The sequence below is a fragment of the Perna viridis genome, chromosome 8 (genome assembly GCF_037379345.1).
Source record: "Perna viridis isolate PV_CMFRI_1.1 ecotype Kerala chromosome 8, ASM3737934v1, whole genome shotgun sequence".
Classification (NCBI taxonomy): Eukaryota; Metazoa; Mollusca; class Bivalvia; order Mytilida; family Mytilidae; genus Perna; species Perna viridis.
Window position 1 is genome coordinate 17,546,580 of NC_142452.1, and position 122,462 is coordinate 17,669,041.

Sequence of the window (122,462 nt, forward strand, 5' to 3'; positions counted from 1 at the left end):
GTTAACGGGTCGTCTAGTGGGTCCGATGGTACATACGTAAGCGGACGGCCGTTTAGGATGGTTTCCACTTCGGTAACTGTTGTTTAAACTTTTTCGAGGCTGATTAACGAGCGTCCGAAGATCTTTTTTATACAGTTCTTAGTTAATCCTACCATCCTCTCCCACTATCCTCCAAACCATTGGGCTCTTTTTGGGATGAATTTCCACACGGTTGCAAAGTTATTTAGTTTTCCTGAATTGCGGCAAATCCTTTCATTTGTTGCCATGCAGCCACAAACGTCGTAGCGTTGTCAGACATAATTGTTTTCGGCATTGACCTCCTGCTGACAAATATGCGGAACGCCAACATAAATGATTCCTCGATCAGATCGGTAACTACCTTACCTCGAGATGCACTGCACGGTTACTAGCGTAATGTAAAAAAGCATATATAGACCTTTTTGATATCTCCGTCGGTTGATCTCACATTCAGTGCACCTGCAAAATCTACCCCTGTGACTGAAAAGGGGGATGATTCATCGAGTCTATTACATGGCAACGGTGGTGGATCTCCAGTTTTGTACGAGTGTCCAGTCACTTTTCTGCAAGTTACACACTTGTGTAGAATGTCGCTTCATAGTACACCTTTAGTCATGCCGAGAGTATTTACGATATGGTTCAATAATCTACTCCCTAGTACGGATGCCACGAGCTCCAATCGTGGTATAATCTGTGTTTTCAGTGGGGCTACTCGGACAAACCGAACAAACTTTCTCTGTGCAAATAAGTATTGTAATGCAGAAAAGAAAGTTAAAACAAGCCTTTTATTACCCAGTCTTAAGTTTTGGGAAAACTCCATGATTTTCTATACTTTCATCCTCATATGCTATTTTTGGATATGAAAACCAATGATGAGATAAAAAACATCAAATAAATATTGTTTTCAGTGCGCAGAGTGTGAACAAAATCTGTGTCTTAATGTCTTTTCTCATTTTTGCCATGTATACAGCCTTTTTCATTATATGAATGCATGTAGTAGAACACAGGGCAGAATTATCCCCAATCTGGGGGAGCAGACAAGTATTAGATTTGATCTAGAATCAATATCCTATGTTCAATTGTAATAAATCTGGTATTTTTTTATTCCATACAAATAGAGCTTTCCAAAAATCACAAGACATACACCAGTTAAGAAGTCCCCTTCAACTTAAGGATGCACTATACATTAAGGCGCAATGTTTCGTACACCAAGTTACCCCCGGTCAAATTTTGTAAAACTTAAAATTAAAAGTTGAAATTTGGTGGATATATTGTTTAAATGTAGTTAAGCATTTATACATAGACAGATATAATATATGTAATGGTAAACAGGTGTAATTTAAAGGAAGAATAGTATCCGGAACGTTTCAGTCTCCTGTCGTATTAGATTCTCTCCTCAGCTTCAGATGGCTGATTATCAAAATACCTTATTTTGCACGAACTTTTGGAACTAAAATTGTGAGAGAACGAATCGAAAAGGGTCTTATTATTTTTACCCTTTTCCAACTACTCCAGGCATGCTTTTTCATCCTGTGGTAGTGTCTAAATGCCTGATATTTTATAAAACATAGTAATTGACTGTTAGTTTTGAAAAGGCACCTCTGATTTGTACTAAAACTCAATAATTTTTTTTTCAGTATGTTACTATGGCTACTGAATTTTATAACAATAATCACTAAATTACTTATAAATGACTTGCACCTCCACACATCAAGGATTTAAAAAATATGCACTTTTTTATGACAAAACACTAGAAATTTCTGTGCGGACTGCCTCGAAACAGCTTTTTTTCAACAAAATGAGACCAAATATTCAGAAATAACCTAACTGTATTGTTTGGACAAAACGGCGTTCAGTATGAAGGGGGAGCACGTTGCCCCGAATAAGACACGTCTGAAACGGTACGTTGATTGTTGACTGTTTGGATCAGTTGGATTCTCTAACTAGAAGAATCGTGTGACATTACGGTCTTCTTTGTCCAGTCTAACATTCAAAAAGGCTTTTGCGATGTCTGTTGATACACCGTACTTGTGCATCCTGAATTTCAAAATAATTTACGTTATATCGTTTAGTTTAGGAGGGACATCTTGCAGACATTCATTTAGGCTTGCGGAATTCGGAGTTTGTTTGCAGCTACAGTCATATACTATCCTAAAGGGCGTAGTTGTAGAGTCCTTTTTCACGGGGTGATGGAGAATATCGTGTAGCTTTGTAGATTGATCCTCGTTGTTTTCATCTATTCTTTCAATGATTCCACGGTTGAGCTGTTCTTGGACGATCTCTCCATACTTTTGTAACAATGTCGGTTCTTTACTTAAACGTTGGATTACGTTTTCTTTTCTTCGCAAAGCGATAATCTTGTTTGTGGGTAGTGCAGGGTGGTCTGACTTCCATGGAAGTTTAACGACATATCTGTTCTTGACGTAGGTTATGCTAGTTTTCTCGTTCTGTTTTCTCATTTCCGATCTCGTTTTTGACTCCTAAGGATTCCAATTCCCAGAACTTCTAAAGATTGCATTCTTCTTGATTGTGTGAAATCAATACATTGAAAACTGAGCTGTTTGTTGATTTTGTAGCGTCGGTAATAGGTCCTGATAGTAAATAGCCTATTTTGGATTCAACTGCGGTAGGTCCGTTACCTCGTATGATTTCGTTTCCAACGATTTGCCAATAATAGTCGGCTCCAATTAAGAATTAATGTTGAGGATTCATCTGCTGATGCTGGGTGCGCTAATCTCAATCCTCTAAGGTGTTTCATGTTTACGACAGCAATTGGATGCAATTGTATGTGGACGGCAATTTCTGGAATGATCAATACGCTTATCGGAATTTTCCCGCCATCAATGGTTTGTAAGTCGACGTCGGCTTTCTTCAAGTGTCGGACTTATCTGCTCTGTTGTTCTAATCCCGCTAAATGTATCACTTTGGTTCCTGTGCTTTGAAAGTTAAGTTTACTTGCAAATTCCTCTATATGAACGATCATTGTGCACCCTCGTCTAGATGTTTGCGTCGGCGGAATATGCTCACTGCAGCTACGGCGGTTTTCAATATATCAAGATATATAATGAATCTTTGGTTTGGCGACAAACTGATCGGGTAATGGGTGGTATAAAGGTACCTGAAAATCATCATGAAGTTGATGAGTGGGGTGCACGATTGAACCTCCCAGACCATGGGCTAATATATTTTCTATAAACCAATAGTATTTGAAATGATGTAAAAATGATATACATTAAAAACATTTCAGATGATTATTCATGTGAAAATTAGAATGGTTAAATTAAAAACATTAATTAAAAAAGGCCTCTTTCGAGGGGAGATAACTTGCGGCAAAAATATTTCAAAGGGGAAATGTTCTATTGGAATGCGTAGGAAAATTCATGTTTTTAACCTCCCACTATATAGATAGGTCACTGTAGATAACATTATGACAATTTGTGGACATAAAGCTAAATTGAGACACATAAACAGGCAAATCTAACATTTTTTTCCTGTGAAAAGTATGTATTTTTCAAAACCTTACATTATGGAGATCTTGGTCACGAAAATCTGTAGCCATGTAACATAATAAAAATAACATATCAATTTTCATAACAAATTTTCAGTGCCTTTCCAAAATTAATTGTCGAAAATCGAGTTTTCTATATTATCAGGCACATTAAAACTGCCAGAAAAAGTAAGCGGACATGGTATTATTGTAAATACAAATAAGCAGTGTACCTTTTGTGCTCATTTGTTCATGATTTTAATTTTTAAAATTTGTGCGAAATGGCATTCTTGAAAAACAGTCATTGGGTGCCGGGAAAAGAACCCAATCCGGCGAGGACCTGAATCTTTCCGGGTATCTCAAAGCATGAATTTTACACCTCTCAAGTATTGCATCTGTTGATGACGAATGCTCTATTACCCACAATCAATATTTCCACCAAGGTTTACCTTTTATTTTTAAGTTTTACAAAATTAGACCGGGTCAACTTTGATTACGAAACAGTGCACCTAAATCCCATCTATATATTGCAACTTGATATTACAACAAAAAATGTTTGCAGTGACACCCCCCCCCCCCCACAATTTTCGTCGTGAAATATGAAAGAATATCAGTTAGGTGTTATTTATATAAAGTTATAAGAAATTTTATCTTCCAGTTTCTTAGAAGTTTGTGAAATATTGAGGATTCTTTGCAGATTCCATATAAAATGCAGTAAAACTTTTGGCCTTAAAATGGCCCAATTATCTCAAAAACAAGTTCGGTGACAAATGTTTTTTTTTATATTAAAATTCTAAAGTATGTTCATTCAATGCCATCTTTGAGAAAAAAACTAGGAAAATTCATCTACTAGAAATATTAGGTATGATCTACCTTGCTAGCTCTTACCGCTGCTACAATAAACACAATACAATATATGGATTTTGTTCAATGCCATGCAATTGAAAAATATTAATTTTGCAAGAATACAATAAATGAAGTTCTTTTTGTACTATCTAATTAAAAAAACGTCATTATTATGAAACATATCCGTTGTCACGTTTACTAAATTTCCATTCTACTGCTACAATATTGCAACTAAAATTGCGAAGCCTTGAGGTAATAAAACGCTGTTTTTATCAAAACTGGTATTCTACTAAACTGAAAATTTACATAGAAATCCAACGTAGTCCAAAATGAAAAATCTGTTCTTTTTCCAAGTCGACCTTATTCACACTCTAAAGGATAATTGTACATTGATCAAGACATTATACACAATTACTCAGTGCTGAAATCGATTATGATATCGCCACTGTACATGTGAAGAGCCATACCAACTTTTTCTTTTTCACAATTAACTGACAAAACATTTAAATAGTTACGCATTTTATGTGCTTGTAATTGTACATGTTTGAATGCCAAACAATGTTAATATATTGCTGATAAAAAAAAACTTGCACTTACACGTAAAGATAATATTATAAACATTCTACAACTCATGTAACCAATGATTATATTTGATTTTATCTTTAATTTGCATCTATACTAATTGAAAGTGTCGACATTTAATAAAAAATTTATTGGCACTATTGTGTGGCATCAAGTATATATTTGTATGGGCCGAAGTGGCAATGCGCTAGAAATGTGAGCGCAGTAAAAAAAATCCTTGGTCATGAAAATATATCGAGCGTTTATCTTACTGCTTTTAAAGATAGTATCTATTTCCCACTTTAAAGCAATAACTAAGAATCACATGGGCGTAAAAACAAATTGTACATAATTTAAAGATAAAATTGAAAGATGATATTTTTCGGAATGAGATTTGAATATATAAATTATTAGGCTTTTCATTTCACTTTTTCCTATTAAACTATTGGTTATTAAGTAAGCTTTATAAGTATCTACACAGACAAAATTGCAACATATGCTTTTCATATGCTTTGAAAGCATCTAAGAAGCACATGACTATCATATGTTTAAGGCCACCAGGAAAATCATATAATTAATCATGGAAAGCAATCAAATAAAAATCATAGGGTGTTTGTATATTTTCAAAACGATTTCACATATGAAATGAGTATGGTCGTCATATGATTTTCGAAAACATGAGAACATGTACTTTTGAGGGTCTCCAGTCTTACAACAACACGTGTTACTCCCGTAGTAGTATTGATTCAATGTGGATCCTGAAAAATTCGGAAGAATTTTGGAGACCCTCAATTAAAGATTATTATCAGAATATAATAGCATTAAAACCTATGATTTTTCAACACTGTATACTTCTATTCCCCGTACTCAGTTGAAATCCTGACTTAAAAACATTATCCATCGTTGTTTCTCCAGAAAGATGGTACACCTACATACAAATATATAGTTCTTTGTAGAGATTCCTCATACATTGTAAAAATAATAATTCCAAATCATCTTCCAAATATACAGAAGATGTTTTCAAAAATGCTGGAATTTTTTATCGACAGTGTATTTGTCCTGTGTGGAGGACGCGTTTTTCAACAAACGGTCGGCATTCCAATAGGAACAAATTGTGCTCCTCTACTTGCTGACCTATTCCTTCACTCTTATGAGGCTGACTTTATAGCTGATCTGATCCGAAAGAAAGAATATCGTTTAGCTAGATCCTTTAATTTCAGTTTCCGCTATATAGATGACGTATTATCGTTAAACTATCCTAGTTTCGGGGATGTGATACATCGGATCTACCTTTAAGAACTTGAGATAGGTTTCACCGAGGCTCGTTTTAAATGAAACGAACGATAGCACATTATTCATCAATCAAATGTCAAAAAAACGATGACAAAGTGAAGTAAATGGAAAAAATAATAAAATAAAATAAAACACCATACAACAAAAAGTAATGTGGAACAGACACAAATGACACTTATTACGAAATTAGACTTGACGAAAATGAGGATATGTATTAGATACAATTCATCTTTAATGTCCACCGAATTAATGGTTGACAGAAAAATAAATCTGTCCTTCAATTCATATATTTTCTATCTCACAGGTGATACAACTAACAATGATTAATACATACTTAAGATTTCATCGAGGCTCGTTTTAAATGAAACGAACGATAGCACATTATTCATCAATCAAATGTCAAAAAAACGATGACAAAGTGAAGAATTAGATTTTACTTCTTACCAGATTAACACTTACCGGATTTTACTTCCATAAAGACAGGTATCGCTGGTGGGGCTTACCCGTCGAAGCACCTGAAATATTTCTAGTTTTGTTGGGGTTTTAGGGGGGTGGGTGTTGGAGTTTATGATAAATGAATATCGTAAATCATGTCACTGTTCATAAAGCATACACTATCCAACATATGGTTATATCGCATAACGTGGCTCAAAACAAGTAAATGTATCTTACGTATCTCCCTAGACCTCCCTCCTAAATACAAAAATTAAACAACAGAACAAAAATAACTATAAAATACAATTTTTACTTCTTTACAAAACAGGGGTTTTGCTTATCTAGTATAAGGTAGAGAAAATGTGTTATTTTGAGAAAAACACACTGATCCTAACAAGAAGAACTCAAAGATGATATTAAAATTTCCGGTCGGCAGTATTTCTGTCGGAATTGAAGGACAGGTATTCTAGCTGACAATCGGAATACCTCTGTGAGAACAAATTGTGCATTTGGGTATCAAAGATCACTTATATCTGATTTACTCGGATGAGCTTCCAATTAAAGAGACACCTTCCTTAGCTTCATACTTGGACCTTAATCAATATACATATGATACATGACGTTTGGAGTGGCATCAGGTGCTATGAAAGAGTATGCATGTACTGTTGTGCCAGTGGTACCGATTGCATTTCAGGTGAGTAAAATCCGGTTAGATTTAAAGTCGGTGGATTTTCATTCAGACAGGACGTGAAATCTAATCTGTTCTCTTAGACATTTTAAATTTAAGCTTACTATGATCATTTTGCCTTAAAGTACATGGCTTCTTAGTGTGAATAAACCTGTGGGAAACACACTTAGTTGCATTGACACAATCATACGAATTAGAAATAATATACCGTATATACGATACCCACAACATTGAAGAGACTTTAAGGAGGAGCAATAGCATTTCACTTTTCCGCCTAGGAACTGAGATGGGCTTCCAATTTTTGAGTGTTTCTCATTAAAAAAAATCAAACCAGTAGTGGGCGGACAAAAAAGTATTGCTATTCTTCCGTCGAATGCAGAAAAAAAAACATCCCTATTTAAAGACGCGGTGGCTGCCATTTTTATTAGTAACTTTATGTTTTTCCATTGTTTTTATTGCCTGATATTTTCTATCTCAGGCTACTGATACTGATATTGAAAAGAAATATCGGCAATCATAAATGACAACGTTACGTTAAATCGATTCAGGCGTCGCCGATAAAAAAGAATAACGTAAGTTCTGAACGTCTCAACAGAGCAGCACACATCGTACAAACAGGCTGACTGTAATATTTTCGGTTACTACTTCAAAACTGTTTTTTTTTCTGAATATGGTCGATTGAAACACAATGACACATGGTAAACCAACATTAGTTATTGCTTATCTCAAGTATGACACGCTCCCTAATTTTATTTACTCACAGTTTTCATGTACTAGAAAATGATACGTTGTTTCATTTGTATATACAAGACACAAAAACGATCTCTGAAATACGAAAGTACTTGTAAAACAGTGTTAGAAGAAAACGCATGACTTTGTCATTGACAGGAAATCATATGGTAGTAACCGTAGTATAGCGACGACGCACTTACGATTTGAACTTTCATGTGTTTAATATAGTCAAGAGGATTAACGGATATGGTAAAACGTAACAAATGCTCCAGCGTATAACCTAAATACAAAATTGTAAATAGTTTCAGAGATCATCAAAAGATCTTCAATAAGTATAAAAATACCTTTAAATAAGCTCTTGACGGCCATGACAACACAGAGATAAAATCAACGGTAACTGAACGATGACATTTCTTCAAAATCAAACTAAAAAGTAATGTAATGACACAAAGACATATTAAAAACCGACACCTTAACCACACCCACACCCCTTTAATATATTAAAAAAGAACAGGAAAACATCAAACAAACGAACACACCATAAAATTCATTCGGTATTTCATCCAATTCTCTCCGTGGATGACTTCAACATACACCATATAGACAAATTGAGATACTCACTTAAAGAACGCAGTTACTGAAAGCTATAGCTCAGAACATACTAAAGAATGACAATACCACCAAAACTACTAGCATTAGAAATAATCGGTCACTACAATACCAGGGGACTGGCTTTAGATTACTAATTAGGCAAGATTCGATGTAATGCAATACTCAAAAAATGACTTAGTTTTTACGTATAGGGATGCAATTAGGGGTCGAATATCTCTGTTAGTGAAAACAAGCTTAGGAGAATAGACAGTGATTTGAAAATTGTATCCTTTACCAACAAATCTATTAAAGACAGTCGATGAACACATTTGATTAGTTTTATTCTTTTTTATTTGCTTTATTCATTTTGAAATGCCTATATCAAACAAGGACCATTGCATGTGGTGGTTTTTCCAACTTTGCGGTTTTTGCCCAGAAATTGCCATTTGTTAACGAATCTTCCTATAGATTGTTAATTATTCTAGATTTTATCAATGCGGTAATTTTGTTATTACCCTTCATTATAGACTATTTTTTCATGAAAAAAACTGGGTTGGCAATAACATATTTCTTAATTAAGAACCTGCAAGTTCTATTATATTTTTTCATCAAAATTTTGTAACGGTGAAAAAAATAAGTTAATGTTTTTAGTTTGGGATATCAATACCCCTGGTGCAAAAGTTTTATTGCGTTCATCATGATTCTTAATTACAAATACGAGCATGCACCTAATAAGTCTACGAAATCGGGCTCACATGAAAACAATTATAATTCAAATGTCCGCTCCGAGCGAACATTTTCAAGTAGTAATCACTGACATTCTTGGGCCTTTTAGTGCTGCAAAACTAAGTGTTGCAATCTGTATTGGTGTCCATCTGCTATATGATCAAATATGTATGACCAAGAACTGTCGCCATTACGTTGATCAACATATTTACTAGTCAATTAAGAAAATCATTCCACATGCATCTTATTTATAAAAAATATTCTTGCGAGATTACTCTTAAAGACACGTAACTTTGTATAAGCTATCTAGCTTCTTTCCGAATCCTACCATGAGTTTGTATGTAAATGTATATACTGTATTTGCTTGTGCTTAAATACTTGAATAAATATTTTTAAACTAATACTTTGATCAGATATTTTATGTATCGACATGGAATATGCAAAACTTTGCACTCTGATCGTTGAACAAATTACAAATTAAGTTCCGTTGTCAAGAGGAATCGACGATGACGACACGCGCCGTTTTTTTTCTTGGTACAGGGTCATTGTCCAAGGTCATTACAGGATATATCAATATTGATAACTTCAATGTTCCCGTTCATTCAAGAGTCTACTTTTTACTTTGTTAGAAAGGATCGAAAAGTATCGAGCAACTGTGGTGGAAACATTGAAATAAAGATGTTGAGATGGAAAGGAAAACAAACAAACGAAAAAGACTACAGTGTGCGGCATGTTGTTACGCAAGGGTCACACTGAAAACTCCTTCGACCCTGGGTTGGCTATTTTATATTTCTCAAAAAGATCTCATAAAGTAATGGTAAGTTTTGTCGTAATGTTGATGGGAATTAATAAAAAAAAAAAAAAAGAAAAAAAAACAGGGTCCATGTCAAAAGGTTAAAACGATGATATTGTGGAGAGAAACGCCAAATGACTTGGATCCACCACATTGTGTTGAGGTGAATTTGTTAATTTGTTTAGATGACGAGATCACCAGCTCGTTTTTTGTTCCCACATGAAGTAAATGAAACAATTAAATGTACGTCATCTCAATGTAACCAAGGCGTTGACAAAGATCGGAGACATATCACTGGTAAACTTTAAAAAAAATCATTGTACATCTTCATAACTTTTAAGAAAGTTAGGTTCTCGTAAATAAAACCATGGTAAGATAATGGTCATACCGAACTTAATAAACGTTTCATTCATATATTAGGGTTTTTCATAATATTCATCAGGTCCATGAGATAGCATCTTTAGCTTTATAAGTTTGGTCAGAAACTGATTTATCTTGATATATATTTCCTATAACTACATGAAATATAACAATACGAAACATTTGTAAACAATCACATAAGACTGTATTATCTGTATATGTCTATATGTTTATTTGTTATTTTGTCTATATTAGGAGCACCAGATTATATTTTACCCAAAAATGAATTTTAAAAAAAAGATAACCTAGTGATTAAACTGCGTGACAATCATCCTCTTTTTTAATAACGTCTATTTTTTTTTCATTGTTCTTGGCATATTTTTGATAGGCATTTACTCAAAGAACCCAATTTGTGATTTTTACAGTTTGAATTAAAAGGACATTTGAAGATGAAAAACATACTGCAATATCTTAACCCTCGTTTATGTTTGAAAAAAAAATGAAAAGATAATTCGAAGGATTTTTAAGTATTTTATATAGTTCTATCATAGCTAGTATACTCCAACATGTGAACTGTGAACACGAAAAGTAAAAATGGTTTTTAAGTGCACTAGAAGAAATCAAGCATAAAGAACGTATGTTAGATCGTAACAATTGCGTCTATTACACCCCATGGAAAAAAACTTTTCCAATAAAGTTTGTATTAAACATTCACTGTAAGATAATATTATATTGACAAAAACACATGCTGGCATCAATTAACTGTTCTAGGATTTCTAATACAGTAACATATCCAGTCAGTTCAGCAACATATATATATTGTATTACATTTCTACCGGAGCCGTGGGGTATTCATTACATGGACTTGTCATTTGTTTAAATTCTTTGAGCCCATAAGCGAAAAATTGTTATTACTCGGCGACGGCGGCCTAAAATGTACTATGAGCGATTTTAATATTTCACACTAAAATACGTTGCTATTATCTGTAAGGCTAATTGATAGACTGAAAATATCAATTGCAAATTGCTAGAAGCTTCTAGCGAACCTATAGTCTTAACCGAACTTAAAAAAAAAAATGGACCATGGGAACATGTTTGGCTGTCGGAACAAACAGACAATCTGTGATAAATCTGATTTAGTATTCAGTGTGCTTAAGATGGGATTGGCCATTAAGAATCATGGTTGGCATAAAAAAGAACAATTTGATTTACGTGAAATCTAAGATATGATTTATTTTCAACGATCGGTCAGAAGTTATAGAAACAAATAAAAAATGAGAAAAATTAAATAAAACGCAGATGCTAAATAAGCTAAAACTAAACATCGCTGCAGTGTTTGATATATGATATGTAATATTTAGTAATATTAACCATTTTCAAGTTGACTGCTACAGTTGACTGCTGCTACAGTTGACTGCTACATTTGACTGCTGCTACAGTTGACTGCTACAGTTGGTCCGAATATCTTTTTTACCCTATGATACTCTTCTTTTTATTTGGATATTAAAATGTCTGGTTGAGGCGATTAAAATTCAAATAAATAAGAGAAGGGTTGTAAGAGATACAATATGACTGTTTCAGACGAAAATGACATTTATGTTTAACAGACAATGCAAGTTTTGCTCATAAAAGTAGTTTTTATTCACTATCCTTTGCTAATCCAGAATAAACTCGGTGTGTCACATCGACCTTCAAGAGAATTCTGTGTACGACTGATGTCATCGACAGAGTTTGTATGAAAATCGACTGCTTAAAGGAATATTTCTGAGCCAGGGAAAATGATGATGAAGACATTCTTCTGGTTGCTACTCTTAGTATTTACACCAGAATAAAATGATGAAAAAAATGACAAATGTATTTTGTTTGACCGACAATTCCGTTTTTATTCAGGGGTACACATTTCCTAGACTTTGAAATTATATGTATTTTTATCTGATTAAGATTGAGAATAATAAAGCCGATGTTTTTTTTTGTTTTTTTTTATTTGTGTGTGTGTGTGTCTGTGTGTGTGTGTGGTCACAACTACTAACTGGTTATCTTTTTATATAATTTTGATCAGTGTAAATATATTTTCTGATCTCTTTGCGAATATTATGTACATCAAAATAGCAAAGTATCCAAGCTCCACGCAACTGCTAACGTACGTTTCCTCTCTTACTAACCGATGCAGACAAGTCTGTCGCCTAAGTTTTTGCCTCCTAAGTTCCACTATTTCAAAGACAAACAAGAAAAAAAAGAACAAAAAGAAAAGAAAAGAACTAAAACAACCCTTTTCATCACAAAATATGCTTTTTGCGTTCTATTATTGGAGAATAACTTTTTATCGCGCAAGTTGGTTGATAAATGTGCATTTAAGTGAAAACTTTACATTTTGGCGAAACAAGAGAATAGTATAGCACAATTTATATCCCGGCAGTTTTTGTAGTTATTTTTAAAAATAATTTGTCATTTCTGAGTTTCAATAACCGTTATTGTCTTTTTTGAAGGGTAGTTCCCAACTGTTTATGTCGGGTAAGTTACTTTCTGTATGAAAGTTCGTATTCTTGAAAAAAAATTACCATCCAACGGACAGTCCTGTCCTTCAAAAATTTTAAAAGCTATCCTAGAGGAAGATAGGAATACTGGATATGCAGACTAGGTACTGCAATACCTTAAGGAAGCAATGATAACCTCAAAAGTATAGGAAACCTTTCAAGCAAATATAACAGTAACATAAATGTGATGAATTTATTTGACAAAAATCCAAGACGGACATGTAGTAATGACCATCGCCAATATCCACCAAGTAAGATGCATGATGTCTCCATAGATGGTCTTCTTCCTTTCATACAAAACCTCTTGGACTCCATCACATTAGAACTAAACTGTATTCTATAGCTCTCACTCTACTACACTCCATTTACAAAACAAGTCTTGACATTACGGGAGATTAAACATCATCAAAAACGAATCTCTCCGTAAGGTCCTTTCTAATGGTCCCAAGTACCGTGAACCATGCTCTATAAATTGGAAGTATAAATATAAAGTTCTTATGGGTACCGTGGAGGACAACGCAAGAAAATGAATAAAACGAGACATTGATTCTCAATTAGAGTGGGTAAAGGCTGTGAGGTTTTTATTTTGAAACGTATAAAAGTTTTAAGTAGGTCAATGAGCGCCAATGCTACATCAGTTTGCAAAGACCCCAATGTAGCAAAAACAATGTCTACTATACATTATAAATATGTTGTTGTTCCAGCAGAAAAAGCCCAAAACAACATTGTTTTTGTCTGCAAAACGTATTAAATTCAGCGTGTATTATCAGAGGTAGAAAATAAAAGCAGTAATAAGACTAAATTGATCACTTTTGAACGCAAATAAATTTTGGAGCCCACAGACTTTCTTTCTCTACTAATGCCATGAAGTATCTATTGAAGACGAAGTTCTGCAACAATCATGTTCAGTATTCACTTCACTTTAACACTCGTTTATCAAGAAAGGACACAACAAATAATAAAACAAATGCAAATTATTGTTTAGTGCCATCACAAACTGTCAAGAAAAAAGTGACTTCCATTATTCATAAATGTCATGGGAACGCGTAATGATAGTCAGATTAATGACGTCACTTTTTATGAATGTGTTTGCCAGACATCGGACAAATCAGGCATGACACTGATATACATTCTGATTTGAGAAAACACAGTCTAGGACAATAACATGTATTCGATGGGGATCAATTAAAGCTAACCAGTCTCCGCGTCTGAGAACCTATTCCGTGTCTGTTTACTCGGACTGGGATAAATATTGCCGGGGAGTGAATCATCAAAAATATGACTTTGCACCAAAAAATGACTTTGCTTAAATTCCGTACAACCGAAGAAGTTTTATTTAAAGGCATTTGCTTAATAAAAAGCATAAATACCAACACTGAATCCATCTATCTAGAGGATTTTTTTCTTATGTCCCGCAACTAAAAGTTTGGCCATATAGTTTTACACATTGCCGTCCGTCCCGCAGGTTTTCACAAGATAACTCATAAGCTTTTGCACCAATTTAATTGAAACTGTGTGGGAATAGTGCTTGGATAGCCCCCTTTATTATTATTATTATTATTATTATTATTTAAATTCTAATAATTCGTCTTCGGGTAACGGAATTTTTATTTCATAAAAAGGTTTTCCAGTATTCGCACAATAACGCAAAAACTCTTGCACCTATCAAAATGAAACTTATGGAAATCCCTATAGTTGTAAACTACCTTTAATTATTCCATTTTTTAAAACACTTGCAGCAATATGTGTGATACGTTATTTTGTGATGATATTGATTAGAATCAGCATGGTGAAACCAACCCTATTTCGTAAGTATAAGACTTGTAAAAAAAGTTTTAATCTATAAGTAATTTACTTCGTGCATATGTATATGTTTACTTACAATATTGGCAGCAGCTCAGTGAAAAGTTACTTATCTTTGTTGTATTGCCTTGGAGTCAATTATTGCTATGCAATGTATGGGTATCATCTGTGCCTACCAATTCTACCATGAGTGTTCTGGCTAAATAATTGTGTTCATTTAGGAGTGTGGGGTATCATTTTTATTTTTTTTTTATAATTGTCATCGTCAGTGCGTTCATTCGTAAATGTGTAGTATTATTCATTTATTCAATAAGTTGATAATAACTGTGGTATACAAATTTGTACCTAGTGAGGAGTGGTAATTGCAAGATGGTGGAAGCAACGCTGTGTCGAAGGCAGGTGTTTGTCTTAGACAGAAATTTTCATTAAGTGCCATTTTTCAATGAATATTAAATTATCGTCAAGGACATCGGCAAAAATAAAATTAATAACCAAAGCCCCCACCCTTTCCCCCCCCAAAAAAAAAAAAATTAAATTAAAAATAAATAAATAAATAAATATATAAATAAATAAATAAATAAATAAATAAATAAATAAATAAATAAACAAAAGTAAAAAATAGGACAATTGAAAGACGTACATGCAAATGTAAGTATTTGGCCTTAACTTGATACTTGGCCTTCATAAGAAACGGAAACGATCTACTTACACAGTGTAGCGAAAGTACAACTGCGTATAAAAACTAGAGGTAAGGTAAACAAGACATGACACAAAAAAACTAAATCACTTGTAACACGAATTTCCAAAAAAGCGGACCCCCCCCCCAAAAAAAAAAAAAAAAAAAAAAAACCAAACAAACAAAAAAAAAAAAAAAAAAAAAAAGATCAAAAACGAGGGTGTCAACAAAAGCACATCCTGATTCACTAGCGGCATCCTAACATTGCAAATGAATAAAATCCAGTATAAGAGTCCAGCTATAAGACTGTAGCTTCCTGTCGATTTAAGGCAGAGTCACAAAGGGGTCCCACAAATAACAAAGGAGCAACTCCACGATGTGCGATATCTTTTATACTAATATTACATCGGATACGACAAAATGCAGTAAATATTTCCGTAGAAAACGTCGTTAGAAGCTCACACAACCATGAAAACGATTGAGAGTTCTATGTTTACCACAAGGATTGCTCTCGCTGTCCAGTATTTGTACTTTTTGTCGAGAAAAAAATGTTGAGGAAGTGGACACGACGATGGGATCAGCAAACAAAACGGACCACGGCTGTTATACAGGAACATCAAAATATCTCTTGCAGGCATTCAAGACCGGCCGTTATGAATTTACCGGGAAATATTTCAAACTAGTGGTCCTTTCTACTACCGAAATAAGCTTTTTTTTTAATTTAGGGAATTTCAACCTTTAAGAAGTGCCATTGTCTGGCATAGTGAATCTAATTTAACCATTTAATAAGCAACGTATAAGGCACGTCTGCCATCGTTACATTTACCAAATGTTTTCTATAGCTCCTTGGGGTCCTGTTTCGACAGTTGATGAGATTGCACGGTGTGGGAGTAAGGTCAAACCTGTTAACGATCACAGTTTTATCACTTGTTAAAGATTATACGGATTTGCTGAATAACGGTCTAAAGCAAAGAGATATTGATCCAAGAAAACAACAGAAAATAGTAATGAAATTAAAGAAATACTTTCTTATTTGATTTACTGATTAAATCATACTCAAGGATTCCATCTATATTACCTAAGTGGCTAATTTTCTCCGAATAAAACAGTCAATATTTATCTTATGAGATGGAAATTATTTTCTGAGGAAATAGAATTGAATTGGGGATTCATTGGACGTAAATCAAACAACTTATGACTTGTAAACAGACAGGCAAGAATAACACTTTAGTATCATGGTCCTAAAAGTACATGACTTGGTCGGGGGATATTGCTTTAAAGTGAGAAAAGATATGCCATCTACCAGAAAAAAATAACTTAAATGTAAAAGCTATTTCATATGTCTAGAGCTACATGAGATATCAATTAATATTGTGCTTTCGCATCGGCGTAGCCGGAAATATAAGATATGTAAGCAGGGGGTCTTGGGGTAGGGGGGGGCATCAGCATAATTTTCAAATTCGAATACAATTTTTTTCATTAAGGTAACAGCTTTGACCATCCATTTTATAACTTGTTCAGCTGAGCATAATTTTCAAATTCGAATAACATTTTTTCATTAAGGTGACAGCTTTGACTATCCATTTTAAAACGTATTACCTGTTTAGCCAGCTTTGATTTTTTTCTTTTCTGCTCGTTTTTCTTTCTTTCTTTCTTCTTTTTCTTCTTTTCTCCTTTTTCGTTTTGTTTTTTGACCACCCTCTTTAATGGAACCGACATAACGAAAGCATAAAGAAACCTGTTCGACGGTAGAAACATCCGTAGTTTCATCTGCAACTATGCTAAAACAATTTGGAGAAGTACAATCATAGACGATCTGCTGTGGTAACTGTTGGCCACAAATGTGAATTAACACATTTTGTATCTGGTTTGATAGATATCTAGCGTTTGGGGGTCTGCTTTGTAAATGGTCAGACAAAATCCTATCATGTTCTGCCCTAAATTTGATAAGAGCAATGAAATTACTTTTACTCTTCGGTTTGACCACGTAGGGGAATGTTCTGCTTTCCAAACAAACAAATAGTCTTCAAAATACTTTTCAATATAGCCCTGTTTACCTTCAGCAATTTTCTTAAAATTTTTACTCATTTCAATTCACTTGTCTCGACCAGGTTGGCCCAAGTGTCGTTTTATCACAGTTGTCAAATTTGCCCAATCATTTACAGGGGTTCTCACAGAAGCATTATCAGAACTATTGAATAAAACGCAATACAAACAATGCATTGCATTTTCTAACTCGGAACATCTTAATCGAGCCATGTTCGATTAAAACCCCTTTTCACTCCCCGAATTCTGTAAGAGGAAATACAAACGAAGCGGGAACAATCCATTTATTTTTCAGTAGAAAGAACTTGTGTTTGTTGTCAACCTTTTCCTTTTATGATGCAATATCAAAGTTTTGTGGCTGCAATGATTTGGCCGTAGCGTATGGTCTACACATTCAGTGCTACTTTGATCAGGACGAGCAGACATATCTGGCTCCGACAAAACTTGAGGTTCTATAAACCCTTGTTTCTTTGTAGCTGTGGAAGCAGTTTTTTTTTGCTGTTTTAAAAAGTATTATGATAATTTACTTTGACCTTTGCTCAAAGTATGTTCTGGTGAAGAGGGATGAATTATCTTCACTGAGGGTGATAATGTTTTAATTTCGAGTCGTCAATTAAAGCGTGTTTATCCCAGACGCAACGTAAACGGTGTGCTTTTAGGTTTTATGAAGTTCAAGATCAACACACGGACGCTTGTTTTAGGTTACAGACCACCAATTCAACCAATGAGCATTTGGAACGTACGCAAAAATAGTCCTACGCAGAAATTACCCCTGTTCCTCATAGTGCTGTGAAAAAGTTCTTATCTCATTTAAAAAATTTAAACAGTTTCTGAAAGGAAAAACATTTCTGTACATTTTATAGGTGCATTTTGCTTCTTGTGATGTGAAGCCTAATCTCCATAATGATTTCTAAATGTACCTCTATCTTGCGAAAACACTGGGATTTCCCATGCTATTTATAGACACTTCACTTCCGGTGACCAGTACTGCACTGCAAGTATGCTAACCCCACATGCCATTCTGAGGATTGTGAGCTGACATATGTAGAATCGTGCTGATATATAGTCCTCTGCAGGTAAAAGTTAAGGTAAAGTCCAGAGAAGCCATTGAATATTGTGAAATTAGCATAGACGCCTATGGGAAGTGGAATTAGTGGTTTCTAGCCTTTATTGAACTAATCTTGAATAGAACTCGATCTTGAACCTATAGAACTTAGACACCACAGTTACATTTAAATGATCGAGTGTTTAATAGGGATTAGTATCAATTCCAGATGTGATTGTTACAAGCAAATTAATGTAAAGGTAAAGCCAAGGTTGTGAAAAAAAAATTTAAATTGACAAAATAATTTATAAGCACAAACTTACACTGCTTTAATGGTGCTACGCCACTGATTCGTGACTACTAGTGAGTGTGTTCAAAACGTGTGACTCGTGCAAATTGCAATTAAAGTGTTTTTGTATATCGTTTATTTTTGGCATGAAATACGATGAACTTAAGAAGCACCTGATTTAGTTTATAAAAGTCAATGAAGAAAGTTGAGCCGGATTTCCAAAAAATTATTTTCTCAGTCACACAGTCGAAGAAATTGTCACCCACGATTATTAACTGAAAGTGTGTGTGTACCTCTATACAGTTTGGGAGCCTTCACCTGTAGGTTATTAACATGTTTTTTACATGTAAAACCCTTAATTTAAATTGGGTTATCAACCTTTCGAGTGCTCCGACTGTTATCACATCTTCAAAATTTCAGCAAAATCATTTAAGCGATTTAAGGAGAGTTGTGCTTACAAAAAATGTAGTTAGACGAACCGGTAGACAGACAGACAGGCTTGTTTGCCGGTGGAATACAATTAGCCCTGTGTAATAAGCGCGTGATTTCGTGTGTCACTCGAGTGTGCCACGATCTCTACACTATACTATAAATCTACCCTGAGCTCACATTAAGCTAGGCGTTTTAAAAGTATCGATACTGTATTGTAGGATAAAGCTGGTTGACCAGTCTGAAAAGTATACGTACCAATAAGCAAATGGTTCGATGCATACATTTAATAGAAATTAAGAAATAAAATATATAACCATTTGATTTTCGAAAGAGTGGACTATGGATTCATTTTGTTTTTAATTGTTCCAAATTCTGAGGGAAGAAGAAACATCTATATCCCCTCTACCGGAAAAATAAATGGTTTCTGCCTAACATAAATGAAATCTAACATATCTTTAAAATAGCATGTCAAGTGTCCATTCCAATCCACTGCGGTCTGGAGCTGGAAAAAAACACTTCATTCATATATTTGTATTATAAGAAAATCCGTCCCATTCATATATTGTTCAAAGCAAAATGCATACCCATTCATGTATTTAACCATATTTGAATTAAGAGAATACGCTAATTTAAGATTAATTGGTGATAATACAGTATAGGAAAGTTTGTCTTAGCTATAAATTATACATTTAAATTGTAGAAATATGACAACGTGGAATAGTACAGCTAAAAAGTTACAACCAATTCACATAGGAAAGAAAAAAACTTATGACCCAATCATTTATTTCAGCTCTGGAAAAACAGACCCATTCCAGTGGCAAATCTGTATATATTGGTATATAGAAGTTACCCCCCTCCCCCGTGTTCCAACCCCACACAAGGTTTCCCAACCCAGAGTAAAAAAAAAACATTGATGGACAACCCCATATTCACGAATTTTATATACATTAAAATGAAATTAAATAAATGAACAACCAAACAAAATTTAATTTTTATGGTAATGAGTTTCCATTTGAGAATAATTTTCACGGGGTCAACTGTGACGTAAAGCTGATGACGTAAAAAGTCAAGAAGTAAACAGACGCTCGTCACGTTCTGGAGATCAACGCACCCATTGATTCCCGAAATCAAGGAAAGTTTTAATCTATAAACAGTGTAAGTAATAATAATTCCCGTTTCTTTGTGAGAAAAAAGCCTGCACTCTGCAGAGGTTGTTGTATATACCCTTCGACTGAAGCTAAGAAACACAAAAATGTTGACGGATAGGCTGATCAGCTGATTCAAAAGAAAAAAAGACAGCTGATTGCGATGAATGATGACATCATGTTTGTCTCGTGCTAATTTGCGTTTTCTTTCTTCAAAACCACGTGTTGGTGTGTTTACAAAATAGTTTTGAAATAGAAACAACCAAAATGGCAATAAACTAACTTCAAACATCTTCAGTATTGACCAATTCAAATAGTTGAGACATTTTTTTTGCCTCACTATCGCAAGGATACAACCAAGCCAATTAAAAATTAGCCTCCGAAGACGTCATTGCAAAGAATTACACATGCTTAGTTATAGAATAAGTCTATAGACGCTTAAAATTATTTCAACAGACTTGTAGCCACTTATAAACCATTCCTGTAAGTGCCGATTTTGAATGCTATGACCGACAGTTCACGCTCTGGTTCCGTGGTTGGATCCTGTCAGTCCACAGCAGACGACAGAACAACTTGGGTTCTTGTTCAAGATAGCAACGGGGAAACAAGATTAATAACACAGGAAGAGCTTAACAAAAGCCAGCATACATTACTGCATAAGGTAACTAAAGCCCTAAAGGGAGTTTAGACCATATTCCGTGATGATTTGCAGTTTTATTACAGGGGCCATATAGGTACATTGTCATTGAAGCTTAAGGCTTGTTAAAGTTTAAATGCCTATAAAATGCCCATAAACACTTGTGAGGTATTTGTTGAAAACAAGCTAGACAGCAAGCTTTCAAGACACGAATGCATGAAATTTGGCAAAATTTAAAAAACAAAACAGAGATTTAATGGAAAATGCCACCAGTTTTGGGAGACTTGACAGGCCTGAGATAATGCTGGAAACTGCATGCCTATAACAAAAAGTTCTTTCCTAACCAAGTGTATCCACCCTTCTATTTTATATTTTGAAAAACTTTTCCTATGTGTTGTGAAGTTGGTTTACAGAAAAACTGGTATGGAAGTAAATACAGTAAAGTAAAAAAAAATAGTCTCTTTTTAAAATTCAGCCTAAAATAGTAAAATACATGTTAAAATTTTAGCACTAGTGTTCCAGTAGATGTTACCTTACCTCTACAGCAAAGTTCAACAGTGGACTTTCTCCAGCCATCTGAAAGTCATCCTGATATGAACAATAACCATTTACCAAGTATGGCTCAGTCAGGCCTGGTTAGTTCAACTGTAGTCTCAACAGATAATGAGATAGAGACATTGAGATCTCATCACCATGATGTCTCTAATGACAGTCTAGCAGCTGCCTCAGCAGTCAGTTACAAAAATGGAAGTACAATTGAACTGGTAATGGATGAAGATTTGGACTCCTCATTGACAAATGAAGGCAGTTTACTTGAACATATATCAAGACAGATTGCTATACAGCAGCCTTACCTTAATCCTGATAATAGGTATTTATAAGTTTCAAGATATATTGTCTGATGCTGTAAGTACGGTTCTGCCTGAAAATCAGGCAGGGATGATTAATCATATCTTGAGATAATCAATTAAACTGTATAAATACATTTGTCAGGTCCTAAAAACAGCTCTTCTTATGTTCATGTCCTTGTATCTGCTACTTATCATGAAATATTTTTTGACTGTTTAATAGTATAAAAAGTCTGGCGGGAAGTTTTCCTGTACTTTTTCTGTTGTATAACATAACCAAAATCTAAGTGTTTATAACTCCTATTGGCAACTTCATGTGCACTTTTATTTTTAAATACAGTTTCCAGGAGGCCTAATGAAAGATTTCTTGTCAAACAATATTTCGGATCTCCTATATATCTTGAAATATTTTTTGACTGGTTATAGTGTAAAAATGCAGGCGGGAAATTTTCTGGTACTTTTTCTGTTGTAAAACCTGACCAAATTTCAAGTTTTTAAAATATCTCAAGAGGACTACTTTTATTTGCATTTATATTTTCTAATACAGTTTCTATGAGGCCTACAGAAGGATTTGCAATAAAAAATATTTGGGATTAAGGCAGAGCTGTACTTACCGTAAATACAAAAACATTTGTCACATTAAAGATTTTTTTCAGATTCAGGGCCTACAAGCCTCTCAGTGGATGTATCCTTGATATTTAAATATGATATGAAGCTTTCTCATTCAAAAACATTTTCTGCTCAATTTAAGGAGGTAGACCTAGGGTAAGGGACACAATCCTTATAAATCATTGGAATGTTTGTATTCAGCATTTTACACCAATGTCATGTAAGCATCAAAGTAACTTAGATTGATTTCATTCTGTGTCAAATGAAAGCTTGATAGCCTTTGGTGAAATTGAATAAGATACAAACATATTACTGACTACATGAGTTATGTCCCTTACACTAGGTCTACCTCCTTAACTTATACATAACCACAGCTAGGCACTTGTCTCAGAAAAAAAATCCCTAATGTTATAGATTTAGGGATTAGTTTGTTCAGAGACAAGTGCCTGTTACTTAAACCTTGTAACATGTCTTATTTTTTCCTGCAGTGGGAAGCCCCTAACCTACCATATAGAAGAGATACCTATAGAAAATGTTCCAGTTGAGGCACTAGGTGTGAGTGGCTCACTAGATGACAGTTATACACTAGTACCTACAGTGTTTAGTCAACCTCATCATACATGGTTTGTAGAAGTTTCTTTAAATTTCAATCACAATACAATTTAAGAACTATAAACATTGATTTTAGTCTGATGCTCAAGATATTTTTTTTAATTTTCAGCAATAAATTCTGTCTTTTTAAAAAAAAATTTCTGATAATTAGCTTTAGTACAATTACCTCTGTTGAATTAGGCACTGACCATTTCATTAGCGATTTGTGGGGGGGAGGGATGGGATTAGATGTTTTTGAAAAAAAAAATCAATAATGTTGGGTAGTGGTGTTCTGATGATTGGTTTAAGTCGCAAATCAGTTGGTTTAGGTCAGCGATGTCGATAATCGATTGGAAAGTTGCTCAATCGATTGCTGTCGCAAATTTCCGGATTTCCGTTAGTTCCACTCCCAATCCGTAACCGCGTTTAAAATTAGTAAAAACATGGCTGACGACAACAACAACGTGGTTGTTGTGGATGAAAATGAGAAAGATAATAACGATATTGAAGTTTCGATGGAAACTGATCCAGATTTAGAAAAAAATATCTTTGCATACCGGCCTCATCTGTATCTAGTGGAAGGTTGTTTAGCTTAGCTGGGCAGGTTGTAAGCAAAAAGAGAGCAAGAATGCACTCATCAAATGTAGACATGCTAATTTTTCTGAGGAAAAACATGGAGAGATGTTGGAAGTGAAAGGAAATTTTGCAGAAGAGTGATAACATTCTAGTCATTCTATATGTTTATGTTAATTAATTTTATTTTGTTTATTGTCATGCTAAAGAGAAAATGACATTTATGAGGGTTGTTATTAAACATATTAACAGTATTATGTATTACTTGCAAACATGTATTGACTATTGACTACCAACTGCAATACTGCATAAGTGGTGTTACAACAACCAGGAACTGACTATTCTTCTGGCTTGTTCACTCAAATTTTAAGTGTTCATTGTGTCGTCCGTCAGTCTGTTTGTCCTACATTTGTATCCACAACTCCTCCTAACCTACTGAATTGAATTTGATGAAACTTTCAGAGAATCCCCATGATGTCATTGGGCACCTCCTATTTTAGAATTTCATCTGACCAATTTTTTTGGTTTCCAATAGCAAAACATGGACATTGCCATTCATTGTGATAGGGAGTAACAGTATGCCATCCACAACTCCTCCTAAACTACTGAATGGAATTTGATGAAACTTTTAGAGAATCTTCATTTTATAATGCTGTTGTTCACTTCCTATTTTAGATTTTGATCTGACTAACAGTTGGGGTTACCCATACCAAAACATGGACTTTGCCATTCATTGTGATAGGGGATACCAGTATGTCATCCGCAATTACTTCTAAACCACTGAATGGAATTTAATGAAACTTTCAGGGAATCTTTATTACATAATTCCATAGTGCACCTGCGAATTAAATTTTGATCTTGCCAACTTTTGGGCGAAGTGCCACTGATGAATCTGGTGACTTTCTCCAGAAGTCAAAACAAGTGTTAAGGTGTTCATATTTTTTTTTGCAATGATCTTTATCAACCTCTGTATTTACTTAGTGTATTTGGGTAACTTGGTAAATTTAAAATGTAAAACAGTGCTCCAAGACATATCCAATAGGCAATAGCTTTACAATCTGTTTCATACAGTTACCTTTATAGACTTAAGTATGTAGTTTCGTTTTTTTTATACAAAAAAGGCCAAGCCGTAAAGAGGCCTATTGGACATGTTTCATCCTCTGTGTTAATGACCCATGCAGTGCATTCAGGACTCATCAGTTAGAAATGCACCATTAACTAGAGTCAACCAAATAAAAGAAGTGTAACAGAGTTGGTAGTAACATGCAACCAAACAGGGCATGCAAAAAAACTTTATAAAGACACAGTAGTTTTTTTTTTATTTTTAAGTGCATTCTGCATTAAAACTGAGATTTAATCAAATTTTGCTACAGTCTTCTTTAAGTAAATACTTCTATGTGCATGTTAAAATTATATTTTTGGGGGTTTATTGAAATTTGAAAGACAGTTTAAAAACTACTGTGACTTTAAACAAAAGAAATACACAATAACAGCCAGCAAATGTGTACAAACCTAGTTTTTTATTATGACTAACAATTTAACTGATAGAGAGAGATAATCGGTCGATTGAGGCCAACCAATAGTAATAGATAATCGGTTGGTGTTTTCAACCGATTGCACAACACTAATGTTGGGGAAAATTAATGATTCTATATATTCTATATATATGCTGAAATGATATTAAAATGGTGTGCTAGTGTGAAAAGACATCAAAATCCAGGACCCCCCTCCCCCTCAGGAAAATGTCGGTGCTTTATATCCTTTTTGAAAATTTAGGTGTAAAAGAATTTTTTATCTTCAGACAGCACTCAAAATACCAAATCTGATGTATTGTAGTTTGGAAACAGGTTAAAAATGAACTGCTTTGTAAAACATTTATTTAGACTTTTTTTTAGCATACATAAAGCTTACTACATCCAACATTTTCAAATGAGCATGTTACTGCTTGGCAATTATTAGTTAATCAATCAAATACTCAGTGACTCATCATACATCAGGTTTAATGTACTTCACTGACACACCTTTTTTCAGGTACCAGAATCCCCAACAGTCTGTGGATCAAAGGTCATCAACACATAGCAGGATGTATGAGCCAGTCACAGTTTACACACCATCTAACCCAAAAAGACCGGTAGGTTGTGATCCCTTATGAATATGTTTGTGACTTTTGTATCTTGAACTTAGTTTTGGAAAGAAATATTGTCTTCCATTTTAAAAAAACATTGTCTTTATTGTGCTTGTCTCATGAAAACTAGAAATTTTGCTCTGCTATTGGTCTGAGACAGAAATTTCATTAAATTATCATATGTATGTTACAGGTAAACACATTTACAATAATTTGGTAAGTGTAGACAATCAAATACTGTTACACTAATTTTTGTAATGTAAAAACTAGTATTTGCTTATTTTTTCTAAATTTTATTTCTGTCTAATGATTATATCTACACTGGAAGACATCTAGTTCTTGCAACTATTTAAGTTTTCAAATTTCTTATATTAAGATACTTATAATTGTGGAATCATAAATTTGCTACATTAAAATACCCAGATTAGAGATAACATGTATGGTAGTTCATTAGTAGGGTAACTACGTTTTTAGAATAAACTAGAGGATGCCCACGACATCACGGTCAATTGAGCAAAGTGTAGACACAGAACTTAAATGATGGGTACAAAAAAATGAGTAATCATTGGAAAGGATCTATGGCCATCTATCGTACATCAATGATGTGCAGTTTTGTTCAAATTGCTGTAGTGGTTTAAGAGGAGTTGACTTTTAAAAGTTGATATGGCCCCTGTAGGAAAAAAAACAAACTCCATGAAAATACACTTGCAATAAACAATCTGACTGCTCCAGACATGCGTTGCGTCAATGACGTATTTTTGGAGCAATCAATCAATTAAAGATTAGCATTCTCTACCTGCAACCCTGGTGCTATTAGCTGGTTATCTTGAGGCTTCGTCCAAGTTTTCATGCCATGGCCAGTGGGCAGCAAGAGAGCTTGATTTTATTTTATCAAGAATTCTTTCTTTTCTGTACGCTATAGTAGGCCTTCTTGGCTTGGTTTGAGGGTGTTAACTTTTTTCATTGTTGAAGAACCTCATACAACATCAAGATGCAGAAGAAGCATTAAAGCCCTGGTCCTTGATATCGGTTATTTTCAATGTACCCTGTGAGTAACCACCATTTCAAATGTATATACAAATATGTGATCAACCCCCAATGGGGGATTTGCTCGTAATTTTTAATGGATGAATTGGCCAGAAAAGTCAAAGGGGACTTCCTAGCATTTTGTCCTAGTATTCTATAAAATTTCCTGTTATATATCAATATGGAGTTTACACATGAAAAAGGGGAGGGATCCGGACTTTGGCCTTGTCTTTGGGTGCAGGTGTTTAAACACATTAAAGAGGGAAGGTTTACCCTTGGACTTCATGTGCAGGTGTTTTTATTACACATAAATTGGAAAGGTTTACCCACGGGCTACGGGTGCAGGTGTTTTTACACATAAAAAGGGGAAAAGTTTACTTTGAAATATTCTTAATATGTGAAAATGTCATTACCTGTTTGTTTGTGATTGATGATCCAGTAGTATTTTTTGGAGGGGTGGGGTGGGAGGGAAAGGTGAGCTAGGTTGAACACCCTTTAATTTTTTGAAAGTTCTGCTCCACCCAATTAAAAGGTGCATAACATAATCTTAAATTTTAAATAATTCAATATTTTACTCAAAACAATGGGTATGGGGTTTACCAGTCATGCCAGTTACACATAAAAAGGGGGAAGGGTCCAGAATTCGGGTGCAGATGTTTACATATAGGAGGAGGGGGGGGGGGGTTATTTCAACACGTTCTATGCCTTTCCATGTCTGGACAGTTTTGCACCTCAGCAAAATGGTGGATGTTGTTTAATTAAGCAAAATAATGATAATACAATACTTGTGTAACACATGTATATATGATCAGTGCAGTACTTCGATTGAGCATGCTTGAAGGTTTACTACACCACACGGAACAATGACGGTCTCTGAATTCGGATATTTTCCCCAAAATTCGTGTTTTCCATAAAAGAAAAGATTGTTTGAAAGACAAATTTAGGAACTACACAACACTACATTTATACCTCATATCACAAATATATTTGACCTTGTATGGTTTTAGAGGAGTTGCGGCTCAAAGAAATCGGTCTCTCCCTTAAGTAGTATAGAAGATTTAGTAGAAGCTATTACTCAGTTTCATTCAATGACAATCCAGTTTTTTTGTAGTATAGTTACTGATTTAATAAGTCAAAAATTTTAATAAATATGCTGTTTGAACATATAATATGCAAATGGAAAAAAAGAATTAAACACTTATTGTACATCTTAGCTATTTCATTTAAACATTAACAGTACCTACAGATATTACCAACTTCAACTATGTAGGATGATTGTCAATGAGACAGTCATCCACCAAATGCCAAGTAACAAACATTTAAACCAAATTATGTTTATTTTGTTTTTTATTTCACTTAAATAGACCTTGACAAGTTTCAAAAATAAATCCGACAATTTTGTAGCATGTACAGTACATCACACCAACCAATTCTCAAATGCAGAGTATTCTACAGCCAATTGGAACACATGAATCTGGTCGTTATCTGTACACACCCCATCCAAAGACTGGAAGAGTTTACATTCCTGATGCAGTGTCACCTCAAGTCTACGTATCACAGCCTCTCCAGACAAATACAACACAAACAGTTAACCTTACCAGCACACCTAATAATAAAAGTGTACAGAAAACTGAATCCAAGGTATAACATCTGTAATTTTACGTGTCCTTCACATAGTTCTTGATCCTATTCCCTGCATTTTTCAAAGAACAAATCTACTGTAAAAGTATTTTTATTTGTGGGTACCAATGTTCGTGATTTAAGGGAAAATGATCAGTTCCTCAATTCTTGAATTCTTGGATTTGACAACTCTACCTTACAAACAAATGAAAAATGAAAAATTTTGTTTTCATTGGAAACTAAATTTTTGTGGTTTACCAAACCCATTTAATTGACAAATTTGTCTGCAATGCTGGAAAAATGATCATTTAAGCAAATCTATTTTTGCAGAAGATTTAAAACAGAAAAATATATAATAAATCCGTTGAGGAATTAAGACTCACGTTTTCATTTCCCCAATGAGTAAAAATTGTGAAAAGTCTAAGTTCTTGTGAACGAAAACTCAAGTCACATTGCTTAGCTTCTATGGTAAACAGAAAGTGGTAAAACCAAGAGTTCACTGAATGTCACTTTTACAACAACTGTTACATAGGGAAATACGGAAAATGCCGAGAATACATATTGTCACTATTAGCATTAGCCCCAAAAGCTATTTAGGACTGAAAAACAATTGATTTGCTGTTTGATTATACAAATATGGGCTGACAGGATGTCAACTGCTCGATATGGTTTCTATGTCACTTGAATGGTACCAGATTTTAACTCCTGAGTCTAGTGATCTATCTGAACTACCATTTATTCACAGAGATATTGTTTGTTGAATTCTTAATTTTGTGGATCCATACCACCCACAAAACTACAAAAATAGGTACCCCACAAATAAAAATGAAACCACAGTAAATAAAAGTGAAAAATAGTTTATTTATTAATCAATAATTTACACTTGATTTAGAACACTAAGAAAGAGTAATCAAGGGAACCAAGGTTATAGCAGTAAACAAAAGAATGTAATCCAGGGACAAAGACCAGACATGGAAAACAGACATATACAACTAAGAACATAAAGTAACTAAAATCATACATACAAAGTAACAAAAGCAATTGAGCAACTCCGACTCCACTAAAAACTAGGAGCATGGACCAAGTGCACCGGTAGGATAAGCGTCCTAAGAAAACAGTAAAATTTATTAGTAATCAGCAGTTCCTTTTCACAAAATAGCTCAAGTGAAAAATTAGTCATAAGTTTTGATGTCATAATATATCAGAGTATTGACATCATAACTTGGTACTAATTTAACAATTATAAGTTTTTGTAAAATTGACTACAGACTATTGAAAAGTACCTGTCCTGTTAAAAACTAGTTTCATACTTAGTTTAGAAATTTTGTTGTATAATGTAGTTTTGTTAGTTTAATAACAAGAATTCATTGAAATAAAAAGAAATATATTGGTATTCAGTCTCACTCTTTTAATATCATTGTCAGTAGCACCTAACTTCATAGCTGGTAGCATATACTATTATTATTAAGCATACTAAAAATCAGCAATATAATTCCAGTCTCCACAAACTATATCAGCATGTACCTCTGAGAAGAGTAAAACAGATGATAAAGAAAATATGTCACCTGATAGTTCTAAAGAGGAAATAGATTTAGATTTTCCTCCTATGTTTATAACAGCTGGTGGTGAAGAAAGCCGAGAACAACATAACCTCAAAGAAAGGAAAAGAAGGTCAGTATTTGAATTTTTTTTAGCATATCCATATTTGTATTTTGCAATAAAAATGTTTCTTCATATTGTGTTTTTTTTTCTTTCTTCCATTAACTGTCATTTTAAGTGTCAGGCAGTGGGATAAACATGGTATGAAAAAAATCCACCAATTTGAAAGAAATAATTTTACTATTTGCACTATAATAATCAAGAAAAATGACAAGATTTTACGTATCATTTTCAAATGGCAAAAATTGAGTTATAATTTTAATGAAATGCATTGATATTGAACATTTCTAGGGCAGATAACTGACAAAAACTCATTTCTTTAACATTCTTCAGAAAAATTTCTGAGGAAATCCATTGATGCAGAAATTGAAAAGTGGTCTTTTCAAATTAAGAAAGCTTCCTTGAGTGAAATTAAATAATCAGATTGGTGGGTTTTTGACGGACATGTTTCTGATTTTTCACTTTTTGCCTGATTCTTACAAAAGCTTACACTTAATGAAGTTTACATCCACTAGCAAATAAAGAACAATATAACGAGAATGGGTGAATATATGAAAGAGACAACAACCCCAATGGGGTGAAAATATCAGCCCAAGGCCACTCATTGGTCTTCAAGGAATGAGGAAATCCTCACACCACAGGGCAGGCTGCAGCTGGCCCCAAAACATCATTATACACAAGTAACAAAAGTAAACTAAAGATGAAAATGGGAGAAGACTTACAGAGGCCAGAAATTCCTGAATATTTCTTCAATGAGGGAATCTGATTTAGGATTTGTCCTACACTCATCAATACACAGGGTCACAGAAGCTATGGCTACCTGGAAGGCATGTTATTCAGTCTTCATTATATAATCTAACAATTTGAGTTCATGAATGTATTAATTTTCATTGAGAGCATGTAAAACCTATTTGCTTTACATATAATTTTAAAAATTGTCATACAAATGTGTTGATTAAAGGCAATTACAGTTAAGGATTCCTTTTCATTCTAGAGCCAGAATAAAAGATGCCTGTGAAGTTATGAGGAAGCTAGTACCAGGAATGTCAGATAAAACAGATAAAGCCACAGTGTTTGAATTTGCTGCCAGATATATACACTTTCTGAAGGGATTTACTGGAAACAAGCATGACAAGGTTCAATATTTTATTTTGATTTACAAAAGTGTAGGAAAAGAGAAATTATTTCCACTGCATTTGTTATTGTCCTTTGAACAAGCTAGAATCTGCAGAAAAATATACATGTACCAATGTCAGACCTTTGGACTTCAGAATTCTATTGAAATACTAGTCCACTCTAAAGTTTCTTTCAAATTATTCAGTTTTCAGAATTTTCTTTTATACTGCAAAAAAAGTTTTCACTAACAACTTCATATTCTCAACAATGTGCACATTATGGTGTATCTCGGTCAGTCTGCACACGGTAAAATAACTCAATTCTTTGTTACGAGAGGTTTAAATGGTAGTTTGGTAGAATCTAAGTCTTGACAAAAGATGCCCACTTTAGTTTTCATTTTCCTAATAATTTCAATTCAAAGTTGTGTGCCAAAAATGGTGATAGGTTTATTATGTGCTTGAGCTCAGCTCTTTATTATAGGGAGTAATGACACACATGTACATGTATTCAATAAATGTCTTTTTCTTCCTTTTAGGATTTTCTGTTGAAGTACAGCCCATATTGAGAACTGATTTTGTGCAGGTCACACCTATGATCATTCAAAGATGAACTTTGACTTGAACTAACATGAACTCTGGAGTCACGGTTGTCATGTTAGGAGATAGCCACAATTATTAAACATTTCACATGTGCGAAGGATTACACAATGAAATAGATTGATGATGAAATAATAAGATGTAATATTTGTATAAAATTAGCAAGTGTTGATTATCAACAGCTTTTTTTAAAGTGGCTGTAATTGATTCTTCTTATGTTCTCTCTCTCATACTACTTGTGCTCTTAAAGTGATTATTGACAACAAATTTTTAATAGAAAATTAACATGATGGTTGCTTTTTAATGGCAAAGAGAATGTTGTATTGTTAATTTTATATTTTCAATGTTTTATTTTGTAAAAAAAAAAAAAAAATGAGAAATAAAGATTTACTTTGCTTATATAAAAAAAAACTTGAGAGATTGTTTATTCATTTGTGATGGTGAAATCGGGAAACTATTAAAGCAACATTCATAACTCTAAAGCCTTCGGAAAAAAACAACAACACATAAGCCTGAAGAACCATATGTTTTAAGAACCAAAAAGATTGCTACATGTTGCCATATGTCCCCAACCACACACATACACAAAAAAAAAATATAGCACAAAATTCCAACAACTCTAGTTAAATTTGTGGAATAAAAATTGGGGTATAATATGATCCAACTGCATACTGCGAATAATCCTGCAAAATCTGTGTAGCAGTCTCCATGCAGTTACAACCACAAAGTATTCCAATAATGTAGCAGGTACATATTCAAGTAAGTCTCCTTAATATTTGTCAAAACAAAATGGCAGCATAATATATGAATCAACTTCATATGGTGACCAACAATCCAACAAAATTTGAACAAATTTGTTGACGGTTTCCAAGGAGTAGCATCTACAAGTTAAGAGTGATGGACAGGTAAACCCCCATTTGGGCGGGGAAAAAAAAAAGAAATAAGCAACCTAGACATAACAAAAACTAGTAGCATAGAAACTCAAACATGCTTTTATAAAGCAAACAAAAAAATTGGAAGGCAACACACAATATAAAGAGAAATTTCACTGAAAAAGCGGGAAAAAGTTTGGTCTAATCAATCAAGGTTTACTTCAAATACATGTATTAGATGTATTTTTTTCTCCCAAACAAATCTGCGCAATTAAAACAACACAAATATATAAAAGACTTATTTTAATAACACGTGGGTCTTCAAAACCATCCAGTCAATGTAACTCATGATAATGAATGTGAAAATTGCACCACTGATAACGTTTTTCATGAAAATTATAATTTCCTTTTAATGTCATGTTATATTTGCAGATATGTGATCTATTTTCCTGAAATAATTGTCCAATCTTCCACTCAGGTTGTCATATAACTGCAAAAAAGATTAAAGAAACCATTTGCGACATGTAACTTTCAAGTAGTTAGCATTACCAGTAAGATGCATGTAAGACAACTTCAAAAGTATCCTTAATTTTTGTTTATATTGATAAGTCTCTGTTGAATAAAATCAAATGTTGGAAAATTTAATATTTAAATTAGAAAGTAAGTACGTGAAATGCAAAACATTATTTCCACATAAAAATAAGCATCTGATCTTCAGGTGTGATGGACAAAAAATTAAAACAAAGTATAATGTAATGGAAAATTGTCTAGGGATATTGTAAGTCCAAATGTCGTAATTCAAATTTAGCAGTACAGTGCACCATTAAATTTAATGTGTACACAATCATGATAAATTTACATATCAAACATCATTTTACTTTTTTATCCAAAAGGGTTTAATATCAAGGGAGGTAAGGGTGACTGATTATAGCACTACAAGTCACTGACCAATTAATATCAGTATTGACATGAAAAAAAATATACCTTTCATACAATGGTAGTATGTATTTATTCTTTAGAGAGAAAAACTATATTCAAACACACATAACTCCTACCTCACATGCTCGACCATTTCTGCAGTCTTTTAATCCATGAAGTAGTTGGTCTATGTAAGTATATGGTAACCACGATGTTTGAGCTCTGTGACTTACACAACCCTAATAATAAGATTTTAATAATCATTTTACTGTTTCTAAAAAAGATGATTAGTATATGAATATATTTTGTAGGATTGATATTTGTTTCATATATATTTGATTTCAAATAATTGATAACTACATTATAATCCAAAATGTTCCTGTCAAATCTATAACTTTCAATACATGCACCAAAAAAGGCCTTGAGCTGATATTTTTACTTCCCAGTGGGGTTGCTGTCTCTTTGACATATTCACCATATCCATTCTTGCTACATAACAAAAAAGGAATAAGACAAATTCAACAAAAGAATGGTGTCCCATTTCTTTCACTCCAACTTGTCAGAGAGATTCATCATGGCAATTTTTGGTGAAAAATTCATCCAAATCCATTGGTTAATGAAGTTGCAAGAGCTCTTACAAAACAAATATCAATTTCCATGGTGATACTTACAAAAATTAGACTTCATTGTTGATTTTCAAAATGTCCAAAAGAGTCATGGTAGAATGTCATCCAAATTCAAAGGAAAATACGTTTGAACTTGTTTTAATCAGTAACTGAGTGAAATACCCTGTTTTTGAAGGTTTTACAAATTGTTGACAAGAATTTTAGGTACATCATGCCGTACCAACAAAAAATATTGGTACAGTGCCAGCTGTACAGGCCAAACTTGCAGCTACGTCCCTGCATCTATTTCTAAAAAAGTATTTCAGACACGATCTGATTAAAATCAGCTGTTATGATGCAGTACACTGCCATACTCTCTCTCATATGGGTGAAAAAACGTAATTCAATTTTTCCTGAATACTGACCTGGTATCTGACATGCATAAAACAATTACCAATAGTAACACAAGCACTGACCTTTAAACCAAATGTAGGTGATTCTTGGCCTGTGAATGAGGCCATCACTGCATCTATATATTCCATTGTTAATATCACACCATCTTCCAACAAATCAAAATCTATGTAAATTTTCAGTAGTTCACTCATGTTCAATTTCTAAAAAGGAGAAAAAAATAGTGTAACATGTATCATGGAATGTCAACTTTTAAGTGCTGAAAAATATGCACATTAAGCATGACTGTAAAATATACAATTAGCCTATATAACTGCTACAAAATACGTTTTTTTGGTTCTTTACATTTAATTACAAGTACCACAAAAATTTGGTGTGTACTTTGAAGACAAAAAATTCTGAGAAATTCCATATCTTTGATTCTAACATGGCGTGACATGTTACCTTTGTAAACAAATAGCATATAACTGTGCTCGCACTTGAATGGGTCACATTTCATTGTATTCATCAATTTTAATTGTTCATCCATTATGAAAGCCACCAAACCAAAAATTATTTCATGAAAATTGCCTTAATTCTATTACTATTGAAGTGTTCTACATAACAACACACAGAAATAAAATATTTTGGTCAAACTGTTAGGCTTTTCTATCTACACTCCCCTGTAAAAGCAGGTGTAAAATGTGTTGTCTGGAAAAGTAAAAAATTGCATATGGCTTCACAACCAACACCACTGTTGAAAGTTGATTTAATTTTAAATCAATTGCATTTAAATTATAAAATAACTGACTATAGAGAGAAGCCAAATCAACAAGGGAACCCATTGGTATTAAACAAAATGCCACTTATATGATGAATATAAAATGACATCATCATTTTGAATCACGCTAACAAATTACCAGTGGTACAATCCACATTAATGTCATTCACTAACAACTAAGCATGTTTCAGAGGACCGTAATTTGTTAATTATGTTTGAGTAACCTTAGCGTCCTAATGCGGCATTTCCACCATAATTCAAATGACCTATACTTACGTAACGATACAATTCCAATGCATGTTTATTTGTAAAATTTATAAATGCAGTTCAAATTTTATATTTCATTATAAATGTTACTTTTTATCTTAATTATATGCATGAATTTAAAATGTCATATATTAATTTTCTATTTTTTATAACTAATTGGAATACTAATTGGAATACTAATTTAAAACAAATATTTGACTTACCTAAGAAGTCCCTCACCGATGAAACTGATACAATAGAAAGGTTAGAAAAGAAATAACTGCAGGATGCCAGGCTATAACTGCAGGATGCCAGGCAATAACTGCAGGATGCCAGGCTATAACTGCAGGATCCCAGGCTATAACTGCAGGATGCCAGGCTTTATCTTATTTTAATAAGGGTGGGCACTATATTTGTCATTATTTTTCACAGAGTGAACCAGAAATTATTTCCAAATTGGTGTTTGCAAGAACTTTATTATTATCTTTTTTCATTTTAAGTTTCATAATGACAGGAATCAAGTGTACCTTATAAGAATTGACAAGCCATGTGGGTAGTGGGAATCCATGTGATAACAGTTTGACGGCCACACATCTGTGATACTGTGATGGTTTCTCCTCATATCTCTCTAAATATCCCTGTAAAAGACTCCATCCCAAGTCTGCTGCACTGCATTATTAAAGTGGAATACAAACATTAACATATTATACAACCAACAATAAACTCTATTATCTGGATTAACCGACAATTCAATTTCAATTAAAAAATGTTTTCTAATCCCCTGTCCTAAAGTAAAAAAACATATGTGGTGGCTGTTTTGTTTTTGTTTTGTATTTTATGTACAATTACTAGATCATCACTGGAGTGCCTGTTTTTCACAATTTTGTTAATGTTGAGTTAGAGTGAGTGAAATGCATTAAGTCCTATACTTATGTTGAACTATGAAATGGCATTTCAGAAACCAACAGACGACCTGTCAAAACATCCAAAGAGTCACCTTAGACAAGTGTAAATAACAAGGGTACATCAAACGTTAAAATGATCTTACCTAGAATTCTGAGGTATGTTAGTAAGAGTGAGATTGTTATCCTGTAACCAATCATATGATGATGTATCTGTGGCAGTATACATATTAGATCTGGCCAAGTTTACACATCTGAGAGAAACAAAAAATAAACAATTCATTTTGTTTTCACATCTCACTTCAGACGGCAGACGAGGAGTCCTGGAAAACCAGAATTCCAATAGTGAATACAAATTTCCCATTATACTAATTTCGTTCTTGAATGCAGTTATCTCCCTTGATCATTTCTACTAGTAAAAGGAAGGTATAACAAATGCAAATAACCATTAGAAAATTTTATAAAAAAAAAAAGATTTTATAACAGTTTAAAGTTTTGATGAAACAACAAACAAAGTCATTGTTTGAATATTTGACAGGGCCTCAGAAAGTGAGGCTTCTGATGACAAAAATGTTAATATCTATCATGATGGTGATGCTAAAATAGATTCTAGAAATTATAAATGATAATAGCAATGATGAAGATGATATATTTGAAGGATTTTTGCCTAAATTAGATTTTAGAATCTTTGAAAATGCCCAACAGAACTTTGTTAGATCTACACAATCTTGCCTAAAAAAAAATGAAAACAAGACAAGAATTCGGAGTCCTTCCAAAGTCACTTTTTAGCAAATTTTGTCAATATGTAATATAGTCAAGGTCATTAGTGAAAGGGTTAAGAACACAATAACAACCTTGTATAACAAATTAATTCTCATAATATAGGAAAACATTAAAGACAAAAAAAAAATAAATGATGAAAGTGAAATTATAAAAAAATTTCAAATACATGCACTTAGTTTTTTTTTAGTTCTGATAATTAGCTTGATAACAATATGTAACATCTCATCTTTTCTTTAAAAACACAACTTTTCTTTTAAGTGTAGTGCAAATAACACATACGAAAATATGGATGTTATCTTAAAAGTTCCTGACACAGATTAACTTGTAAAGTGTCTACCAAATGATAACTCAGCACTGTGTCAGTCTTTGGTTTAAGTTCATAAGTTGACCAAAAAGAATAATTATTTAAGTTACCTAAAAGTTAAGCTTTCCATCACAGTATTTAGTTTGATTTTGAACAGCTGACATATGAGGATAGCCCTATCATACAATCCAACATTAACTAACTGTCCCACTATCTCATCTGCTCCTGATGTAGGACCTGACAAGATAAAGTTATAAATAGTCAAATGATTTTAAGTCAGCATTAGTTTTCTATACCATCTCTCATATAGTATAATTCCTAAAAAATTCAGTGGATTATAATTTCCTGGCAGTATGCAAAACTATATATACATATCATGTCCTGACTACCTACAAAATTTCACGAAATTTTGTACAGTAGTTTAAAAGGAATTGTATTTACAAAGGTATGATGGATAGACAGACAGATGGACTGGACAAAACCAATATGTCTCTCCATCAAAGTCGAGGAGACATAATTTCACAATATCACAGCAGTGAAGAGGATATCTGTAAAATCGGAATTGAATAAGCAGTAAAATATAGATTAACTACAGTTAACTCCAGAATTAAAAACGAGGAAATCTAGCAAATAGTGGTAAGAAATCATCACTGACTGTAACAATATCAGATGTGTAACTATACCTGGTGTAAAAGACAGTTCTGACTCTTTGTCAATCAGTCTCAGTCTGGCATCAACCAACATATACTCCTTCTCAATATCTGCTAATTCTACAATCTCTAATTTCTTTGACACTGAATAATGAATAAAAATGAGACCAGAAATACAAAAGGAAATCCAGAATAACATTTTTGTTTACTCATATTAACAATACTTCTTAATACAAAACTTAAGAAGGTATTACGGGCATTATTCATAGCAATTTTAAGTTTTTTGGCAAAAATGTTAATCAAATTTTCTCACTTTAGAAAACTACTAATAAGTAATTCAAAATATTCAAAAATGGAACAACTTTTCCAAACAATATGAAACCATCTTTTAATAATGAAGTATTTAATATGGAAAACATATTATTACCATATCATTTATATTTATAAATTCATTTGTTACTTTTAAACATGTTTCCATGGCGTTCCTAAACAAATGTTGCAATTTTTTGTGTGACGGTTGTTGACAAAAACTAAAAAGATGTATTCTTAACCGCAGTAAATGTCTTATTACTAGTTCTATGAAAAATGTAAAAAAAATGTACAGTTTTTATGCATATCATGTTTCAGAGAGTTAAATAAACCCTAGTAAGTACATGTAAGACTTCAAATGATAGAAACACAACTGTATTAATGATTACTTACTATGCTCTTCCTTTTCGTCACCATCATGCCATCGTTTAGGAGAATAACCTAACATATCCTCCTGATATACCTACAAAGAGACAAAGTTTGTTGAGGAAGTAGTAGCCATTAAGTACAATTCTGTGTAAGAATCAGGCAATGGGTGGCACATCATAATTTTCAATTTGGTCTTTTTTGCCTTAAATATATTCAATACATCCAGTTAAACAACTGAACGGCTATTTAAATTTATCCTGAAGCATCTGTAACATATATATTTTTTGACTGCTTATATAAGGTTTGTTTGTTTGTTTGTTGGGGTTTAACGTCCGAGCAGCAATATTTCAGCTATATTCAGATGATGAACATGAAATTAATGATAAAATGAACATGAAATGATGATGAAAAAGGGATGGGACACAAGGACAATGGGGTCGACAAATTTTGATTGCCACTGGAAATAGGGAGAGGTGGGTAGGGTCGGGCAATTTAGCCTCCTGTGGCGGAGCCCTATGGTTCCTACTCCGGGAGAATACCACAGTAGGGTTCTTTAACGTGCGAGGAACAAGGCATCTTTCCCAACGTAGTGCACCACTATGGTTTGCGGTCAGGTTTTCTGTATTATAGTCGACAACCCCAGCATGTAACACGCCAGGGGTACCCCATTCAACCACCTGGGCACACATCCCAGTTGCTCTGTGGGCAGAGCACTCTAGCCCCTGGCTAGGGTTCTGAGCACTATTTAGTCGCCTTTTACGACAAGCTTAGCGCTGCTATTCTTTTAACAGCCTGACCTGCACAGGGCGCTTATATAAGGAAAAAGTGCAGGAAAATTTCCCCGCCATTTTTCATTTCAACTAAATTTGACCTATCAATATCTTGAAAAGGCAAATGTTACAAACACTTTGACAGTAATTTCTTGAGGTTATGAGGTATAAATACTTGATAAATGCAATAAAATCTCTGTGTATTTTTTCTTCACGTGCCACACCTTATACACATTTTGCCTGATTCTTAGACGGAGAAGTACTTAAAATCTATTTTGCTTTTGATTTCAGGTTGATGTTCCCATCTAAATTTATGCTGTTGTTTTTTTGTCTCAGGACATATGTCACTTTGAACATAGTTTTTCTTGGCTTCACATGAACATGGTGGTTGCACAAGGGTTAAAATTCAACTTTTCAGAGCACACTGCAAAAAATTCAAACAAATATTCATGTAAAGGGTTACTAAGTTATCTTTTCATTTGAATATCTGTTTGACCATGTCCATCAGCTTCGTGGAATTAAAAAAAAAAACACTTTACATCATGTTGGTAAAACATTTATGAAATAAACTAAAATAAGTGAACAATAAAAGCAATTTTAAAAACTTTTCTTTGATAAGATTGTGTGCATTTATCCAATTTGTTAAGTTTTTAATCAACTTGTTAAAATCATTAGGTTAAAATATTTTTTTTTAACAGATACCGTTCTCTGTTCTTGTATTTGCAGTATGGAGAAGCCAAATTTAATATGGATGAAAAAGATGATTTCATAACTTTTTAAAAATTTTTCTTCTTTTTTGTACTAATGGAATAAACATTTAGAGACCTTAAGTGGAAATTTGGAAGAAGAATGTTTGAATGAAAAAAAAAGATAATATAAGACCAAACCTCAAATGACTGAAGTGAATTATTGTAGTGAAAAAAGATACTTAAGCACTTTAATTAACTAATTCCAATCAAATTAAGTAATCTGCTGAGTACCTTCTCCAAAAAAAAAAAAAAAAAATTTAAAACATGAAGCCATTTCTTCTGAACCACATCCTGAGACAATTGAAGAGTGATTTAAGTACCTTCAATCAGGAAACCAGGCAATTAGGTATGTTTTACCATCTACATGTACAAAATCAAAAGAAGATAAATATCAGAAAACAATCATTATTATTTTAATCCCTGAACCCAAACTAACCTTAGGTTTAGGTGACTGTACAGGTTTAACAATCCAAGCATAGTCAGGCTTGACAAGACGTAATGCATTAATGGCAGCTAAATAGCACTGGGACTGTCTCTCCAAACCTCGTTTACCTGGACATTCTCTACTTAACCTCATTCCATGCTCGTACATTACACTGCCAGCTAAAAAAAGAGTAAGACTTGTCACATTTAAATAAAAGAATTAACATCTGAAAAAAGTCAATACAGTAATGATAATGAAGACATGTAAATTCCCATTCTTTTAACAGACATGATTTTACGAGGTCTACAAAGTGGAAATCAGTGAAATTGGAAGTAAATATACAGTAAAAAAGAATTGTAAGGGTAAAATCCAGATTTGAAATAGCAGAATTCTCCTAAAAAGCAGAAAAAAAATCATGTCTGCTTTAAATACATGTCCACATACCAGAAATTTTTTGTACTCGCATAACCTTTGATTTGGCTACCAAAATCAGCATGTTCACTTGTACTATAATCTATGAAGTCTGTTGAAGAAATCTTGAATCTCAGTAATTTGAAGTTTCATCAATCAAACCAAGTACATTTAACTAACAATAATTTCAATACCTGTATAAGGGTATATAACCCAGATTACAAGTCATATGTTATGAATATCATGCATACCCTTCCTCCAATTACTTTTGTTGACATGGAAAGCATATAAAAGATCATAGTAATTTTGTGTTGTAAGATCTACTGATCTGGCCCTGCTCTCTAAGATGGAGACAACATCATCCTCTAGATCAACATAGGGAAAGGAAACAATCGACTGGAGATCTCCTCTCTCACTCAAAGTCACAAGCAACTGACGTAAACAATCCTTCCTCCTAGAAAATTTAAAACTTTCATGTCAAATCAACAGTAAAATTTGCTGTTAAGATGATTTTACAGTGATAGAACTTACATGGAGTGGGTATACAATTTTTGGAGCAGCAAAATCTTAAAAGATATAAGTAATTTTTAGTATGTAGTTAATCAGAGTGCAAAATAAACATTGCATAAGGTAAAAAAATAATTTGTAATTGTACACATATATCAATAACTCCTCTGATTTTTAAGCTTAAATGATTTTGACCATATTACAATATTACATGTACCAATTTTAACTGCTTTAAATCAGGCTATACCTATCTATGAGATGAGTAATAGCATCTGAGAATAGAACTTGAAACCCTACCTTGATGGGTCAGGATTATCAACCATAGCCTTGTATGCCTCCTCATTATGTTCTAATTCTAATTCATACTTAAATACTTTGGACCACAGTGTAGCCTACAACAGACAAGTCATATTTAATTACTTTGGACCTAAGTGGAGCCTACAACAGACAAGTCATACTTAAATACCTTGGACCACAGTGTAGCCTATAACAGACAAGTCATACTTAAATACTTTGGACCACAGTGTTGCCTACAACAGACAAGTCATACTTAAATACCTTGGACCACAGTGCTGCCTACAACAGACAAGTCATACTTAAATACCTTGGACCACAGTGTTGCCTACAACAGACAAGTCATACTTAAATACTTTGGACCACAGTGTAGCCTACAACAGACAAGTCAAATTTAATTACTTTGGACCTAAGTGGAGCCTACAACAGACAAGTCATACTTAAATACCTTGGACCACAGTGTAGACTACAATAGACAATTCATACTTAAATACCTTGGACCACAGTGTTGCGTACAACAGACAAGACATACTTAAATACCATAGACCACAGTGGAGCCTACAACAGACAAGTCATACTTAAATACCTTGGATCACAGTGTAGACTACAATAGACAATTCATACTTAAATACCTTGGACCACAGTGAAGCCTACAACAGACAATTCATAATTAAATACCTTGGACCACAGTGTTGCGTACAACAGACAAGACATACTTAAATACCATAGACCACAGTGGAGCCTACAACAGACAAGTCATACTTAAATACTTTGAACCACAGTGTAATCAAAAACAGACAGTTCACACTTAAATACTTTGGACCAGAGTGTAGCCTACAACAGACAATTTATACTTAAATACCTTGGACCACAGTGTAGACTACAATAGACAATTCATACTTAAATACCTTGGACCACAGTGAAGCCACAGGGTAGTGATATGCGTCTAGTGCAGTAGTGATCGAACGTCTCTAGATCGCTACTGACGCTGGCTAGTCTACTTGTAGACGAAAAGGGGAGCAGCGTAAGCAGAAGCCTTCCTCTGCCAGTACATAGCCTCTACACTACCAAGACTCCTTCAATTTGCCTCCCCGAGGTAACACACGGTAACTTGGGTCTAGTACTCAAGGCTAACATGAAGGGGATCTCGGAGTAACAAGGACCCTAGAAGTGCAGAGTGCAGGCCCACCGGCACGTGGAACATGCCCTGGCTCTCACCAACCTTGCCCCACCTATGGGTTAAATAGATTGCTGCCTTGTGATGGACTGTTGAGTCAAAGGCTACGGGAGACAACCCAGACAGAAAACGATGGTCAGACTGGGATCAAACCTTTGGAAGGGAACCTGTCTAGGAGAGGAAATTCTGATATAAAACCCGGCTCGAAAGGAGTCGTCACCCATGGTAGGGAACCTATCTAGGAGAGCAAACTCTGATACAAAAGCATGTGAGGGACTTGCTGACCACCACATTAAAATAAAGCTGAAGCTAGAGGGCCAACCCCCCACTAGTGGATACAAATGGTTACAGAAACGATTACAGTAAAAGTCATTCCTCGGACTCGTCAACGACTAGAGAAAGAGGACCAAACCAAACATTGAGGACAGCAAATGACGCGAAAGCTGATGAAGTTGTTCTCACCAAAACAACCAACAACCATAGGCACTTGGATTGTTAGAACAATGTATCAAAGTGGCAAAAGCTTGCAAATTGCGAACGAAATGGATAGATACAATATCGAAATTCTAGGACTCAGCAAAGTAAGATGGAATACAGCTGGAATGACAACACTATCTTCAGGTCATACGGTCATATTCTCAGGAAATCCAAATGAAGACGACATACATGACAAAGGCATGGGATTCATGCTTACAAAGAAAGCCAAGAAATCGCTTTTGGAGTGGAATCCAATATCTGCAAGAGTGATATCAGCTAGATTTGACACTCGATTCCAGAAAACAACATTTATACAGGTGTATGCACCAACAAACACCGCAGACGAAGATGATAAAAATGACTTCTACAACCTATTACAATCAGATGTTGATGCCGTTCCTAAAAGAGACATCTTTATCATCTTAGGAGATCTGAATGCCAAAGTAGGTGATGACAGAGGAGGTAGAGAAAGGGAGATAGGACCACATCGAATAGGGCAAATGAATGAGAACGGAGAGATGTTTGCTGACTTTTGCGCTATAAACAGTCTAGTAATTGGCGGTACTTGGTTTCCACATAAATCTTGTCATAAAACCACCTGGATTTCACCATCTGGAGACACTGAAAACCAAACAGACCACATAACAATAAGCCGTCGATGGAGATTTTCATTACAAGATGTACGAACAAAACGTGGAACAGACGCAGCATCAGATCACCACCTTGTAATTGGAAAAATTAAACTCAAGCTTTTAACAACAAAGAAAAGAGAGACTACAAACAGGAAGTTTAATGTTGAGAAGTTTAAAGATCAGAAAGTGAAAGAAAACTTCCAAATTACACTCAGGAACAGATTTAGTACTTTATTAGATCTTGACAACGAAGAAATGAACAATGATATTGATGACATCTGGAACTCAACAAAGACAGCCATTCTGGAAGCATGCGAAGAAACAGTTGGTTTCATTCAAGTGAAAAGAAAGAAATGGATGTCAGATCAAACATGGGATACAATATCTGAAAGAAGGGAAATAAAAGAAAAGTTGACGAGTGCCAAAACCAGACAGCAAAAGAAAAACCTGCAAGACCTTTACAGCGCAAAAGACAGAGAAGTGAAGAAAAGCTGTAAAAGAGATAAAAGAAACCATGCTGAAAAGTTAGCAGTAGAAGCTGAAAACGCCTGCTTAAAAGGAGACATCAAAACATTGTATAACATCACAAGACAACTCAGTGGAAAGATCTCTCAAAATGAAAATTTACCAGTCAAAGATAAAAACAACAATACCCTCACAAAGCTAGAAGATCAGCTTGACAGATGGAAAGAACACTTTAGTGAGGTATTGAACAGACCACCACCAACAAATCCACCAATACTTGAAGAAGGTCCAACACTTAACATAGAGACTGACAAAATTACCGAAAATGAAGTAAGAAAAGCCCTAAAACATCTTAAGAATGGGAAAGCAGCGGGAATCGATGGCATACCACCAGAAGCCCTCAAGTCCATGAATGACACTACCATTCAATATCTTCTTGGGCTATTAAACCAGATATGGGAAAAAGAAAAAATTCCAAAAGACTGGCAAAAGGGACTCTTGGTAAAACTACCTAAAAAGGGGGACAAATCCAATTGCAACAACTGGAGGGGAATAACTCTTTAGTCCATTCCTAGTAAAATCTTATGCAGTATAATCTTACAAAGAATGAAAGAAGAGACTGATAGCAAGCTGAGAGATGAACAAGCTGGATTTAGACAAGAACTATCATGTGTCGACCAGATTGCTACACTCAGAATAATTATTGAGCAAACGATCGAATGGCAGTCATCCCTATATCTAAACTTTATTGACTTCCAGAAAGCATTTGACAGCATAGATCATCAGGTCTTGTGGAACATTCTAGGACACTATGGGATTCCACCTAAGATTATTTCCATGATTAAGTTACTGTATGAAGAATTCTCTTGTCAGGTCATACATGCTGGTACATTGACAGATCCTTTCCCTGTAACAACTGGCGTAAGGCAAGGATGCATTCTCTCTCCCCTTCTCTTTCTCATAGTCATCGATTGTATAGCAACAACAGCTTACAACGACCCTCATGGTATACAATGGACACTAACATCTCGTCCAGAAGACCTCGAATTTGCAGACGACATATGCACACTATCGCATCGTCTTCAAGATTCCCAACACCAGGTCAACCATCTCGAAGAAACAGCTAAAAGAACAGGATTGTATATCCCACAACAGACAATTCATACTTAAATACCTTGGACCACAGTGTTGCCTACAACAGACAATTCATAATTAAATACCTTGGACCACAGTGTTGCGTACAACAGACAAGTCATACTTAAATACCTTGGACCACAGTGCTGCCTACAACAGACAAGTCATACTTAAATACCTTGGACCACAGTGTTGCCTACAACAGACAAGTCATACTTAAATACCTTGGACCACAGTGTTGCCTACAACAGACAATTCATAATTAAATACCTTGGACCACAGTGTTGCCTACAACAGACAATTCATAATTAAATACCTTGGACCACAGTGCTGCCTACAACAGACAAGTCATACTTAAATACCTTGGACCACAGTGTTGCCTACAACAGACAAGTCATACTTAAATACTTTGGACCACAGTGTAGCCTACAACAGACAAGTCAAATTTAATTACTTTGGACCTAAGTGGAGCCTACAACAGACAAGTCATACTTAAATACCTTGGACCACAGTGTTGCCTACAACAGACAATTCATAATTAAATACCTTGGACCACAGTGTTGCGTACAACAGACAATTCATACTTAAATACCTTGGACCACAGTGCTGCCTACAACAGACAAGTCATACTTAAATACCTTGGACCACAGTGCTGCCTACTACAGACAAGTCATACTTAAATACCTTGGACCATAGTGTAATCTACAACAGACAAGTCATACTTAAATACTTTGGACCACATTGTAATCTAAAACAGACAGTTCACATTTAAATACTTTGGACCGCAGTGTAGCCTACAACAGACAATAAATACATCAGTCATACTGTGTAAAGGTCATCTCAAATTCTACAACTGCAAATATAGCAGTACACTTTGAAGCTTCCAAGGAAATTTATTATTGTGGACAATTTAATACCATTAAGCTGGAAATTATCACAAGGTTTTGGGAATCACAAAAATAAAAGCTCACCAAATTTGAGTCAAGATATTTACATGTAATGTCAATTTCACTGAATCTCAAGATGGAAAAAAAATACTGAAAATTTAACACCTCTATTTATAGAGCAAATCATGAAATTTGGCACCCGTGAAAATTACCTGCTATACAGTAGTAAATATATAAACCAGATTAAAGTAAATTAGTATGTCTTGAAAAGCACCAGCATTTCTCTGACTACAAAATTCCAGGGCAAATCAATAATAATATTTTGCCAAATAAAATCTTATTTACCAGAGATAGAAGCACTAGCCTGATAGACTGCCAAATAAAAACAGTTAGCATTGTGAAGGACTGGTTAGTATCAAGAAAAATGTAAAAATCTAGATAGAACAAGAATAAAAGTGAGAAAAAAATGAAGAGTTTGCAACAAATTTTCTTACCATATGAACCTTTTAATTCAAAAATACTATTTTTTTTTTCTATAGAAAATATAGATAGGGAGATTAACCTACCACATCTGGGTCATCATCATCAGCAATACTAATGGCTGTTTTAGCAAAAGATACCACAACATCTGGTGCTCCAAACTCCTCAAATTGTTTCAAAACCTGAAATAAATGAAATATATCCAACTGCTATCAATATGTAAAATATAAAAGAGCTGATACAATTGAGGAATTAAATGATGACTTGTTTTGAAACATGGAAAGTGCTCTATATCAATGTGACAATAATTTCTTTTCACATGCAACTATTAGCTTGAAGCTAAGGGCCTTCATTTGAGTCACCTCTGTATCAATTGTGAATTTTCTTTAATGCATATAACAGCACATGATAAGCCTGCCCCTTTTATTAATGTTTCAATTCCAGTAACTCTGAAACTTAGAACTGAATAAAAATGAAACTGAACTGAAAGTTATGTGTACAAATTATGAAATTGTTTTAAAATCAAGTAACACAACATAAAACTTACCTTCAGATAGAAGAGTACTTCTAACTTTCGCACCTCCTCCTCATCACTCTGTAGGATAGTTTGATGGAGGAAAGGTTCATGTGCTACACCCTCTCTTGCCTCTGTGAAACATTTTGCAGCTTTCTGAGGCTCACTGAAACATAATATAACAGTGGATGCATAAGAGTACAAAATGTTTCTACTCAATTCCTTTGTATCACATTAAATTTGATGTGAATAACGTTTTCAATGTTGTTAGAATGCTTTTAACCAACCTGTTTTTGCAAACAAGTTATTTTCACTAGCAAACAAGATATAATTGTGAATATATCCCCACAAATAAGTCTCTTTGTATCGGAATACATGTTAAAGAGATTGTTGGTCCCAAAAATAAATAGTAATGAAATCTAATTCATATCCTGAAATACGAATTAGCTGGTTTCAGTGTATTCAATTTAAAACAAAACAAAGATTTCTTATCACTTTATGATCTTTTTATATAATGTATAAGTATTAAGCCCCATGCAATATAAATTCCTTTGAACAGTCCTTTACAATAAAAAAATCTATGACATTACATCTCATTCGATCATTGTGGACACACTGAGGATCTGTCAATCTCTTTATTCAAGGATAAAAATTAGCAGTCGCCCAGTAGCCCATGGCTACTAGATTTTGAGCTGGGCTACCTAACTTTTGGGTAAAATTTAGTTGATCGTAGAGAAAATATTAAACAAAAATTTGGTCTGGGCTACCAGCTTGTATTTCTAGTTTTTACCCCTGTTATAATCAACATATTGAATTATTTTAAGATAAAATACATGTACATATCAATTGAATTAAGTCTCAAAATCAGAGATCAATGGAAATCAATAAAGACCTGGTACAAAAAACCATCAAAATCCCTAAAGTGTTTTGAATTATTCTACAATATGTGAATGTGGTAGGAGGAATACAATATACCATTATATATGTACATGAAGATTATTTACAGACAGAGGTAAAAAGAACTCACTCAAAATGTAAATAAGCCATGCCCAGCATGAATCTATGTGATGCTGCATTCATTTCACACCAGATACTCAGCTGGTTAACATACTGTTGTAAGGGTAAGTACTGACATGTCTTCATAAGAAACTCTGGGAATGTAAAACTCTCATTCATTGGCCATCTGATGGTGTTGCTAAGGAAACAACTCTACAGTTTATGAAAATCTTTTATTCAAAATAGAACTCCACCAATTGTATGTTTTTTTTGCATTGTATCTGAATGCACTTAATTATATTACTGTGAAAGCATTATTGTTTGTGGATTTTGTGGGTTTGATAAAACATGAAATTTGGTTCTCAACGAAAAGGAAATTTTCCATTCATTTGTATGATGGAGTGTCAAATTCACTAATTCAATAATCCACGAACTAATCATTAAAATCGGTACCCATGGATAAAAGTACTTTCACAGTAAATGATCTTAGAAGAAGTACCATAACTTACAGAGAACAGAGCACTAGAAATGTTGTAATCATTTAACCATTTAGAAGACAGCTTACAAAACATATGGACAGATAGACTGATGTCTACCCAGTAAGTTTGCAAATAATACGTTTTGAGCATAAGTGTCGAATAGCGAGTAGTATAAGTTACTTCATGAAACTGAGTTGGCCACTACTGATTGAATCACCATTACCCAGTGAAATTCCTTATGTAGCTAGCCAGACAATTGGCAAGGAGATTTAAGCATTCTATCAAACACAGATTTAACTAACTGGAAAATGATAAAGAGTTAAAATCTCCTCATCAATTGTTTAGTGAACTATATAACTTAAATAATGGTCTTTCAATCAAGGGAACACCAACTCTATTTCCTGAAGTTAAGTCTATTAATGTAAACCCTGTAGTTAAGTAATAAACATCAACTCAACTTCCTGAAGTCAAGTGTATTAACATCAACTCTACTTCCTGAGGTAATGTGTGTAAACATTAACTCTATTTCCTGAAGTTAACAGTGGTACTGACTTTAATTTGTTTCTAATCATAGCACCATCAAAGGATACAATAACTGAGCTGTAAACTTTGCCAATCCCAATACACCAGTTGTCCATGTACCAGTGTTCTCATCGTCAATTGATCCTGTCTTTGACAATTCAGTTCTAGCTCTTGTACCACCAACATCCATCAGAAACAGCTCAGTAATGGTCACATTTTGACTCGCTGAAATAATATACTGTAAATCAACGAATATGGCCCATTTAGTGAAAAATGAATAGCAAAATCCTAGTAATTTAGAAATACTACGCTGAAATATTTTAATTAGGTAAACAAACAGAAAAAGAACAAAACATAACACAAATAATGTGTGGACATAACATAAACCTTACACGGCTATTCTTATGTCAAGCAAAGACTGAAAATCTATTTTTAACCCAAGCCACAAACTTACATAAATCATAGTTATATACAGTAGAAGAATGAATCAAATTTAACATGATTAATAGCTATACACAAAGTTAATATACCTCAGTAACAATCCTAGAACAATGTTTCATTTATTTCTTTTTTCTTTATCAAGAACTTAACCAATACAATATTACCATTATCTCCCACACTACCTCAGTACTGATATTAGTGACAGATGCTCTCTAGTCGGTACCTCAGTACTGATATTAGTGACAGGTGTTTTCTAGTCGGTACCTCAGTACTGATATTAGTGACAGGTATTTTCTAGTCGGTACCTCAGTCCTGATATTAGTGACAGGTGTTTTCTAGTGGCTACATCAGTACTGATATTAGTGACAGGTATTTTCTAGTCGCTACCTCAGTACTGATATTAGTGACAGGTGTTTTCTAGTGGCTACATCAGTACTGATATTAGTGACAGGTGTTTTCTAGTCAGTACCTCAGTCCTGATATTAGTGACAGGTGTTTTCTAGTGGCTACCTCAGTCCTGATATTAGTGACAGGTGTTTTCTAGTGGCTACATCAGTACTGATATTAGTGACAGGTATTTTCTAGTCGCTACCTCAGTACTGATATTAGTGACAGGTATTTTCTAGTCGCTACCTCAGTCCTGATATTAGTGACAGGTGTTTTCTAGTCGGTACCTCAGCACTGATATTAGTGACAGGTGTTTTCTAGTGGCTACATCAGTACTGATATTAGTGACAGGTGTTTTCTAGTCGGTACCTCAGTACTGATATTAGTGACAGGTGTTTTCTAGTGGCTACATCAGTACTGATATTAGTGACAGGTGTTTTCTAGTCGGTACCTCAGCACTGATATTAGTGACAGGTGTTTTCTAGTGGCTACATCAGTACTGATATTAGTGACAGGTATTTTCTAGTCGCTACCTCAGTACTGATATTAGTGACAGGTGTTTTCTAGTGGCTACCTCAGTCCTGATATTAGTGACAGGTGTTTTCTAGTCGGTACCTCAGCACTGATATTAGTGACAGGTATTTTCTAGTCGCTACCTCAGTACTGATATTAGTGACAGGTGTTTTCTAGTAGCTACCTCAGTCCTGATATTAGTGACAGATGTTTTCTAGTGGCTACATCAGTACTGATATTATTGACAGGTGTTTTCTAGTGGCTACCTCAGTACTGATATTAGTGACAGGTGTTTTCTAGTGGCTACATCAGTACTGATATTATTGACAGGTGTTTTCTAGTGGCTACCTCAGTACTGATATTAGTGACAGGTGTTTTCTAGTGGCTACATCAGTACTGATATTATTGACAGGTGTTTTCTAGTGGCTACCTCAGTACTGATATTAGTGACAGGTGTTTTCTAGTGGCTACCTCAGTACTGATATTAGTGACAGGTGTTTTCTAGTGGCTACATCAGTACTGATATTATTGACAGGTGTTTTCTAGTGGCTACCTCAGTACTGATATTAGTGACAGGTGTTTTCTAGTGGCTACCTCAGTACTGATATTAGTGACAGGTGTTTTCTAGTGGCTACATCAGTACTGATATTATTGACAGGTGTTTTCTAGTGGCTACCTCAGTACTGATATTAGTGACAGGTGTTTTCTAGTGGCTACATCAGTACTGATATTATTGACAGGTGTTTTCTAGTGGCTACCTCAGTACTGATATTAGTGACAGGTGTTTTCTATTAGCTACCTCAGTCCTGATATTATTGACAGGTGTTTTCTGTCAACTATCTCAGTACTGATATTATTGACAGGTGTTTTCTAATGGCTACCTCAGTACTGATATTAGTGACAGGTGTTTTCTAGTGGCTACCTCAGTACTGATATTAGTGACAGGTGTTTAGTAGTAGCTATGTTGATTCAGGTGAGGAATTTTTGCCTGAGTATAGTTCAAGATAGCGAAAAAATGCAATAAAAAGCAACAATGCAAGAAGATAAGAAGCAGAATTTGGTACTTACCTCCCTTCTGTGTTCCAATATACCCTTGTCCTAACTCTAAGGATGCTAACTGTCTCATGTTGAATTCCCTGAAATTCATAGAGTTTCATCCTGTTAGGTAATGAGTTCAATAGAAGTTTAAATGATAAACTAGCTTTTAAAAGGTCAAAATTTACTGAAACATGCTGCCTCAAAGTGTCCAGTTTAGTGTACAATAGATGACAATATTGTACCAGTCTTGATCTACCGATAAACCGAACTAGATGAGGCCCTTATCGGGCAAGTAAGGCTCTCGAAATTCAAACAGCCCATGACGACCTTTTTATCAAACTTCAGCAGACAAAATGTTTCATGACCCAAGGGAATGAAACTAACAGAAGTCCGGTAGTTCTGTGCCACCCTAATTTTGGAGAGGACTCCTTAAAAAAATTTCATGGAAGTCGTATGGACTATCTAAATTTTGCCTTATTTTTCATAAGATCTAAGAACAGAACCGTCATTACCGTCTGTGGACTACCTATTTTACATCTGAAGTAGTCCTGTTGACCTCCGAACAAATGAAGTTAAAGTCAAACACTGGTGTCCGTCATTTACATGCTCAGATCAAGAATACACTTACTGGTAAAAAAAAAAAAAAACATTTTTGTAGATATTTAAAGATAAATATTGGAATTTGTGTTATTTCATCATATACTATGCTGTAACAAAATATCTGAACAAGAGAACAGATTATCGTATACACACTAGTACACCTAGATGTAGAAGAATCTTACAATGAGCTGGTATAGGTGGAGCTTGCCACAAAGAATCTTACACTGAGCTGGTATAGGTGGAGCTTGCCACAAAGAATCTTACATTGAGCTGGTATAGGTGGAGCTTGCCACAAAGAATCTTACATTGGGCTGGTATAGGTGGAGCTAGCCACTAAGAATCTTTCATTGAGCTGGTATAGGTGGAGCTTGCCACAAAGAATCTTACATTGAGCTGGTATAGGTGGAGCTTGCCACAGTTTCTGTTGTCCATTTCAGTGTTATATAAGACTGTACCATTGTACATGACTGGGGAATAAACTCATGAACAATCTCATCTGCTGTTCCTTGATTTATCCCAATCTGAAAGAGAAGGGTAAATGTATATTCTGAAAGCCATTCCAAGTTAATTTCTTGGTTCTACAGCTATTTGTCATGAACATTAGGAAGGGAGGGAAGCATTTATAAAACTTTTTCTTGTTCTGAAAAAGTGATGAGAGTGTGCTCTTTTAAATTTGTTCATAACCAGTAACCAGAGATGTTGCGACATGCACTAAACAAATGCATGTACCTCTGCACCAAATGTTAGACTCACTATTAGAGATCTGCCATTAGGAACTTTATGTTCTAGCTTGACAGATTTTTTCAGTCCATGGTTTAGTGTTTGACACTGTGTAAATATGATTATAAAATAAATGACCTAAATAATAAATCCAGTTATAATTATGTTTCTTGTCAAGCTATATATATAATTACTTAAAAGTCAGTCATTCAGTCATTTCACCCACATCTGTATATTTTACTACATGTTCAATGGTTGATTTGCCTTACAAAGGTTAGAAAATGGCAAGATTCATCTACAATAAACTAACCCAGACCTTTCATTAAGAGGCAATACCAGGTACTTTTACTCTTCTAGACTACTGAAAGGTACCTCCAGAATTTTAAAGTTTCATAGATATTTATTAAGCAAAATGATGCAAAGTACCTCCTACAAAACCAAAGGTACCTGCACTGCAAAATAAAATAATGAAATCCCTGCTAACCTTATCTAAACATAATGAAATCCCTGCTAACCTTATCTAAACATAATGAAATCCCTGCTAACCTTATCTAAAATAATGAAACCCCTGCTAACCTTATCTTGCAGTCTGAGAGCAGCCAACAACAATATCACAACATCCCTGACTACCCTCAGTCTGGTATCAGCTATCTGCTGTAATGTCTTTGACACAATTTCTACTCCTGCAGCACTTGATAATAACCTCTCACACAAGAAATTCTGGTTTGCATTCACATCTGGAAATTAATAATAAAGATTAAATGTTGTACATTAGAGAAATAATATGTTGAAAGTAAGAAAAAAAACCAACAAATTTTCTCCCTGTAAATTTAATAGTAACTATAATGTACAATGAACAAAACCAATCTATGTGTTCATGTGTCATAATTTCAGGATAAAATGTTTAATCACTTCTAATAAGCAGAAGAACACCATATTAACCACATATAAACTGTACATACATATAGAAAATTCCTGATCATATTAATATTGTCAATTTTGATATGCAGTACACATGTTTGAAGGGGTAACCTTTCATCAACAGCATTAGAATTCAATATATAGGACAATATAAATCAATCAGTAATTGTATACAATAAGTACTCAAAACCAAAAAACTAATGAAATATAAAGCAAAATCCATCACAGGGAGGTTGAACCATGCATAATTCAAGGAATGAAGCTTCAGTGTCTTAGGGATTTTGAAATTTGTGACAATAACCTAAGCATATTATGGATTTATTGCCCACATAGTAAATTACAGGTAATATGTATGACAATCAGCAAAGGACTGGTGTATTTCTCATAGATACTTGTATGTTTAGGATACAGCTAATTCACATGATCCTTCAAGAAGTGTCCCCATGAAATTCCTTAACTTCTAAATGGCAATTAAAGTATACACCATTTTGTACAATCTTTTCATTTTTGTTCCATTTTCATCAATTCTAATATATTTATTCCACTTTCATCAAATCTTAACAATGCTGACACCACCCATTTTTTTATACCTGAGTCATCCATCATGTATTCTTGGTCCTGTCTGGTCTGGACATCAAGAGTCTGAAGCAGCTCCCTGAAAGCTGGTTGAAGATGAGAGACAGTCTGTAACAATGCACCTAGAGAATCTGCTGCTGTGGAACAGTCAATCAAACTGAAATACATGTAACAAACTACATGTAGAAGGAATTCAGTTATAAAACTTATGCTATGAAAACCTCCTTAACAAGAACAACTACATGTACATACCTAAAGTGTAAGATAACAATGTTACAGCACAGACATGATTTGTTAGACATACTGATTGTGGCAGGGCTCTAATTACATGTATGTAAAGACAAGTGTTGACTCAGTTCAATGATAATACAAAGAAAATCCCTTTATCAGAATTAAATAAAGCCAAAACAAGAAGCAAAGATTTTCAAAGTGAGTGAATAGTTATAAATGTTAAGAGTCAAATGTTTAAAAAAACAAAACAAAAACAAAAGTAGGTACCCACTTAGACAAGGTCAGTCAAATGAAAAATGTAGACATTCAAAAACATTAAAACAATTTCTTTTATACAAACCAATACAAAATTGTGTACAAGTTAAATACTGAGGTTTCTGAACAAATATTCATAATTATATAACAGTAACTTCTGGATTTTCAGTAATCATAATCAGTGCTAAATAAAGATACATGTACCTAGTGTTAAAGAAAAGTTCGTCAACAATCTGCTCTGCCAAGTTTCTAACATCTTCTTTGAGGGAAATCTGATATTCAAATTGTGATGTAATGTCTTCAGTTAACTTTCCCTCTATCAACTGCAGGCACATGGATAAGGTACCAATATCATTCTTCAGTGTCATGTCTAAGAAAACAATAATTAGATAAATGAAGCACTAATGAAGCAGAACTCATTCTGTACCAATGACCATACTTATCTGAATGACTTATTCAATACATGTAAGGTGTAAAACACTCATATTGATTTAAATCTGACTTCCTTGTGTTGTGTGAATCACCATTAACTTCTGGCATAAATATACATGTATATACATGTACTAACAATGAATACCAAGACTTACCACATATTTTGAAGAAAATATAAGGTTTCTTCATTAGTGGTTGTGTCATCAGTGTTTGATTTCTGACATATATATAAATGTAAATGGTTGGTTTAGACAATTTTTTAAATTTCCCAAGGTTTAGCTTTGACAGTATTCTTACTTACTCTTAAGTTTAGTTTAGATAGATTTCTAGTTAATTTGAATTAGACAAGTTTTCCTATTTGGAAGGTTTCTTCGCACCAAAATCCCACCAAAACACCAATCAACCCAAACAGGATAAGATTGTATAACATCAATTTTTTCCTATTTTTTTCTCTAACTTTTGTTACAATAATCTAAAGGGAAAAATAAGCCAACAATTTTCCTTGTTGGTGTCACTTCTCCAATTTGTCTTTGACAGGGAGAAGTTTGTGTAGTAGATTACATAGTTTGTTGTTTGTTGTGGTTTAACGTCCGAGCAGCAATATTTCAGCTATATTCAGACGATGAACATGAAATTGATGATAAAATGAACAAGGGATGGGACACAAGGACAATGGGGTCGACAAATTTGATTGCCACTGGAAATAGGGAGAGGTGGGTAGGGTCGGGCAATTTAGCCTCATGTGGCGGAGCCCTATGGTTCCTACTCCGCAAGAATACCACAGTAGGGTTCTTTAACGTGCGAGGAACGTGGCATCTTTCCCAACATGGTGCACCACTATGGTTTGCGGTCAGGTTTTCCGTATTATGGCCTGACAACCCCAGCATGTAACACGCCAGGGGTACCCGATTCAACCACCTGGGGCACACATCCAAGTTGCTCTATGGGCAAAGCGCCCTAGCCCCCGGCTAGGGTTCTAAGCACTATTTAGTCGCCTTTTACAACAAGCTTAGCGCTGCTGCAGGCCTATCCTTTTAACACCCGGACCTGCACGGGGCAGTACATTACATAGAGAAAAATATCAATATTGTTATTTTTCAAACAAAATTTAGTAAAACTTGTCATCAATGTCTAGATTATGCTATAAATAACCCTCAATCTGAAGTCCTACCATGCATATCATTATCATCTTGGTCCAGTGTCCAGTGTCCACTACCAAGAAACAAATCTTCTATTCTGTCACATGGTCTAATGTAGCTTATACTACCCTATAAAGAATAAAGGCATGTCTTAAATGATTGGCATTAGGACATACACAAATACACAAAAAAACTAACTGTATAAAATTTTATTTCCAACAATAGAATTTAACAAAATAGAAGCTGTAAAGAGCTTGAATTGCTCACCTGGCTTCATAAGGAACATTCTATTTTTGTAAAAGCTTCCTTGTTTTTTCTTGGATATAAATCCTAACCCTCACATCTAAGGAAAAATCATATCAATTTTCACAAAATTCAGCCCAGTAGTTTCTGAGGAGAAATTTTTTTTATGTAAAAACATTAAAAAAAAAAAAAAAATGTTGAAGAAGGGCAGTAACTCCAACATGGATAAACATGTTTACATGGAAAATTGACCACAGATAGATCTCATCATACTAAACATTTTTACACAATGTCAGAATATGGCTAAACCTAATGGTTTTGGTGATTAACTTCTGTCTGACCCCTATGTTCTATTTTCAGTAATGGTGGCCATGTTTTTCAATGGATCAAAAATCCCCACAACAGTTCTATGCAGAATACCCTGAGAAACATTCATACCAAGTTTGGTTATAGTTGATCTGGTAGTGTCAGCAGAAAATTTTTGAAAGAAATAACTTAATAAATAGCAAAAAATGTTGAAAAGGGCAATAACTTCAACAGTTTAACAGAAAAATTTGATCATAGCCTGTCAGACTTAGGAGATATATGTGAAAAACTTCCGTCCCTATCTTCAAATTTTAGTAACAGTGGCCATGTTTTTTGATGTATCAAAAATCCAAACGCTAATTTAAACAGGACATTCTAAGGAATAATCATTCCAAATTTCATTGAATTCTATTCAATAGTTTCAGAGGAGAAGTTAGGATGACAGACCTGAAGTGATGGACAATGATGACGGTAGTAATGGACACCAAGTAATGGCAATTAATGGCAATAGCTCACATGGTGTATGTCAGAGAACAAAAATACTGTCAGTTATTAAGGAACAGTATTTATAAAAATCAGAGGTGATTCATGCATGTAAAAACCCATTTTTATTTCAAATTTACAAACATTTCAGACCACATATCATGTCTTAGGTTGGAATTTCAAGATAAAAAATATACAGATTGTATATGAAATTGGTGTTAAGCAAGTTATCATTATTGACTTAGTGAGAGATGAAAGTATGGTTTTCTTAAAAATACAGATTTGAATACAGAAGGGACTATCATTACGTAAAAATATAGCACATGTAAAAAAATATTGTTTATTAAATGGGTTTTTCTACACCAAGGATCATCTTTACCATAGGCAGTGTCTGAATATATATGGACTGATACTTAATATAGATAATCCATTCACAATAATCAGAATTTCATACATCCAAAGTTATGACCTTAATATTTAAGTAAGCATATAAAGTTCAATATATTTTTTTTTACCTTTTTAATGACACATATCATTCCAGTAACTGCATCAGCAAAGAGTCCCATCATCCTTGAACCGACCTATGAATAGAAATTACAAGCATCTATAAGACCTTGTCTCCATAATTACTTCATAATTAGATAAGCATCAATTATTTTTGTTGTTAAGAAACTTGACTTCCTACAGGAATATTGAAGTAAAAACATTGACATTAGGTGAAATTGAGAGAGTTCAAAAGATACACTGACCTAATCTAAATATCAATACATTGGAGTCCAGCATCTTAAAATGAGTGCTACACATAGAAATAACAATACATCATACCAAATATTAAAAAAAAATCCATCTATTGATTTCAGAAGAGTTGCCTCCATGATGTCTTGTATTGTTGGAACATGCTGAAGTCCCATAACTCCAATAAAACTTACCAAATCAAAAGCACATCTGCACTTCATAGAAATACACCACACCAAATACCATAAGAATCTGACAAGCAGATTCAGAGAAATTGTATCCTCAAAACCTTACAAACTTATGGCTACTATTACCATATCCCTTCCTCTGGGGTCAAAAATATATACTATCCTTGACAATAGGCATATCTAGTAACACAGTTTAGTCAAGCACTTACTTGTAAGTAGGAACGAAAAACAGCCAAGAATAAAATCTTTATTTTTTAAATTTTTCTGCATAATTTGGTAAAAAAGGGTGACAACAATCCTTTAAATCAGCTCCATAAAAGTGAATGCAAAATAGATATGATTGTTAGGTTTGGTAATCGCTCTTTTATATTTTGATCCAAATGAAAATTGATTATGTTCTTGGAATATCTATCAACAAAGACCCCTGAGAAGTAAATAAATTATTTACCTCCTGATACTGTACACAACATGAGTAGAATTTAGACCACTGATCTAACTGTAATTGGTAATAATCTTCCTCTGCTAACTCATTGGCTGAGGCTGCTGTACGAATCTAGAAAATAAACAGTGTCATTTATAACCACAATACATAGTTTGTTCTCTTCTTACGACAATGTACAGGAAAAAATTACAGCATTAATGGAACATTAAGTGATAACCTGCCACATAATGGTGAGAAAAGGGAGATGGCGAAATGTTCAAAATGGCGTAACTTGAAAACTACATTTAGGATTTTGCAGAAAATTGAACTTGACCTGTATTTTAACAACCATGCAAAGTTAAAAAAAAATAGTTGATCTGATCCCAAGTTGTCATCTGGAAACTGTTGGGGGATGGATGGATAGATGGGACTCGCAACTTTCAGGAGGGTATCCCATGATACCTGATCACTTTGTGTGCCGGGTTATAAAAAGGACAATTAATGATAATCTCTTTCAAAAATAAGCATTAGGCAATAATGCTTTGGCACAGGTTTATTATTATTTGTGATGCAGCTCTAGAGATATATAATTCACTTCTAAAATAAATAAGTTTGAAGACCTATTTTCAGCATTAATTTTTTTGAATCAAACAAATTTCTAGAAAATGTTTGTAATATTTCTAAATAATATAAAAATAGAATAGCCTTAATCTATTAGAAAATATTACATAAATACATCTGTAATAGGGGAAAATAAGAACCACAACTCACCGCATCCTCTACAGCTAGTGTTACTTCTTCTTTTAAGGAATTAACCTGACCTAAATTGTCAAACATGGAAATGTTGTCCATTGACCTTTTACAAACCTGAAAAACAGACGCACATTAAATTGAGAGTACCAAGTGCCCTACCAGAACCTACCTAAAGCATCCTGGTAATGGGTGTGAAATTTTCTAATACTAGATAATACTAATACTATTTTTAGTTTTACGAATCAGCTGACTCTAATTATTTGCAATTTGGAAAAAAAATAAAATGACTCATTTCGTTTTTTTTTATAATTTTTTCCAACCGACTCGGTCCTTTGCTGTTTCAAAAAAAATAAAAGGTTAAAGGTTATTGACTATATCTTTAATAGTCTTAATCTTTATTGCACTTGAAAGACATAACAGTTTTTATGGTAAAAACCATGTTGTTTACTGTTTTGAATACTTTGAAGCGAAGAGATCTGAACAGTAAGCACAGGAAAGATGCATTCATGGTCTGCATCGTTGTGTATAATCCTGGTCTTAAAACAATTAAAAACAAATTTAGAAAGGTCCAAACTGATTCTACGATAGGCCAGACTATATCTGACGAATTAGATCCGGACCTACTAATAGAAAAAATATATGGAAATAGTGCTTACATTCATGGACAGGGCCACAGTACGTTAGTTCCTCCACAGAAGTAGCAACTAACTTGCCTGTGGGAGTGATGAGTGAAATGGGGTATAAATACCTATACATTTATTGCTTGACAAATAATAAAAAGAATGTTCAACTCTATTTCTGTTTAATATTTAGGAAAAAGTGGGAAAAAAGAAGGCAGGTCCTAGAACCTTGTGGGCAGAATATCAACACATTATTTTAAAATGGTTGAAACAATGTCAGACAGAAAGAAAACAACACAATTTCCAATGCACAAACACAAATTCAACCTATTTTGTCTTAAAACCATATTAAATACGTTCAGAAAAGTATTATCTTTAACAAACAAAAAAAAAATCTTAAAAAATAAAAAAAAAATTCCAAAATGTCTCTCTCTCTTTTTTTTTTTTTATTTCATCCTCCTACTCATGACTTTGGTGAAATAATTTTGTAAAACTAAAAATTAAAAAACAATGGCCTTATCTCATTCAAACCCATCAAGACAGTTCAGTTACGGGGAGAAAACAATAGATAGGGACAGACAGAAAGCTGAATTCTGTAACCTCCACTTAAGAGAAAGGTGTAAAATAAGTTAAAACCCTTGAATATATACGTACATTTAAAGCCTTTTGTATGTCTTGTAAATTGAACCTTCCAGGTTGAAAGATATGTTGTATGTAGACTTCTCTAGGATCCTTGTGAGCAGGAACTAATAATTCATCACCCTCTGGTGTTTCTAAAATTATATCTGTCCAACCAATACCCTTCAGGTCCCTGAAGATAAATTTTCAGACATTTTGTAAACCTTATGTACATGTTTGATCTAAAATTTGAATATTAATTTTAAGTACCACATACATTTAACTTTAAATTTATTTGCTTACAGTGACACACTAGAGGTACACTGTCAAGCAGACATATAAAAAACCAACAATTCATAAAGGCAGGATGTCTGAAATTTCTATTAAACCAAAAAATATGAAGATATCTAAATTTAGACATGCCTTTGGTGAGCTGAAAAAAAAACCTGAGAAGATTTGGAAAAGAGCTGAAACAGGGGAATTAGTCTGGCAAAAACATCATTTTCAAGCTGCTCATACAAAATCCAGCACGTGTTGATTTTTTGTTTCTGAATCTAGCTTTAAAGCAGAAGAAAATCATGCCTGCTAAGACTACAACTGGTGAAGGCAGAACAACATTAATAAATCAGTACCTCAGTCTAGCGATGCTTTCCCCAGATTTATCTGTACATAGTACCATAAGTTGTTCATCTGTAGAACAGTAGTCTATCAAATCATCCTGGAAAGAAGCAAAACAACAAATGTAAAAAAGTCAATCAAGTGAATCGAGTAAAAGTTTCCGTTATAACAGTGAAAATACTTTTATGCAAGAATAAATATATTTAATGTGCATACTGTTAAAATATGATAATCTCATTTGATAATTGGTTTTTACATGTGAGGTTTCATGAGTAGATCAAACACATCTTCGAGCTTTTTATACAGGCCACACCTTCAATAAATGGACTATTTTTATTACAGTAATTTGCATATTTGCTATGACTATGTAAAATGTTGCATTGTACAATAGGAGAAACATATGAAATGTTATTTTTAGAAATGAATGTTTCATTTTTGATGTTTCATCAGCTTGTAAAAGCTTTGACAAGTCACACATTTTGGACATGATAGAGAACTTTATAGAAAATGTGCTGGGGTCAACACTTTTACACCATGATGAAACATCCAAAATGAAACATTCAATTATTAACACAGGTAATAATTTTTTTGTGAGTTAAGGATTTAAGATGCAGCAGGGTTCACCTGTAATAAAGAGGTCAATACTACAATCTAAAGAGGTCTTATTAATAGATATGGAAAGGATGGCTTCAAGTCGAAGAGGGAGGAACGAACATGTAGTTTCACCACAATCCAACTCTAAGATTGGGTATATGATGTCACTTGTAATTTTTCATCATTGCTGAAAAACAATTGTCAGTTCACTTCTTTCTTTGCATTCAATCTAGAAGAAAAGCGCAAGCACAAGAAAAAAATATCCATTCCTTCCTTTCATCGATTTTTACATAGGATGTTACTTTAACAACAATTGTATTACCTCACTTCCATGAACAGTAGCTGCATGATAAATTTGTAGTCTTCCTCCAGCCATGTGTGGTTCTAAGTATACATACTGATAATAGAAATACATGTATAAATGTTCAGTTTTATATTTTATCATTCTCTTTTGAGAGACACTTTTTTGTAAGAGAAGTTGACCCAAAAATGCAGTTGTAGAAATCTTCAACAGAAAAAGTTCATCTGTATTTTTCTTCACCCCCCTTTTTTTAGATGCAACTTTAAATACATGCAAGTGATTTTACTCCTGTGTTCCATAAACATACTGCACTTATTGACATAACTATTTTAATAATAAGCACTTACGATGATTTTTACCAAAAGGTAATCAGATTAGCAATTAAAACGATTTTGGAAACAGCTTATGATGGATGCCAAATGATGACAATAGCTCACCTGGAACAAAAAATCAAAAGCGTCGATCTTACCTGCTTTCTATTGTAACAGTTCAGAAAGAGACAAAATCTCAAAATGGCAGAGTCACTGCACAACACATTTCTAAGTACATGTCCAGCACCTACAACAGAAAAAACTGGCCTACTCCAAATCTAACACAGCATATGATTTCATCCTTCATAGGTATTTTAGATGTCATAGACTATATTACCCTTTTAAAGGTACATCATTGACAATGTTTACAAATACAATGGCAACATCACAGGTATCCCAATGAAAGTTTTATACCATTGTTTTTTTAAATGCAGTGTTTTCAGAGCAAGTCTTTCACTATGTGCATGTATTTTGGCTTACCACAGAGTTTATTTTAATGTTGACATCAGGGGACATTGACAACACATAAATGTATGAACAGGTTATGCAGAACTGTACAGTGTAGTCTTTACACTTAATGCTTGTACAATAATGCAAATATACTTTTCCAAATTCAGAAAGAATGTACACATAAACACAGAATAATTGCTGTTACAAAATAATATTATTTTAAAAGAGTCCATGATTAACAGTTTAACTTACATGGTTGAGGTGGATTCTGAGCTAAGTCTGGACAGAAATCTAATACATTGGTTATCAGAACACATTCTCTTGTCTGAAAAGTTAATTGGCATAATATGACTTAACAGCGGCATTGCCCATAAAAATTATCAATCCTTAATCTTCATGTCAGGTTTCTTTTCCCTGTTGCCAAATTAAATACATGTATGTGTAATTATATTCATGTACATGAATAAGGAACTACAGAAGGTAGAACTCTACAAATTACAAATTTTCTAAGTTAAAGAAACATGCAATGGTACTGAAAATGCAATACAGCCCTAGTTGAAATTGAGTTGTTTAAAGAAAAGATTTGGTTAAAACTGAACCACTAAGGTTGTATTCTGTTATTGAAAACATTATCTTGTAAACATACACTTGTTGACCAAATCCTCAGTTTAAAGTCCCTACATATAGTAAATACAAATATGTCCCCTCTGTAAGGCTGTATCAATAAACTGGTAGGAGATTCTGTCATGTCTTGGTTTGATCTGAAAGAGACAAGTAAGTTTGAAAACAGTCATTCATTAGTGTAATATAACGAAGCCTCAAGTCAGAGAAGACTTACATGTACCATGTCAGGGCAGATCTACATCTATCTGACTATCCATAGCTTTTTCAGGGATGTCAATAGAAGCCGTCAACCAGCAAAATTCGACGACTACTTGCTCATATTTTGACGCCTACTCTACTTTTAAAAATGGGTGAATTCTTGCAAAATTTTCACTAGAAGTATTTTCACAGTCTATTGTCTTATCAGTTTTAAACATCGAGAAATATCCTTAACTTTAAATCATAAATTGAACCGTAAGTTATTACAACCATAAATAGCTTTTTTCACAAATATGATTAACAGTTGTAATAGACATTACCTCATTATTCCACTCCATAGTTTTTTCATCATAGAGGCTTGAACAAACTCATACTGCTGTACCATTCCTATAAATAGTCATATATTAACTCAACGGGCAATAAGTTTACGGTACTGTTCTATCTAAAATGATGTCTAAGCCTATATTCCAAACAAGTCAATACAAAATTTTTAAGTACATGTACCTTACTAAACGACACATATGCACTTATCAAAGTCAATTGCAGTTTCAAAAAAGACATTTAACTTTTTTACATACAATTTTCATTTTTGCAAAATACCTTCCAGGCGTGTAGCTGAGGCCAAATTGAAGTGAAAGCAAAATTACGGCAGGGCCCTGGTAGGGGGTCCAGGGGGGCAAAGCCCCCCCCCAGCTCCGTAGAGATAGCGTTTTAGAGTGTCATTTATGCCTCTCCTGGATGTATTTTATCTAAAAAAAAAAAATTAAAAAAATTGGCAAAATTAAGTGCAGGCAAAAGCTTTTTTGCCTAATGGCAGCTACGCGCCTGACTTCTATAGATTTCAATATCTTTATACAATAAACAAGCCATAAAAATCAACCCCACATCTACACAAGTACTATAGTAAATGTTTGACTTTCTTAATGAATATGCCTATTGTATGTGTACCTCCATCAACATCAGCTGGTGGCAGCTTAACCATCAACAGATTTCCTGCATTGCTAGAAAATGCATAGAGTGCTTCACCTTGATCAGTAAGATATGTGGCTGCACAGCTCAACTGTGTTGTCATTGTTCCTGGAGGGTTTACCATGTGTTTGTTTCTTGGATCAGTTGCTATGGCGACCGAAGCATTTAGAAATATGGATGGTATAGGCTGTTCTGAAGTGGTGTACCCCATATCCTGTTAATAAAGATAATTTTCAAAGATAAAATAATTGTAACAAAACAAATGGGCAAAATAAAAGAACAAACTAACACAAAGAAAATATCACAAATTATAACTTTTCCTAAACTCCTTCATTGTAGTCAATTTATGAACATGTACATGCAATCACATAAGTGAAAACTAATTTTCGCCAGTAAAAATCATGTTTCTCACATATAAGAGATTTTTTGTACTTGCTCTTGCATTTAGTGTTAATATTTTGCTTTACTGACATTGATGTAAACTGACTAGGCTTATGGTTCAATAGGGATATCAATGTGTCTAGTCCAAAACCACATTAAGACTATTCCAGAAACCTCAATTGCTCACCTTGTTAAAGTTTGTCTTTCAAGGGTAATAAATTTTACAAGGAGATGTCCAACAATTTTGACTCAAAAAGACTTTGGTAGGACTTATCATAAGGATCATTTCAGCAATTGAAAGTTTCTTTTTACCTATTATAGGTTTCACGATATTGGCTTAAAACTGTAAAAAAAAAAAAAAAAAATTAAAAAATTCATCTTTCAAGGGCAATAACTCTTACAAGGAGTCAACTTTGATCCCTGAAGACCTTTGATCTATAATAAGATCATTTCAGCAATTGAAAGAGTTTGGCTAAACCTAACGGTTTTGAGATGTATGTGAAAAACTACTGTCTGACCCCTATGTTCTATTTTTAGTAATGGGGGATCAAAAATCCCCACATCACAGGGCTGCTCTGGCTTTCAAAATTCTGTCGCCAGAAAAATCGCCAGCTGCCATTTTATGTCACAAATTTTCAGAAATTAGAGCCTGGGAGGCCCAAAAAAATTATACTTTTTTTTTTAAAATGACAGTATTAAGTCCACTGATGAATTATCTTAGTCAATTCATCAAAATAACCTTTCCATTCATGACATACATGCAGTCCTTGCCTTCAAATTTTTTGTCCAGTAGCCCTTTGGGCTAGCAAGTTTGAATTTTTGGTAGCCAAACTCAAAACTAATAGCCAACTGGTTATTTTCGTTGCCAGATCAAATAAAAAATAGCAAATTGCAACATTGGCGAAGCCGAGCGTGACCCCTGCATCAGTTCTATTCAGGATATTACAAGAAACATTCATACCAAGTTTGGTTTCAATTGGTCAAGTAGTGTTAATTGAGAAGATTTTCGAAAGAAATAACATTAAAAATAGGAAAAATCGTTGAAAAAGGGCAATAACTCCAATATGGCTTAATGGATTAAAACCAAAACTTGATCAGAGATAGATCTCATCATGCTAAACACTTTTACTCATGTCAGAATTTAGCTAAACCTAACGATTTTTGAAAAATATATGAAAAACTACTGTCTGAACCCAATGTTCTATTTTTAATAACGGCGGCCATGATTCCGATGAATCAAAAATCCCCACATCAATTCTATGCAGGATATCCCAAAGAACATTTATACCAAGTTTAGTTCTAATCAGTCAAGTAGTTTCAGAGGAGAACAGTTTTGTATAATTGTTAACAAAGACGACGACGACTGCCAAATGATGGCAATAGCTCACATGGCCTTTGGCCGGGTGAGCTAAAAAAATTACCCTTCTGGGTGGAACACCCATGGATTTAGGGGAATCACCAATACATTTTGAAATACACCTCAACTTCCTGATGTGATTTCATTCCCCACCAATCTCAGAATCTCTCAATGAGTTAGAAGGGTAAAAGTTCCAGCTACCATTTCCAAAAGAAAAGTCTATGTGCTAGAGCACATTTTGTATACTCACATGTCTCTGTAGTCTGGATGGATGAGGAAATATCAATCTGTGTACACTTGCTACAGTAGCCACCAAAATAACTACACTGTCATGGAACTCGGTTACTGATATCCCATCCAAAATCTGGGTATCCTGGAAACGGTACATAACACGTGACCCAACAAGGTCATAGTTAAGGCTCTGCTCAACAAGTTCAAGAACATCTTTACTTGTTTTCCTACAATATCAGAAAAACCATTTAACTAAAGGTCAGAAAGATTTCTGGTTGTGTAAATAGTAAATGTAATCAGATTTTGTATGTATTGTGTAACATAAGTAGGATTTACATTTTTGACTAAAAATTTAGTTATGACCACATTAAATGTTTATGTTAACCAAATTAAACTTGGTTGAAGCAAGCCAAAATCAAATCAGTACTGACTTAAACCAACTTGATTAATAAATTTTTAATGTCAGAAATTTGCACTTCAAACATTTTTAAGCTGATTGAATTACATCACACTTCTGATAAGAATGCCACACCCATAATGTCAATGTGCGTAAAACTTTGTAATGTTCAGTAGATTTACCAGTAAGCAGGATAAGTGTGATTTATCCTGCTCTCACTCAATATTATAATGCAAAAAAAATATTTAACACTACTTCGTTCAAGTGTGAATTACATCACACTTCTGATAAGAATGCCACACCCATAATGTCAATGTGCGTAAAACTTTGTAATGTTCAGTAGATTTACCAGTAAATAAAGCGGTTGTTTACAATATTCTGAGATAGACCGCCATCATAATATCTGTAAGTGTAACCTCCACATCTATCTGGAACTTTGATATCCTGTAATGTGCTTGCTGAAGCACCTGAAATATATTTGTATAAATAAAATAACACAGAATTTTGGATTATAAGATAATCAAAGTAATTCAAATTACTTACATGTAATTACATTAAATTAAACATTGGTAGTTATTTGTTGCAAAAATAACTGCATCTCTCCCTAAAAAATCTTCTCAGATTTGACCTTCAATGTTTCCTCCCAATATTTAAAACTTCTTGCATAAATTGCATTTTTTTTGTACCTCAAAATTCTATAAAAAAAATTACAAATTGTCAATACTTGCTCTTGTAAATAATTTAACAAAAATAAAATAATTATATCTTTTAGCCGTAACTGAAGACACTTCAGAGCTGTAGTTCTTCAAAACCAAACTTTTATACATGGAAGGTCATCCTACAGATTAAATTTTGAAAATTCAGGTGCAACCTCTGGCAATATCAGTGAGTTTTTATGCTATCAATGACTGAGAAAAAATGGACACTTTACACTTATGTTCATGGAACAAAGAATGATCTAAAATTTAAATTTGAATTTTCAATGAAAAAAAGTATTGGATAAAGGGTTATAAAAAATCATTTAACTGATAGACAAATACTCCAGGTAATAATCAAAAGAACACATGACAATATCAAGGCAAACGCTTTTTGAGATGTTGTGTTTTTTTTTTAATCATTTTGTATAATTTCTGCTTTAGTTAAAATCCTCATTACCATATAACTTAGGGAATCATAAATAAATCTTTCGTATTGCTCTCTGTTCAGGACAATACCCAAATTGTATCTTTGGTAAAAAATCATGATATGATGTTATTCTTATAGAGTATTTAATCCAGTTCTTTTTTCCACAGTGCTGTGTTGGAGAAAGTTGTGCCCATCAATGATGCATAAGAAATAGACTAAATTAAGACAAAACAGATAATCAGATGCAGACTCAATCTCTGCCTTATTCCACTAACCATTGACTGAGTATAATAGAAATCAATTCAGACTGTGTAAATAAGCTTAATTTGTAAAGGAAAATAATTGAAATCTATTTTTTACGCTTATGTGGTACCAGGAGGTGGAAAATATTTTGGCACAGATACAAGATAATGGTGAAAACACCAACTTACAAAGTTCTACATGTATATACTGTAATAAAATAGAAGATATCAATACAGGGATGGTTCTGGGACACAGAATCGGGGAATTAGCACATTTATTCTCCAAATGCTGCACTGTCAAAGTAATCATGCCTTTCAAAAGTCTATTAAGATGTTTGCTGGTCTATTTGAGAATAACAAGGATTTCAAAAGAATGCGAAATATTTTAAGAACAGAAAATAATAATAAAATAAAAATGGGTCAGTGTGCTCCTTTTTGAAATATAAGCATTTGAAATTTTGGCGGGAAAGAGTTTCCATAGATTTTATCTTATTAAGTTTTATCTATTAAAATTACTGAAGAAATACAGGTAACAAGGATTTCACAAAAACTTCCCAAATCTAACTTCAGTCATAGTTATGTAAATCAAAACAATTCTACAATGAATCAAAAGTAGATTAACATCAGTGTTTTAAAATGTCCCATAAATCAAATAAATATGCTACCAAAAAAAAAAAAAAGATTTTTGTGGACAAGGATTGTTATAGTAGCAACTGAAATGATTAAAGGTAGATGTTTTTGAAATCTGTTAATTTTGTATGATCATGCATGTAAACTTCTGACAACAGGTTAAGTTTTGAATTTTTATATCACAAAACTTAATAAGTATACTAGAAAAAATCTACACCACAAAATAGTAACCAGGAGATAGCTCTTAAACTCAAGCAAAAATGTTTTAGGTCACTTTTACAGCCTTTGGCCTATTGTGAAACCTCACAAAAACTCCTGCAACAGCTTAAGTAAAAGTGGATGCTGGAGCATTCATGTTTCATAAATTATTCATTACAAAATCAGAGTTTTATCACAAGTAATTTATGGAATTTGGAAAGTTGAAATACATGTAGGTGATAAATAATAAATTGTAAATCACTTGCTGTCAGTACATTTTTTAAAAATCCCAATATATAATTTGGGTAATTGTTGATTATTCAGGCATGGTCACTTGCCTCTATGCTAGTTTTACTGTTAAAGGCAAAGAGCAACCTTAAATGCAAACCGTGTCAGGTGAGTATAGTACTACAGTACACTAGCGAAAGTAGGGAGGTCAGTCAAAATATGAAGTATATAGAAAATGTACAAGTTTATATTAGTTTGAAAGAGCCCAAGAAATGTAACTTACTGGTGCAAAAATTTTTAAAATCCGTCAAGGGGTTCAAAAGTTATTACAATTTAAAGTTCAAAATTTTGGTCATTTTTCTTGCGAAGGCAAAAATGTCACATTTTGGGCACTTCTGTGGCCCACATAAGTCAAACAGGTAAAGAAATTCATACATTGTGTCTTAATCATTTAAATAAAGCCATTTCATACTTTGATTTAAGCCATTCAGGAAACTTGTATCTTAGATACAAAGAAAATTACACTTTTTTAAAATTGGCAAAAAAACACTTTGGACTTAGTTTTTTTTTGCTATGTGTCAACAGCATCGTGAATTAAAGTGCCATTTTTGGATATTCATATTTGGAAATTGGAAGGTAGTAGAAATCTGATCCTTTGCTGTTCTTTCAAGAGAAATCCATTAAACAGAAATAAATAAACAAATATTATGTCAAAACCTCCGATTTGTTTTTCATTGGAATCAGAAACACTGCGGCAGACCGCCTTTTTTTTAAATGCGTTTTTTCAACAAAAAAATACATTTTTGCTTACTAAGAATTCAAAAAAAAATATTTAATTTTTTCTGTCACTTGTTTTGTGTGGCAATAAAGTTGCTTGACTTGAAAAATCATGTTTTTCAGCTCAAAAAAATTTTTTGAGGTCGAAAATTTACATTTTAGGGTAAATTTTAGAGCTATTTTCAGTGGAAAAAATGGCGAAAGGTCAGACAAAAAAAGACATTTTGAATTTAAAAGCAGTTTTCAGCACATGACAGTTATTGTTATTGTGATTAAATATGTAAAAACACATTTTTATCAAGAAATAATTGAATTATATTTAAAAACCAACAAGCAAATGTTGAAAAATGGGGGTAAATCGAACATTTTTGAAAATTTCAGATTTAAAAAAAAAACCGCATATTTATGCTTATATTGATCAAAATATCAACCTACCATATACTTATGTGGAACCATTTTAAAGCTTAGAATCTAAGCTATCACATGAAGATACTTTCATCTTATTTTGCTATAAAATGTTTAATGTGGATGAAAATTTGTTAGGCCTATACCTTAAATGAAGCCAGACGATAATCAAAATAAACATACATTTTTGCCGCAAAAATCGGCAAAATAATATTATATCAAGGTCTGGTCAATTCTAAGATTCCTAATGTAGTCTTGTAATGTTTTCTTGTTTAAATAGGGTCTTTTAACATAATAATAATCTCATTATTATGTTAAAATTGAATAAAATTTCAAAAACAAATGCTGTTTTCCCAAGAAATTGAGAAAATTTGTATGAATACATTGACTTGAACCAATGCGCATCCTTTCACTATGGAACTTTGAAGCCCTAGCTGTTTCCTCATGTGTACTATTATGTACATTAAATGATAATAAACAAAATATCATCATTTGATTAAGTTTAATGAACTTTTCGAAGTTTCCATTTCAGGCCAGAAGGGTTTCTTCACCGGGATCTACTATGTCTGCCAAATCTACAAAAGAGATTATGTACATAAGGACATTACACCTATTAACATCATTTACCTTATCAATTTACTTACAGTTAGTTTACTTTCTATTAAATCATAATCTGGTTTGCTAACAATCTGAAAAAATGTAAAACTTTATTTGATGTTGGTTGCTCACAAAGCGGTTGACAAAAGATGTGGCGAGGAGTTAAAAACACCAAACTTCCTTTTCCAGAATAATTATCTTCATTTCAAAACAAGAAGATTGTTTTATAAGGTTATATTAATGATATGTTAAATAACTTAATATGAATAATTTCGCTGCGTGATCCGTCTGGTTCTTCTATCAAGTGTTGAACTCTCTTACCAATCAGGTTATCGGGTTCAGGTGTGTCTGGAACTACCCTACTTACTGTACCCCACATGGTCCTACCTCAGACTCGACCCATATTCGTCTCATAGCATAGCCCACTATGCTGCTCAGGCCATCTGAAATAAACAAGTAGTGGTATTCAATGAATATGTACTGTGAGGCAGTTTTAAAGCAGAGTCTAAACACAAAACTAATCGACAGTTCTTGTAAGTAATATATGATTCAAATGTAAATGCTTATTTGTTACCATAATTAAAAGACTCAAAAGTTTTATTATTAAAATAAATAAAGCTACTAAACTAAATCAAAGTATAAAAACTAACTTACCATGAATTCGAAATATCTCCAGAACTCAACAAAATGAAACTAAAATGATGAAAAACAAACAGAAAATAAAACTAAATCATAATAAAATTTACATCACAGTTTACTTTTTATATGACAAAATAAAATAAATATTTAGGCAGCCTGTTTACTAATACTTTCTTCTGAAATAAATCAATAATTAGAAGAAAAAACATAGTACAAGTATGTTTCATATACATACAACAAAAGATTGGTATTATGAGTCAATCAATGTGATCCTAAAAAGGCCAAAAAAATATTAAACCATAATTAATTAAAATTTAATGATAAATAATGTATATTACTAGGATTTTAAACCTTTTCCAAGCAATTGTACATGTATATGAATATTAAATAAGTAGAGCATCTACAATCCTCTAAAAAATGAATATGTAAGTTAGCTGTTAAAAATTGTACAATATGAATATATAAAGTAAACTTAAGAAGATGCAGGTCACATGTAAAATATGCAATTGCCACATATATAAATCTCATCAAATAAGTTCTATTTATCAAGTAAAGTACAAGCAGGGCTACATGATAATTGTTCTAATAAAAGTCATAATATATATGAACTGATAAAATGAAAACCAGAAAAAAAAAAAGTGTATCATTTGAAGAAGCAATTTAAGGTTGATTTTTTTTTCTACATATGATAATTTTGAATAAATAAAACAGTTAAAATAAATATAAAGAAGGTTTATGCTTAAACATGTGAGTTTCATATAAATTGGGCACTACATATAAATTAAAATTGAATTATCAAGGAAATTAAATGCAATATGTGCAGATTCTCCCAACCAATAGAAAAAAGCAAGGTAAAATACAGAGACTTCCGATAATATAGGAAAGTCGATAAAGTCCGAAAGATTTTGAATGGATTGCAATCAATCGTTGGGAGAATTTACCTCATTACATATTCATCCTTTAATAAAAATGTTATGGAAACATATTCCAACTAATGCTAAATGAGAGTGATCTTTTTTAAATCAGCTCATGCAGAATCAAACGAAAATCAGACCTTCCAAGAAGGTGAATATAGTTTTTAAGCTTGCAGATGATAAAAGGTCATTCTAGAATTTGACCTTACGGAAACAGGGCGATTAGGCTTATATTAGACATAATTTAGGTACTTACCGTAAGTGATTGGCCTCCATGGCCTAGGTCCATCGTTGTCTGCACCACCAGTCAAAAATCCGTCCAGAAAACAGTCGGTAAAAGGCATTTATCCCCGAGTGTTCGAAAATCTTAACAGAAGCTATGGCGGATCAGTAACATCCGGTTAGCAAGAACGATAACCGGTCCCGCTTTAATTTTTGTGAAAACCACGCCCTGACCACCCTAATATCCAATCGATTCCGCAAGCTATTATTGTTTTTCTTCTGAAACCAGGGTTACGGATGGACGCAGAAAGGATTAAATTTTCGGAATCCGACTGTCAGTGCATTCCGGGTACGCAAAAACTATTTTTTTTCAACATGTTTTTCCTTAAAATTACGTAAAAAATATGTTTTGTAACAAAAAAATTAGCCTGACAACCGGATTATCAAAATTGAAGATATTTCCAAAAATTTAAGCCATAAATGAAGAAAATCGGTCCAGTAATAGCTTGCGGAATGAATTTTGAAATAGGTATGATCTTTGACACATAGTTTTTCAGGCGGCCATTTTTCTCAAAGTATCGTCACTTCAAACGTTTGTACCAAATGACCATCAACTCCAATAACAATGAAAGTTGTATATTTAGAAAGAGAAATGTCTCATCTTCAATTACATATATTTTTTTTGTCATGCAATGGATTTTTAACCATTTTCTAACGTGTTAAAGTTGACTCAAAATTGAGAATTTTGCTCTCGCAAGAATATCGATAAACGCACTACCGACCTCCCTAGCGAAAGACAAAACAATAACAAAATGAAACTAGTCTACATCAGTACATCTCGACCCTGGGTTATCCTCAATTATTCGATCGGACAAGCGATTTTCTAATCTTGCATGTTTCTTAAACGAATGACATATACCAGTGTTAACATTAATTTCTTTCCATCTTGCGACAGAATTTGAAGAAATTGAAATCTCCCGATATGTTCCACCACTCATGCTTTCCGCCATTCAAAATAATCTCCATACTCACGACAATTTTTTTTGACAACTATTCCCCAAAGTAAGTATTAATGAGTCTTCTGATGGATCATTTTCAAAATTAAATTTTATCATTAATAAAAATTAACTCAATAATATCAATAAATGAAAAAATACGCCAAGTATGGAGATTATTTAAAAGAAAAAGCACTTCCGGAAGCTGCAGACGGTAAACAAACGTGTTCAGATTCTTCAACCCTAAACTGTAGATGATACACTATGCCGAAGTAAGGATAAACGAAAGCACATTCATCACTTAGTATTTAGCATAATCATATTGGTTGTTGTTAAGAGAATGGTTTTCATTTCTTTTGTTACGTGATTGTTTCATGATGTATCATTTGTATGCTGGGTCTTCATTACTTCAACTGACTCCTTTTTCTTAATTTGACTTAAACTGTTGAATATTCCATCACTGTTTAGTGGTCAAGAGTAAACGAGATTTGGCCCTTAACTAAATATATTGTTACACAATAGGGCAAGTTCCATGCAACGACAGCCGTTTATTTCTCCTCTAACCACTGCAGACAGGCCTTTTGTATAGAATATAAATTATAACTGAATATTTTATATTTATTTGAAAATGTCCACAGGTAAAAAAGTGTTTTATTTGCAGTTTAGGTCATCAAAAGAATTTTTCAATTATTGCAAAAAATGAAAAAAAAATTATGATTTAAAGTTGATGCCCCATGCCACTAATGGATTTTTTTGCCAACCAAAACTGAATCACTGGTAATTCATGACATCTCCTAATAGTAAAGCATATGCTTTATTCTTTTTACATTCACTTTAATTTGTGTTGAAATAATATAATATTCTCAATATATGCAGTGTTAGAAACTTATTTTTTGTCAACATAGACCCTTCATAATTTTATAAAGACCGAACTGTACATTTCAAAGGAAATTAAGCCAATTTCATTATAGACCTGTTTGATTTTACATAGACTTGGTCCGTAGGTCTACTGCTAATTTCTTTCACTGATATTTGTTTATTCTTCTGCTTTGAAGGGTAGAGTTTAAAACAATAAATGTGTTTTAGAGCCCTTTCATGTATATTTGTACCAGACCTCTGGACAAAATACAGGAAATGTTTATTGGGGGTTTACTCTTGAGTTTTTCATGATGAATATTAATACTGTTTTTTTTTTAGCTCTTAAATCATAATTTTAAAACAATTAAAATGATATTCTGAATTTCCATTATTAGCAAATTTTAAGAATAATAAATGGTCATTTTGCAATTCAATGCAAACATAAACAACATTTTAATATAAAGCATTGCAAATCCAATCAACTATACTCGGCGTCACATAAATAACATACTGTTAAAATTTGAATAAAAATATTTTCTACGACTTTATTGAGACCTACCGTCGTTTAAATTGTCTTAAATGACTTGCTCATTCATTTAGCCAAACGGCTTCTCCCTAAACATTGAATCGTTAAATTCCGGTCAGATTTTAATTCTAGGTGCCAATATTTACATTGTAAAAAGTCGGCCATGTTTACAGTGATCGGGTTGCTAGGAGATGTTGTTTACGTTTAAATGGTTTGTCCAAAAACCGAAGAACCCAGAATGCATTTCGGCGTTATTTCGGATATCTCGGATTTATTTTACGCGAACAACGTACAATACTGAGAAGTTAATCAAGCAGACGATTGTCACCGGAGTTCGACGGGAACTTACGAACTTTGTTTGTAAACAAATCGTCCCGTAGAAACCAACATGGCGGATATTAGTATGGGATTTTCCCGTAAGGATTTGTTACGCATGATTTAAGCTAAAAGCGACTTGTTCAGGGAGAAGCCGTTTGGCTAAACGAATAAGCAAGTCATTTAAAACAATTTAAACGACGGTAGGTCTCAATAAAGTCGTAGAAAATATTTTTATTCAAATTTTAACAGTATGTTATTTATGTGACGCCGAGTATAGTTGATTGGATTTGTAATGACCAGTCTCTGGTTAAAACCAGTATTGACCACCAACCCAGTCAGTACTAGTATTGACTGGCTTTTTGCCAACCTTGCCATATGACTATTCATTTCACACTCTAAACTTATAAATTAAGATGTGTTGAAAAAAAATTTTGCCTACCAACAATTACCTTAATATATCAGTTTTTATTTTTATATGAAAAGAATTAATTAAAAGCTCAGATTTGCGATATATGCAGAGCAGACAACATTTTTCCAAAAAATTGAATGTCAAATTTATTCATAAGTGGCAAAATGTTTTTAAAAGGTTTAAAAATGGAACAAGCATTTTATAATACATTTTTATACATGTGTCAATTTTGACCGGAAGTATTATGGTATACCATTGTCCATCCATCCATCGTCCCTTTAAGCCATTTAATAAAACTTTGATCAGTTGTTCATATTGATGGAAGAAAGCTCCCATTCATTTTACATTTATTTTGAACATTTTGTGTTTGAGTTACTGGACTTTTGCATGGGAAAGAAAAGGGTGGCGGTTTTTCTATTTTCGTGCTCTAATTGAAATGCTTTCAGCAAGAGCCACAAAATTTTAGAATAGCCTTTTTATCCGTGGTCATAGGATCCCTTTCATTTTCTATAAAATTTAGATTTTTCGTTTTTGATTTTTGGAAATTTATCTTAAAGAAGGGGGATGGTTTTTCTGTTTTCGTGCTCTAATTGACATGGCATATCACCAAACTGAAGGTTTGCCAGTACTATGTATCAATCATCTATTAATTATAAAAGTATTGAAAAGATTTTGATGCGTCAATGGTTTTGTACATTTATATGTAGGCCTAGCATAAATCGTCCATAAACAATGTAGGGACTTGGTCATTTAATGTTTGGTATATCAACCAACGGGAGTATCATGAGTTTATGGTGCAGCTTTTATTGGTTATTACTTCAGTTTTACTGATTTAAAGAAATGAAATAACTAATAAAGTGGCAGTGACATGACATGACAAACTGTTCTGAAGAGAAAATGGTAAAAAAATGGAGATATATTGTCTAGACTTACGGTTTTGACCATGTTTTGCAAAAGATATGACCATATGACTTAAACTTTACATCTGTTGCAGCAGTTGGTATTGGTCCCTTTAAGGGTTCAGCAGTACATGTAATAGAAGTATCCAGTGTTAAATTTCATAATTATCAACAAAATAAATGATTTTGCCTAATGGTACTTTTTTAATTTTTAGGTACTACTGTGACTATTGTGATACCTACCTTACACATGACTCAGTAAGTACTCGTAGATAGATTTTTGACTACTCATTTAGAAATTAGAAATAAGTTTGTGAATGGTGCAGTTTTGCCGTTAATCCATTGAATGGAGGTTCATGTAGGTTTCGGAAACATGTTTGTAACCTTTTGGTTTTAAATGTCCAACTAAGCATGCTAAGGCTTCTCTCTTCTCAGAAGCTTTATGATTATGGTGCCATTCATCATTTTAAAGTTCCAGAAGACTCAAGCAATTATAGTTAATTCTGGATGAACTTGTATACAAATTAATTTTGCCAACATTTTAAGAGTTACATGTATTTATGATACCTGAATAGACTACTGGACCCAGTGGTTCAAAGCTTTATATGCTTGATATATATTTATCCACTGGATATGTTGCATAGTTTGTGTTTGGAATGGGTGTTTGGTACTTCAGATATCATCAAATTGTATTTCTAGACTGATCAACATCAAAATTACAAGTACATTACCTTTAACAATGGATAATGTTAGTAACATTTGTTATTCAGTTCATATTCAGTTGCCTATTAGGGACAAGGCTTTTTATACTGAAATATAGTTTGATTTTGTGGTAATATGCCACTATATCGCTGATGTCTCAATCAACAGGAATATTCCAGACTTCCTATAAACACACACTGCATCTTGTGTTTTCATAATTAGCTCACCTGACCAAAGGCCATGTGATCTATTGCCATCACTTGGAGTTCATCGTCGTCATTAACAATTTTTCAGAAATCTTCTCCTTTGACACTACTTCACCAATTGGAACCAAACTTTTAAAAAAAAAGAACTTAGGGGAGAGACAGTAGTTTTTTCGCATATATATCCAAAACTGTTATGTTTAGTCAAATTCTTTCAGTCGTTGAAATGATTAATATCTTACGGCCCACAGAAGTCTTCAAGGGATCAAAGTTGTCTGTCAAGGTCTCACTAACCTTTCTAACGTTTCCATTACTTTACATGTTAAAAAAGTAATTTTCAAAGTCTCACTGTGAATTCCCAGGACAAATGACATCTTAAAGCTGCATACCGTTGCGAAGCTTGGAAAATAAGGCTTCCAAAATCATTATGCTAATGGTACGATGATAATAGAAATTCTCCACAAAATTTACTTGAATAAATAATACTGAAAATCCACATTTTTACCTGTTCTGCTAACTGACAGCATGGAGGCAAATTACTCACACATGTAAACAATATTCATACACTTTTGTAGTTAATTACATATATGATTTTAAAGTACACATTCTCAGCTTTATTTTGACTACTTTTAATCATAATACACACAAATAATGCACTTACAATGCAAATGTCTAGGTTCAGTGTGCTTTTGGTACTACATAGGGGGGTGGCCATTTGACCCGGAAGTGGTTAGTGAGACCCAACTCCATGTAAGAGTTATTGCCCTTGAAAGGTGAAAAATGACATTTTTTTACCGTTTTCAACCAATATCTTGAAAATGATGATAGATAGAATAAAACTTTAAGTTGCTAAAACAATCCTTATAATAAGGCCTACAAAAGATTGTGGGGATCAAAGTTTTTTGGATGGATACTTGTTAGAGTTATTGCTCTTGAAAGACAAAAAAATACGTTTTTTAAAATAGCTGTTTTCAGCCAAAATCTTAGAAACTTAAATAAAATAGATAGAATTGAAACTATCAATTGATGAAATGATCCTTATGATAAGCCCTACCAAAGTCTCCTTTGGGTGAAAATTGTCGGAAAGCTCCTTGTAAGAGTTATTGCCCTTGAAAGGAAAAAATTAAAAAGTTGAGCGATTCAGGCTCCTGGGAGCCTCTTGTTTTTTCATTCAAGTTCAAACAATCACTTTCTAGCTGCATATTTCCAAAATACACACTTCCAACAAAACAATTTTGAGCCTTTCATGTTTCAAAGCATTCACTAACACAATCTGTCTCTAGTATTCCTTGAGTCCTTGACAGAACAACCAGGTCCAGTAGGTTAAATTTATTTTTCAATTAAGATTAATGTTAAGATCATAACTTGAAATTTCAGTAGCTTACTAACTTCATATTAGATATTATCTTGTGCAGCATGTAGTAAGTAATTAAGATTGTATTCTAATTCTACAATACATGTAGTTACATACAAAATAAAGGCACATGTGCCTTAAGTTAAACCAGAAAAGCAGAAAAAGGAGTTTTTGTTTGCTTCGAATTATGTAACATGTTACCTTTAAATAATTTACATCTTTTAGCCATCAGTAAGAAAGACACATTGCAATGGAAGAAAACATAAAGAAAATGTCCGGTTGTATTATCAGAAATGGTTAGAAGAACAGGTCCAGAAGTTGGTAGATGATACAAGTAAGTATGACCTGTATAAAAAGACATGGACATTTTTTATTTAGCACTTAATCCAAATAAAATTGAAAGTAAATTATGTCTGCTGTTATTTTGTATGAGGAAAACACATTTCTCTGTGGAAGAAAATCAGAAGCAAAAGGGAAGGGAAGTAATTTTTTTATATATGAAACAAGTGCCTGTGTTGACAAGGAATCAATCTGGTAATATGATTTTCCGCTAAAGGGACACATCTATTTATAAAACATTAATTATAATGATCAAGACTTTGAGTTTATAATGTTGTGATGATGGTGTTGTCCCTAAATCAAAATACTGTGAACATTCTTAGCTACATGTATACCTTCTAACAACTGTGCTATCAAGAGCTAATTTGGTTATGATTACACATACTTTCAGCCATGTGATGCAACTTATGGGTAAAGCACATTAATCTATTCAATGCCAGAAAACAATGTGTTGTTTTTTTTAATTTATGGGTAGAATTTTGAACATTCTGTGCGTGGTGTGATTTATAGGTTACATCATATTGTAAAAAAAAATTGCGATAAATTTTTACTTGTATTAAGTTTATATAATTTATTCAACATTGTGACTGAAATGAAAAATTGTGAATGTAAAATTCTTACTTATTACTTTCCTCCTTATTAAGAAGAATAAATGATCAAAATTCTCTGTCCTTTGTCATTGATGATACTGTTGTTTTTTTTTCAGCTGCAGCATTCAAAGCTGGAAAGATAGCATCAAATCCTTTCCAGACAGGAAACCCTGGCCCTGGAGGTGTTATGATTCCACCACCATCTAACATGCAGGGTAAGAAGTAAAATGTTCTCCCTTGATTTTAGAGGTTTTATAATTCAATGACTGTAAAACAAAAAATGTAGTAAAAAGTCAAACATTCAGCCTTTGTCCTGTTATGGTTCCTAAGTAAGTAGTCAAATGTTAATGGTACTCATAATTAAGCTAGTATGTAAATGGTTAAGAAGAAGAAGATTTGTCTTTTGACTTGTCTAATATATTTATGATAGTCCTTTCTTGAGGTTCTGGGTGATAAATAACTTTAATATGTTTATACCCATTTATATTGTGTTATCTATCAAAAGCTAATTGTCAATGGTACATATTGTATACTCTTCATTTAATATTAAAACATTGAAACAAGTATCTTGCTTAAAATGAAAAAAATTCATGTGTAACCATAACATCTAACAATACTAAAGTCTTGAAAATTTTGCAGCATGTAGGATTAAGTCCCCTGACTTGACAACAACGTAATACACGTATCTGATTTAGGCTTCAACCCATGAAAATGCTTGATATTAAGGCAATTTAAAAATAAATGCATTTTTTTACAGGTAAACCTGGTGCTCCAGCAGGTCCAAGTCCTGCTGGTCCAGGTCCCATGCCACAGATGGGTGGTCCTATGCCTGGTGGACCCATGCCTCTAATGACCGGACCACCTCACGGAGGACCTATGCCTCCAATGATGCCAGGTAAAATAAATCCATTATTATCAGTTTTGATGGTTTTTGTGGAATTTCATAAACTTAAATATTTTCTAGTTGGAACATATTATGTTTCAAGTGAAAGTTGGTATTCAGTTTGAAATTTGAATTGATGGTTTGACCCAAAAAAAACCATAGTAGTAAGTACACTATGTGCAATTATTATTGTAGAGATAGGGTGATCAAAAGTTCTCAGTGTAATAATTATAGGATAATCAATTAGAAAGTGTGTTGATCAGCACACAAGTTAAATCTTCAAGCATTCTTGGCATGATTGTGTTATTCATGATAACCAATCGATTATCCTTTTTATTATATAGATTTTCATAATTTATCGATGTTTTTAACATAAATTTTAAATTCTGTTATTGGTGGATTGATATGAAAGTTTTGATGTTTTGGCGGGAGATAGTCCATGAGTGAAATTTCCAAATTTATTTCACAGTGTGAATTACACAATGTATCGAAATTTATTACAATGGGAAAGTTCAATAAAACACTGCTATCTTTATGATAAATTGAGACATACATGTTATTTAACATCACTGATTGTAAGGGATCTGCATATACCATTGTTAAAGTCTGGCTATTGTTATCATTCACACTGCATAATAAATAAAAAATGCAGCCATCAATTTGTGTGAAACTTGAGTTGTTTTTTTCTTTTGATGCGCCCTTTCTACTTTTTAAAATGGCCACTTTTTCGATTTTGAGTTATGGGACTTTATTCATACAAAAATGGGGTGATTGTATGTTTTCAGGCTATGACTTAAAAACCCTTGCAGTGTTATCATTGAAACATTGTTGAATTGTTGATTTAGGTTCCCTTTCAATTTTAGTTAAAGTTTTGTTCATAAAAAAGTTTTTTGACTATAACTCAGTAGTGCTTGCACCCATTTTCTTGAAACTTTATAGATAATTTATTACTATTGATGATAGCTCCTTCTTAAATTTTTATGAATTTCTGATTTTCTGATTTCAAGTTTTTGGACTGAATTCATTATAAGGGTAATATCCAATAATTGAACAATATATAACTTCAAAATGCTTCTGCCAATTTTCATGAAACTTAGTTGGATTGTGGGTCGTTTTATTTTTCTATTAATGTAAACTTTAATCACAATCAATTTAAGAGCTGTATCAATCATGAATTTGTGTCCATATTTGCCCAAGCTGTTAATGGTTCTACCTATGTAGGCGTATCTATCTGCAAACTACGAAGCATTTTTATTCCCAACTTGTGATAACATTTTTGGTATAGGCTCTTCACAGTTATTATCTTTTACGTTTTTCTCAACAATTAAACTAATTACCTGGTATACACATTTACTGTATCACATATACTTCCAATTTGCCATTAAAAGGAGGCCAACTTCCTTTGTAAAATGAATAGTCCACTGTGTGACCACAAATAATAATGTACTTATCTGTTATATTCTGAATAAGTAATATTTTGCACCTCAAATCCTTTCCTTGTTATTTTTTTACTAGAATAGTTGTTATGTGTATTTTATTTTGGCAGCGATGAGACCTATGGGCCCAGTAATGGGTGGACCACCAATGGGAGCAGCACCTATGGGTATGAGACCTGGACCTTTATTAGCAGGTCCTATGGGACCTAGGCCTATTCGGAAGTAATGAATAAACAACATACTGCAATCAAGTGACGATATGAAAAGCATACATTTGAGATCTACTGCAATTAAGTGACGATATGAAAAGATCTTGACATTATAAGAGTGTATCAGGACTGCAACATATTGAAAATATTCGTTACTTAAGAGGATAAATCAATGTTTTTGTATCGTGTGTTAGGTTGAGAGTTAAATGAAAGTGTAGAATGTCTTACCATTTGATGACATTATTTTTGTTTTTATGAGATGAATTGATATTTTAAAAGGAAATCACTTAAGCTAAAGATGTATTTGATTGTCTGATATGACTTCTCTCTGATAGTCATTGTTTGAAAGCTTTTACTTTATTCTTAATCATGTCATAAAACCATGTCCATAACATATTAAATGATAAAATGAGTCATTGAAATAGTTAGGCATCATTAATCGAAAACAGTATGAAAATGATATATTCAGATTGACTAGTATTCTTCCATAGGATGTCCTCAGTCTACCATCTATCATCATTTTTTATTGTACATGTTTGTCATCAATCATTGAATAAATGAATCAAACTTTTACATATTCTTATTTTTTACTTTCAAACAATATATACAAATACACGTAGTTGTGTGAAATAGCTAATTATTTTAGCCCAGGGATTTAGGAAGTTGACGCTGTTATAGTAAATCATCTTGTTTTGGTGGAGATCAGGCTACTCACTTTGAAATGGAGTTTGAACACTGATGTTTTGATCTCTGCAAGCAATTAATTCCTAATGGTCTGAGAGTTCTATGTTGTATAATCCAGTATTCCTCTTTAATACTTATGTGTATGTCTGAGGTTTGACAACAGAACTCTCATGTCAACCATTGCCTTTGATGAAGATCTTACCAAGGATTGAAATCAGGCTATTTCATCAAAGTCAAAGCAACAGTTCACAATGCTATCTACAGCAATGCCAGCTAAGTACTGCTCATTATTCACAATTAATATTTACTTTTCTTTGTTTTCTTTTAACTGCCTTGGTTTGCTTGTTGATTCTGTGTTTTAGACTTTTTTTAACTTTCAAATATTTTGTTTTGACAATGTTGCTCTTGATTTTAACTTCCTAAGGGAAAAAGCAATAAGAAAACAACTTAAGAATTCCAAATGTTTCATTAATTGATCAATTGCCATAAAAGAATTTCTGTTCTTTCATCAAATATGTGAAAAAAGAGTTTCCATCAAGACATCATTAGTTTACAACTAAAATGTTGACCTTGTTTAAGACCCTGACAAAGGACTGGGCCTCTTAGTCTTTTGCAAATATCATTGAAATTTATTTTATTTTGAGAAATGATTGACAAGGAAATGTATTTGAAACTTGTTTTGATTTTTCATGATTAATTTCAGATCAGCAGACAACTTTCATACATATAGTACATATTTGTATGACAAATGGTTGATATTAAAAAGTTACATTGTTCATTCTATACTGCATGTATTACGCACAAAGAACCATGTTTTTTCTCATAAAAAAGTCGGGGAAGTTAGAGGTAATAAAATGCTCAGGAATATTTATCAAAAGAAAAATATTTAAAGAGAAAAATATCTGCACAACATGAATTTTATTTTATTGATTTATCTGTTGCCAGGAATGCTTGTTGTCACTTTGATAAAATTGTTTCCTCAGATGTTAAATATTATCAGGTTCAATATAATTAAACAACTGGGCAAGCCTTTTGAAAATGTACTGGTACAAAACTAGAATTTAATTTTTGCTACTTGAAATTTTGCTTCAACAATACATTTTGCATTGAAATATATAGATAAAAATGGTTACCTATTACTGACTGCTTGATGAAAATAGCCTGTGGTTGTTTTATGATATGTCGTCCACTTTTTGATGTTTTTTTTTTTTTTTTTTTTTTATAGTATCTGTGCAATAACTTAAGTTGTAGTGAACCAATTGTCATGAAATTTTGATATATTGTTTATTGCTATTAGAGAAAGCATGGTTATTCAAAATCGTGTAGAAGGTTTATTTATGATTCTGTTTTGACATTTTTTTACAATTTGTTTCTTATAAAATTCTGTTTTAAGAATATTTAACATAATTTAAATAGCATTTAGCTTTTTCAGGCTATAGGGGTCCAAAGTGGGGCCACATCTTATTTTTTTTTTTATAATGGTCTGATTTTGAGATTTTTTGAAAATTATTTATAAAAAATTCATGACGGCATTTTTCATTCATATTTCAAATATCTCTTACATTTTCGAGACATATCGTGATATTAGAGCCAAAAAAATGAACTTTATGAAAACCAATTTTTTTATTGCATGGATTCCTTATGATGAATTGCAATCAAATTTTAAAACTGTATTAAGTTTTAATCCTGTGTCCATACCTGCCCAACTGTTCAGCGTTAAAGCATTGAGGTCATATCAAGCTAAGCCATGCAAAACACTTTATTCGAAAATTTTAAAATATCCATAATAGCACATTATTAATGTTTTTTTTATACATTGCTGATATACAGACGTTGATTTTGTGAAGATAGTAAATTTTGCACTTATGATTTGGATATACAAATATGTGAGAAAAAACCAATTTGTTTTTATTGTTCATCCATCTGGAGTAACTTGAGTTAACTGACAATTTTCAGTTGGGTTTGTGTTATTTAGACATTTTACTTTGTATGTGGTTTTCCCAGCTTTTTTGCATTGTCTTAAGGTTGTTGAGTAGAGTGAAAGTTTATATGTACAACAATTTGTAGTTTCTGGGCAAAAAAACTTGAGTAAATTTAAGTGTTTGGATCTTTATGAAATTGTAGTACATGTACAAGATTTCATACCACAAAAGGAAGTTTTGGTGGATTTAAAGAACCACCAGTACTAGGAAAAAATGGCAGGGGTCAAGTTTTCTTTAACTTTGTACAAATTTCTTATATCATTTGTCTTATTTCAAATTTGAAGTTATTTGACCACTTTCAATCTTGTCAGAACCTTATACTGTGTCAAACAGCTTTATCACAATCCAAAGTCAGATCCGTAACAAGTTTGAATGTTGTTGAATACTTGTCCAACTGTTCAGTGTTCAACCATTGAAGTCATGTCAAGCTGCCTACTGTGAAGCATATATTAAAAAAAGAAATGTCGCCTGAGAAATACATGCTAAGGTGTAATGATGTTTAATGAAAAGATACAGTTATGCATTTGATGAGATCTACTGAAGATAAAAGGTTTCTGATTGAAAACTTAAATTAGATTCTTGAATGTCCATGTGCATGTGCTTGAATATATAGTACTTGTATGCTATAATGGGAAGAAGTGGCGACATTCGAAAAGGACGATTTGACGATCATATATTGTGTAATTTTAAAGCGTTTCATTTCCCTGTTGAAAATACACTCAAGTACGAACAGCAACATATTCTAGATTCTAGGTTATTTTTCAGCTAGTTGATATAGACCAGTTCCAATTTCAAACCAAATCTAGCTAGGCTTGTGAGTAATTTAAATAGCTCACTGGTATAAACCTGCGCTACGCTGTACCAACTGTTTAGGGTTCAACCACTGTCACTGACACTGAGCAGTCTGAGGTCAATTACAATTTACAGTGTACTTGGAATAAGGAAACTTTGAAATAAGTTTTAGCAGTACTTAGACTATCCAATCTGTTAAGATTTTTTTCGGCTGTTAGTACTTATACTGTACAAAGTTTTGGAAAATTCAACACCTTTTGGAAATAATTAAGATATTTTTTTCTCATAAATTGTTAAATTTTTATGAGCCTTATTTCGGCAGTAGTTTAAGGCAAATATTATCATTTTATCCTGTCTTTAAACCCAGTAACCATATGGTTAAAAGTAAACAATTCACCAAAGATGCAGTTCATGTTACTTCATTCTGAAATTCATTCCAACAATATTGCATACCTACATGTACTTAAAGTTTCTGTCAAAATGTCTTATGGTTGTATGAGATAAGTGTACTTTCAAGGAAAACTGTAAGGAAAAAATGTTGAAAGACGAATGGACAGAATGGGTTGATGAAAATTCTACTTGCTCAAATTGAAATCTAGGTTGTCTTTTAGTAAAAGCATGTTAAAAAAATGAAGACAGTTTGTTTTCCTATGGGTAATTATGAAATAACATTAACTCGTCCAATTGGTAATTTCACTTGTCCCAGGCAATAGGACAACTTTTAACATCATACCCTGACAGACAGGCAGACACTAATGACTATGATCATTATACAACTCTGCTACTTATAACGAGAATGGATATTGTGAATATGTTAAAGAGACAACAACCCCACCAGGATGAAAAATGTCAACTCAAGGCAGTCATGGCGAAATTCGTCGGACCGTCATAAATGACCAGTACTTTTAGCTGCTGGTCAGGTAAAATTTGTGTGATTTGCGGACCAGATGTCCAGTACGTTTTTTTATTAGACAGGCCTCAACCGGAACTTCCGGTTTAAAGGTGGCATCCGAATTAAGGCTAATTTTTTTCGGTCCAGCAGATTTTGTTAGGTTGCCGGACCAAATGTCCGACAGGTTGAAAAATGATTTCACATGGTCTGCTCAAGGCCACCTGTGGGTCTTCAATGAGTGACCCTCACACCACAGAGCAGACTGTAACTGGCCCCAAAACAACATTAAACTCAGGTACAACAAAATAGTTGCCCCATATACTCTAGCGACGTAAAGGAAAGTTCAAAGTTCAAAAGCTTTATTTAAAGTTGGTACATATCAAACATTACAATACAAGCTGTAATGAGCTTTTAAACCGACATAGATAACGAACAATAATACACGTAAGACAGGGATTGACACTAACAGTCGCTCAGTCGCCCATGGCGACTTAAATTTTTGCTGGGCGACGATAATAACCATTGTTTGTCGTCCGAGTGGCGACCGTAATTTTGGTACGTGGTCGGGTTTGTTTTCCGGTTTTTAGGCATACCGGAAATCGCAACTGGTTGAATTTTGCGTACAAATACAAATAATAAATACCAGTTAGTAAAGACCATGGTAAAATGTGGCGATACATTGAAGGGGTAAAGCTGATTGCGAAGGAACAAACTAAATGATCTCCTGCAGAAAAACTATTTCATGAAATGTTTATTTGTGAGTACTCACTACAGTACTAGATGAGAACCAATTAGGTAATAAACTGAAGACAGGGAAATAAATAGTTTATTCAATAATACTTTTAAAATCTCTTGAAAAGAAATGTATTTTCAAACAATTACACATTAAACTAATATTCTGAAAAATTTTCTGGGCGCCTAACTTTTTTTCTGGGCTCCTAGATTTTTTAACTTAGGAGCCCGGGTGGCAACCAAGATAAAAAAGTTAGTGTCAATCCCTGTAAGACACACAAGACATACAGCATTAAGTACACACAAAGCAGCAAAGCATGCAGATATAAAGTGGTAACATTTCAAAAGACAGATCGCATGTGGCAATGTCTCCCTATGTTCTGCTCTTCAATACATACATGCTAACTCTAAAAATGAACTAAGACTCAGGGGTCGCGCTGGGCTTCGCCAATGTCGCAATTTGCGATTTTTTATTTGATCTGGCGACAAAAATAACCAGTTGGCGATTTTCTTGGCGCCTAAGTTTTGTATATTAAAATTGACAGGAAGTTTATCAGCAAGGGATATTTTCTCTAATTATCAAATTACATTGGCACTGGCGACTGGGTCAGAGTTAACTGACCATGACCAATTTACGACTGAAGGCAGTTAACGGTAATTAGACTAGACGACCGTGACTGACAATATCCTCATGGGAGGTGTCAATCAAATGTAAATATATTAGTGAGCCAATCAAAACTCTCATCTGGTCAAAAGTAAACACATATGGCCATGTGCACATGCCTACATACAAGCTTCACAGCCCTGTCTAACCATGTGATACATTCAGAAAAAGACTTACCTAATAACAGAATAAATTAAATCCAATTAACAATGATTATCCCATCAGGAAGTGTCTAAGCACTTAGAAATTAAAGAATTGATAAAAGAAAATGGATGACATTTGTTTGCACTTTTGCCATGTGACTTTTTGGCGGGAAAATCGGTAAACAAATAGAATGGGGATTCCCAAAATCTTATTAAGGAAATACTATTCAGATGCCAAGATAATTAAACAGGGACACAATTAATGGTCCATGGTACAAAATGTAGTTTGTTAGAAATTTTATCACTTGAAAAAAAAAGAATCAAGTTTGTTAAATTAAAAAAAATCAAATTATATTGTAAGATAAATTAGACCATAAAGGACATAGGTGAAAATGCTTTAAAATCATGGACTATGTGAGAATAGTAATAAAGTCTTTGATAGAAATAAAATACCTGTTTCTGGAGTAGTACTTTATTATTTTATGCATATGAAAGTGACGGACTAGAGCTAAAAACCTGTCATGAATGGAGAGGTTATTTTGATGAATTGACAAAGATAATTCATCAGTGGACTTAATACTGTCATATTTTTAAAAAAATATAATGTCTTTTTGTTTTTTGCCCCCCCCGACTCTAATTTCTGAAAATTGGCGACATAAAATGGCAGCTGCCAATTTTTCTGGCGACAGAATTTTGGAAGCCAGAGCAGCCCCTGAGACTATAAATTAACTAAGGCTAAAAAAATAAAGTAGCTAGCAAGAAGCCTTATTTACCAATTAGTATTGATGATAGCTGATTGGAAAGCACTATAGCCAAGCAATATAAAATAGTGTATGTTAGTCTCGTCATGTGACTCCATGGTCTATCATTCAGTTGCATTGATATTTGTCAGTTACAAAGCATTTAGTTCATGTTAAAAGCAAAACATCTTTTTGTGTAAAAATGACGTTAATAAAATGACTTATTCCTATTTTTTCTTCCCTTGATTACTCTTTTACATAATAAAAGTGTTAAGAAAAGCATAAAATATAAGATTTTGTATTGTAACACAGCATTTCCAGATCCCAGAAGTAAACAATAAAATGCAGATTGGTCTTAGGATTTCAATACATTCTACATCGGAAATACCGATATTGACAATGAAGCTAGAACAAGACGCTTACAGACCCTATAAACAAGAACAGCTATTCTGTCACTTATGAAGGACTAACTAATACATGCACTGTTTTTATCCATAGTTAATTGTCTTCTCATTTAACGTATATAGTTATGGTAAGACAAATATTTTTTTTCTTGAAAAACTATTCATTGGTCTAAATAAACAAAAAAAAATTAAAAGTACTTGCAAAATTTAAGGGAACGCACCAAAAAGATTGGTTGAACAACATGATCTGAGATTTAAATAAACCATTAAGAGTCATTTTGACTTCACAACCTATCAAATATAAATGAATCATTGCCTAATATTTGTACTATGTGTACAGTACATGGTTTTCATGACTAAATTTGGTATCATTCATGTCAGTATTTTATTTGAAATATTTTCTTGCTTCTTCACAGAGTATGGTGTCTATGGTGATAGGGTGCTGCTCCATCAGCAGATCAGTATTTCGCAATGTGAAAAGAAAAAATATACCAAATGTATCCTTCAAAACAAATGGATTTTTTCCACAAATAAACAATGTACCAGTACCAGTTACCTCAAAATATGACATATCAATGCTACAAGTATGTACTGACTGCTTGGCACTACAATGTAGATTTTTCTGTGGATTTTCAAGGAAGTTTAACTTGGTAGACCAGAGAAACAGTATTAGTTTTAATAGGGTGGTAAATCCTGGACATTATGGCTTGACCAGTTGCCAACACAGGTGTGCATCCAGTGACACCAGCCATTACTACACAACAACAGACTTCTTTCCTGTTAAATTAGCTCAGGACTATACATTGGCCGTGCATGACTTTACTGGCCTTCCATGGTGGGCTTCTATCATTCTGTGTACTATAATGCTAAGGACAGTGATCACTCTACCATTGTTTGTTGTTGCACAAAGAAATATTGCTAGATATGCTAATGTGAACAAAGAAATGGTTGAAGTGTCAAAGATATTAAAGGCAGAGGTTTTTCATTTCTCAAGAAATAAGAATCTCTCACTTCAAGAGACAAAAAATTTATACAGTCAACAGGTATGACATCTGTAGGAGGATTTGAACTATTGTAACATGACACAAGCTTGCTAGTTTTAATTGTGCTATCAACTATTTCATTCATAAGTATGATTGGCCCTTTAGTATTGTGTTCATTGTTCTGTTACTACCCAATTTTTTTAGGCTTTTTAATTTTTTTTTACTATTCAGTTTTTAGTGGAGTCCGAGTTGCTCATTTGCTTTTGTTACTTTGTATGTATGATTTTAGTTACTTTATGTTCCTTGTTGTGTATGTCTGTTTTCCATGTCTGGTCTTTGTCCCTGGAGTACATTCTTTTGATTACTGCTATAAGCTTTGTTCACTCGGTTACTTTTATGCTAATGAGAAGATGTTTGGAATAACCAATACTTACCTGAGTTGCTGTTATTTACTAATTGTGATGAATAATGAAAGTTCCAATGAACATTTTTTGACAGAAAACTCATGTACCAACCACATACCTGTTAAACTTTGGAACAGTTAATGTGGGAGATTCTCTCAAATTGACGCTGTCTCATGTTTTTCATAAAAGCAAGTTGTTGATGTAAAAAGTCAATAACATGTATTCAGTGTTTTTCACAGAAAACTGAAAATCTCCCGCAAGTCTTACATTTTGAGATTTCACTGATTTTGTGGGAGTCTCCCCCCTAATGTGGGAGGCTAACGGGTATACAAGCATTAATTCCCCTTTTCTTTTCATATTCATGTGATTATTTTAGGCACAATCTTAATCATATATGCTAAAAAATGTAACTTTCTCAAAACTAAAAATACAAAACAAACCAAAGGAGAACAACAACCAAGAGAAACACCATATTGTTGAACATAAGACCAATCATGTTTATTTATTGTAATTCACAGGTTAAGAAACAGCTAACCAAAAAGATAGAAGAGCACAATTGTCATCCTGCCAGATCATTTCTTGTAGGTATGATACAACTACCTGCCTGGATGAGTATGAGCTGTGCCATGAGGAACTTGTGTGGCTATAGTTATGGGACGGCAGGTAATGCAATTCATAGCTGTAGTTTTTATACACTTGTCTTTAAACAGATATATGCTACTTGTATGATAGTTACCATTATTCTTCTGTTTGCTCATTCACACACAGTTCAAAAACTCAAGCAGAGTTTGGGGGTATGTAGGAATCACTTGTCTATCTGTGTGTTACATTGTACATCTGTCAACATACCTTCAATACGCCCATCTTTTAAGAGCTGACGTTTTATGTTATACCATGTTTTGCCAATCTGTCCAACTGTTGCTTGTCTGTCTGCATTCACACTTCGCAAAATAACTTTGGTGAATGGTTTCTTTTGATAAATTTGAGTTTTCTTTTGATTTTTAGTAGTTTTAGATTTTTCATTTTTGAGTTATGGGACTTCATTCATACACAAAAGGGGTGAACTCAAAACCTCTGTAGCAATTTTTGAAAATTTGTGATTTTACTATTTAGAGTTATGGGACTTTATATATTCATAAAAGAGGGAATTAACCAGGTTTCAAACTATTTCACAGTAGTGGTTTACCTTTTTTCATGAAAGTCTGGTGAATTTGTATTGTTTGATTGATGTGAGCTCCCTTCTGATTTTTGTAAATTTCTTACATATAAGTTATGGGACTTAATTCATAAAAAAAGAGGGAAGTTCTCATATTTGGGCCTGAAAATGCTTCAAGCTGTTTTCATGAAAATTTGTTGAATAATTTATTTTTATAAGTATAAGCTCCCTTTTTATTTTCATATATTTCAGATTTTACATTTTGAGTTACGAGACTGAGTTCATACAAATGTGGGGCAGTAATCTGTTGTTTTTTTTTACTTGAACTCAAAAATGTTTCCATCAAAAGTCATGACATTTTGAATTTTTTATTTCTTTTGATCAAAGCTTTTTAATTTTGGTTTTCATACTCTACAGAAAAAAAATTTGGGTTTACAGAAAGCACTTTGTCTGTCTTGTCCATCTGTTTGTCTGTTGGTATTACCTTTTAAAAGTCTTATTGCAAGTTTTTAAGTTATCTGACTGCTTCTGTTCTTGTCAGAATATTATCCTGTGTTATACATTTAACAAAGATCGAATTGAGAGCTGTATCAAGCTTGAATTTTGTGTCCATATTTGCCCCATCTGTTTGGGGTTTGATCTCTGTGGGGGTATCTAGCTGTACTTTGCAAAGCATTTTATTGACTTGTTTGCTCATATGTTCCTGTATCTGTCATCATGGTTAGCATGTTGTGGTCTATATAGCACATCAAATATTTGATGGATTACTGTATATGTATTAATTTTGGAGGCAGCTAAGCCTAATTTTCATGGATTCCTCTAAGTGAACATATTCTTGGGTATCAATTTTTGCAGTTTCAAGAAATGATTATAAGCATTATATAGTGTTAAAAATCAAATTCACTGGTACGATTTTTCACATTTTTCTGTCCACTGCAAAAATAGCAGAAATTAGTACACTGTGAAAATTATTACTTTTACAGTATATGAGTATTGTCCAATGCTTGCAAAGTGATAATGATTTATGTCCATTTCAAATTAAGGTACATGTACATGTATATTCTTTGTGAGTCTGCTGATAGTAATTCCAGTTTTTATATGACTGCAAACAATTGCGGCCACACCAAAAAACAAACCCTATGTTTTATGCAGTTTGGAAATTTTTTTTATCAGATTCCTTATGAAAATCCCCGCCTATACCTGTCAATCAGATTTCGGATATCTCTTATGGTTTTTGAGTTTTAAGAGGTCAAATGGGCTCCATGCCCCAAAAAATTGACTTTTTTTATTGTCGGGACAAAAGCTTAGGAATTAGTGGCCAAAAATTTAGTGCCAGAAATAAGCATTTCCTGATGTATGGAAATTAATTTGGGTAAAGGTGTATGGATAATTTTTATACAGAGTGTTTTTTCTTGATCAAATGTTTGTTAGTACTAGTATTTCTGAAATTATTGAGGTGATACATTATGAAGCTGTATTGCCTCAATAATTTCAGAAATTCTAGTATTTACAAATTCTATGCTATTCTTTGTTTGTATAAATACAAACACAAATTCTCTCAATGGAGAAGAAAAATAGAAAAGTAACATGAATTTGTGACTGATGTATAGGATCATACCTTCGATTCTACTGCACTTTACTTTTAATATTTTATGCTTCAATGTCTGAATAGTTTTGTATATAATTTTTTTTCAGGCGATCCATTTTTAAGCACTAATGGAATGACAGATGGTGGGATTTTATGGTTTACAGACCTGTCCATATCTGACCCATTCTTTATATTGCCTTCTCTAATGGGTGTGACAAACCTAATTCTTACCGAGGTAACTCAGGATGCATTTGTTGTATTTTTTAGTTCTTATGTCCACATATATCATGGTATTGGCGTTAGACTTCAAACAACATACCTGGAGAACATGTCATTTACTTTCTTTTAATGTTCCCTTTTTGATGTACTTGGATTTTGTTTGAAATGTAGCCTATCTAGCACATATTAAAATAATGTTTGGGATTAACTGTTTGTTTTGGCTGGTATATCAAATTCCATATTTTTTTTATGAAAATGTTCGAATAGGTGATTATTAAAAAAAAATTTCCTTACTGATACTTGAACAAAGTTTATACATACTGGTATGTGTTTTACACAATTAATTAAGGCTTCTGACTGTTACATTACATCACAAGTCTTATGATTTGAATCCTTTCATATATATATATGTAAAATATTATATACCCCCACTTTACAAAGATTAAGGTATGTGTAGTGATCATGTTGTTAGTCTGTCCTCTGTTTCCTTTCATGCACAGTAAACATACTAATTTTTGCTATTTTCCACATGGACAGCAGAGAATAATACAGTAAAATTGATTTTTAACACTATATAACATTAATCATTTGAAACTGAAAATTCTTACCCATGAATATTTTAACTTGATAGAATTTGTGAAAAATTATCAACCACAGAAATTAATATATTTACAGTTTCTACATGTATGTAAATGTTACTTCCTTTAGATGCATTGGTTAACGATGGACAGTAAGATAACTTCCAAGCCTTTAGGAATGAGGATTATACACAATTCATTCCGTGCCATTAGTGTATGGCTGATGTATGTAGCTACCACTATGCCTAGTGTAAGTTTTTCTCAAGTCAGTTTTAATTGTTCTGTATTTAATTTCCTGGTCAGAAACAAATGTTCCTTGAAAAGTTTTTTGTGTGTTTAAGATTTTCTGGCTATGCATTCTGTTCCTTACACCTAAAATTAGGCCTGGGATGGGGAATTATAATTCAAATGATTTTTCCCTCTGTCTAGTTTTCTCAAGAAACTTACACTTATAAATAGTGATATTAACCTAAAAAGAAAGCGTTTTCGATTTATGAGGCAACACATAAATTTAAAAGCATGCAACTTTTGGTCATGGAATAAAACATATTAACAAAATGACATTGTTAAAATCAACCAAAGTAATGTTCATTTTCTTTCAATTAAATAATCATCATCAAATTGGTCTAATGTGTTAGTGAAACCTGTTGAAGTTGAAAATTTTTCATGTACTGGGACCATAGGATTAAAAATGTGCAGATATTGTCTCAGGCAGATTCAGAAACTCCCAAAAAATGAGGGGGCTGTTGATTGAGCTTCAGGGATTTTGAGTGATTTTCTGTATTTTAAGCCCCAATCCCCCCCCCTTACACACACCTCGTTTTCGCCTATGATTGTTTTGTTTTCTTCTTTTATTACATGCATTCAAATGCATTTAGATGTGAAAACCCATGATCTTTACGTGCCAACCTCTGGCTGGTCTTGTTATAGTAATGTACTTCAAAATAGTTCTTTTTTATGGTATAGGCTTTATTGCTTTTAAATAAGTCATTTGCCAATTTGTGGTTATTATACATAATGAGTGGTTTTTGATTTTACTGCTCAAATGGAAACTCCATAGTAGGACAACCTGGTTCCTTTGAATGATTTTTATTACAAGAGTCCAGCAAAACAGTATACCGGTAAACACTTTTTTTTATTTCTCTTTTTTTTTTAGAGAATTTAGAAAGCTGTCAAGTTTGTATCTGTTTATTTAGCATTTGAGACCATAATTAAATTAGTTTAGCACATTAGTGTAGGGAAAATTTATACATATCTTTAATAGTTTACCCTGAACTATTTCAACTTTAAAAAAGGGAATTTACTGAAGATATGAAAGGAAAATCAGCATATACAATATTCAAGAGAGAAACCATTCATTACTACAATCCTCTTTGATTGTTCAAAAAGATTTGACCTGAGTTATTTCTCTTTGAGCAGTTTTATAAAAGATAAAACACCACAAATCAGGACTAATAACTACAAATTGGCAAATCAGCTATTTTACTGGGTAAATGCATTTTTTTTAATTCAATATTTTAGGGTGTTGTCCTATACTGGTTCACATCAAGTCTGTTCGGAGCTATTCAATACATAATACTCCAGCAACCCAGAATACGTAGAGCTGTCAGAATACCAGGAATTGATGGAGAAAGTTCTACTCCTATGAAGGACATGGCTAAAGCAGCAAGGATGAAATACCTTAGACAAAAAGACTAATGTGATTCAGAAGATTTTTAATGTACTGTTTTGCCTTGAACACCTTTTCTGTCTTATTTTAGAGCTGTTTTATTTATAGAAGATACAAAATGGTAGAGTCAAGCTTGGAAAGGAAGGTCACCTTTAATTTGGAATATAGATAACAGGCCTTGTAAAAAAGGTTTAAATTACTGTAAACTTATAAATTTTCACGCTGTCCTAATTTTTGCTATTTTCATGGTGGACTGAAAAGCTTAAAAAATAGTACTCGTGAAATTGTTTTTTAACACTATGAAACACTTATCATTTTTTAAAATTGGAAATTGGGAATTAGCAACCACGAAAATTAATACGTCAGCAGTTCTTGTATAAAAAGATCCAAACTTAGATATTGCCATGCTAGGAGACTCTGTTTTGTGTATGGTGGATACTAAGCTTCATTTTTTGAATTCATGATGCAGTTGTTTATCGACACCATGTATAATAGTGCTTAATGTTATACATTTGTTACATAAATTATCTTTTTAAAAGGGTTACTTTGATAGGTGGTGACAATATTTGCTGTCCTCAGTGTAACAAATTTTGATAATTTACATGTGAATTACAGTATATTTTTGTATTCACCCTTGGACTGAGTTGTGCCAAAAGTTACAAGTCGCTGCTCAGGTGACAATACACATTATTTGATGCCACTGATGGTTAGGGATATTTTTACATCATTTTTTTCGTAATTCCATTTGAAAAGTAAGGGTCTGCTACCATGCCATTCCAAAAGTAACAAGCTCCACCCAAACTCTTGTTGTTTTCACATGTAAACGATTCTTATGGTCAACAAAACATGGCTTATCATGTGATATGGCACATTGTTCTGACCATAGCCTGACATTTTAGTGTCCACATGATTAAAGGAGGGTATTGCAGGGGCAGAGGAAATTCAAATAGATATGTACATGTAGTAAATCCGAAACCTGTACTGTTTACCTACATTTTTCATGGTTCAGATTTCTAAATGCAGCTCGAGCTAGCTCTCCTGGTATTTAAAGTACTATGTATTTTACTTTTCATATATTTAAAAAAAAAAACTGCTACGATTTACTTGCCTTTTTATTGTTTCATTGTAGGTAATATAGACTTCATATAGTGCATCAAAATCACAGTGGGTCATAGCATAGTTTCGCAATGGTACTTAAAAATAATACCTCAAGCTAGATATCTATGTTGTTGTAGTATTATAGTAAATAATACTTCTGTTAACCTCAAGAACAGAGATGTAGTTTAATCCTTTTTTGCCTGTTTAATGTGAATTCTTATGCTCCCTCTCAAAATTTTTATCAAAGCAGGAGATTTGCCTAGATTTTGTTTTTGCAGCATTTGACAAAAATTGAAGATTTTAAGCTGAATATTCATATAAAAATGAGAATTTTTTTTGAATGTGGCTAAATCTTCTTTTGACACAGGCACATAAGCGTGAGACTTCACACTTATGATCATGCCAAAGCATTTCCATTATGCAAGTTGTAGTACAGTTAATCAGAAGTAGACGAGGGACGTTCCTGAAAAGTGGAGACAAAGTACAAGTCATCATGCAAAAGTAATATACCAAATATCTAAGCATTCCTTCCAATAAAGGCTGAGAAATCTGTTACAAAAATTTCCATTCAAAACATTACCAAGTGGACTGGTAAACAGGAAGTAGAAGAACGACAAACCTTGAATGGTGAGACATGGTACAAGTCATCAAGCAAAAACAATATACCAAATATCTTAAAGACTTAAAGGGTTACGAAAACACTCTAACATACAGTAAAATGTCTTAACCTCAAATTTTGCTTCTTGGGAAGGGGTTATGGTGAATAGAAATTGAAAAATTAAATCAGTGGAATGAAGCAATTTCATGGCAATTGATGGAAGCATTTTTTAGTTATACCGTAGTGTAGCCCAGGTATTTTGTTTAGTCCTGAAATGGAATATCTCCACATTTTCATATGAACAAGTCCCATAATTTGAAAATCATCTTTCAAAATAAAAAAAGGAAGAACACCAATAGAAAAAACAATTCATATATAAAAGTTAAATGTTTTTATACTCTGCCAGAAGGAGTGGCAAGGTATTATGTGACACCCTACTGACCTCCAAAAAGTAGTGTGTCCATCGACCCCAATGGTTCCAGATGATAACTTGAAATAGATCAATGGATCAATCATGCCAAGTTTACATCCTGTCTGTCTAGTAGTTTCAGAGGAGAAGATTTTGAAATTTTTTCCATGACAACAAGATGGATGCCAAGTGATGGCATAAGCTCACTTGGCCTTTTGCAAGGTGAGCTACAAAATAGAAGTGCTGATAGCACTGGCAGTTTTTGATTCTTGTGAAAATTGTAGCATGAACAAAATTTCAAAGATTACATGATGTTAAATAAAATTGTGATCATACATTACATTTTAAATACTATTAAGAACAGTCTTTTAAAATAAACTGAAAGTCGATCCATACTACTGAACCAACTTCACACATTTACAAATTTTATTCCATTTCACATTTTTCTTCATTTTTAAATCCATCCAAAAGTTAACCTGCATTTACATTCAAAAGCTTTATAAATAGAGTATTTATCCTACTTTATAATTATTCTTAAATAAAACCAACATCAGCTTAAGAAATATTTTCTATAACACAAGGTTTTCGAAAACTAGACACTTTTATAAATTCGAATTTTCCTGCCAATTTTACTTGGTTAAAATCAATGCTTTTTACTTCCTGTTTATAAAAGGTAAAATATTAATGACAAGATTGAGAATTTGACTTAAAAGTGTGTGGAAATGAAAATACTTAATACATTTTATGCTTCCAGACATATCACTGCAAGAAATAAATTCCCTAAACGCAAATTTATTACTACATGTCTTTCAAGGCCAAAACGGAGTCCCTCAAATCTTGGGTTAATAAGAAGACTAGATCTTAATTTTTATTTGCAGAAAAAACAGAATATTACTGAGCTGATTAATTGCACGAAACATATTTACTGGTTATAAAAGAGGTGTTGAATGATATAAAAGGAATTACATTTGGACTATATTTTTGTGTAATGTTCAGAAATAGTAGGGAAGTTCCATTGAAGGACCGGTGACAAAAAGTATTTTGATCCCAATTATAAAAAAATCAACAAGAAGCTTACATTACTTAAACCTTTACGAAAAATTGTATGATAATCTGTGGAAGTGCTTTTGAGTTAAAGTCTGAAAATGGGAAAGCTTCCTTTTATTTTGAATAAGGCCCTATAAATTCAATGCAATTGTTTAATAAAAATTAATAAGAGCGTTAACATTTATTAAAATATCACCCACCAGTTTCGAAAAGGGTTTTTTGTGGTTGTTTTGAACAACAGACAAATAGTCCCATCTAAAAAGAAAGGCATATGATATGTTTGTTTGCATGGGACTTTAGCCATGTTTTTATATTGTGCTTGCTCACAGATGCAGTAGCCCGCAAGTTATCAACTCACCTGACACATAATATGGGCTTGATCCAATCAGTCGTACTTAATACCTTATTGCCATGAGCTTCAGAGAGAAGCAGTGATTACCAGTTTTATAGTCTATGATACAACTTGGCTGGGGATCCAATACCAAAATCCTGAACTGAAGGCAGAAGGTTTCAAGAAAGTCGAGGAATTCAGATAAAGGAGGGGTTGAAGACAGACAGACACACTGAAACTTTAAAACCCTGCAGCACTTCTTCCAGGGATATAATAATTTAATCTTTCAGATCTTTCAGAAGCAGATTTCAGTTGCTTTATAGGACATCTCGACAAACATACAGACCTTGGTATATCACATGTGAGTCAAAAGAAAAGCACATAAAATCAATGTCTCCACTTATGGCAGAGAAAATTACACTCAGTATGCTGCAAAACTTTTTATTATGCATGATCAGAAAGATGAATCATCATTTAATGAAATCTACACTAGCAACCAACAAAAGCAGAAACAAATTACACCTCTTCAACACAGTAATTACATAATAAAATATAAATGCAGATTAGTTTTATAACCTTATACTCTGCAACCAAGTAGAACAAAAAGTCATATCAGAACATAAGGATTTAATGGTTTAATCATTTGTTATGGATTATATATAACTCATAGAAGATGGATGCACCTTTCTAGATTACAAATTTTATAGGTTTTCATGAAGAACCTGTTTCTACTAAAAAAATGCAAATACCGTATAGCATTAAAAAAATGTAAATTTTAAAATAAATTTATCCGCTGATATGTTTTGCAGAATTTATTTACAGAAGTTAACATTTTGTTGTAACAATGTTTTGAGATGCACAGGTTTTGACCACTTAAAGCTAAAAATCTCTACCATTTATTACTTTTGAACATCTACTAGGTCTCCCAAATTATCAGCTACTGAGTTGTTCAACTTTACTAAAACACGTTAACTAAAAAATACATGAAGTATTTAGATTTCATTGAGTAATACTGATCAATTTAAAAAGGCCACACTATATCAGCCCATTAAATGGAACCTAGACCCCAAAACTTCTAATGACAGAAATATAACTTGTGAATTCTGAATAAAAAAATAGAATATCTAGATAGAGTGAGTGTTTATCATTTAGAATGGAGTAGATATAGGTCTCCCAAAATCCACTGATGTATGTTGACTCACAGAAATTAATTTTCTAAGTACTGTAAATATTCCTTAAAAATGACAGCATTGGAAGTGCTGGTGGCAGTCATAATGACACTTGTCCGTAGTCTCTACTGGTGGCTACAGATACACTACTGATTGCATATCTTATATGCAAATTACTACTAACAAGTCTTTAAGAATTACAGAAAAAAATACAGAAGCCATATGTTTTCATTATGATTCAATTCTAAAATACACTTTCATTGGAGTATATCTTACCATGATAGGTCAAAAGAAAATCTAGTATCATGTTGCGTTAATCAATACACATCTCTAGAAATCTGCTATCTGACATGACCAGAAATAAATTTAAAGTTATCTCCCTTGAATTTGAAATTAACTTGTTTGTGTAACAAATCAAAACAGAAGCTTAAACTTAACAAACAATGAGACTGGAATGAATTAATCAAACATAACTATCCATGCATAAAAATTCTGCTATTTCCAGTTGTTAAACAACACCATACTATGGGTAAAATTATACGTGGGGTGACAACAAAATCTACATCAATACACTGATAAAGTGAACACTAAAATGCATTCAAATTATTTCTTAGCACAATTGAAACAAATTATCAAAATACTGCAAATAAAATTATCATTGCAACATTCCATTATTTCTAAGAAAATGGGCCCACTCCAGATATTCAAATTTACCCTGGAACAAAAAGAAAAATTTAAAACAAATTTGGTCTTTACATGTTGAAAAGACCGTCACATACTTCATCTTGGATTTCTTAAATGTATAAGCCAATCGCTGCCAAAAGAACTTAAAAAGTTACTATAATGTAGCTCAAGTATTTGTTAGCTTATTTAGCAGATGAAAAACCAAGTGGAAGATATCTTTACTGGCTTAGCCCTTTATGAGAACGTGTACCGGTAAGTCTTCCTAATTTATAAGATACTCTTGAAATGAAATCAGTAATGAAAGCTTGGATTTCTTAAATAGCTATAAAACTTTAAAACCTTTGCAGCTTTTTCTACACTTAAGGAGGTAGATCTGGGGTTGCAAATCATTGGAACGCTTGTTTTCAGCATTTTACATCAATCTCGTATAAGTATCAAAGTAACTTGGACCGATTTCATTCTGATTCAAATGAGAGCTTGACAGGGGTTGGTGAAATTGAATGTGATACAAACATATCACTGATTTCAAGAGTTATATCTTACCCTAGGTCTACCTCCTTAACCACTTACCAAAATAACTATCATATATTGGTTATGTTGGTATTGTTCATAAGATATAAGATGGTATTTTGCTAGCATAAGAACCCATGCCTAAGTATGCTTATTATAGAAACCTTTAAAAGCATTGTATGTTAAATGCAGAGATTTGGAACTACTACCTACTGGTATTAGGGTTGAAATGAAAATAATAAAAGTTGTAATACATTTCGGTATTCTTTCCTTAAAGTACTGAATTAATGATTCAATATGAATTTTGGCTTAATATGGGCCCTTACATATTTTATTGTTAATAAGAAAACCAAAAAACTTTGAATAATGGATCAAAACAGGATGTAAGGAAGACTTAAATAACTGGTTTTTAGCAGACATTTACAACATAGCTGTGGTCCATCCTACAAAAAAAAAGCTTCAGTCCACAATTGGTTTCAGGAGTTTAGAATATACAATGAACAGTCAATTATGAATTTACAAACTGAAACCAATCAGTGTAAAAACCATTTGTGACAAGAACCAAGGATATCTAATGCTATCTATCTGGGTGGGTAACATGCATAGATAATACAATGTAAGGTAAAATATAGTTCAATAACCATTAACTTTACCTGAGGGATAGTAATAAACTATACTAAAACAGATCAGATGCACATTGTTTCAACAATATTGGAAAATAATAGGATTTAACAGAAAACATTAATCCATATGAACATCAAACTGACTCACTTGTAAAATTATCAAAGACTTTAGAAAAAAATATGCTTCTAAATGTATGTCATGTCATGTCATGATTTTTCTACATGTATAAAATAATACTAAAATTTAAGAAATTATTGAATGCATTCCTTGTAATCCACTAGGTTCAGTTCAGAATGTGATTCAAAGTTTAATAATATCACATTTATCACATTTTAAATGCTAAATTGTAGGTAAACCAAGTTGCATCTTGTGCAATAATTTCTTAATATACAGTAGTAACTAGGAGTTCCATGACATTCTGAACTTTAATGAAAACTGATAATATTAATAGTTCATGCCATGCACATGAAAAATTTAGCAGAAAAATTCAAATGCTGGTATGAAAGTTTCTGATAAAGAGATAGCACTTATACAATTCATAGTAGCACTTCTAACATCCTATATGTCACACTAAAACAAGTCAGAAATATACATTGTATAAACATACATTTGCATTATATACCTCTTGTTAACTACACCAGAATTGGTAACGTATATAGACTCAGGCCTTTTACCATGTAGTAATTGACAGAGGTGTGCCCGCATGAATCTACTCTGGTTTAAGTACAATCTAAAATAATGATCAACCAGTAAAATATTTTTACAATGATGCCTTAATGATTTTTTTACATGAATTATCTCATTTTTATCTTTTTTAAGGTTTGTATTGTCTAATTAAATTTTAAACAGTATGTACATGTAGTTATTTACCACTTGCTATGTAATCTGAACACTTTACCAAGGACTTTGGAGTTACTTTTCATTACCTGGTACATTCTTACTTTCACCCATTCAGACTTGAAGAACTATAATTTTGACTTGCCTGACCGAATAGTATATTTTAACTTTTTTTTCCCTCTATATCTTGAAAAGGAAAATGTGATGATTTCTGCCACCCAGATATAATTTTGTTTGACATTGCCCTCAGTCAGCCTGGTGACTACTTCTACTTCCTGTTAGACTGGCACAGTATTGTTGCATATTAAAGACCAATAATAAAATACAAATTAGATATTCAACTGTACTATATAATAGAAAGTAACCTGCTTTTATCCTTAGTTACCCCAGAAACTACTGGGATTATAATAAATGTGTATATCTTAAGCTAACATATTATCCTTAGCCTTATTGCAACAAAGCCCTTCAAATAGGATATAATTCTGCATCTGTTAACAACACTTAACTACACACATATTCCTGTCAGGAAGTAAAACACAATTATAACAATCAATAAATTAATACTGATTCATACCTGAACAGATCAAGTCAATTAGTTTTGATACTACTGAGCTGACAGTTGATTTTTTAAGGCTTTTCACAATACTTTTTATCCTGAGTCATGTGACAAGACTGACAAGCCCTATTTGACATTCCAAACTGATTCACTCAAAAACATCCAGCTATGATGTACTAAAAACTAGTAGAATTTAAAAAAAAAAAGAAAAAAGAAAAAGACTGTGATCACCCAATCTTTAATCAATGATCTTAATTATATTTGATAAGATTATCTAAAATATGAAAACATTATTGAAAAAAACTGATTTGGTCTACATAAAAAAGTTATTTTTTACCAGACTACTACTTTTAAAACATATGATGTCAATGTCACACAACATTTCCTTTTAACTTAATTAAAATTTATAAATTGCATTTAACACAAATGCCCTATCATTCAAAAACATGTCAACAGAAGAAATAACCTGACAGGAATTATACACAATCACTTAGTTAAATTCTAAATCTATAATATTAACAACAATTGATATAAAAACAGATCATATATTAGTAGTGGATGTTGCCTCATTGCTATTTTTGTCCTCTGTATTGCTGTTATCTGTCGTTTCATCTTCCTCATCTTCATCCTCTTCTTCCATCAACTGTTTAGCCAACTTTACTGCTTGGAATTCATTATAATGCAACTTCCTCTTTTGTTCAAATAATTTACGCTTTGCTGAAATAAACAAAAATGTCAACATGTATTTCATATTTTAACAATAAAACTTGCCATTAGTTTTTAGGAAACAATTATTCCCTGTGTTTTATATTTACCATAACAATACATGTATATAGAACTTTCCATTATAATCCATTTTTATCTTCTATAACCTTTCAAAATTTCAAAACATTACCAGCTATTTCTTTACACAGTTTAACACAACATATTCATACTTTTGTTACTTTGTATGTGTGATTTTAGTTACTTTATATTCTTTGTTCTGTATATCTGTTTTCAATGTCTGGTCTTTGTCCCTGGATTACATTCTTTTGATTACTGCTATAACCCTGGTTCTCTTGATTATTCATTCAAAGTGCAAGGGGTGTCAACTGTGACACAGTATGAACTAGAGATATAAATACAGTTAATATGAAATAAAAACATTATTTTATTGTATGAGTTGTCAAAGTCATTCACAGATAGAAGTTTGAAAAGATAACAAGTGATCCACACATGTTTTGTTTGTTTTCTCAATTATCATTTATCAACCCATAAAATCAACATGGTCTTCAAAAGTGGGCAAATGACATGGTATCCTGGTACTTAAAACTTCTATTTCTACTACTTTAATTAAAAGCCATTAGCACAATGTGACCAGACTAGCAAAACAGGTTTTCAAATACCCCTGTTAGCACTTAAGTCATTTCTGCATATGCACAGAATTTTTTTCCATTCCCATCTGACAGAAATTACTTTCAGTGATCTCAAAGGTCAAAGGTTAAACTCATAGTAGACTTAGCTCTGACGAAAGCAGTATTTACCCTCAAATTTCTTCACTGACTTATGATATCAAGAGAATTTTTATATCTTGTGAAAAGTTTTTTCAACTATAAATACTGTTAGCATACACCATCCCAACCACATATTTTGATGCTTACTTGAACATTTTAATGTTACAGTGAAAAACCATTCAATGACAGAATCAGGTGATACATAGTATGAATATTAAAAATCCAATTATTTGAACTTGAGTTCAAAGGTCAAGGTTATTTAGAAGTCATGAATGTATGCAACACATTGTCTCATGGTGATACACCCATGTGCCAAATATGGTTTGACTATGTAAAAGAACAAAGAATTTATGGCCTGGACACTAATCTGCACAGACAGACAGACAGACAACCAGCCAGCTATACCTGTATGTACTACCTACCTCTTTCTTCCTCTGTTTCATCTATTTCCTCTTCAGAGGACGACTCATTCTCCTCTGCCAACTGAGCTTTGGCTTTGCTATCTTCAACTTTCTGTAACCTGTAAACAGAATTGAACCGTGCCTTTATAAATAATATAATGAGTCAAATAAGAAGACTGCACACTGACAGGAGTAGTAGGAGCTGAAAACTGCAGACTAAATTACTGGTACATTTTATCACCAAGACAAAGCTGTATTGATACTTCTACCGAGTAATGTCAAGTATATTACAATTTTGTTTACATGTAGTAACTTGCGAACAGTGAACTGAATAATGCAGGTGTTTATAACATTGTTGGACCAAGGTCTGAGGACCTAAATTTCTGACCTAAGACCTTTGAAATATCATGTACCTAGGTTCTGGACTTTAAACCAATGTCACTGAAACTTTTTTTTTCTTCAAGAAAAGTATCGATATAAAACTTTGAGAGGTCCAGGGCTTTCTACTCTTCAAGTAAGTCTGAATCTCTGGTAATGCATCCTATATCTGTATTCTTAATATGCATCAAGAAAAGCAAAAAGATTCTTCACTTCAACTAAAAAATAGGAATTAATGAAACCTTCAATGATACCATGCTATGTCATGGTGAAAAAAGGGGATAGCAAAATGTTCTTAATGGCCTAACACAAAATTTTACCTTTTGGATTTGCTGAAAATTTACCTTTAACCAGGGGCTGCTCTAGCCTCCAAAATTCTGTCGCCAGAAAAATCGCCAGCTGCCATTTTTTGTCGCCAGTTTTCAGAAATTAGAGCCAAAGGTTGCCAAAAAAAAAATTATACATTTTTTTTTTTAAAAAAGACAGTAAAATTCCACAGATGAATTATCTTTGTCAATTCATCAAAATAACCTCTCCATTCATGACATTCATTTTTTGTTGCCAGTTTCCAAAAATTAGAGCCAAAGGGTGCCAAAAAAAATTATATTTTTTTTAAAAAAAAAAAAGACAGTATAATTCCACAGATGAATTATCTTTGTCAATTCATCAAAATAACCTCTCCATTCATGACGTGTAAACATGTACCCAAGATTCACTCTTGATGCATGTATAAAGCAGGTTTTTTGCTCTAATCTGTCACTTTCATATGCATAAAATAAAAAGTACTACTCCAGAAACAGGTATTTTACTTCTATCAAAGACTTTATATTACTATTCTCATATAGTCAATGATTTTAAAACATGTTCATCTTTGTCATTTATGGGCTAATATATCTAATTCAATATAATTTTTATTTTTTTTATTTTTAACAAACTTGATTCTTTTTCTCAAGGGCTAAAATTTCTATTAACTACATTTTGTACCATGGACCATGAACTCTGTCCCTGTTTAATTATCTTGATATCTGAATAGCATTTCTTTAATTAGATTTTGGGAATTCCCATTCAATTTGTTTCTTTCATTTTGAAGTATTTAGACACTTCCTGATGGGATAATCATTGTTAATTGGAAATAATTTATTCTGTTGTTAGGTAAGTCTGTTTCTGAATGTATTACATGGTTAAACTGGGCTGTGAAACTTGTGTGTAGCCACGTGCACATGGCCTTAATTGTGTTTACCTTTGACCAGATGAGAGTTTTGATTGGCTCAATAATATATTTACATTTGATTGACACCTCCCATGAATATATTTGCCTGGTCTAATTACCTTTAATTGCATTCAGTCGTAAATTGGTCATAGTCAATTAATTCAGACCAGGTGTCAACATAAAATTAGTCTATTAGAGAGAATATCCGTTGCTGATAAACTAGCTGTCAATTTTAATATACAAAAACTAGGCGCCTAGAAAATCGCCAACTGGTTATTTTTGTCCCCAGATAAAATAAAAAATTGCAAATTGCGACATTGGCGAAGCCCAGCGTGACCCCTGCTTTAACTGTATTTTATAATTCTTAACAACTTAGCACAGTTTAAAAAAAAACCTTGAATCCTTTCTCAAGTTATCATCTGGAAACTGCCTGGGGACAGACAGACATGTAACTTTTTAGAAGGTATCACATAATACCTTGCAACTTTTTTGGTGAGGTTTAAAAAGGCGCCTGTGATGATTATTAAACATTATTAGCCATAAAACGGTCATTTTTGCAACTCTGTCTAAGGTCTTTAAATTCTAATACATACATGTGTATAACCAGTCAAATGTAATCTATCTCATTATTTCATGTCATGAATTATGACAACAAATTTTCTACATTTTCAAAAGTTTTTGTCATGTTTGTAAGTAACAAAGTAACAAATAGTGATAAGCACAAGTAAATATATACATGTAAATGCACATGTACAAAAAACAAAAAAAAAACATTCCTCAAAATTTCAATTTGTCTTCTAAGTATCCAACCATGAGCAGATAATAAAATCAATATTCCATATTATTAGGAAATAATTGCGACCAGAATGAAATACATATCCTCTAAAAATTGAATATTTACATGTATGTACTTGCATTATTAAAAATAAATAGTGAAAGAGTTCCAACCCACTCATTATGTTAATCTGTACTCTTACTTTATTTGAAAAGACATCATTTCACAATCGACTGCCATGCTGATTTTATCTTTGACATTTGAACTCTCTCTTGAGAGGGATTTATTCATACACTACTATACCTTGAAGCTATAGACTCAGGGTCTATACCGGGTTCCTCAGACACACTGTGTCGTCTATTGCCTTCATCGTCATCATCTTCTGCGTCTGATAATTTACTGTATGGTGTTTTTGGTTCATCTATTTTCATGTGACCATAGTCTTTGCCTGGAGGGTGATGTGTAGCCATAATGTTCATCTCATCCCATTGCATTTCTTTGTTGTTATGACTGATAATATATATTGTACATTAAAATATCAATAGAAAAATGTTGTCTATACTTTAACAGGTTGTAAATTCACTTAGTTCAGTAACTAAGCAGACTACTGAAGTTTTCAAACTGAACAACCATTAACTGATCACCAAGAAATGTGGCATGAATGGTGATTATTTATTGTTAACATTATACTCCTGGCCCAGGAGTAAAATGTTAATTATATATATTGAATAATATAAGGAATGTGAAACCTTAAACACTCTCTTAGAAATATATGAATTCAAAGATGTAAGTGCTTTCCTAAATTTTGTTAGCCCTGTTATTATTAACTTCCAAATTGGTAAAATGTGTCATGATATACAGATTTTATAGTCCTTATGCATTCTCCTATTGTCATGGTCTGAAATGTCTTTGGGTTGAATTGTCCCATCTTGTTTACATCATTTTTGTAAACATTTGGGGGCCATGTTTTGACCATCCCTATCTTAGAAAACGCTCAGATTCCATTTATGCTTGATCATCGAAGCTAGTTTATGTTTCTTCGACTGGTGTGGTCCACAACACATTTACCAAGTATGAAAATGAAGCTGCCATTATACTGTTTTCAAGCTCCCAATTTTACATGCACAAACCGGACTTCTCCTGTTCATAAGTATGAAGAGCCCAGTTGGTAATACAGCCATATGCTCTCTCTTTGGATGCGTATAAATGACTATAAGAGTATTTTGTGCCCATGTACATACATTCATACAATGTACATGTACAGATTTATATTACTTATGAATAAAAAAAATTCTTATTAAGCATTCTGTATTTTAAAGTAATCTTACCACAAAAATAGTTCTGTTAAGCCTAAACATGTTACATCCGTTTCTGCCAATCCTTCCAACCTAATTTTTATGCCTACACGTAAGTTTTATGGCTATTTTTTGCCAAGCACTGTTAAATGTTACGTATTAGATTTGCAATTTTTAGTAAGTACTGTAATCAGTATAATATTGAGTCTAATTAATATCACAAACAAGATTAACTTTCCCACAGTATCATACAATTATAACACAGCTGCATAGCCGCATAGGCACAGACCACCAGTAGTTTTTGTTTAGTTACTATCTAATTATTAAAGATATTAAGTAATTTTACACCTGTTATAATTTAGTTAAGCTGACACTATATGTTTTGAGAGAGAGCGAGCGAACTTGTTTATCCTGAGTAAAAAACATTTAACTGCCATGATACAGTATGTCCAGTGAGACCACAGTATACACCTACAGGATAACCTTCCCACATTAGAGGTGGGGGAGGGACTCCCACAAAATAAATGAAAACTTAAGAAATGAAAGATTTGTGGGATTTCTATGGTTAAACTACAACTTCCTGAGAAAAATATTATTAAAATAATTTTATTTACACATAAAAAATTTGCTTTTACATAAAAAGGTCCCACATGAGAGTGTCAAAGAGAATTTCCAACATTTTATGTTCAAAAGGTTAACAGATAACAGCCAGTCAGTGTGTATATACATTGTTTATGTACTGTAACTGAATGTTGTGACTTTAATAAATAATAAATTGCATCTTGCATCCATCACAAAGACACTTAAATATTTCTATTAATCATTTTAGATGCTTTTACCAGCCATTGATAGAAACAAGTGTCTGTGACCTGTCACTGTACATCACCAAAAAAAATGAAACTTAATTAAGGGCTAGGGCTGAACATTAAAAATTGAGCAACTGAATGTTTTAAACCAGAATGAAATGTTACAATACACATATTTTTATAAACCAGAACTTGACAAAAAGACATTTCAAACCATGAAAACCCATGCTTCCTTATGAGTGCTGGACATTTCAGACTATAAAAATTAGAATGCATTAGGGCAATTAAAACCATACTGGTCAAGAAGTATTTCTCGCCAACCAATTTTTCGTCTTCTCCTCACAGTGAAACAAGTTCATGCCTAAATTTAAAAAAAAAAAAAAAAAATCTACAATGTAACAGATTGCTGATATATTGCTCTCAAAAATGTGCTATCATACAACGAGTTTCATTGAGGAAATTCCCACCAATCTGCTCAACATAATTCTATTCCTAGAATAAAATTATGTGGAGCAGATTTGCAAGAATAGACCGTAATTTACACTTGTGGATGCCATGGCATTGGCAAAAATAATATATTTTCCTGTTGTTTTTGTACTGAATTCTCCTTAAAGATTAATGAGGTCACAATTTAAAATTACATTGTTTCGTTCAAGTCAAAAGTTATTCAGAGACAAATTTGGGGTCATTAGGAGCAAAATGACAAATGTGCGTTCATATATTGCTTCTGTCTTGAAAATAGCAAGATCTACTCTCTGGTCAGTAATCATTCATAACAAATTTTACTGTTTTGGAAATGGGACGTAAATAATAACAGGGCTGACGAAAATTATGACCGGTGGTTGAATTTATATTTATTCGGGAGCGTTTATGGTATCACCTTCGTTACAATTACTTTTTCATAACCGAGAATTAAAAAGTCAACTTCATATTTTCAATTTCATACAAAAAAGAAACCAATTAAGTATCTTGCTAAAATCAGAGCTACGTCTAGACGAATAAATGCTACCGTACTGAGGATGATCCGGTTTATCAAAGCTAGACGAGGCCTTGAGAATGCCTTTCGGCTTCTTGACATCTGAAGCCATTTTCAGAACTTTGAAGACGATGCAGGTGCGCACTGAATATCGATTCTAAAAAAGTAAAGTTAAAAACTATTTTGATGACAACGCTACAATAATATTTTTGTTAAAATATATCTCATATATTGATGACAAACATTTATATAATTTCTTCTACGCATCCTAAAAACTCCGCAGATATCAACTTCCTGTTTTGATGAATATTACAGCTCATGGAAACAGGAGTTTGGAATTCTCAAACTTTTACGTGACTTTTGAACTAAAATCAGACTTCCGAACGGTATTTTGTGAAACACCATGCTGTCACATTGGGGGGGGGGGGGGGGGTCGTGTGAATTTGAGTTTCGTGTACTCACATATGGACATATATTCCACCAAAAAGTAAGTGACACATTAAGGTGAATACAAATGAACCTAAAAATCGTAGTTTGATATAATTCCAAACCTTCTACAAAAAACACCAAACTATTTAAAATTTTCTCCATTGTGTTTTTGTTTTCCAGTCGTTCCGGCCCCAAGTCGATCCGGCCTCATTTTAAAAGTCATTTCGTCCCCAAAATAAAAATATTTAATTTTACCAATTTTACCAATTGGTCAATGAATTTAGATAAATTATTTGAGATTTTACCGAAGTCGCATATTTTTTATAAAGATTAGTCAACAAATGTGTATTCATAATGTTTCCGTCAAGAACCATAGACATTGTTTTTTTAATGTTTTATCACATTATTTCATAATTAAGAGCATTAATAAAGATTAAGAGAGTAATCAGATATAGTGATTAATTAGTTACTTATGCACTGCTAATTATAAATGATTTTATTAATTAACTGATGATTAAAGAATGTATCAAAAATTGATTGGCGGTAATAATTTTTGATGATTAGTTGATTGGCGGTAATAATTTTTGATGATTTAATTGATTGACGGTAATAGTTTTTGATGATACATTTTGATTAGATTATGTCTTTGATGGTAAATTTCACTTGTTTTTACAATTAGTTTTTATAAAAACATATGCCCGAGAAAAAAAAAACATGTCAGGTCTATATAAATAACAACCGAATCTTTGTTCTTCATTATTTGATTCCAGACAACACCCCAACAGGTCAGCAGCAGACATTGTGCAAGACACCATGCAGGAAGTTATTGCAGACGATGACTCAACTTAGCCAAACCAAGCTATGTAGAGAGAGCTGTAAACAGATATCGCCAGAAACAACGTCCAGCTGAACCAACCACATTAGACATTGCTATGTTTTGTATAGTGCATATATATTACATTGTGATATCATGCTAAATTGTTATCTGTATTGTTAAACTATTATAATAAATATGAAAAATCTTGCCTTGTTTATTGATCATGGAATTTCCAATGCTGGTATAATATATTGAAATTTATGCGGAAGTATGGGTTCATATTCAAAGGCTTTAAGTTTTCCTTGGTGTAAGTTTTTCTGTTGTTGTATTCAGTTCTTTCATGATAATTCAACATCGTCTTGTTTCCAAATGATACATATATATACAATAAAAAACTGGGACCGGAACGACTTGGGCCGGAACGACTTGGGCCGGAACGACTTTGGGCCGGACAGGTTTGGGGCCGGAACGACTTGCATCCATGTTTTTTTTATCAGCAGCTTGCTTATGAACTTCGGCATATTTGTCGCTAAATTAATGTTTTATTTTAGTATATTTTTTCATTTCGAACATGGCAGTTTGTTTTTATTTCAATTGTTTGCTACATTTTCTTGTTTTTATATTTTTATATATCAAAAAATTGATTAGCAAAACGAACGAACATTAATGATATGCATTCATTATTGTTTACAGTGCCGCCATGATGAAAATACAAATATTTTATTAAGCTCGAACACAGTTACAATAATGAAGAATTATGATAAATAAATTAAGTGTTTATCATATACCATGTATTTGTTAATTATAATTTGTCTAAATCATGTGCTGTAGTAAATGAGACGCGAAATTTAAATGGCGAAAAGACGAAAATATCAACATTGAACAGAAATGGTGAGAAGAAAACAACCAAAAGACCGATTTTCAAATTTTTTCAGGAATATCCGATCATCTTTAAAATTGACACAGATTATCATGTGTGCAGATGGAACATATTTTTGAACTTTCTGATTGAAAAAAAAACTGGCTACAAAAAGTCATACAGTGATTGAAAACAACTGAATGTTTACATCACGTGACCTCCATAGGAACATTTTCTATATCACAGATTCAATTTATAAATATATATCAACATTTAAACCGGACATCTTGTCGTAAGAAAATGTGAATTTGACCATCAGAGTTATTTTTATGTACACGAATATTATCCGTATATCAGATTCTTTGAAAACTTTACCGCCATTATTGATCTGGATAAAATCCGAGAGCCATCGAATGGATTGTTTACATCAATATTTACTGCAGTCAGTGTGGGTCTTGTTACGCTAAACTGCACTACATATACCGTATAATTGCAGTCAGTGTGGGTTTCTCCACGCTAAACTGCACCATTTACCATCTACTCAACCAACAGACCGGTGAGTATAAAGATCAAACAACGAATTCTAAAACAATTGATGTCAGTGAGCATATTGCACAAAACAGACATTATGAAAATGATACTGATTAATATATATATAGGAACACAATGAAAACAATCATGCAGATACTTACCATATGCCTATGCTTGATTGCTTTAACATTCCTATGCCTACCAATGCATAAAAGGACATGTACTATAGACACAAATGCAAACTTAACTATCAGTATAGCAAATTGGAGTGAGTGTAGATCCATCTTTCATGCACAAACTATTAAAGCTCACAATACAACTTTGAAATGCAAGCGTCCATCATCATATTTGGTATTCATGCTACTGATTACATCAGGAGATATATAAACAAATCCAGGCCCGATAAAACATCCATGTGGGGTATGTAATAAACCAGTAGCCCAAACCCACAGAGCTCTTGAGTGCGATAATTGCTCTTTCTGGGTGCATATCAAGTGTGGAAGCATTTCAGCAAAAGAGTATAAAATATACCAGGAAAGTAAAAACTTGTATTGGGAATGTCCAGATTGTTTACTCCCTAATGTATCAAACTCGTTCTTCTTAGAATCAGATATCGAAACAACAAACTCATTTCAAATACTTTCTGATACTGATATTACAATTGAGAACAATGAACCAACATTAACAAGTGGCAAAGAAGATAGTATACCCAACTCTTCAAAACAGCAAAATGATGGCATCTGTATCCTTAGCATTGACTGTCGAAGTTTAAGAAGCTCGCAAAAAGGCAACAATTCACTTCAATCGTAGATCAATATAGACCGCATATCATACATGCAACTGAAACACATCTTGACAAAAACATACCGAGCGCAGAAATATTAGACCCTGAATATTATGATATATACCGCAAGGACAGGACTTTTCAACCAGGTCATGAAGGAGGGGGAATAATAAATGCGGTAAGGAAGGACCTCATTTCATCTGGAGAAGCAACCCTTGATACAAATTGCGAGATATCTTGGAACAAGATTCAGATAAAAGGGAATAAACCACTCTATACAGGATGTTACTATAGACAACCAAATAATGATGTAAATGCCTTAAAAGAACTTGATCAATCACTGGGAAGATTAACACATAACCATGACTTACCAAATTTAATACTTACTGGTGATTTCAACCTAAAAGACATACAATGGGAGAATAATACCATCAGAACACCAAACCAGTACACATAAGAGATCAATGAAATGACAATAAATATAATGCAAGAACATGAACTGGAACAATGTAATCGAACACCTACAAGAGGAAACAATGTACTTGACTTAGTTTACACAACAAATAACAACCTTATAAACACCATCACTGTAGAAAGCGGGATTAGCGACCACGACATAGTCTTTGTAAATGTCAAAACAAAGGCAAAGGTTGTGACGAAAAAGCCAAGAAAGACATACATATACTCAAAAGGTGATATACCAAGTATACGATCGAAACTTAAAGATGATATTAGCAAATTTAGAGAAAACTCCAAACATCAGACAATAGACCAATGCTGGGATAGCTTTAAGCAAGTAGTAACATCATTGATGAATGAATTTATACCACAGAAGACATGTAGTACGAGATGGAATGTACCATGGATAACAACTGAGATAAAAAGGGAGATCAGGAAAAAACAAAGACTATACAATAAGGCAAAACACAGCAGAAAAGAACAAGACTGGTCAAACTTTAGGAATTTAAGGAAGATCGTCAATAATAAACTATCCCAAGAACATCAAAAATATCTATCAAATCTACTAGACATAACATCAGAAGTCGATGATACACCACCAAAACAAGGAATCACTAAAAGATTTTGGCGATACATTAAGTCAAAGAAACAGGAAAGCAGTGGAGTAGCAACACTGAACATAGAAGGCAGCATCAAGGAGGACAGCAAATCCAAGGCTGAGGCCTTCAACCACCAATTTCAATCGGTATTTACCAACGAGAATATGGAAACATTCCCACAAACAGAACCCAGTAATTACAACTCTATTGACAACATTATACTAAACGAGACAGGCATCGCAAAACTATTAAAACAGCTCAACATCAACAAAGCCAGTGGACCCGACAACATATCATGTAGATTCTTGAAGGAAACATCAGATGAAATTGCTCCATATCTAAAGACCATTTATGAAAAATCATTAGAACAACAACAAGTACCACACGACTGGAAAACAGCAAATATAACAGCGCTATTTAAAAAGGGCGATAGATCAAAATCCGTAAATTATAGACCAGTATCCTTGACATCCGTACCGTGCAAGATCATGGAGCATATACTATTCAGACATGTCATGAACCATCTAGAGCAAATTAACATCTTGTCAGACTTCCAGCACGGATTCAGGAAAAACAGATCTTGTGAAACACAGCTTATCATCACTGTTGAAGAAATCAGCAAGCATCTGGATAACAAACAACAAGTAGATCTGCTAATATTAGACTTCAGCAAGGCTTTTGATACAGTACCTCATAGAAGACTATTACATAAATTGGACCACTATGGAGTAAGAGGAGATATTCACGGATGGCTTAAGTCTTGGCTTACTACTCGTGATCAAAAAGTACTTGTGGACGGAATCAACATCATGTCCCGTAAAATCTGGAGTGCCACAAGGAACAGTCTTAGGACCACTGATGTTTCTTATCTACATCAACGACATCGGCAATAACATCAAGTCGCCAATAAGACTATTCGCAGATGACAGCCTATTATACCTAGCAGTGTCATCAATGAATCACTGTCATCAGTTACAACAGGACCTCACCACCATGGTCGATTGGACTAAGACCTGGCAGATAATATTTAATCCATCAAAATATTATGTCCTTCGGATAACAACAGGAAGGCAACCAATCATATATGACTACAATATGGAAGGACACATACTTGAGACAGTACACCGTAATCCATACCTAGGAGTAGAATTTACAAGTACATTATCTTGGGATACCCACATAAGTAACATCGTAGCGAAGGCAAATAAGACGCTTGGGTTCCTACGAAAAAACCTAGGAAGCTGTCCAACATTTATCAAAAGACAAGCCTACATAAGCCTAGTAAGACCAACCCTTGAATATAGCAGTAGTGTATGGGATCCTTTCCTCCAGAAGCACATCTATCTGCTGGAGATGATACAACGACGAGCAGCCAGATTCATCGGCCATCAATATTCACGAGATCCAGGGACAGTAACAACACTCCTAGAAGACCTGAAATTACCAGCACTTCAGGATAGACGACGAACATCACGTCTACTACTATTTTACAAAATCGTACATCAAATAGTAGCAATACCGATACCGGTACCGGATTACATTCAACAACCAACTAGAACGACCAGACAGTTTCACCAAAGGCGTTTCATTAGACTAGGCTCTACTAGTGAGCAGAGAAAAAACAGCTTCTTTGTTCGAACACTCATAGACTGGAACGCCTTACCAGCACAACTGATCGACCAGGAGGACTATAAGGCATTTAAGACCAGCCTCATATCCTATGTCCAGAATCCGTAGAGAGCTAGCCATGTTTTTATCTGCACTTCACCTTTCACATGTAAATATTGTAAAGCACCTTTTTGGATGACGTACACTAGTTTTTTCTCCATTCGTGTGATGAGTCGGACAGGCTCTTTACGGATTACCAATGTAGATGTAGAGTGCAGTTCTAATTACAGGAGATATGGTACATAAGAAACTTTCTTAAGCCTTACATGTGTACTGTATACATGTTCCATTGTCCATACAAACATTTGAAGAGTTGTCGTTGAGTCAATGACTGTTGAATTTCATTTAAATGAAACAGTCTATGATACAAACTTGTTGAATATGTTGAGGGTAACACATACAAAACCTTACAAGAATCTGTTATTTGTGTATACAGTACCCCATATTTCATTTTTGAAAACAAAAATAAATTCATGTACAAGGTCAAGGAAACTCCAGTGAAACAAGTATTGCTGAACAGTTGACCAAGAGCAATCAAAAGCAATATTTAATGTTCCAATGTATTGTACATGTAAGTCATATGAGAACATTTCATACATAACTTGAAGTAAACTACATGAGTTTTTTGGTTTGGAAATTAATCTAAACATTAATATATACATTTGTATGACCTTGTATATGACACAATTTTCAATTTTTTAAGAAGTTTATCGTGCTATTTTTTTTTACTTTTTTAATAGATCCACAAATACAAGCTGTTGACTTACATTGTATATCAGTAACTAAGGATAAGGAACTAGTTTGATCAGTCATCAGATTTCTTTTGCACAGTATGTTGTCATGAACATGTACAATTATACCATAGTCATCACAGTATGTAAAAGTCTATCCATGTTGATTTTCAGTATCTCTTTCCATATTATAAGGAAATATGTTTTGATATTTTCCAGAAAATTTTGGATGCAGCCGTCATGTTCACCTACCAATGATACAAGTTACCAGACAAGTCATACATAACAGGAAGCTCTGTTCAAATGAAGTATGATAATAGATTGTGTAGGTATTTGAGGTTCTGTATACAATATTTTTTTGCCTTTTTTTTTTGAAAAAAAAATTAATATTGATTTAGGGTGTTCCAAAGGTAGGAACCACCTCTTTTGTTGGGAAATGTTGCAAGTAATGTGGAAAATTTTTGCAAAAATGAGGAAATTAATAGCTTGGACCCCCACTTTCAAAGTCTTTTGATTGTTCACTAGAAACTCTCATTAGTCAATTTATTTTAGAAATGTATTTGTATTATTTCTACATGTGTAATATAGATAGATCCCATATGTGTTTATCGCTTAAAATGTAGCACTACAGTTCCCATGACACTTAAGTGAAGGTTGTAACATAGCCATAATATTTTAGCATAATGGGATGTTTTGTTTGAAGAAAAAAAAAATCCAATGAGCCATATAATGTAGGGTTTACTTAAATAGAGGTCTTCTTCAATACAGGATTCATGAATCACAATAACTTTGAATATGAGTATTATGTATATTTATTACTGATTTTTATACTTCCAGGTCATCCATGGCATATATACGACTGAAAAGAATTCATACATGTATAATGTAGATGATTTTCAATGCTGTTCAAATCTCTGCTTGCACTGTAATGAAAGCTGATATGAAGCTGAAGTTTGAAAATAAATATTTTCAAAATCATATTTCTTATGCAAATGTACAAGGTTTAAATATGCTTCAAAAGTAAAAGTTACTTTCATACATGTATACAATAACAGCCATGTATACTTCCTGACAGTACCATCCTGGAATACAACCTAGAATCCCTTGCACTGCAAGCTGTCACTCTATCAACTGAGCTAAAAAAATTACTTCTTTGTTTTCTGTAGATTAGGTTGATTATGGTCTTTTGTAAATAGTTTAACTTTATTTGTTTTTGGGCCTTTTTATAGATTGCTTAATGGTATGTGGTTTGCTCATTATTGATATCCATGTGGTGATTTCAGTTGTAGAAGCTTAATCGTTACTTGCTTTGTTTTTTGAATGACTATCTCATTGGCAAACATAAATGGTACATGTATTTAAGTTTTCTACTTATGACTTGCGAGTGCTACATCTTTCACTACTTCTCGAACAAGTAATTTTGTGCAACAACTATTTGCCTAAGCAACTGTTGATTCTGTGAGGTAGCACCATGAAACCGCCTCAAAATGTCATAATAGTAGAGTAGTATAAAGCAGGATCATTACATACATTAAAACATTCTTGTCCTGAAATGCAAGAAATAATTGCAATATGCATTGAAACCACAACCAATCAATGAAAAAAAAACAAGTTCCATGGGTAAATAGAATAAAATACAAACATTCACAGACATTAAACATTTTGAAAAAGAAGGATTTATTGTTGAATTTTGAGCTAATCATAATCATGCCATGTACTTGCACCTATAATTTACATTGAATTGATCTGAATTCATGGTTTCCTTGTATAAACTCTACAAGACTGGTAAATTGTAATTTTTTTTTGTTCACTAGTTAAGAGAGATGTTGAGGTGAGGATAATCATACCATAAGCTTATGATGCACCTGTTTAATAGGACATCTTATCGAATGATAATTATTAGTCAACTGTGCTGGTAATACCTGTTCATTGATCAGATGGGGTTGGCACACCTCCTTTTTACCAGAAAATTTGTCATTTTCATGTGTAAAACTGACAAAACATGGAAAATAATGTGTTAGCATCACCATCACTTTTTCAAAGTGTCTGGAGCCGTCCCTGTTCACTAACCTGTAAATAGCTTTCATCATATTTTGCTTTAACCGTCTAGCATGAAACAAGTTGCCTGTTTTGAAACTATTTTAACATTCTCCATAAAAGCAATAAAGAAATATATATATATATATATATATATATATATATATATATATATATATATATATATATATATATATAACAATACAGTGCTTATGTAGCAAACCATGTTGTACTCCAGCAATGCTAAAGGTTGTCTGGCAAGCTATTTTCTGACTTGGTGCCATCCTGGGGTGTAGAGGAACGGAATTCAAACCTCTTACGTTGTAGGAGTAACAGGGACGGATCCAGGATTTTAGATAGGGGCGCACAGCAAAACTTCTGCCGAGCGGAGCAAGGTGACACAAATTTTGAGGTTAAATTTTTGAAACAGTACAGAGTGGGTGCAATGTAGATATCTTTTGTGGTAAAATTAGCGAGAAATTTTAAGTCCCAACTTGAAACCGCCTAAATCTACCCATGACAACCCATGCTTTGCAAATTTTAGGGGGCGCACTCCCCCACCAGAATACGCCTCCGATTAACCATGTTGATTTTTATGAGTGGGGTCGGGACTAGGATCACATTTGAAATAGAAAGGCAGGACAATGATATATGATTTTATATAAATACAAAGATGCAATAGGCGAAAAAGAAGGTTCTGGTTTGAATATTACATAAAAAGATCCAGGACTTTATAGCCCCTTTTCCCCTTACGATTCAAATGGATATAGAAATTTATCATTATTTACCTGGGAGGGGGGACTGGTCATTTTGAAATCGTATAAAATTTTCTTGACCCCCATGATATTTTCTTATCCCCCTTAAAAACATTTTTTTTTAAATGTGATACCCCCTCTATTAAACATACGTATGGAGTTTTCATATACATGTAACAACTCCTACATTATGCCAGAGCTTGCCGAAACTACGCAGAGTTTTTGTATCGCGCTAGAATTCTAACAAATAAACTTCTGGAACAGGGTTGT

The 122,462-nt window shown here is 33.2% G+C and overlaps 5 protein-coding genes and 3 long non-coding RNA genes across 13 annotated transcripts; 5 read left to right on the forward strand and 3 right to left on the reverse strand.

The window, feature by feature from the left end:
• Positions 1–20,417: 20,417 nt before the first annotated feature.
• On the forward strand, positions 20,418–32,311 carry LOC148609579 (uncharacterized). Of its 3 annotated transcripts, XM_088540450.1 has the most exons (9): positions 20,418–20,510; positions 20,957–21,142; positions 21,646–22,008; positions 23,083–23,217; positions 25,790–25,889; positions 28,314–28,550; positions 30,028–30,200; positions 31,183–31,324; positions 31,840–32,311. In XM_088540450.1, the coding sequence occupies exons 2-9, from the start codon at positions 21,006–21,008 to the stop codon at positions 31,867–31,869; spliced, it is 1,317 nt and encodes a 438-aa protein (XP_088396576.1). In that variant the 5' UTR covers positions 20,418–20,510; positions 20,957–21,005; the 3' UTR covers positions 31,870–32,311. The 3 variants fall into 3 exon arrangements, with proteins under 3 accessions (XP_088396576.1, XP_088396574.1, XP_088396575.1); XM_088540448.1 differs by lacking the exon at positions 20,957–21,142 and having other exon boundaries at positions 20,428–20,510; XM_088540449.1 differs by lacking the exon at positions 20,957–21,142 and having other exon boundaries at positions 20,428–20,510; positions 28,353–28,550; positions 31,840–32,004.
• Positions 32,312–33,060: 749 nt separating this feature from the next.
• Positions 33,061–75,002, reverse strand: LOC148609580 (nuclear pore complex protein Nup160-like). Its single transcript, XM_088540447.1, has 35 exons — positions 74,895–75,002; positions 68,348–68,465; positions 67,621–67,828; positions 65,612–65,846; positions 64,984–65,050; positions 64,488–64,602; positions 64,094–64,166; positions 63,550–63,638; positions 63,102–63,176; positions 62,200–62,285; positions 61,604–61,760; positions 60,348–60,443; positions 59,604–59,708; positions 58,748–58,813; positions 57,233–57,329; positions 55,834–55,999; positions 55,158–55,300; positions 54,223–54,383; positions 53,314–53,447; positions 52,357–52,424; positions 50,016–50,172; positions 48,978–49,133; positions 47,984–48,116; positions 47,523–47,618; positions 42,188–42,282; positions 41,635–41,837; positions 40,985–41,151; positions 39,054–39,123; positions 38,385–38,495; positions 37,812–37,938; positions 36,761–36,868; positions 36,240–36,381; positions 34,772–34,909; positions 33,828–33,929; positions 33,061–33,262 (listed from the first exon to the last, which is right to left on the reverse strand). Exons 1-35 carry the CDS (start codon positions 74,983–74,985, stop codon positions 33,188–33,190), a joined length of 4,230 nt encoding a protein of 1,409 aa, XP_088396573.1. The 5' UTR covers positions 74,986–75,002; the 3' UTR covers positions 33,061–33,187.
• LOC148609581 (uncharacterized) lies at positions 70,618–74,760 on the reverse strand. Of its 2 annotated transcripts, XR_015914555.1 has the most exons (3): positions 74,010–74,760; positions 72,855–72,893; positions 70,618–72,643 (listed from the first exon to the last, which is right to left on the reverse strand). It is a non-coding gene; the product is annotated as an uncharacterized LOC148609581 (long non-coding RNA). The 2 variants fall into 2 exon arrangements; XR_015914554.1 differs by lacking the exon at positions 72,855–72,893.
• Positions 75,003–75,158: 156 nt separating the features above from the next.
• On the forward strand, positions 75,159–84,269 carry LOC148609582 (U1 small nuclear ribonucleoprotein C-like). Its single transcript, XM_088540456.1, has 6 exons — positions 75,159–75,242; positions 78,196–78,238; positions 80,465–80,573; positions 81,285–81,383; positions 81,926–82,063; positions 83,598–84,269. Exons 1-6 carry the CDS (start codon positions 75,235–75,237, stop codon positions 83,711–83,713), a joined length of 513 nt encoding a protein of 170 aa, XP_088396582.1. The 5' UTR covers positions 75,159–75,234; the 3' UTR covers positions 83,714–84,269.
• Positions 84,270–87,057: 2,788 nt separating this feature from the next.
• Positions 87,058–98,429, forward strand: LOC148609583 (cytochrome c oxidase assembly protein COX18, mitochondrial-like). Of its 2 annotated transcripts, none has more exons than XM_088540457.1 (6): positions 87,058–87,176; positions 91,146–91,772; positions 92,635–92,779; positions 94,968–95,095; positions 95,788–95,907; positions 97,179–98,429. In XM_088540457.1, the coding sequence occupies exons 2-6, from the start codon at positions 91,149–91,151 to the stop codon at positions 97,353–97,355; spliced, it is 1,194 nt and encodes a 397-aa protein (XP_088396583.1). In that variant the 5' UTR covers positions 87,058–87,176; positions 91,146–91,148; the 3' UTR covers positions 97,356–98,429. The 2 variants fall into 2 exon arrangements, with proteins under 2 accessions (XP_088396583.1, XP_088396584.1); XM_088540458.1 differs by having other exon boundaries at positions 87,071–87,115.
• A 2,805-nt stretch (positions 98,430–101,234) lies between these two features.
• Positions 101,235–112,720, reverse strand: LOC148609584 (protein phosphatase inhibitor 2-like). Of its 2 annotated transcripts, XM_088540460.1 has the most exons (5): positions 112,562–112,693; positions 111,844–111,908; positions 109,750–109,956; positions 107,105–107,202; positions 101,235–105,906 (listed from the first exon to the last, which is right to left on the reverse strand). In XM_088540460.1, exons 3-5 carry the CDS (start codon positions 109,938–109,940, stop codon positions 105,731–105,733), a joined length of 465 nt encoding a protein of 154 aa, XP_088396586.1. In that variant the 5' UTR covers positions 109,941–109,956; positions 111,844–111,908; positions 112,562–112,693; the 3' UTR covers positions 101,235–105,730. The 2 variants fall into 2 exon arrangements, with proteins under 2 accessions (XP_088396586.1, XP_088396585.1); XM_088540459.1 differs by lacking the exon at positions 111,844–111,908 and having other exon boundaries at positions 112,562–112,720.
• On the forward strand, positions 108,236–113,975 carry LOC148609585 (uncharacterized). The gene is made up of 2 exons (XR_015914431.1): positions 108,236–108,613; positions 113,723–113,975. It is a non-coding gene; the product is annotated as an uncharacterized LOC148609585 (long non-coding RNA).
• A 527-nt stretch (positions 113,976–114,502) lies between these two features.
• LOC148609586 (uncharacterized) lies at positions 114,503–120,380 on the forward strand. Its single transcript, XR_015914430.1, has 3 exons — positions 114,503–115,184; positions 119,620–119,725; positions 120,238–120,380. It is a non-coding gene; the product is annotated as an uncharacterized LOC148609586 (long non-coding RNA).
• Positions 120,381–122,462: the final 2,082 nt, after the last annotated feature.

Coding starts and splice junctions, on each gene's coding strand:
- LOC148609580 (XM_088540447.1), bottom strand. CDS start 74,985: ATGGCGGAAAGCATGAGTGGTGGAACATATCGGGAGATTTCAATTTCT. Junction 62,286..63,101: donor CTACTGTTCATGGAAGTGAG/GTAATACAATTG, acceptor GCTTCTTTCCAG/GATGATTTGATAGACTACTG. Junction 37,939..38,384: donor AGAACTGTCTTTTACACCAG/GTATAGTTACAC, acceptor TTATCTTGTCAG/GTCCTACATCAGGAGCAGAT.
- LOC148609584 (XM_088540459.1), bottom strand. CDS start 112,635: ATGGCTTCAGATGTCAAGAAGCCGAAAGGCATTCTCAAGGCCTCGTCT. Junction 109,957..112,561: donor GATAAACCGGATCATCCTCA/GTACGGTAGCAT, acceptor ATATATTATCAG/TCATAACAACAAAGAAATGC. Junction 107,203..109,749: donor CCTGAGTCTATAGCTTCAAG/GTATAGTAGTGT, acceptor TTCTGTTTACAG/GTTACAGAAAGTTGAAGATA.
- LOC148609583 (XM_088540457.1), top strand. CDS start 91,149: ATGGTGTCTATGGTGATAGGGTGCTGCTCCATCAGCAGATCAGTATTT. Junction 92,780..94,967: donor CTATAGTTATGGGACGGCAG/GTAATGCAATTC, acceptor ATTTTTTTTCAG/GCGATCCATTTTTAAGCACT. Junction 95,096..95,787: donor CAAACCTAATTCTTACCGAG/GTAACTCAGGAT, acceptor TACTTCCTTTAG/ATGCATTGGTTAACGATGGA.
- LOC148609582 (XM_088540456.1), top strand. Junction 78,239..80,464: donor CCTACCTTACACATGACTCA/GTAAGTACTCGT, acceptor TACATCTTTTAG/CCATCAGTAAGAAAGACACA. Junction 80,574..81,284: donor GAAGTTGGTAGATGATACAA/GTAAGTATGACC, acceptor TTTTTTTTTCAG/CTGCAGCATTCAAAGCTGGA.
- LOC148609579 (XM_088540450.1), top strand. CDS start 21,006: ATGACCGACAGTTCACGCTCTGGTTCCGTGGTTGGATCCTGTCAGTCC. Junction 21,143..21,645: donor GAAGAGCTTAACAAAAGCCA/GCATACATTACT, acceptor TTAAAATTTTAG/CACTAGTGTTCCAGTAGATG. Junction 31,325..31,839: donor CTGGAAACAAGCATGACAAG/GTTCAATATTTT, acceptor TCTTCCTTTTAG/GATTTTCTGTTGAAGTACAG.